Here is a 142,007-nt window from a genome sequence, read left to right on the forward strand (position 1 = left end):
TCCCCGCTCTAAAAAATAAAACCCCACACACTCTCCATTTCCCTTACAAGTCTATTGTATATAAATCTTTGAGACTAGCTATACAGTGAGCTCCGATTGCTATGTCAAACAAACGCGAACTGATCTAATGTCTGAGAGAAGAAGTTTACCCTTTGAGGAAGTGTTGGAGTCTGAGTCCAATATGTCCTACATAGTGAGGGCTGCACACTGCCCCTGTTCAGTCAGACAAACCGCTTTATTTCTAATTATAGATTTGATGATTGAAAGCCCAAATTGGCTCGAACACTTCCTGTTCCCAACTGATCAGTAAACCTGGCAATAGTTACATCTTATCACCGGCAAGAAAGAGTTTGGACGGAGTTTAAGGAAACCATTTACTGTAAAAAGTTCCAGATTATCAGTGTTGCAAAACTTCAGAGATATACAATCCTGAATGTACCTATCCCGGACAGCCACAGCTGAGGGGCATAACTCTGACAGAGGAAGTGGTTTTCAGGCCTACACACTGAGGTTAATGCCTTTAAACCTCTACATGTGTCAGTGATTGTGGTTTAACAGGGTGACAGCCCAGTTGGCTCTGAACAAACGCTGAACTATGTTGCCACGCTTTAGCCTCCTATTTGACATGACACTGGGATTATTAACATGCCATGGAGGAGGAACTGACACTATATGGGTGGCTGTGAGCATAACAATGTAAGAAAGTCACATGAAGAGTAAAACCAGATCTTTCAAATCTTCTCCACAGGACATCTTAAAAGTAAAAAAAAAATGCAGGCTGTTCTCTGTCCACCCATCTGTCCCTCCATCCATCCATCTAACATATGTTACCTGGAATAACCTTTTGACTTTCGTGCCACCAGGACAGAGATTTACATCCTGTTTTTGTTGTGGCGATGAGGAGAATTACTCATCCATGTCCAACAGGTAAAAGGTAACACATGCAAGCATTCTCTCACGTCTCCCTCCAGCATTGTGTGGACATTATGGGAGACAGTTTACTGGTGCTTCTGTCACAGACAGTCACAGTCAGTTCAGTGTTGATGTATTTGGTCATGGAAATACAGAGTGCATTATATATAATCTTGAATAAGAAAACTATTCAAAGTTAGCAGCGAATTAGTTCATTTAAATGTTATTATAGCACCATCAAAAGGCACATATTGAAAGAGACAGAGAGAAGGAGCTAAAGATGAAACATAAGAAAAAAAGTTAAACTGTATAAGGCTCAGCAACACGGCTAATTGCTGCAAAAGAAGACAATAAGTACAACCCAAAAAACATGCAACGAAGCTTTCAGTCAAACACATGGAAGTCCAAACCAGAAAACAGAAGAATATTGTGTGTTTCTTTGTGTGTTCCACGTTTATGAAGAGGTGGCTAAAAAGCAGATATTCCTGCTGGCAGAGCTTGGAAGGGACCTGTCCCTCTGAATTTCCTGGTCAGACACTAGATGCTGTAGATATGGTTTCCCTGCAGAAACCAAGGGGACTACATTTAGGCTGAGCTGCTGCTGGCCTTGATAGCTCTCAATAGGGAGAGACAGATGGAACTGGTGTGTGTGTGTGTGTGTGTGTGTGTGTGTGTGTGTGTGTGTGTGTGTGTGTGTGTGTGTACACATGCGTACATTAGGCAAACCTCATCCTGGACATTGCCAGTTTTCCAACAACTCCAAAAGCATACATCCGTAGAAATCTAATAAAATCCATAAATTGTTCTGGTGGAATGCTGTGGTGTAATGTATGGCAAGCAGGCCACAGGAAGCAAATGAAAACCACCCACTAAAGACAGACACCAAGTGTGTGTGTGTGTGTGTGTGTGTGTGTGCCCATGCATGTGTGTGTGGCACTGGGTATGAGCACATGTGTATGCTTTAGGTGCCAAAGTAAATCATGCAAAGTAAAGTTGTGTAAAAGCAACACAGTAACTGTGTGCTCATGTTCTCAGCCCTGTGTTGAAAAAAGTCTGCAACGGATGCATGACAGGAACTCCGCCCTATCATTAATGCATTTTAAACAAATATTTGTCATGTCCAAATTTGTTATACATATTTTGTATTCATAATGACAGCATTCAAATTCAGGATTTAACTGCCATCACTCAACACTGAAAAAAATGACAGATTAAGATTATTTTTCATTAATGTACCAATATTGCTATAAGACAACCATATACTGTAAAATCCCCTTTTATTATTATTATTATTATTATTATTATTATTATTATTATTATTATTATTATTCAGCCTTAATTCCATGATAAATAAGAATGAGGGGGAGAGACGCACAGTAAAGGACGATTACGGCACGATTGTGGTAATAGTATAACAGTAAGGTGATTTTATACTTGATGGTTGTCTCACAGTGATATTGTAATCATGAAAAATCATAGTATAAAAATATAAAGGATCTATTAAGAATAATAGATACTATGACCAGTATTTCAAAGTATTTTTAGATTTTTGTTGCTTTTATTATCTAGAGAAGACAGGATATAAACAGAGAGATGAAATGAACGTTGCTGATATTTGTTCGCACAAGATAACTATCTTGTGCGAACAAGATAAAAATATCACCTTATGGGACTTTAAGGGCTCCGTGCGAATGCGAATAACATGGCCAGCTAGTGCTGGTTTTCCAGTGACCTCAGTCTGTGAAGAATTTCAAACAAATATCACAACAAAAACACTTTAGGGAGAAGAACACTGACAGAATCAGAATCAGATATACTTTATTGATCCCGGGGGAAATTGTTTTTGTTACAGTGCTCCTTAAAAGAATAGAAGAAAGCTTTCCAGATGCAATGAGACCAGAGAAAGAGTGAAGTGCAACCATACTGGATTACAGCCAGTACCTGAAACATTTACCAAACAGGCCTGTGCACACTGTTTCTGCACAGGTTCTGGGTTTAAAATCAGTACACTGCAGTTCATGTTTTGACTGCTTTCATTCACCTCTGGGAGGGAACCGGAAAATGAGCTTATTGGCAACAGTAAATACTGCCAAACATTTTCAAACATCCAGTGCATGTTTGAGGGTGGTTAACTGTGTGTGGTTTTACCTCACCATCCAGGTAGCTATTCAGCATAGTTTAACAATCAACAGTCTTGTGGAGCCAGGTAATCAGTAACAGTTAATATTTTTTATTTCCTTTCGTCAAAATGACTGTAGCATTTCATGCTAAGGCAGCATTGCAACTATAAGGTATATTGTCTGAATATAAAACCCAAGAGACACAGAGCAAAGTGAGTTTGACAGTGGTATTGTTCAAAATTATGTTCATCACCATTATTGTTGTTGTTATGTTTTATTCTTTGAAGACAAAATAGGACGATGACTTTAATTCCTGAATGACTAAAAAAAACAATAATATGCTAAACAAAGGACCTATTGTTCTTCCATGAAATTCAAAAAAGAGAATTCAAAAACAATAGTCAAAATTGGTGCAGCAGACGCTAAAATATCCTGACTTAGTTTCAAACATGGGTCAACTTCCAAAAATGTTGGATCCATCCTACAATTCCCATACTGCACCCTGACATCATTAGGGTTATTTTTCAAACTTTGCTCTCTGCAAGGAATAAATTATACAACTGTTTTTTAGAGGAACAGTCGCACTCAGTGCAGCACTGAACTGAAGTTTGTGGTACGTACATTTTTATGTTGCCTAAACATCGAAGGTATCAGTGAGGCCCTAACTATAAATTGAGCATCCCGCTAAAGCAAAATTCACCGTCTCAGTCGTGCAGCAGAACACTTCACCAGGTCGATTTAACTCAAAGGAAATGAGGCGGACAGAACAGTACATGATTTGTCTTCGAGGCTCAATCTGCTCAGCGATTCATCACAAGTTTGAGCCGTGCAGCTCAGCTCAACATCGGGTTTTCAACAAGAATGATGCTTGGGCTTGATGCTAAGACACACAAACATCCTGATGGCCTCTCCTGTGAAATCAGTCAGAACTGCATTTAAGGGAGGAGATGAGTGAGGAGCCCGAACCTCTTAAATGCTATTTAATCACTTGAAGCAGCAGCAGTAACCATGCAATCCAGCACTTAGACTCCCCCTTGCTGTTTATCTCATCTTAATAATTGAGAAGAAAGTTGATGGATGCATTTAATAGCTGAAGAGAACAAGACCACTTACATGGCCCATCAATCTCAACCTGCTAGGGGGTGAAAAAAGACAAGAGCCGTCTCCATATCCAGGGGATTTGGCTGCACCTTTTAAGGAGCTTTTCCCAGATACATCGAGACAAATTGATCTTTTTTGGGGGGGAAAGGATGCCAAGACACAAAGGACAACGAATCAGAAGAAGAGGGAGGGGAGGTGAGAGGTGGTTGGAGGAATGAGAGGAGACGGGGAGTGAAGATGATGAAAGAGAGATGTGAATTCAGGAAGGTGAGAGTTTGCTGGCTTTTTCTAGGACAGGGAGTGCAGTGGATTTGAAAAGAAGCATTACGCCCATTTCCTTACTGTACTACTTTGAGTTCAGGGGTACAGTCACAGGGAAAAGGGAAAACTGGGGACAGGCAGGAAGGAGACAGGAGCAAAAGGTCAAAGGAGGAAGAGAGAAGAGACATATTTCCTGAAAAAGTTTCCACGAGGATAATTCATTTCAAGCTTATCTACTGTCTGATCTGAAATACAGGGCGTAACACCGCAGACACAAGAGAGAGAACCCTCAGTCCTGGCACCTGCTGTCCTCTTTTCATTTTGTTTACCACACAGAGAACACACTGTGTATTTCTGCTGATGAAAGTTGAGATGTTTTTTTCTGTCATGATTTAATGACCAAAATGTTCTTGCTTCCAGCTCATCAGGTCAATGACCCAACGCTTCAAACTATGGTGTTCTACGTACCCCTCTGGTGTCAGTTTACCCCATGAAGGACTCAAGTCAGCACCAATAGATATGCAACATCCCTTTAGTAACGTCTGTTTAGCAACGCCTCGTTGTACTTTCAGAAGAGAGCTTGTGGAGAACAAAAATAAACTGATGGATAACGTTGCGAAATGTTCATAGTTTTAGGTTAGGTATAGGCACCAAAATTATTTGGTTAGGTTAAGGAAAAGATTATGGTTTGGGTTAAAATAAGTTAGTTAGTTACACATATTAGTTAGGGTTGGGGGTTAGGGGTCAGGGTTTGGGTTAGGGGTTAGGGTTACATTAAATTGTAACTTCAGATACATTCATGTTCACTTTAGTTTGACACAGCACACTAATCGTGGTCTCCTGGGTGAAAGTCCTAGACCTGACCTATCGAACCACTCCAACCTCCTCCATATGCAGACATTTGTCGCTCTTTATACTAACTGACTTCAACAGCAGATCAAAGCATCACGCTAGAGGTGGGCCTCCAGAAATGATGCCAGCAGGGTAGACCTACCTACAGTGTCATTCTTTGAAGCATAAAACTGCTGACTGTTGAGTGTATTTGATGTACTGACAGTGGGATTGAGAACAGGCTGTTTAATGCACAAGCATAGAAAATGTATTGATTTGAAGAATGATTTAGAGAGAGCAATGAATTACAGCGCGCCAAGTAGCCATAAATCTGTTATATGCAAAATGCAAGTACAGTTGGTGAACCAAATATTGAATTTTCAAAGGTAAAGTAGGTTCAGTTATACAAACACTGCATTCAAAGCTTGACAAGGGACTACATGAACACCTAGCAGCTTGGTGCAGTGTGGTGGATTTGAGAATACACAATAAAAATATCAGAAGCTCAGTGACAGTGGCTCCACCTGTCGCCATCTTGGCAGTGCCTGACTCCACCAAACTCCCAGCTCATCCAAAAATGGGTAAAGGGGTGGAGCATGGGTGGAGCTGAGGCAGGTTGAATGAAACCTGTTGTTGAACCTGAGCATGCCCATAGCTTAAAGCCTTCATACATTTAAAACGAGTGAGTTATATGAAAATTCACCCTCTGTACTCCTTCTGCTGTGGACATCTTGATATTGGCGTCTACAGGAATTGACTCACTTTTGGAGGGAGCCTCAAGTGGTCATTCAAGGAACTGCAGTCATTAGCACCTCCATATTGGTTTCATTTTCCAGCCCCAGAGGTTGCTGACTTTGTGACGCTCCTCTGTTAGTGTTACAGTTATACTACATTTTAGCAATTACTGTCATCCTGTTATAGCAATTTACCACCACAGTCCCCCCTGTTAAGCAAAAGTTACACAGGATTGTTTCAGGGCTAGCCTTAACCCACATGGCTTCACTTGTCTGACACTTGCCTGAGATGGCTAAATGTCTTCATGTGGTAAACACATGAAGATGTTGCGTCTACTTCACTCATAACCCACTCACAATAAAGAACTTTTTTCATGCAATTTTGTCTGCATGAAAAGTAGAACCTCTTTATCCCTCTTTCCCACTTCATGTTTCAAAGTAAACACTGAAATGCTTCCCTCACTTGCAGCATAAATGAACTGCATCCCTGTCTGGCTGGTCATCAAATTCCACATTACTCTGCTCATGGCTCCCCTCCTCTGCTTAGTTAAGAAATAATATGACTGTGATGATATGAATGTGACTATTTAAGAGTAAGTGGTGAGGTATTGACAGAAAACGAGAGTGATACTAATCTAATTTCCTGCTCGTGCATGCTCAGGTCAATATCTTAATGATACCTTTAATTTTGAAAATTAGTTTAAACCAGGGAGGTTTTGGTACATTCTGAACTAATGTTACACACATGAGGTGTGTGTGTGTGTGTGTGTGTGTGTGTGTGTGTGTGTGTGTGTGTGTTGGGAGTTTATGGGGGTAGCAGGAGGAGAGAAAAGCCGGAACGAACACCTGCTTGCAATTTTACAGAACAGAGAAAAAAATCTTCAGTCTGGGCTTGGATAGCTGGCTGGCTGGCATAGGAACACGGCATCATTTTTCAGATCAATCCGATATTAAGCCTACATAAACGCCAACTTCTGTGGAGAACTGGCCAAGTGTTAACATTTTTGACGCATGGCCAGAGGTCGGTGTAGGTAGAGCTACTCTTGAGCAGAGATTTGCGATAAATGTCTCTCGCAGCTTTCACACTCTTGGAAACTCAGCTCATCCATATGAAATCTCAGTGTCATAAAATACCAGAAGAGAAGCTGTCTATGCAACTGTTTAAGTGTTTGATGGGATTTAAAATGGGTTTTGTCACTTGTCTTCATTTGATAAGTCCCCACAATAAAAGGGCTCTTTAATTGTCCCATTGGAACACTGAATGCAGTCAAATCACGTCTAAAAGATTAATAATCCATTGTCTCTGTGAATCACGTTGACACTTTCTATAACAATGGAAGCATTTTCATTTCATGTTTTGCAGCACACTAGATCCAAAAAGATAATAGTTCTACATAAAATTTTGATAAGATGTATAGATTACATATCAACAGAGTGGTCAGACATTACATCATCACATTCAATTACAAATGTTCCCTTTTGGTAACATGTGAAAACCAGTTTTAATTTCACTAACTTGTCCTCTGAGCTCAAACATTTTTTCAGCGGCATGTGGTTGTATGTTGTGTGTGTGTTGTATGTACATTTTTGTATGTGTATGTGGATGCTGTAATTCTTGTGGGTGCATTCATGTATAGTATCTATGGATGGACTGTACCGTTTGTGTGCATGCATCTCTTCATTCGAACATTCAGAGCCTGCAGTACATTTGAAGATTTCAAGCAATCCAAACCACAGTGATGTGAATTTCTGAGCCTGTACTCTCTCCCTCTGTCTCAGGCTGTATTCTGACTGTCTGGCCTCATCGAGAGGGAAGATATCAAAGGACAGCCATCTGGTTCTCCCAACCATTCCTCCCTCTGCGCCTCTGTCTCTGCCTGTTTCTCTCCCTCTGTCTCTGTTTCTTCACACATAGTAATAGGGGATGCAAGTTGAGGATTCTCTGAGCCGACTCGTGGGAAGCGATCTCATCTAGATGTGACGATTGAAAGGATCTCACTCCCTCCCAGGCAAGAGAGAAAGACATTTCATGTACCATGTGGGGAAGACCGCTGTAGGGAACTTAATCCTAATAAAAAATTCTCCAAAAATCCACCTTGATCCTGCTGTTGATTGTGAATGCATTTGAGATATTTTATAATGTATTTACAAGGGCTTGGGTCTTCAATGCAGAAACCGAAAATAAGTATCATTTGTGATATTCAATGAGAAAACAAGTGTTGGTAGTGCCTTTACTGGTTTGTTTTTAAGACAGTAAAGCAAAAGTGAAAATTTTAACAATTCTAAGCATTGCTAGAAAACATTGACATTGCAGACAATGATGCAGATGCCAGCATCTTATCGTGTTTATCCAGGCCTTATGATCCATCAGCTTTGCTCCAGTACACAAACATTGGATTCAGAAATGCACACACACACACACACACACACACACACACACACACACACACACATACAGATCTCATCTCCACCTGGAAGCAGATTCTCCACCATCCACGTGGTGAACTATGTGCAAGGCTTTCATGGTGTCTGCACTTAGTGTACATTTCTCTGGAGTTGGACCACGACCTGCAGCAGGGCTGCTGCCTGCTGCTGATGTGCCGTTTAGCCTATCATCAACTGATAAGAAGAATCTTCCAGAACAATGCGTCCACTTGTGTACTTAAGGCTCTGCAGGGTGACTGAGGAGCCGTGTAAATATGCACATATCCAGCCTTAAAGAACTATGACAGCAAACAACTCTTAGGACTATTTATGCATTTTTTTCACTGAGTTATTTCACATTGTCTCTCTTAAAATACATCAGTGCTTCAGAACTCATCAGAAAGAAGGGGAAAAAATAGACAAAAAGTGTTTATTTGGGCAGCCACAGGCTCATTCTGATGCTTTAGCTAATAAGCAGAATATTTTGAGCTTTAGTTAGTAGACGCAGTGTTTCAGTACCAGCTAAGGATGGATAACATCACACAAATTACTTGGAAGACATCTAAGGTATACATTATGATTGCTACTTCTGGCAGACTAGATGACAAGACCAGTGACATGCAATGTCATGACAAATCTACTCTTTTTCTCTCGAACATCAGGTAGATGTACAGTATGTCCCATTAGCACATAATTCAGCACCCTGGACAGCGAATGTCTAATTCAACACAAAAAAAATCTAATTAAACTTTTCAAAAAGTGAATTCAGAATACAGTATGAGCACATCTGTTGCCATTTTAAAACATTCAAGCACACATGAAACACTTTTGATATATACAGAAAAAATTCGGGATGTGGTTACGAAACATCCTTGTTTATTCATTGGAGTTAAATTACAATTCATTATAATTGTTCAGTATTATTTAAGCCTGATTCCAATAATTCTATAATGTTTATCATGCATATACATATAATAAATTCAGTAAAGTGGTTTGGCTGGTTTGACTGTAAAAAATTGACTTTGTGACTGTTTAATTCCTATATGATATTTAGAAATAATGTAATGTCGAATGTTGTTGCCACTGTAAAATGCAAATTGTTAAAGTTTGTTATTTGTCATATATATATAATATTTTGAAGGGCTGTCACATATGGTTAAAATACAGAACTAAGTAAGCATGCATATCTTAAAAGAAGACAGATATTTCAGTACATGTGTTGGAATTTTACAGTAAGAATAGTTTACATTTTATTTTGGAATGAACTCACATGTAATAAGCTTGTATACATCACTGGTACATCACAGTTTTATCTGAAATCTGACATGTTGCACAACGTGGAGTTCTTGTTACAATCGGGTCTGTGACATGAGTTGCTGTACATGGGTCTCCACACATCTTGTTGCAGACAGAGATCTCTGAAGGCCTTATCAGTCAGACCACTTAAACACTTGGGCCCAGGAACACTGGGTCTCACAATTCTCTGTAAATCTCTGCAAGATAAAGCTCGCTAGCTTCCCTTTGTGTGACGACAGACACCAGTATATGAGTAGAGATGAAAGGATAGTCTTTCAACACTGAACGGAAACAAACAGGCTGAAGAGGGCAAGTATACCTCCAACCCCCTCCTCTCTCTCCTCTCTCCACTTCTTCCTCCTCTCCTCTATTCTCTCTTTCCATCAGTTATAGGGGAGTCCTCCAAATCACCAGTCAAGCATGCACCATGTTGATGCAAGGGTGTTAGCTGTTCAGAGGGTGCTTGGGGCTTTTTTCAAAGTTACATGGACGCAAGATTTCTTGAATTAGTGTAAGACTAAGTTCTCCTTTTTTGTTGTTGTTATGGCATTCAATGAAATGTTATTTATATAGTGGCAAATCACAACAAAAAATGTCTCAGGACACTTTCCATATAGAGCTGGTCTAGACCATACTTTTTAATGTACAGAGACCCACTGATTTCCCCATGAGCAAGCACTTGGCAGCAGCGGCAAAGAAAATCCTGCCTTTTAACAAATAGAAACCCCAAGCAGAACCAGGCTGTGGGTAGGCAACCAGCTGCCTCAATCAGTTGGGTTTAGAGAGAGAGACAGATACAAATATGAGAGAGAGAGAGAGAGAGAGAGAGAGAGAGAGAGAGAGAGAGAGATGCACTGCATTGACAACAATTATTATAGCACAGTGTATCATGGGAAGTTCCCTGGCAGGCTAAGCCTATCGCAGCACAACTACAGGCTGGTCCAAGGCAAGCCTGAGCCAGCCCCAACTCTAAGCTTTATCAAAACTCATGGAAAACTGCTGACAGAAAAGAATTACATTTTCTTTGTATGCAAAGACGTAAACAGTTTTGCAAAACAAGCAATGTAAACAAATTAAAAGAAACAAACTGTGTATGGATATGATTGTTGGTACAGTATATAATAATGATTTATAGTTACATCAGGGTGACTTCACAGCATCAAAATGACACAATGCCAAAATATTTCTGGGACTTTGTTTGGACATGATTGCAGCACATAGATACAGATAGTATCAGTAGAGATTCTGCCTGCTCACAATAGCTGAAACAAAATGCAGCCAATAACACGTTCTCCCATACTTACTCATTGCACTTACTCATTCTGCTGGAAATTACGTGAAAGAATGTTTTTGTCTTGGGTTAAAACATTTCTGAGTTAGGGTTAGTAGGTGGTGTTGACAGTTGGTATTTTTTTTATTTTTTCCACATTTTCAAAAGAATTTGGAATTGGATTGAATTGGAATTTGTAATTTCCTATAACCTTGGTCACTACAAACCCCTCTGTTAACAACAACAACAACAACAACAAAAATAATAATAAAACGTTCCCTTCAATTAAAAAATGACGGACAATGAACATAAAAACAGGGACAGTATGCCATAATTAGTACGTAAGATAACAGTAAGGATGAAAATAGAATGCATAGGACCCATAAAATAAGATGGAAAATAAAACCACTGAATAATAATAATAAAAATAATGTTTAAAACAGACTTCATAGACTGCATGTATCAGGAAGTCAGTCAGCAGCTAGTTAAAGGCTGAAGTGAAGAGATACGTTTTTAGCTTTCTTTTGAAAATATTCAGCGACCTGCTTCCCTGATATAGGTAGTGTGTTTCAGAGCTTTGGGGCATAATGGATAAAGGCTGCATCCCCGACTTTCTTTCAGTTATTGCTGGAAACCTCCAATAAACCAGTTTTCTTGAAGACAAATAATGAATGAGGGATTTAGCAATGTGGCTTGGTCCTAGCCCATTAAGGGTTTTGTATACGAGGAGGAGGACGTTAAAATAAATTCTAAATGATACAGGAAGTCAGTGCGGAGCAGCCAAAACTGCACTAAAATGATTTCTCCTTTGGTTCTGGTTAATAGTTACATTGCAGTTTTGAATAAGCTGAAGTCTCTCAGTGATGTTTTTCAGGAGGCCGGTAAATAGTGCATTACAATAATCAAGACAGTTTGTTTGCAGAAATGTATTTAGAATCTTAATCTGTCATATTTAGTGATACCAAGTGCATCAGCTATGAGGGGGGAAAAAAATGCTGGACGAATGTAGTCAACCATGTGCCCCCGTGACAGATGGAGACACCAACCTCTTCTCATCACCTGCCAGCAAATAAGCTCACTGGGAGAGTGTAACATGAGCAGAGGATCACAATATTTTCCTTTGACACCCCACCTCTCCTTCATGCAGGTGCCCCAACAAACCACCAGGACTCACCAGTGCAGTCACCCACAGTTAAGTGCAAGGTCATAATCTCACACTGGCTTCCCACCAACAAAGTCTGACATGTTTGGTTGATTGCACATGGTGGGGGAGTGTGATTTATTTGTGATGCTGTTGATGTAATGTTTGCTGTTGCTGGGCGAACCACACTATTGAATTCAGTTCATTTCTGGAGTTTGAATTGGAATTGGATTTTGCATTTTATTTTCCTGTTAATTTCCCTAACCTCACAGGTGCTACAGCAAAAGACACACTAGAAAAAGTCAACAACAAGGATGCTGTGAGAGCTTTAATAACATGGATTTAACCCAAACAACTAACCAGCCTTTCTGACCCAACATGTACTGTGTATTTTATTCAGTTTTTTGACATCTTGAAGGTTGTGGTTCTAGAGGTGGTGGTTGGTGAAGTAGTATAGCTGATGAGCCATCCATTAATATGCTAGCTACCGGGAACATGCGAGCAGTAGCGCATCAAAATAGCTGCCTGAGCTTATTATTCCTCAGTGTTGCACCATTTTCCCCCAGCTGTCATTTTGTTCTCAGGATTATTAATCATTTCACAAAAAAAAAACTTTGATTGATGAGGGAATAAGGAAGTCACAAGGTTGCTAACTGCTTGCTAACTTTCAGTTATTAAGTAAAAAAAGATCACACTTTTATTCAAGACATATTTGTACAATCACTCCTGTCTCTTAACTTTTTTAACCTCTTTTTTAGGGAGCTGTTTCTACTCTAAGAAAGCAGGTCAAATAAAAGTAGAGGCCAATGACACAACAGAGCTGAAAAGCCACAATAATTCTTCCATCTTGGTTCCCTGAATGGTTCATATTTGCTGCTGTAAATGTTTGTGTGACCAGACTTTAATGCAGAATTTATGCAGGACAGTTTTAAGGCAAGAACTCAGTGCAAGCTGTTAAAACACACCCACTTCGCCCACCACTTACTTCTCCCATCAACTTGTCATTGTTCCCCATGACCTCAAAGACATTCCCACAACTTCCACACTGAATTCATTCAGCGGCTCTGACAGTCTCAAGCTCTGCTGTCAGGAGGAAGATATGTACGTATGATAGAAAGAAGGCAAAAGATGAAAGTGTGACACATCACACTCCAGAGAGCTTCTCTGTGCTCTGCAAGGCACTCTGCTCATCAATGAAGGGCTCTGACTTCAAACAGTCGCAGAGCAGCCAGAGAATGACACACAGGAAAACAAGGCACCACTCAGGGACTTTTGATCCTGTTAGTCCAATTCACCAAACAATGGCTTGAAAAAGGTTGCTTGTAACAGCCAGCATTTTTGTTTCAGTTGTGTCTGAATACAAAGGTACCAAACATTCACTGTCATACAAAACACGTTCACATTTCATTTATGTGCTTTTTAGTAACTGCATATTATCACTAATGAGTCAACCTAAAATAGTTTAAAAAGAAAGGAAAGAAAAGAAAAGAAAAAGACATGGTTGTTAGTCAGCAAATTATTTAAAAAAACATTGAAAATGTGTTTTCCTCAGCAGGGCCATCGCTTATAATGTTTTTCTTTAGTGAAGTTATTCTGCAGGGACAACAGCATTACATGTGGTTTAGACAAAATCCAGCATGAATGAATGGAGATCTTGTTTGATTTCATTCCTAAGCAGTTATCCTATTGGTAAGGAAATTACTTCTTTTAATCACAGAGGAGAAAAACAATTCAGACAGGATTACTTTCTCTTAGGCAAACCTCCCTCCAGACAAGAGCATTTAGACTGTCAACTTGTTCACCAAATTCTGTTTAATATCCGTCTGATTCTTACCATCCCTTGGCTGCTCTGCTTATCTGTGCTCATATTTTCCGCTGTTCAGCTTCAATTTCAACAATCGACCTCAGCGCTGAAGAAAACCCACAGCACTCAGAGGCAAACCTCGGAACTGTTTTAGGTTCCACCCAAACACCGAGTTCAGGTGAGCGTTTCCTCTGCGTTATCTCCTTCGGTTTGATTGTCATTTCTCTACAAAGCGAGAATCAGCCCATCAGCCAGCATGGAGGATCTCTCCTGGTGATGTGCCCTGCTTCCTAAATGTGGAACTGATTCAGGAAGCAGAGCGACATGGTGGTTGGTTAGGGTGGCGTCATACTCGTGATAGAGCTCATGGGTCTTATGTCTGCCAACAGTAATCTAAATCAACCTCAGCAATCTCAAACCCAAACTAATGCTGCATATTAAAAATCTTTTTACTGCATTCAAATATTAAAGAAATGAACTCTTTCACCTCCTTTACTCCTCCTCCGTTGTCTCTCTGGAGTCTCAAATGCAGTCACACACTGAATTATCGCTGGCACCACCACCTTGCATGTAACTAGTATTCAGTACAATATTTTACACCAAGATGGAAATGCTCCACAGATTTTTGCTGATGTTCAATTATTTATGACTATAATACTGTGATACAGCCGCCCTCACTCCAGTAAACACATTAAAGCACAATAGAAGTCATCAGTGGTAAGTGGTTGTTAAATTATTAATGAGGTAATGGACAAACATGCTTTGTTCACATGTGATAGCATTCATTACCATCTCTCTTTTTTTATTTACCAATAATCATTTTTAAGTCTCTTAATTGCTGTTAATAGTTGGTAGTGTTTTATCTGAGGCATGTGCACAGTTCAGTCACGGTAGCGTAAGTAGTTTTGAGTTTAGTGTGAAACTCATGACAAGAAGTTAGTGTTGATTTAACACTCAAACAGTCTTGATTATAAATGGTGGTGCAAAGGGCTGCTGGGCCATAAATGCCCATTTTCAGATTAATGTCAAAGTTTCAGTTTGCAAAGACCACCTTGTCTTGCCACCTCATATTAACATATTTTGTGCAAAGAAGAAGTGACACACAAGCAGCATCCAGAGCAGCCATGTTTCCCTGACCTACGGTGTCGCACAGGCCCTTGACAAACTGCAATATAAACCAAACTAATTTATGGACTCATTTAAATGGTTCTGTGTGTTCAACTTATGGATCCTCAGTCAATAAAAATCACAGTCCGAGCTGACACTGAGATGTCCTGAATCAGTGATTCTCAAGCTCAGCAAGGGGGCCATACTACTGATTCCACGCATGCCTTCTCTCCAGGACGCCTCCTTTTCACATCACACCAGCAACCAGACAACAACCATCCCTCTGCCACTAATTTAATGTTGTGTTTTGTTTTTTCTTGCCCTCTGAGAGCTTGTCTAAATGGCTGACGTTGATGAATGCATGTAAAGAATACACTGCAGGTAGGATATGGTTACAAGCTAAGCTGGGAGGGAGGAGAGGATGAAGGGATAAGAGGGAGGAATAGAGGGAGGCATAGTTTATAGATGGGCCTGGGGGAGTGGTGGGGGTGTGGGGGGGGGGTCAGGATGTTTGTCTTCCAATGAGCCGTGACTCTGAGAGAAAGAGGAGGGGAGAGTGGGATGAGAGAGGAGAGGAGGGTGACAAGAGATGAAGGGAGGGAGATTAACGCAGAGTGCCTCAGCATCTTCACTGGCGAGGCAGGGGGAGATGAAAAGGGATACGTGTAAATGGAGTTTTTATGTATGTGACTGTATCATTCCTGATTGTGTAATAATGTTAAATACTCTCATGTTCGGTCGTTATTTATTTTTTTGCATGTCTGTGTGTATTTATGTGGTAGCGAGTGATAGAAATCACCAGAGAGAGAGAGAGAGAGAGAGAGAGAGAGAGAGAGAGAGAGAGAGAGATACACAGACAGATAAATGAACAGCTGGAGAGAAAGTGCATGCCTGTGTTGGAGTGTGTGTGCCATTGCTTGGTGGGATTGTAGAGTTTGTTTATTTGTTTTTCTAGATGGCTCATAAAATGTGTGTGTGCCTGCGTGTGTGTCTGTGTGTGTGTGTGTGTGTGTGTGTGTGTGTGTGTGTGTGTAAAATTTGCATGTTTCTCTTAGGGCATGTACAGGGCAAAGGGAGGGTGTCTGTGGAGGTGTGTAAACAGAGCACAGCGTGCAGACACACACACACACATACACACACACACACACAGCACTCCCGTGCTGAGGTGTTTATAAGTCTAGAGAGTGGAGATTCCCTTTGCTGCCTGAGGGCAACCTCATTCCAAACCGATTAATTTTATACCTACATACAAACACACACACACACACACACACACACACACACACACACACTTCACTTTCTCTTCACAAACACACACACTGGCACATAAGAACACATAGGAATGCTGACTTTAAAAGGCATTGATAATGTAAAAAAAATGCACTTAAACATGATGAAAGTGTGACACATGGAAGCACATTCATGTCATTTTGATCTTGAGGAAAGTCACTCCCACATAAAAGACACCGTGAGGCTTCGAAAATGGTGTCAAGAAAACATGTTATGTTATGAAAACAATTACAAAAAAAAAATCCAAAAGATGAGGAACTGAGACTGAATCGTCTTGAAATTTTAAAGTTCCAGAAATCTGAGCTTGGTGGACGTCACTACATGTATGAGAAAAATAGAAAATACGGAAAAAAAGAAGGAAATGATTGTTTAAAACAAATAAAACAAGTAATCATCAAATAAAGTAAAAAATCATTCCAGTGGGAAGCTCTGCAGAGTACACATGGCGTGACAAAACAAGGCATCTGAAGATATCTGCTTACAACTTGGGAAATGCATTATGGACATATTTGAATAGTGTTTTTAAACAAATGATTGTAAAAACAATCAGATTAATAAGTGGCAGGCCTAGCTTTCATAAACAGATCCTAATTTAGACCATCTTCTTGTCCCATTTTGAGGATATTGATCCTAATGTGCAACCCACAGATCTGCCTTCATAATTGAGGGAGTCCAAGTGTTGCTAGTTCAGAGAGATGTGGAAAATGGGTGTGCAGACCTGCTTGGCTGATGTGCACTTTAAACTTGAGCTACTCCAAGAACCAGACTGCAGCCGTCACCTGAAATATTTCCGAGCAATTTTGAAAGTGTACCCGTACATTGCATCTTTATTACTGCTAACTGGACCATGGAGTGAGAAGGTGTTGTTTTGTGTTGACGGTGGAATAACGTGGACCGGCGGGTATATTACACACTTTGAAACAGAACAAAGCAGCAGGAAAGCTGAAATGAGCATAAGAATCCCTCCTGGTACCACTTTTTTCCACATAAAAATCACAGTGCGGATTGACCTTTTCGAATCACAGAGAGAGAACTAGAGAAACTCTGAAAGAACGTCTTTATTCTAATGATGGAGGTCATTCATCTGACATCTTTGAAGCTCTTTAAGACTCTATAAATTTGAAAAATACAACTTGTCGATGTAGGTAACAGGTACCATTTAAAGTGTGTGTGTGCACGTCTGTGTGCCCTCAAGCGCATGAAACTGTGCATCTACCCTGCTGGCATGTGTCATCACCATAGCGGTGCTCATGCTAAATAAATGCCTCACGTTGTTTTGCCAAGGCGCCCTGGCACCTGTTATCCACTAACTCAACTTGGTTCAGTGTGTTTGTTTACCCAGTTGCTGATGAAAACACTACTGGGATGTGTTGCTGCGTTACGACTCTAGACATATTTACTGCAGCGGGTATTCCTCCAAGAGTGAGTACGTTCGCTGTGTGTGTTCTCGTGCAGCAACATAGGCTTGACTTCATAGCCGTAAGGTGTTCAGGACGAAATTTATGGGCTGATATTCCTGTTCAGAGTCATTATGATACAACTGTAGATGAGAACACAGATGATAAACAGATACAAATATAGATACAGGATGGAGGGAGCAGCTTGAGAGAGAGAATGAGATCCAGAAAGAGGTAAAGCCTGACCCAAGCCTGTCAGTCTCATCCAAGCGGCTCTGCTTTCTGCCGGGTTCAGCAAGGCTATGTTTCTCCGTTCTCACGCAACACCTCTCCACACACCCATAACTCTCCACTTCTTAACTACCAGCACTAAAACTTCTCTGATTAAATAGCTGGGAGACAACTCCTTAAACTGCAGTGTATCCGTCTTTTACGGCCGGTCTCCCGTCAGATCCTATCCAGTGGGGTCGGCCTTTGAGGGATTCGCCCTGCAGTTGCTAAGAGTTTGGCTCTCAGACACGTCTTCTGAGCTTAAGCCAGTTGCTGTGTGACTTGTGCTCCGTTGTCATCCTCACTTTGTTGTTGGTGTTTGATTTATTTGCAGACACATGTTATTTCATCTTTCCTCCACCCACTCTGTCTCATCTCGCATTCCTCTTCTCTTCCTCAGCTTTCGGTTCCGTCTCCCTCTTTCTTTCTCTTGTGTCTTTGATTAAGCATCTTGATTCAGAAATTGTGGAGTAATATAAACAGCATGGACATTAACACGGGGAAACTACTTTTTATGACGTAGAAATGTTCCAAATGGTTTAGTGTTTAAAAATTCCAGCGGTCCAGCACGCAGGCATTTCACAACTAAAATAACACATTACGTCCAGCGTCTCTAGTATTCCACCTTTTCTCAGAAGAGCCAGATAGCTTGCTTTGCCATCTCCGGTGTCAAATAGTTGTTCTTCCTGGTGTAAATGATTCCACAAGCATTGCTTTAAAGCTGTTTTGAAGCCACACTGAAGGCAAAGGGCCACAGAGACCATAAATTCTTCTAAGCGCAGAGCACAGATGGAGAAAATGTTTTTATCTCCCAGAACCAAACATACACAACACGACAGCAGCGGGGAATTGAGCTGTTAGCATTGTCTAGTAAAAATGATTATAGCCTAATAACTTTGATTTAACACCTTATAACAAACACATCAATCAGCTAATTCACTCACAGCCACAGCTGCTGGCAGCTACTTCTTCAGTAATTTGTTTTTGTTAAATGATAGATTGTTACTGCAAAACGCTGTTCACTACTGGTCAGTCTGAAGAAAAGCTATAGGCTGAGCTTAGAGGTGGCCGATGCAGAAGGCAGTGGAAAAGGAAAGCAATGATTCATGAAGAAGTTCTGTTTGGTTTAAACTGCAGTGACTATAATCCCTCTGGGACTGAGGAGGCTGTTGTTAACCACGAGCACTGCACTGCAAAAGAACAGGCTCGATTGTCTGTCAGCGGTTAGTCTATTGCGTGTTTTTTTAGCGTCAGTGTATGATTATACAGCATAGACCGTATTACATGTGACATAAAATATCATATATATGTGCATTGTAGCATTTGTGCTGTAGCTTGTCAGGCCGAGCCGTGTGTGTGCCTGTGTTTCCCAAACCACATTTCATTTTTGGTTCAAGAGGTCACACACACACACACACACACACACACACACACACACACACACACAAACACACAGACACACACACACATTTCTCTGTGTGTTTGCCACCTGTTGATAATTTGAAAATTCCAGTAAGCTCCACACTGAAATGACAATGAGTCATCTATTATGAAGATTGGTGATATCCACCATATCCTGTGTTGCGCGTGGGGGTGTGTGCGTACATGTGCACTCATGCAACCCCTCCCCCAAGCCCTTGGTACCTCACCACAGTCATTCCGTTAAATTAGGTTACATTCTTGTGTGTACACAGATGCATGATTATAATGCACGTACATTGTACTAAATGGAAGGTAAGTGGTATTTCCTGGTGTGAGCCATCAGAGCCAACTCATTTCAGTCACGATCGAGGATGGGAATATCTCCTGCCAAACAAATCATCCAAGTACAACAAACCTGCCCATATCGCTCACATCCAAGCGCAGTCCCTGAGCGCCCCCCAAATCTGTGCTGCATTAGCCCTTCCCAACAGCCAGTCCCACGTCGCATGTACGTCCGTGTCCAGAGAAGCTTGCCCTTTGACCTGGATGAAGAGTTCTTCTGAGGACATAAAGAAGACATTGATTGAAAGAATGGCCGATGCCAAGATGTTATGAATGCTTTTTTCCAGTCAGGGTCCAATCAAAGTAAATTCAGCCTCATCTTGGATCTCAGGCTTATTAAAACACATCAGGACTCCTGTCATTTGGGGACTGTGAAGAAACCGTTTCAGGCTCTGACCCAAAGTTTAAGACACTGATGTTCATGCATTCAAATCAACCTGACTGAGGGGTTCAGACACTGAACCCCCAGTGATAATAGCAATCAGTAATAATTCACCTTTGGGAGAATATTTTTCCCATGCTCTCACCAAAAAGCCTTTCAAAATAGAAGTCCTTCTCAGTACCACTTGGATACGACTGCAGTGGGATTCTCATAGCGTGATTCTGCCTTGTAATCTGTCGCGTCAGTTCAGAAATGAAGTCAATTGACACCCAGGAAGATGAGTCTGTTTTCCGAGTGGTGAAGCTTGTCTTGCGTGTGAACACACTTCAACTGGCTAAGAAAGACAAAGATTTTTGGCAGAATGACTGATTGTGCCATTCACTGAGTCATTTTCAGTCACACACAGAATGTTCCTGTAAAAAGCCAGTCAGCAAAATATTAGTAAGAGTAGAGTTCACACGAGGAACAGGATGTTTGCAGTGCTTTCACTTTATGTCACAACTCCCACATTTTGTATATATATCTCATTGGATTCAAGGAGAATAGATTTCAGAAGAGATTTTGAACTCCTGTTGCACTTCCATTGACCATATTCACCTTTGTTTTGTCCTTATCCACTAAATACATATGTATACACGCTTTAGCTGCCATGAGTGGCTACTATTGGGGAAATTTTGCACTGAATGTACCTTTAAAAATGTTGACAGTGTTGATGTTTTGTCTCATACGTCAGTTTAAAAAATGGTGCACTCAACTGCACTTGCATGCACTGCATCATGCACCTAGTTTTACACAATAACGGCCCAGTGTCACAAACTCACGAGCATAATTAGCCCACTGTTGCTTTTATATGGAGGCCATTATCACTGGCTATAAACAGCCACCATAGTCAGTCGCCCCTCTCTTTTGGTCAGATGCAGGATCAGGCAAGGTTTACTGGCCTCATGTGCTTCACATACGTGGAACATGTGTGCTGTCCAGCTCCACTCACGTTCTCTGTGGGTAAATACTGCAGGTATATTTCACATTTAGGACGATGAAGACATACCATCACCAACGCAGGCTTAGGCCTAGAATATGAAACACAATTAGATTCTGGGAAACATCACAGACAACATAGTTTTACTTCAACATAATTGTTGTTGTGGTTCATATCGCTGCTGTTGTTCAGAACAGTTTGCAAACATTTGTGATTTTTTTTGTTTTATTTCCTTTTCAATGAATCATGACATACTTGCCTTCGGATTCAAAATGATTTTCCAAGTTACTTACATCATCAGAGATTTTATGAAACTTTTGCGGAGGTGGATGATGTCAGAAATGTTTTTTGATCGAGGTGAAACAAGGCTGCTTTTCTCAGCTTCTCAGAAGTTACTAGCAGGATATTTTCAGATAGTAATACAGTGTAAAACAACACATTTACTGTGAGCAATCATAGCCAGTAAAATGTAAGTGTTTAGTATATTATATATACACATTGTATCATTGGAATGGATTGATTCATTGCTTTATAACATGCATCATAACGTATTGCAGTTTTCTTTACACATGTGCTTGGAAACCTTGAGTTGGTCCATGAGATCAAACCACACAGACTGCCAAATCACAATCAGACTAGCTCTGCACTTACAGGCTTGGCTAAACATGGACATTCAGAGACTGCGTACCTTCCCTCCTGTTCATATTTTAAACACCCAGTTGTTGTTGTTGTTTTTCTGAGTGTATCTTTATTTTATTTTCTACGGCCATGGCAGATCACATCATTTGGATTTACCTTGTGTGGAGCACACATGTACCATCGCAGCTGAGCAGTCTTACTCTGATCATTAGCAGGAATGAGCTTTGGCTTTAATTATGAAAACACCAGCCCTTGAATCCTGCCGTTTTATGGTTCCTGGGTATTTTTATATGACTGGTTTTCAAACATGAAATGGATTGCTTGTGTGCGAATAATCAACACTTGTTAATTTTTAGAGCCTCCGGCCTCTGTGAGAAGAGATTCTTTCTCTTTTGCTGGTTATTATAACAATGTCTGAGTAGAATTAAACAGAATGACAGCTGTGACAGATAATTGATGTTATTTCCTTCATAAACATCACAGCCTGCTTGTATTTGGGTTTCTGACTTTAACAAATGTATTATGTAATACATGTTAGAGGATACACCACTGGGGCAAGATGGCAAGCATTCATACATCTGTTCATTTATTCAGCATACTAAACGTCTAGAAAAACACTGCATGTTGTTTTTTAGCCACACTAGCACTGTGGGTTTTAGGGATTGCAGACAGCCCAGACTGAAATACAGTATCTCAACATTTTTTGAATGTATTGCCCTGAAATTGGGCAGAGATATTCATTCACTATTTTAGTTTTTAGATGGACAGCTATTGGATGGATTCCCATGAAATTTCATACAGGGTGAAATGTAATAACTTTGGTGCTTTATCAGCATCATCAAGTCAAAAGTTGAATTTGTCAAATGCTTCAGTTAGTGTCCAAATACCTGCAGAACTAATGACACTCCCATCAGCTGCACGTTGTGTTTGTTGCTAATTAGCAAATGTTGGCACACTAACTCACTAATTTAAGGCGTCGTGCCTAAGTACAGCCTTGTAGAGCCGCTAGCATGGCTGCAGACTCCTGTTCAGAAAAAGACTAAATTTTGTTTGGATTATGTGGAAGCGGCTCTTGGCTCAATATGGAACATTTTGTTTCCGTGCATGCCATTATACGTACAATTTCTGTCATACTGTAAATGATACTCCTTTTGCAATAAGACCCTTGAATCAACTCAACACAATGAGGAACGAGGCAGCATTCAGGAGTGCTCCAGCGTGACATCATGTGGTGTATTTGAGAGAGGACAGGCATCACTCCAGCTTCTTAATGTTTGGAACATCTGAGAAGCTATTTGTTGACTGTTGAAACCACACTGCCTCAACAGTTCCTGAAATCAACAAGCTAACATCAGCCGCTGGAACTCTAGCGGAACAGATCTGGATGGCACTGAGGTTTGCTGGGAGAGGGAGAGATTCCTACTTTATTCACTGGATGGAAGAATGTCTTCATTAATTTGCTTCATGTAAGGGGAAATTCTCTTTTCAGTGTGGTTCGCTGAGGTTGTTCTGCCTGGGTGAGAAACAAAGGGGTAAATTGTACTTTCACACATGTTTTAATTCAGGGTCTTTCCATTAGTACTTCTTAGATTGAGAGGAAATTGTTCACTAGAAAAATAAAGCTCAGGCCATCTGCCTTCTTTCAACTTTCTATAGCAAGTAATCTTGAAGTTTCTCGAGGGCTGTTCCTGGCCCACATGTTCTGTAAAAAGTCAACAAAAATGATTTACAGTATTTGCATGACAAACTAGATTTTTCTGAGAGATACAGCGTTGGAACCTTTCCATAATGATTACAGCATTCTGGAGCTCTCACACATAATCCATAGCACTCTCACACAGGCTCTCTTTGAGGGGGATGCCTGACACGGGTCCATGCAGAGCTGAATGATCACAGGACAAAAGTTGAGAGCGGACGGCCCACCTGCTATAGAGAGAGCAGAAAGGGTTTTATCAGGGAGGAAAAGAAAAGACTCCCCATGCAGATTAATAAAATAACCCCGAGGTTCTTTTATACACACCCTGATCTGCACCCCCCACCCCCCCACCCCCCCCAATTCCCCTACTAGAGATACCACACGCACGCACGCACACACAAACACACACACACACACACAGAATATCTGGGATCTGCCTCACCTGTTGCCTGGCAACAACTGATGGGAAAAAAAGCTGGTGGTGCTCCGATGATTAAAATTTCCTGGGTAGCAGTGTTTGATCCCCAGTACGCTGTCATTGTCTCGCCACAGCTTCATAAGAAACCCAACACTGGGGCAGCAAGAGAGGGAAGAGAATATATAAACTTTCTCACTCTTGTCAAGAGGAGGCTGGCTTTGCTCACTGACTTTTCCTCTAATTTTTTGAAGATAAAGAAGCCCCCCCATCCCTCATCTGAATCAAGTGAACTCAGGACCCCCCCCCCCACACTCCTTCCTGTCATACTAGTCACTTTGACAATTCACTGGTCAGTCACGTTTTCAAAGAGAGGCTAAAAAGAGGAGGAAATACATCAATTGAGGTCATACGGAGGGTCAGACACTGAAAGCGGTGGCCTTTCTTAGCAGTCCTGTGCTCGGTTTATTTAAAGTATTGCTGTCGAGGGGGAGAGGGAAGTGGAGACACCGCTTCGGAAGGAATGTGTAGTTAATGCCACGCTCATGGTCAAATTAGTCAGGCCTGCTGAGGGGATTCCTCCTGGGGTCACTACCACGGTAAAGCACAACACACACATGCACTTCTGTACATCACATCCACATGAAGCAGATATTTCCGTATTGGCACATGCAAATACACACTGATAATTTATAAACAAACACACATTCTGGGACTATTGTGCAAACATGAGAAGACCCCGATGGACAGCAAGGTTAGTGTGAGCAGCATTCACAACATCTCTCAAGTGCAGGCAGTGTTCCAAATCAAAAACACACTCTTAATGGAGTATTCAGGCTTTTTTTGGACATACATGTATTTGCTTTATTACTATGAGGTGCTTAGATGAACCTTAGATCATGTAGATGAGAAGGTCGATACCGCGGTCTATCTAAACAGTGAATAAGAAGCTACAGCCGACAGCTGGTTAGCTTAGCTTAGCATAAAGACTGGAAACAAGGGGAAACAGCTGGTCTAGTTCTGTCCAACGTTAACAAAACCACAGTGTAAAAACAATCATTTGTAGTTAAATGAGGAATTGTGTTAAACTACTTCTTGTCCCAGTGCAGCGACTTCCTGGTATGTCTGCCAGGCCAAGCAACCTCATGGTGTCAACAAGGCTACAGAAATTCACTGCTTCCAGCAGTTTTTGTATAGATTAAAAATAAAAAGATAGAACTTGTTCATTTGTGAGCTTTAGACTTCATCACCTTTGGAAAGATCCAGGTTAGCCAGTTTACTCTGTTTCCAATTTTTGTGCTGAGCTAAGCTACTCTAAGCATCCAAGGGCCACAATTTTCCTAAGCAGACACTTAGGAAAATTGTTGTTTTTATCAGCTTATATCAGTGTAAACAGACAAAAAATATGGGAAATCCATAAGATACTTAACTAGGAAATGCTGTCACACCTCCACCAAGGAGGCAGTCAGAGCTCAGTACAAAATCCACAGTTGAACTACTAATGAATGAGTCCTCATCGTCGATCAGTCTCAGGAAGCTTTGGTGGGCTGAATGTGGCCTGCCGGTTGATGGTCACTGGTCTACTGGCTGTGGCTTCATATTGAATGGACACGTGTGAGAGTGGTGTTGGTCTTCTCATCCAACTTTCAACAAAGAAACAAAAAGCATATTTCCCAAAAAGTCAAATTACCTTTAACACAAATTTACTTATTTGTGGGGAGTACAAGTCAAAATAGGGAAGCAGCTGTAACTGCTCCCCTCACCACACACACGTTAGGTTTTCATCTCTTTTGGGAACATTCCATAGACTTACATTGATTTCCTGCAGACTTACCCTAACCATAACCATAACCACGACTTGCCCAACCTTAAACCTAACCCTAACCTTCACCCCAGTCTTCACCCTAAAATGTAATGATTTACATTATGAGGACCTGCATTTTGTCCCCACAAGTACGGCGAGCCCCCACAATGTGACTGTGTAAACAGATTTATGTCCCCACAACGTGAGCAACACATGGGCACACACAAACACCCACGCACACTCACACAGTATCCTTCTCTTTTGACCTTCTCTATACAAAACTCCGACCTGCTTTCCCTCTGTGTGTGCAGCTGACAGCTCTTGCTCACAGTGATTATCTGTCCTTGACTACCTTCTCAATCCCTCTTACGATGAAATGATCCCCTCAATCACCCCAATATACACACAGAAATGCAGCCACACAAACACACACACACACATTTAAGATACGATTGCCCCACCTGCCCCTCCACAACACACACACACCTGTCTTATCCTTGGTTATATTAATCTAATCCTCCCTTTCTGTATGTATAATAGAATTTCAAGAATCAATAATTATTTATTAGAACTTGACCACATATTGTATTTATGTATGTGTGTGCTCACACAAGTCTATTTTCATAACATCATACACCCTCTGCTGCCCCGTGTCACTGTCTCTCTCTGCTTGCTTCATGCTGAGAGAATGTGCAGGATTGCCACTGGGATATCTGCAGCTTTAATAGATGCAACGTCAGAAAAACCTGCATATAAGGCCACAGACTGAGCCACTGTGTTTTCACAGACCCCAGCGAGGCACGCACTATCAATTGCTGTCCACGCTGAGCCAGGCCTAATTCATTAGCTGATGACAGCACAGTGGATCAACATTGTCACTGTCATCTGGGAATTTTATGAGTCATATGCCGGGGGAATGAACAGTTTGGAGATCACAGGCGTGAGCTTTGTGGTGTAGTGGTATGTTTGTGAGTACAATGCAGCTGAGGATTAAGAGCATGATTTTCTTGATAAGGTCGAGGTAAATTGATTTATGCAGTGTCATATGAATACAACAAAGTGGGCATCTGGTTAGCTGAATGATAGTTGTAGCTTACACTCGGGAATGATAGGTGTAATTAGCTCCTGATACACATTCAGCCAACTCCAGCCTCTAAAGCCCTGACATTCCCCTCAAAGGTGCCCCTGTGGAGTTTCCTTGTAAGCAAACAAATGTTTTGCTATGTTATATTTACATTCAGTATCACTCATCAAAAGGCTTTGTGTGGTTCCTTGAGGTCTAACAAACATGTCGAGTGCATTTCCTACTCCATAAAACATTTAGAGAGCAGTGCTTACATTCATGTTTACTAGCTGCCACTTCTTTGTCTTTGTTAGTGTCAAACAAAACGAGGACCCGGTCATATGAAAACTGTGCCTCAGTGCTGCAGCGTACTTTTAAAGGTGGTCTAATCATATTTTCTTGTATGAACAATGGGAGAAATGACTGCCTGTGTTACTTGTAGTGATGAACCCACTAAAAATGATCACTCTACTCCCCTCAGCTCAGTGTTTTATGGCGCACAACTTCAGTGTTTTAGTTCACCGCTCAGCATCATTTCTAGATGCAGCAGGTGTATCTGGTGAAAAAGCTCTGAGAAAGCAACTGTGCACCACCTACCCTGCACCAAAAGAGTTACAGGCAGATGTGTAAACAAGCGACTGTTTGCTAATCTGTTCAGTGTAAGAACTTTATATGTCAGTGTTGTGTCTACAGCCTGATGTGCTTCTCCAAAATGGCCAAAAAAATCTATTAATGCAGCTTTAAATTTCCCTGAGTAGCTTGAGAGTGAAAGAAATTTAATTACATGATTCTGTTTTGCGTCAACTTTAATTTGTGCCAAAATTTATGCCAGCATGGATGATGACATACACTCATGATACCTCTTCAAGGCCTAAATTAGAGTAAGGCTAAAATAGGACTAAATGTGGTTTTAGAAAAAAAAAAAAAAAGTTGTAGTGTGCATCCATCCTTAGTCGGGAGGGTTTATGCACCTGCCTGACTTCATTTACAGGTGTCGACTGATTCTCTCACTGGATGGTCACAGGGACTGACCAAGTGACCTTAACCTTCCGCACCCCGATGCCACATACACACACACACACACACACACATACCCAAACACACACACATGCTCCTACCCCCAGGGGATGGTGGGGCTAGTTCAGACTGGGACACAAAGACGAGCATTATTCGTCTTATTCGATGGAGCAGAGGGAGGAGGGAGACCACTTCATCACAATATTTTACAATTTTATCACTTTTTTGGAAAAACATGTTCATCTGTCAGACAATGTCGAATAGAGGCGTTACAGTGCTTTGCTGCAAGTATAAATCTGTAAAAAATTACATGAAATTTTAAGTTGCATGTTAGAGTCACGTAACTGTAATGGATCTGTTAATGTCCAGGGTAAAGTTTGGATTCAGCAGTCTGCCTCCATGGAAGTGAAAGGATTTAAAACAATACATCAGTCTCTGTTATGTTTCACTGCCCTGTTCCTGAGTAAGTACAGGGCAAACAGGGAAGTATTCCCATAAAGAAAGAGGCCGCACTGTGTTTGCATTGCTTTCCTCAGCACAGTGACTGATGAAAGACCAGAAGCCACAGCAAGGAGAAGCTCTGGACTCATGCATACTGTTCCCCCTAAACATCAACACACTAGTTAGACGAATGAGGCTTCAACCCCACCTTTACACTGCGCTGCTCCAGAGGCTGCAGTTCACTGAGGTTCACTGAGGAGTAAGACCAAGTACCACCAAAAGTCCTGAAACTGCTGACTGAGGCTGCGGTGACAAGTAATCTGGAACGATGATTGATGATGGATGATGTACCATTACTGTGGAAAACAATAAGATACATATTTTGCATTTTAGTGGCCTTCTGCTCTTGATCTTTGCTCTGCATTGTAACAATACAAACAACATCATATGTGGACTCAGCCGGGAAAGGTCAAGTGCTGCAGTTTATCATAACTCGCTGATACACATGCTTGTCTGTTATGACAATGTGCCTCAAGCTTTTATGGAACTAACTCCCTCTAGAGGTAATAAGAGGAGATGCTGCTGCTTCATCGGCTGATGTCAACCATCACCGCCGCTGAAATTAAAAGGATAACATGGTTGCACTGGAAGAGAACGTGATGAGATCGACATGTACCTCTCCCATCATCTACAGTGTCCTTTGAGCTGCCTGATGCATGAATCAATTAGTTTCTGTTACACTTGCACATCCTTAGCTGCATTTTTGGAGATCAGTCTCAAACAACAACATGCAGACTAGCAGTATGGCCACATTACTCAAAGTGCTCAGTCCCATTCTTCCTGGCGTAATTTTAGAAACATATGCACACATACACCCTGGAAATAAAATCCATATTACAGTACGGTCACTGTAAAGTCAGTAATATCTGTGCTGATCTCAAATTGTCATGGTGGATAAATTATAATCTCAGTGAGCCTGTCACTTCCTTCTTTGAAAACACACTCATACAAACATTTGGAGGAAAAGAGCAATAGGAGGAGGAATCTAAGAGCACAAAATGTCATCTTGATTAACACCTGCTGTTACAACTGCGTGTTCCCATTCAAAGCCGTGATGTGGCCGCTGGGATCGTGTCCAGAATGTGTTTAACCAAATTAAAATCATTTACAATGACTTTATTGATTATGATGTCATTTCATTGCGTGAGAAAAACGCCTCCGTTAGCTTCAGCAATTAATTTCCAAACAAATAGACCTGTTGTCAATTTAAACGGGGAAAGGTCCCTTATATCAGGCAGAATTTGGGAAGCAGGTGAGTGCATTCACCTCAGTCACATCAGTTTTAGATTCATTGCATAAAATGAAGCGGAATGACAGGAGGGAATCATAGTGAAGCTGCAGTACACATTTCTAAATGCTAGTTGAAATAACTTCAGCATGCTCTCTCTCTCTCTCTCTCTCTCTCTCTCTCTCTCTCTCTCTCTCTCTCTCTCTCTCTCTCTCGCTGTCTCTGACGCGGGGGGCTTGCCCTCTAAATAAACTTTGGAGCTCATAGGGGGAGAGAGAGAGACAGAGAGACAGCAGAGGGCTGAAGTCATCAGCCAGCCGGCAGGAGGGGAGTGAATGGGTCCTGCACGCAAAGCAGAAAAGCGCTGAAACTGCGGAGATTTACTTTGGTTCAGTCGCCCGCCGCCCCTGAGAGCGAGAGGAGGTGTGTGCTTGTGCTCGACAGCCAAAAGAACTAGAAACCTTCAACTTAGTGATTGCTTATTTGTGACGACTAGTGTTGGTCTCGTGGTGTCTTTTACTTTTTTTGTACTTTAACTGATGCTGAGATGAAGCCGAGACCATCAGCGCGCCTGACACGTTAAGGTATCCACACGCACCGGGACGCACGGCGCATCTCCACCGAGTGAAACGAGGGGAGAGGGAGAGAGGTCAATTTGGAGTTCTACACATGGATATCATATCTCAAACTTTTTGACAATCATGTTAGTCACAAATCACAATTCTATTCATCTTTCTAACCTACTCGAATGATTGTTTCTGCTCTCCTGCTGCGCGCGCCGGATGAGAATCGAGCTTTTTGGTGTGTTTCGTTTTGACTTTTGGAGGGAATGTTCTTTATCACAGCACGGATAACGGATCCCTGACTCAGTCTGGCTTTCTTGGCACATATGAAGATCCTATCCAGGATGTTACAGTCTAAGCGGCCCAGGCATCATTGGGCCACCGTACACTACCATCACCACATATCACCACATAGCTGGGGGTCCTGCTGTGTCTAGGAATTATCTACCCTCCGCACTCTGCCTCCGTCTGGGGGAAGAAAACGGAATCTTATCCAAGAAGTGATTTGGTGAACATTGACATTGGCTTTACGAGTCTCATCTCTGGGCTACTATGCAATTACAACTGATCTCCTTTGTTCTGATCATCTTGCACTGCATGGATTACACTGGTTGTCAGCAGCACAGCAGCTCCAGGCACCGGCAACATAAACGTAAGTGGGGTAAAGTGCGCTACGATGCTGCCCGGTGTTTGGTGCACACATTCAGCACGGTCCTTGCCTTCCCTTTTCCTTCTAATTCATCATATATTGGCCTGTTTCACTCAGAGAGGCGTCAAGTCACACAGCTCACCATTCTGCATTTTACTTTTGCCGGCAAAGCTGAGAATCCAATGTTCAGTCGATTCTAATTATCTAAATTAATGACTGGCACATTGTTACAAGCACAGTGTAGTAAATTGGTACACTTGTACCTGTAAGTCACCTCACAATCCTACACAGGCGCACGGCAGGGACCACTGAGCCATGTTCCATTGATGCGAGTTTTTCTAGATATGACAAAATTATCTGCCGTTGATTTTTGCTCTTTTTCTCTTTCCATCATGTCATTTAAAAGAAGACCATCCAAACTTAATTGTGAGGGTGACTGGTTTCTCGGATTATGATTGAACATAGCACAAGAGACCTACTATCGCCAAATTCACACTCACAGCACTACTTCTCTGCATCATGTCAAGTTTACGCACTCCACCTGCGCTGTTTAACGAAATGGGTTATTCTCAAACTGGCTGAATTCGCCTAATTCCTGCACATGCTCCAGCCTATTATCTCTCAGATTGTATGGTCTCGTGATACCTTCAGTCATTTCATCATCTTTAGTCCACTTTTAATATGCTTCCTTTGAGCCTTAATTGGATTAATTAATTGTTCTGCCCGTCACCTGAAGCCAGCAGCTGCTGCTCTTTGCACTCATGTCTCCTGGTTCCCGTCGCTCTCTAGCGGTCAGAGCAGCAGACTTCAGGCACGGCGGGTGCTTCACCGGGTATCAGGGCTGATCAGCGCTCAAATGCATGTTCACAGTTCTTCTCATATTTGGTGAAGTAGCCTCCATGTTCAGTTTATTTTAATTTCATTGCCACTTCATGGAACTCATGAATTTATGGATGTTGGCCTAGAGAGAAATTCAACTCAGTATCTCAGCATTTGAAATCATGAGCCATCTTGTTCTTGTTACTGTTCAAAACCTGAGTTAATGCACATTTGACAGTAGGCTCCATCAAAACACCATACTGAAAGCACTCTTAAGTCTGACGTATTTCATCTGTCATAGGCTACTGTATATCTCCCCAGGGTCCAACATTATGTCTCTTCTCTTGAGCTACAACCAGCCTTTTTCCATGACACTGTGAAATAAGTGTCATTAAAGTATATTTTTCTCTTCTTGCTGCAGCCACGTTATCGCTGAGGGTCTCCAGATGTGCTCTGTGACTAAGTCTGTTAGACAAGAGCAGTGATAACTGGAATATTCCATGTATCACTTGCCAGCATGGCTGAAAAATGTCTGTGATCTACAATAATAGACCTTCGAAGTGATGTTTTTATCCTGGCCACCTGGGCCTGAAACCTCTCTCTACATCTCCTCCTCTTCACATTCAATCACAGAGCTCACATCTGCAGTGTGGACCACAGGCGGGACAGTTTGTTTTTTGTTTGTTTTTTGGTTATTTTTTTTCCCCCATGACCACCAGTGGACATTTTTTTAAAAAAGCAGAGAGGTGCAGCATCTGGGGGTTTACGGTGTGTTTATTATGTAGTTTTAAAGAGGTCCTGGGGTTACCTTTGCTCTTTGCAGCTCTGTTCAGTGTAGTTTAGTCAGACTTGAGGAGTTAAGCGTGAATCGTTTTGCAGTTCAGCAGGGTGACTCAGGCTGTAGGGTCTTATTCAAACTGCAGCAAACTGACATGTAATCGAATATCAGACAAGGATTTGTACATGCTGTATGAACTAGGTTCATTTTTACACAGCAAAGTTCTTAAGTAGGATATATAGATGTTGAGGTGTCTGCTTTGGACACACATATTCTCTCTTTTTAATGTTTATTTTCCCCTCAACAATATTAAAGAGCCTCTCAACACAGTGTGTGTGTGTGTGTGTGTGTGTGTGTGTGTGTGTGTGTGTGTGTGTGTACACAGGGGAGGGGGGCAGGAGGGTCTACTCAAAGTACTCTAGTGCTCAGTTCCTTAAATTTTGCTGTGAGACTGAAAACAGTGTTAACATTTTGTGACATTTGAATGATGTAAATTCGTATGAGTTTATTGTTGTTCAGGATGAGATGCTGAAAATGTGAAAAAGATCAAACATTTTATCACACAGCGTATCCACGTACTCAGCCGTGATGTAGCTCAGTTATGAGACATTTCTGTCGCAGCTGAAGTCCACGTTCTACGTCTGCCTTTCCAGACTGACTCGGGACCCATTAACTGACAAGTGCCTGTAAGAATCCAAACTTCCTCCAAGGATGCAGATATCTAACACTTGCAGAGATATCAGGGAGGATGGAGGGATTAGTTGGTGATGGGGTGAATGAGTACAGACTTCAGAGGGAAAGAAGGGGGTAAGAGTAAGTTGGGAGTCAATGACCATTGAGTCAACTGGCCAAAATTACCACGCAGAGAGTGAACCCGAGCTCCGAGCTTCCTGTTTGTGATGACGCATCCAAAAATGAAGGCATGTGGGTGCAAGGGTGCTAATAGTGTTAATTGTGTATATATAGTTTATCACGACAGGTCAGCTCAGTGGAGGATGAAGATGGGTTGATTCAGGTTTAAAGCTAAACGCAGGATACAGCAAAGGGAAATCAAGTGTCTCACATGATGGAATCCTATAAAGAGGTAGACATCCAATCCAATACTTATGGCAAAATGTTTTTGTCCGTGTTACTTCTATTGCACAATTCTGTTTTCTCCATCTGTGTTTGTGTGTGTGAAAGCATGTGAATGTGTTTATTCATATGTGACTTTGTTGTTATGTTGTGCAAGATACCACTGTCCAACTGAGGTTTTGTCAGTGCAAGTGCAAGGCCAAATTCCTGCCTCTTAAGACTTCTGTGAATCAGGGCAGCTTGGCAGGAACACATGTGGGCAAATGGACAGCAGTTGTAAAGATTGCAGAGATATTTCAAACAAAGTATCAGTGATCTATGGTAAACTGGCAGCTAAACGCTGAACTCAGAGGAGACAGAAGAGGGCCATCTCAAACTCGTGGCATGAGATGTCAAGGCTGGGGAGGAAGGGTAATTCCTTGGGCACTTACCGGGACTTTTGATTTGCCTACCATGTGTGACTACTGCATTATTATCCAAATAATGCATTTGTGAATAGAGTACCAATACAGCATGTTTGCACAAGTATGTAAAACATGGAACTGCTCTCATGGTCTTTACCTATATACTGACTCTGTGTCACAGGTGTTACATCTGGTAGTGGTAGGCTTCTTCCTAAAATCCCTGTGCCACTTTCAGAATGGTTTTTCTAATAGAGGAGTGAGTTAAACCCATTTCCTCATAAAAACCTTTTCTGTTACTGAAGCATCAGGATAACAAGAAGAGCAGTATCCTCTCTGAATAACCCAACATCATGGAACCTCTCATGTGTGTCTTGTGGTCTTCTTTCAGAGCACGTACACATCCTCATCCACCTAGCCAAACCCTCTTTGTTACTGTTTTTGTACATTAGGTGCAATCAGATATGGGAACGGATGATATACAAGTTTTTCCTGAAAACTGACAGCAAGAAATCACACTGAATTTATTTTATCTTCTTCAATACAGTTAGTTCTTTGAGACTTTAAGGCCTACGTTTTTGTAATCTTTTTACATTTCTACAGTATGTTACTAGCACTGCATATACCTGTATGTTTTAAACACACTATCACTTTGAAATACACAAGCTGAAACTTGGCAGGCTTTAAAAATGTCTGTGACAAAGCTGTCACCATACAATTAAAATGATTAAAACGTACAACCACAGCTTTTATCCATGGCAGACAAAGTCTGGTGAATCATCCCACAAATTAGTTAAGAGTGGGGGATAAAAATTCTTCTGTTAAATACATCAGCATAAACTAAACACTTCAGTTCTTATGAACATGAACCGGGACGTAAACACAGTATAAATAACTATCTTTGGCACTGTGCTATCAATCGCACATAGGTGATTAGTCCTATATGATACTGCCATTAAACACTTTTACATGTGAAATAGATCCTCTTCATCATACAGCTGACTCTGTCTTGACATGACACAACAATACTTGACCTAAATATTTCAATACTTAAAATGCTAAACTTAAATTTACATCAAATGTTAAGAAAAACATGCAGTTTCGGATTGTTTCCTTATTTGAAAAGAACTCTGAGTACCTATGGAGATGAAAGTCATTTTCTTTTTCTTTTTTTGTCTTTTTGTTAACCTAAACCACGTGGATACTGATATCATAATGGAACATTGTTGATCCACCATGAAATATAAAAACAGTGCATCAAGAGGCAGGCGTTATCGCTGAAGCACTGATGTTGGTATTGTAGAGCCGTGCACAGTGGTACAGCGGGACAGTCTGACCTGACATCTGCAGTAAAACTACACTGTTTGAAATGAATAAGCCTTCATAACTTTCATAATCTGGTTTCAACGTTCTTGATTTAGTTATCAGCCCAATCCTGTTTTGTGCAGGTACCCTAACAAAAAATGATTAATCATTTCCAAAAAAACAAAATATTTCATTGCACTCCGCGCAAATACTATTCAGAGCTCATGGTGCACATCTAGCATGGAGCTCACATGGCTAGTTTCTGTCAAAACTTACAGGTCAGATTTTGATTGGTTTCTTACTGCCTTATTTTCCTAAGATGTTTTGGTGCTAAATGCGTTCCAGTTTTACAGAAAAGCTGCTAGAAGGTTACTGTGACCATCTTTGACACCAACAGACAGGTGAATTCCTGCTGTGAGCTGTGAAAGAGAGGGAGGCTGGTATTACTTGCAAGGTATCCAAAGTGTCTGGCATTGAACTCGGGCACTTTGGCTTATCAAATGTTGTAATCTCTCCAAATATAATCAAAATTGCACTTAATCATTTTAAATGCCCAAAAAGTAATTGTGATATTTTAGTTTTCCAGTTGTACCATATGAAATTCATACTCAAACGTCCCCTTGCTCCTGTCAACAGAGATCTCTGGTGTGAGCTCAGGGTGCCAGCAGGGCGGCTGTCTGACCTGCTCTGACTACAATGGCTGCCTGTCCTGCAAGCCGCGCTTCTTCATGCATTTGGAGAGGATTGGGATGAAGCAGATCGGGGTGTGCATGACCTCCTGTCCTCCGGGCTTTTACGGCACACGCTCCCCGGAAAGAAACACCTGCACAAGTAAGGCATAATTGGTGTATTTGCATTGTAGAGTGATAAAGGAATATTAATGAAAACATTCCTTGCTTTGCATGTTCCCAATTTAAGTGAACACAAATCTGCAGGCGTGGTATTAGTAGCCAGACTTTTGTTTTTAATTGCTCTCTGATTCAGCATAATGCTCTGTAATAACAAACACACACAGCAAAGGATCTCAAACTTGCCTTGAGTTAAATGTGGCCTCTTAACAGTGTGTTTTACTTACATGTGACAAACATAAGCACAAGAAGTCTAGTCGGCTCCCAGACATTGTCAAAATAGATGCTCGTCCTCCATATACACTACTTTACAAGCAACAGCTTCAAGACCTGCTTGCTAAACACAGCAGTATGTATACACACAGTGTGTATTCCAATAATTGAAAAACTTCATGCCTGTCAAGTCTGCTTCCGTTATGTGACATTAAATTATAGCAAGTATTGCTTTACTTAAAATCATACATCACAAGTCTCCCAGTAAGACATCAATCTGACCGCAGTGGCCTATATTCCTGGCTGTATTCCCAGTGAGACGTGCACACACACACACTGACACCCTGTATATTTAACACGCAGGACACACTTGATAACTTGTACGGTTTAAATAAACGCTGGCGGTGGGTCTGTGTTTCTCTGTCAGAGTGCAGGTCGGAGTGCGACTCCTGCTTCAACAAGAACTTCTGCACACGCTGCCGAGCAGGATTCTACCTTCACCTGGGCAAGTGCCAGGAGAACTGCCCTGAGGGGCTGGTCCGCAGCGACGCACAGAGGGAGTGTGTTCCCAGTAAGTGTTCGTAGAGTTCGCATTTATCAGGGACAAGGATAAACCTGGGGCTCAACCTTTATTTGACTCTATTTACCATGTATTTATCCCCCATTAGTCATGCAGAGTTTACAAAATCATTCTGACTTTGGAGTGAAGCTGTCACATAAAACGTGATTATGTGTCAGATATTCAAACGTCATTGTGCTTTGATCTTTGCAGAGTGCCCTGCAGAGTGTGAGTCGTGTGTGAACAGTGAGACATGCACGCGGTGCCGGCCAGGTCTGTACCAGCTGAGTGGAAGGTGCCACCATGTCTGTCCAGAGGACTATGAGCCCAATGACAAACTCATGGACTGCACAGCACAAGGTCAGTCCAGTGTGAAAAATTACGGCCCAAGATGCCAGCCCTGTGGGTAGGGGCCCATGCCATACTTTTGGCCCTTGTTATAGAACAAATGCAACTAGCAAATGAGCTAGAAGAAGAAAAGAGAGTAACATAATTTTGAGCCATATCATAACCAAACATCACTTCTCTTTCTCAATTCAGTGCACTGTGAGGTGGGCGAGTGGAGCGAGTGGAGCCCTTGCTCTCGGCCCGGTAGAACCTGTGGGTTCAGACGTGGCCAGGAGACCCGCACACGACAGGTCGTCCAGTACCCATCACCCTTTGGTAACCCCTGCCCTGAGATCTCAGAGATCAAAGAGTGCCTGGTCAAGAGGAGGAAATGTCCAGGTAAAGGAAACAGTGCATTTGAGTTCCAGCTGGGTGTCAGATCCTGACTCCAGATCCTGGTGATCCAGCAACTTAAACTTTTAAAATGGTCATGTTCTAGACATCGTCTCGTGTAGTTGCTGTTGACCCATCAAGCTTACTGCCAACACTGAATTTGTGACACATGGCACAACTTCTACTCTCTATGAATTCCAGACCTTGCTGCTTCAGCTTGTACAATCAGAGCTAGTCGTTCTTCCGCTCAGGACTACGACTGTTTACTCAGAGGATTGTCATTGTGGTTAGAGTGAGGACAGTGGGGGGAACACACATGTGTGATGTTGCAATGGGTATGTTGTGTGTTTTCCCACGAGAGCTCTTTGGATTTTTAAACAGTCAAACCGCTTTCCCTGCTCCTAGTAAACAGGGAATAGCGTGATCATTTCTAATGAAGAGAGTGAAAACTGCTTTCAGACGGGCTCGTCTCTTTAGAAAAGCCGATGCTGTGGTGCATTTACGATCGCTTTGTGTTACGTGTGTACTGCGTGTGTGTGGTTACTGAGCTGGTTGGCGGCTACGGCTGGTTGTTTTTTAGCCTGGGCTCTGTAGTGTTAAATGACAGATCGCAGACAGGGTAGGAGGCTGAGATCCAGCCCCCTGGGGCCTCACACTTACAGAACAAACAGTGTGTGCATGTGCGCGTTTCTGTGCATGTGCGCGTTTCTGTGCATGTGTGTGTGTGATGCAGCAGAAAAGCAGTTGACTCTAGAGCAGAAACAGCCAGCTCAACATCAACATCCTCCCCTTGGGAGGCACGCGGCGACCAGGGGATCAGTATTGGTTTATCCCCACAGCTGCCAATACACACAGACACACACACACACACATGCAAACCAACACATGCACACACAAATCCAGATCCAGATACACCCTCTCCATTTCAAACAAGTCAGACAAATGCACACTTGGGTACACCAGGCACACACACATGCACACAGATACACACACATACAATCTTTGTCTCACTGAAATAACTACACAGCCGTTGCTCTTGGTGGTAATTTGTGAAGAGAGTCAACTGGGTCGACGTGATTTGTAAGGCAGACTGTGAAATGTGCCCTCTGTCACCCCCGCTATCCCTCTCCCTCTCTCTTCTATCTGTATCTCTCTGCTGATCCATTCCCCCATCCTCGTTCCCTTCACACACACACTCCCTACCACACCAAAGAAAACATAGACCCCCATATAAGCTCCCTGTTGGCGCTCCCAGTCAGTCGGGTCGGGGCTGAGACTCTAGTGTGGAGTCGACGGCTCTGTTGATCTAGCCTGAGCCTGGTGTGTGTGTGTGTGTGTGTGTGTGTGTGTTTCGGGGGGGTGCACTGAAAGAAAGAAAGAAAGGAAGGAAGAAAGAGCTGAACATAGTCTCACACACTACAGTCCTACAGTCCCCGTTTATCGACGTTGTCCCCTCTTGTGATTACCCAGTTGCCCCAGCTCCAAGAGCATCTGCGGTGAATGAGAGCTAATTATCTGCTTCGGCGCGTCCTTTCCTTGCTGTTTACGTTCTGCACACGCTAGGGGGTCAGTGGTCCGACCTCAGAGAGCCCCCGGTAATCCTCCAGCAGCCCTCAGACACTGATACATCCTCCTCCTCCTCCTTTTCCTTTCCTCCTTTTTTGCACTTTCCCCCTTTGCCTCCTCCTCCCGTTCTTCTCCTTGCTACATCCTTTTACTCCTCCACATGAGTATACTATGTCTTTGCTCATTTCATCCTCTTTCGCCATGCTGTTACTCCTGTTGGCTCTCCGTCGATTTTTTTCTTACTTACTTAACAATGCAATACTTTTAACTTTCCTCAAACTGAGACTTTGCATCTCAAACCTAGAAAAATGATCCTGCTCAAAGTGTAATCAAAGGCAGCTTTTGTTATAGTACAAATCATTAAATCCAGCTGACCTGTTAGCAATACATTTCTGTTCCTTCCAAGGTTAAATATGACACAACTTCACGTCACATGTCCCCAGCTGATACTAGTGTCACTTTGGGTTCAAAAATGCAGATGTCTGCTCATTCGTTACTATTCTTTCTTAAAGGAGGTTTTAGTTTAATTTGACATTTTGGGAAACACAATGAGAAGAACCATACCACCTTCATGTCTGTATGAAGGTCGAGCCAGCAGGTGATTAGCTTTAACTCTGCGAGGCAGCTGAATTTAGGAAAATCATGTAAGCCGAGGTTAGATGAGTTTCGCTGAGCATAAAGACTTGAAATAGGGGGAAACAGCGAGCCTGTCTGTCCAGAGTTTTAAAAATCCACCTAGTAGCACCTTTAAAGCTCACAGATTAATGCATATCTTGTTTGTTTGAACCACACGCAAACAAAAAAAAAATGCCATTTCTTGTTTGATGGAGAGCTGCATGTTGAGACTATTCTTGGTGCTGGTGCAGGTGAATTCTCCTAAATTTGAACAAGGCCAGGCTAGCTTGTTTCCACTGCTCACGGTCTTTATGCTAAGCATCAGTAACCCACTCCTGGCTTCAGGTTCATGTTTAATGCACAAATGTGAGAGTGGCCTCTACTATTCCCTAAGTGCAGACTTAAGCGTCAAGCTGTTACAGTCTCCAGTTCTACTGGACCATTGCAAAAACACAACTTCCAGTTGGTCCAGACCCCTGAACAATGTTTTGAATTACAGATAGCACGTCCAAAAAGTTATAAAACCAGGAGACATGCTGAAATTTTCAGGCTTAGAGTCAGAAAAACTTTGCTCTGTTCCTCCGTTATCCACGGATGGAGATTGTGAACGTGAACACACACGCACACGCACGTGCGCGTGCGCGCACACACACACACACACACACACACACACACACACACACGTCTTCATCCGCTGCCATTTCTCTCAACATAATGCTGGTTAATCTGTCCTTCAAGGGACCTGTTGTTCACCTCCGTAGCTGGAGAGAGCGCGTGCCCTCTGCAAACCCTTTAACCCCCCCCCACGCACACACACACACACACACACACACACACACACACACACAAACAAACACACACAGAGAGAGGGACACTCACACAGACCTATTACACACAGAGAAACATCCAGTTAAGCAAGCTAGCATCAACCAGTCAGTGAAGGGGGATTGATACACACAGACACGCATACACACACACACACACACACACACACACACACTGACACACCCAGAGCCCCCCTCATGACATCCTGGCGGCCATGCGGCAGGCATTCCACTTGTGGGACAGCCCATAGCCTTTAATCCCAGCCTGGCTCCCGCCAAAAGCTCCCCGGACGACAGAACGCCTGCCACGGAGGATGTGCCACCATAAAACACACAGTGCTCCTCCAACCGCACACACACACACACACACCTGCCCTTACCCTCAGTGCCATTCTCTCATTTGATCTCGGTCGGTTTCCTACTCTCACCTTGTTCTTTAGTTCATTCAATACTCTCTTTCACTTGCATGCTCTCTCGCTCATTGTGCCAGTACAGTCACTCACACAAACACACACACACACACACACACACACACACACACACACACAGAGTGTGCAGTGTCTCACCCAGTAAAGCCCCTCTCTGTGATCACTGCAACAGTTTTGTAGAAGTTACATTACAGCCACAGACAGTTCGGTAGGTCCACACTAGTGGCTTTGTCCACACTGTGCAGGCAGGGATTTCAGGGGAATAACACAGGATGAAGAGGAAAACACATTTCTACATACATTCTCCTCCATTAACTGAGATTATACTGTATGTTAAATGTTCTAAACACTCACTGATGACAAGTCATCTGAATACAGACTGTGGGACTAATTATTTGCGGAGCCTGATATAAGTTACAGACTAGGCTTTGACTGGATCCAGATTTACTATAAATTGAAATGAATGTCAATAATCATACTGTTTTGGTCATAATAACTCTTTAACATATCCAGCCCGAGTGCAAGTGACAAAATCGTAAGTGGAGCATGCAGTGTACATGAGTGACTACAGAGATTTACAAGCGCTCTCTTATGTAACACCAGTATTATTGTCATTGTGGTGTTGTCTACTTACTTTTATATATTACCTTTATTTAAACAGGGAAGGCCATTGAGAGCAAGCTCACTTTTGCAATGATGCCCTGATAACAACACATATAAAATACATCTACAAAACAATAAAACTAAATTATAATACATATAAAGCAATAGAGACACATCAAAGATACACAAAGAGGTTTCACAACAAACAGGCCGAGGACAACAACATGAGAGATAACATCAATTCAATGAAAACACCTATTTTCACCAAAAGAAATTCAGCTTGTCTAGTTCTAAGTTTCTACATTTGTGTGGTGCATAGCATTTTCCCAGTTTCCTAGTTTCCTAGTCTCAGTATTGACATAGTAATCCTCGAGGACCAGATGGTCTTGAGACCTAGTGCAGTGCCAACATAATTTATAGTTAAGAAGCCATGAGAGATACTCAGGTAGTTTGCCAAGAAGTGCTTTATAGATAAACAGAATGCAATGCAGTTTATGAGCTGTTGCTAGACAACAATACTCAAGGGCTTGGTGTTAAATACAGTAAATGTTTCAGCTGCTTCACAGCTGTGGAAGCTACGCCAACAGAAACTACATTAAAGGAATAGTTTTTCCCATTTTGGGAAATATGTTTATTTGCTTTATAGTGAGAATTGGATGAAAAGATTGACGCCAGAGCACTTGTTACTTAGCTTAGGACAAAAAATTTGAAACAGGGAATAGCCTGACTCCGTCCACAGTTTACAGATCTGCCTGCCAGGATTTCTAAAACTCACTAACAAATTGTATCTTGATTGTTTAATCTGAACGCAAACAGAAATTTAAAAGTGACACATTGTAGTTTTACAGGGAGTTACTTGCTGCAACTATTTCAAGACAACCAGTGGTGACATCAGGAAGTTACAGCACCCGGCCGCTGGTCACCAAGAAATAGTCTCAGTCTTAACTGTGTGTTGGTAGATGCATTGTTAAACTTTGGACAGAGCCAGACTAGCGTGTTTCCTCCTGCTTTCAGTATTTATGCTTAGCTATGTTAATCGCCTCCTGGCTCCTTCTCAGTATTGAACAGACAGAGTGGTATAACCAAGAAAGTGAAGAACCATATGTCCCATAATTTCAAACTATTCCTCTAAAGGATGTTGCATTATCTCTATTTTGTAGCATTTGAAATAATTTGACTTGAACCAACAGGAAGCCCTTACAGCAAACACAATAATTTCACTTGAAAAGCGTAATTCACATATTTAGTTTTATAGTGAATTTTGAATTTGAATAATGCAGTATAACTGCATTTCTTCAATACAAGCCGTACCTACAATAACACCTACAATACTGTGTACAGACTGTACAGGCTGTGTAAAACATCAATAACAGAATCACCTGTGGAATGTTCCAAACAGGTGTTTTTGGAACATTCCACGTCTTTCCCAGTCTTTTGTTGCTCCTGTCCCAACTTGTTTGAAACATATTGCTGCATCAAATTCAGACTAAGCAGATATTTACAAAAGTCAATGAAGTTGACGAGGTGAAACATTAAATATATATTGTCTTTGGACTGTTTTCAATTGAGTATATGTCAAAAGGAATTAGCAAGTTATGACATATATTACAAGTCTCGGCTGAAACAGGACTAATTGGTGATGTCCCTGCTGATATCATAAGTGCAGATCCACCTCTAATTAAGTCAAACCCGAAAGCTTTTCTTTAACGTTTCTCAAACACTTGGTGACATTATTCATTAAAACTTGGCTTTTGGGAATGTGCTAAATGTCTCTTGAAATTGTTCCAAAACCTCCGAAGGTGTCTCATTTGGGGACCATTACACACATGTCAACACACAGTTTACAAAAAGCCCATCAGAAAATGTTCCAACTAACCAAGCGCAGGTCGGTTTGATAAACACTCTCCTAATCATCTCAACACTGGCATGGATTAGGTTTCTCCTCTGGCTTGACAAAAGCACGGAGGCTACAGTATGACTAATCCACTGAACTTGTAAATAGTTGTAAATGGTGTCAGGACAGAGAAAACAATGAGAGCGAAGGGGACTTCCTGTGTTTATAGAGGACAGGGGGCAGACCCTGAATGAGTCAGTGCACCAGATTACTCCATCTGTCCATCCATCCATCCATCCATGCACCCACCAATCTTCACCATCTTAGATTTAATTTTTTTTTCTACTTACTTTTCACTGTCTTGCAATATGTGCACACTGTGCTGTCCATACTGTGTCCATGCACATATGCACATACATCTCCTGTCCCTTCATTATTTCTAGAAGACGATTAAACACAGAGGGCAGGTACAGCTTGGTATCACTGGCCCAGAATGTGTGGGTCAGACATGGCCCCTGGTCCAACAGAGCCATGATTAATGAACAAGCAGAGAGGGAGAGGATGAGCACGGGGAGCCAAACATGAAGCGGACGGGAGGGAGACAGAGAGAGATCTCTTTCTCTCTCTCGTTTTATCTCTCTTTCTCTCTCTCCCTGTGTCTGTGCCTACTGCCTACTTCAGCAGTTTCACAATCCCCGACTGGCCGGCCAACCAGCCAAGCAGGCCGTGCTGCTCCGTTCCACTCACACATGAGCAGCAGCAGTGCAACAACAGGAAAGGGCCTCCTCTGCTTTCGCTTGCAGGTCCTGTCTCCAACCTCCCTGGGGGTGGATCTTGTTATTATCATTAATAACTGTAGCCCGAGCAGAGATAAACCTTCAGCATTCCAAAACTCTTGGTTTTGTTTATGAGATGGTGTTGCAAGAACAGATAAATTGGGGGTTTATTTAAAGGTTTTCTATTTTGGACAATGGTCTGCTCATCACAGGGAGAGGGCTGCTGTCTGTGATTAAACACTGCCATCCAGTGGTGGATTCAGGGCAGGTTGCACTTAAAAGGAAAGCTGCACCACGTGTTTGTCATGTGTTCACTCTGCCTCAACAGGTTTCGCTTGTTCAGACGCAGGGATTGTTTGATATACGGTGGTTCCTGTAAATCACAGATCATGTATGTTGCCAGGCTGACTTTTTTGAAACTGGTTCAATTTGACATGCTGCACTAGTGTGCTACAAAAATTCCAACATTCAACATGCTTTATTGAAAATGTTTGAGCATTGTTAGTTTTATTAAAAGTTTCATTGCCAGGGACTGAATAGTTGTGCTTAGGACAATGAAGCTCTTGAAACCTGATTAGCAGTGTGGAATGATTCTGGAAATGATGCAAAGTTAAACACTTAACTGAATACTATGTCCTGAAACTGACAGGTAGAAGATGTAGAGCTCCATTCTCTTCTCTGCTTTATTAATCTTTGTCATTTTCCTTGACTTCCAGGAGGACGCAGGAAGAACGAGCGAAGAGAACGGAGGAATCGCAACAACCGGAAAGATAAGGAGAACCAGGAGGGTCGACGGGAGAGGAAGAGAGAGAGGGAGCGAGAGAGGGAGAGAGACACAGGTGAACGTGAAGACTCTGATAACAGGAACAAAACAGAGCACAGGCATCGCAGAGGCCACGACACAGACCCGGTCACCCCTGGAGAAGGCCTTGTACAGTAGCGCTCTGGACAGAAAAAGTCTAGCGCCTCCCCATCCTCCTCCTGTTATCCTCCCATTCTTCCTTTTCCAAAACTCCCCCACCCTCACCCACTGTTCACCCCCCCTCGACCCCTCTCTGCAGGGGTGTTGCTGCTACCTGTATGATTTGAATATAATGTTTATGCACAAGCGGGATGGGGCACATGCAGCCACAAGGCTTGGGCCACTATGGACTTTAAAAAGTCTTTTTTCTACCCTGTAGCCTCCACTCCTTCACTTCCACCACTGAGAGAGTGTCTCTATTGAGAAGTGCAGGAGACACTGCCGAGACTGCTGTTGGGACTGAAGAACAAAGTGAGAAATGTCTGTGGAGGACTGGCTGACAGACAGGACAAAGACGTCATACTATGTGCTTGTCGATATGGTTATTTAATGGGGCCCTGTTACAACATTGCGCGTCATGGTTTTTGAATGTAGATTTTGCAACATTATGTAGAACAATTGTTTATTATTGTTGTTCCTGTTCTTTAGATCTCTATTTTATTTGGTGCAGAATTTGTAAAGAAAAAATAAAAGTGAGTTTGCTATTGCCATCTTGTGACATCTTCATAATCACTGCAAATGACAGCTGCAGGAGAATCTGCACGCTGTCGATCAAAGGAGTACGGTCAAAGGCTGAAAACCATTAACATGTGTTCTGTACGTCTTGGACAAAAGCTAGTTTTATCCAAATATGTGATAAATCTAATCTACTTTTGGTTTTTCTTTTTGTGTAAATGGAATCTGTGCTCTCATTAAAGCTCCTTGACTAGGAATCAAAAGCACCTGTATGTCAAATAAAACTATAATGGGTTTGTACCTGTGTCTGTTATCTGTCTCTCATCTGATTGTTCCTCTTGTGCAATCCGTACGCTATAAACCCTCTCTGACTTAATGCAAAGTGATACTCAGTGCAGAACGCAGCTATCAGTTCTTGAGTCAAAGGTTGCCATGGGCTCATTTGGGTGGACTGCAGTGGCAGTAGGGCGTCACATAATGTGATAATACCAAGCACTTTTGTAGATACTGACATCCTGCAATGACGCAACCAAAATCAGTGGCATCTTTTCTAATATACCTACTATAACCTGTTCCTCTATTTGAATCAAACGTGCACTTTAAAGTAATCAAGCTACTCGCAGTTCTCATTCTTTATGATCATTTTATTAGTCTGGTTTTTGCAGGACAATAGGTCCAAGATATACATTTTCTAATGAAACTGATTCAAGTGTATGATCAGTTTGAATCACTTCTCTAACATTAACTTGTATGCATTTCAATAACCCATACCTGTATACCTACAATATTTCAGTGCCTATGAAGTTTGTCAATGGACCAGAACTGAAATGTGAAATGAAGGATGATCACTGATCTGGATTTACCTGCTTAGTTTCATGTGTCAGCGGTCTTTCACCAAGTTTCAGATGTACACTGTCAAACCAAATTAGTTTTGTAGGATAAAATCAAATAAATAAAAATTCTTTTTTGTTTTTTTTTTTACAGCTAAACTGTTTATTGGAGTGAGTATTTTTGCTCATCAGTAACAATTATTTGCATCAACAGGCAAGATGACAGTATTTCCCCCTCATTCATTCAGCAGAGAAATTCACACTATTGCAGACTTTACATGAAAATATATGAGATTTTGTTTAAATTTGACATCTGCAAAATATAGATAAGTCACAGTACAGTATGTACACAAATACTAAGTGCAAGATAAAGCCATGTTTGTAAAGGTAATTATACATAGGAAAAATAACCATGGTTAACCCCATGATTTCTGAAACAAGATGACTGTACTGCTTAAACACAAACAAACGAGGAAACACTGTGACAGATCTTGAGGTTTACCCAGATGCCTTTTACGTTAAGACGGAACAAATCATCAATCACAGCTGTTGTGTGTTTTCAACTAACTCAATGCCCCCTGTTCACTTCATCTTAGCCACAAAATCCTCGCCCTTCTTGATGGAACCCTTCAGCTCGTCCATGGCGTCGGCCACCAGCTTCTCCTCGAAGGCACTCAGCTTGCCCAGCCCAAGGTTCTTCTCAATGCCGTTCTTCCCCAGGAGAAGAGGTGTCGAGAAGTACTTGCACTCGGTCTCCTCGGACCTGACGAAGGAGCACTCAACCACACCCTCCTTTCCATTCATGGCATCCAGGACGGAGAAGGTGAAACGGGCACCGGCGTAGGCCATGGAGAGGGTAGCAGATCCAGCTCCGGCCTTGGCCTTCACCACCTCTGTGCCAGCCTCCTGGATCCTGCCGGTCAGAGCAGACAGCTGATCAGCAGGGAACTCCACTTTTGGTGTGCACTGGGAAATGAGGGGAATGATGGTCTTCCCAGCGTGACCTCCAATGACTGGAACATTGACCCGGGCTGGGTCGAGGCCTTTGAGCTCTGCCACGAAGGTGTTTGCTCTGACAATGTCCAGGGTTGTGACACCAAACACTTTGTTGGGGTTGTACACGCCATGCTTCTTCATGACCTCTGATGTAATAGGGATGGTCGAGTTGACGGGGTTGGCGATAATACAGATCATTGCCTCAGGGCAGTTGCGGGCGCAGGCATCGGCCAAGGTGGCTACAATGGTGGCGTTGGTGTTGAAGAGGTCATCACGAGTCATGCCTGGTTTTCGGGGCACGCCGGCGGGGATGACCACGACGTCGCAGCCCTGCAAAGCAGCATCCAGCTGGTCGGGACCCATGTGGCCCGTCACCTGGGCCCTCGTCTCGATGTGGCTGAGGTCTGCAGCCACCCCGGGGGTGTGGGCAATATCATACAGGGAGAGGTGACTCACCAGGGGGCTATTCTTGAGAAGCAGAGATAGCGGCTGGCCTATGCCGCCTGACGCTCCTAGCACCGCCACTTTAGCGTTGTTCTGCGAGGAGGTGGACAGGCTCCGAGCGAGGCTCACGGTAGGTCTCACGGCACGGGAAAACATTTTGTTTCTGTGATTTCTTTTGTTAATTGAATGAAAATAAAATACCTGAAGAGCCCCTCTCCTCTGTGACACCAACGTCCTCTAGCCACGAGCGAACAGGAAGACTGTAAACTGTCATGCGTAGAGGATATGGGTCGTGCGATATTACGTCAAATTGCGTCAGCGCGTACTGTTACGTCTTCGTCTTTATTTCAGCCTCTTTTTTCGGAGGAAAACAAAGCCAGTTAACACTGGCAGTCGGTAAATTAACATTGGAAATCAGTGCTGTTACAAGATTTATTACTGTACATCAGACTAACACAGCAAAGTCCAACGGTACGGTACGTACGCGGTCGTCACATTGTCTTTGTCGTGAGAAAATGCTTCTTGCTGTTTATGTCGCTCTGCTAAAATAAGCTAGCGCCGTCAAATGAACTCCGTCTATTTGCTGGAGTCAGAGTGTTGCCACTAGCCTACCCAGCGTTAGCTACAACAGGTCTTATTGTTGTGATCGCTTTGCCAGTCGAGAAATCTGTATGTACTCTTTTACGTGTGTGTGTGCGTGTAACGGTGACAAGCTGCTTGCTTCTGATTAGCTGCTAGCTGTGTAGCTACCTAGTTTGCTTCTAAACTGTCACCGCTTAATATGAACATTAACTTAAATCGTTAGCTGTTGATTTGACTCGACTAGTGTTAGCTGTGTTCATCATTAGCCCTGTCATAAGGCCAGCTGGGTTAGCACAAACTTGCATTACTTAACACAGGTCACTAACGTGACATGTAGTCGGACACTTAACAGCAGCCCTTTGTTCCGCAGACTTAAGTAAACCCTCTGGTTACATATCAGTCAAAGCTAAGTGAATTAATGCTGACTTGTTGCCAGTCCCCTTCCACATCAGGCAGAAAGTGCAACTTGTTTGACACATTGTGTTTGGTTGTCAAATAGTGTTTACAAAAGATATAACTTGACATTGTTTATCGCATTTGTACTTACTTGCAGGACTGTGCGAAAACAAACGCATTTTCAACGACTGCTCTATTCATTCTGTCAGTGGCAGGTTTGAAGCTCCATCAGCTCTCCTAATGATACATCAGCATTAAGACTACTTCCAGTAAGTATCAAATATCACGTCTGTCAGCCTTGTTTCAGGTTACAGGTGGCATATAGATTGTCGTGTCATTCGATATGTACAATTCTTAGTTTGAACTTTATCATGGGCCTGTTTGTTGTTTGATGACAGTGACTTTAGCATTTGAGTGCTAAAAATGATTGTGACAAGTATTTTTATTGCAGATGATCTATCTTACTAGAATTTTTGATCATGTGTCAATCTAAAAACAACAACCTCAATAATAATAATCTTGAATGCTGATTTGTCTTTTTCAAAATGAATAGTATTGATAAAAGACAAGAGAATAATCCAAACTTACTTTCTATAACCTGTATTTACGATTGTCCCCTTTCCTCAGTACTTCCTAAGGATGGCTAGTTGTGGGGAAGTAGACCACTCTGTTAGCTCACTTCCATCCAGTAAGAAAGGCAGCAACAGTGGTAGTGGAAGTGGGAACAGTGCAGAATCATCATGCTCTGGCTCCAGCAACTCATCCCCGGCCCTGTCTGTACCAGAGTGTGCCATCTGTCTGCAGAGCTGCGTCCACCCAGTCCAACTGCCATGCCATCACGTCTTCTGTTTCCTGTGTGTGAAGGGAGCGTCCTGGCAGAGCAAACGCTGTGCCCTCTGCAGACAGGAAGTACCGGATGACTTCCTGGAAAGGCCTACGCTTCTCTCCCCAGAGGAGCTGAAAGCTTCAGCGGGAGGTCGGGGTGGGGCAGCAAGTGATCACGCTTGGTATTATGAGGGCCGTAATGGTTGGTGGCAGTATGATGAGCGAACCAGCCGAGAGCTGGAGGACGCTTTCTCCAAGGGCAAGAAAACAGCTGAAATGCTCATCGCTGGTTTTTTGTATGTAGCCGACTTGGAAAACATGGTGCAGTACAGGCGCAATGAGCATGGTCGTAGGCGCAAGATGAAGAGAGACGTTTTGGATATTCCCAAGAAGGGAGTGGCGGGACTGCGTTTGGACACTGAAGGTGTTTCTGGGGCCATCGGGGCAGCAGGTCGAGAAAACTCTGCTGATGGGGCTGATACCACAGTAGCAGGTGTGCAGCAGCAGGTCACAGGTATCCCATCTACTGTTACAGCCCCTCCAGCCACTGCCAGACCTCCGACCTCCCTTGGTGGTCAGCCTGGCAGCAGCAGCAGCAGCAGCAGCCCCACTCTGGAGGATGCTCTCTCCCAGCTGCAAATCAGCCTCAGGCCCACACCTTCTCATGAGCGGTCTGAAGCTGGGGAAGGAGAGGAAGAAGACGAGGAAGAGGAGGCCTCACCCTCCAGGTCCTCTGACCCTCACACCTCTGTGGACGAGTCTGGCTCTGGAGACTGGAGCGATGATGAGGAAGAGGAGGATGAGGAAGAGGAGGGGGGAGATGAAGAGCGCGTGGAGCCGTGGGAGGGGAGGCCACGAAGGCAAAGACTGAATCCAGAGGACAGAGCCCCTCCTGGCGCAGAGTCCGCCTCCCCCCCTTCTTCATCCAGTAGCAGTGGAAGGTCCAGGATGCCCGATGGCCAATGTACAGTGACTGAAGTGTGAAGTCATCATGGATGTCATCATCACCAAATGGCTATGTTCCATTTCATTAATTTATTCCTCACTGTATGCTGTTCTTCACTCTCTCACGGATCAGATGTGGGCAGACTGCTTGATACAAGAGAAATCAAGCATAACGTTCTCCATGTTTTTAGGTAAACAACTCCGTTTCGGGCTCACAGTGATCTGGATGTATCTGTATGATTTGTTTATCTGCCTCATTTACGAAATAGCTAGAGTAGAAGCAATGTTGGGTTTATGTTCTAGCACTGAGACAGGAGGTACAGTTTGGTAAACAGCCAGATGGATACAGCTCGTTGTGAGCCATGAAATGTCAGAACTGCCTATCCAGCACATCATGTGAGGTAGGTGTATCAGACTTACTGTGGTGTTCAGCTGCCATCAGTCTGCTCACTTTCTGCCATTTGGTTGCAGGCATGATGAGTCTGTTCTTTTTAATTTCCAAAAAAAAGGTTGGAAATTAAACAGTAGAAGTGACTCGCCAAGATGCCTCTCCCTCTCCAAGGTATTCTTGTGTTGACATTATGATCCTAATACCTATAAGGTTTCTAGGAGTCTCAACCAGATCTGTGACATTAGAGAGAGAAAGCATGAATGGGAATGTTACTCCTGGAAATGGAACTGTGTCTTTATCATTATGAACGACTGCATTCTAATCATCTACACTTTAACTCTCTCAGCTAACATAGCACGCAGACATGAGCCTGTTGGAGCTCAGGTCATCTGACTACTCTTGCAAAGAATTGAATCCTCGCTAACTTGTTCCCAACCTCTCCCCTCCGAAACGACTTCCTGACTTCAGATTTAACTGATTATGAAGCTTTTCCTGCAAAATTCTGAAATGTAACTTAACTTTTGGAAGTGTGTCCTTTCAGAGCAGATTGTACTTACGTACTTACTGATACTATTAAGGCATGTGTGTATTTAAATTTCACACTAAATGTGCTACAACATAGTAATGTAAATCAGGAGCCCACAGGATCATGTGGCTACACACCTGAGGGTTTGTCTTTTGATTTCCATTAAGCTGCAGCTTTCTGAAATTTTCAAATCTATGGAGATTACAGCTACTGTTCTAAACAAATGCACGTGATAGAAGTACATATTGAATTGATTTTAGCCTTTCCCAGCTTTAAATAATTGGCATTTTAATGTGAAGTATCAGTGTTTTCCTTTTAAAGCTGTTGAGGCCTCCGCGGCCTCGTGAGTATTCTTATTGTCCCTGACTGAAGTATTCTCAATTGGTGTGTTTCTAAAGTTTTGTGATTTGTGCATGTTTGAAGAGAGAGTTATTTAAACACTACTGGTTGGCCGGATGTTGAGAACTGGTATTTTTTTTGGGTTGAGTTTGAGTACATGTTTTTAATTTGTGTTTGTTTTTGTGTTTCTGGTTGTAAATCCTCTTGTGTATGATGTCTGAGGCACTAAGAGAACAAGAACATGCCACTGCTGTTGGCCAACCTGCAGAGATGTCAAGTTACGTTATTTTTATATTTCTTACATGCTTACATCATCAGCTCAGTCTTAGACTTTCCATTCTGAAGAATAAAGTTTGTGTAACAGTTTTTGCTTGGCAACTTTTTTTGTTACATGGTTTGTAATTTAAGAATAAATTGTGTCATTTCATCATCTTAAAAGGATTTGTTGACTTCTCATTTTGCCATGTGATTAGGGTGCATGTCTGTTTTTTTCTGTCTTTGAAATGGAGCTGTCTTGAGTGTTACATAAGTCGGACTATCAATGGGTCCATTGTACGTAAGATTTGACCCCATTTAAACAAACTACCACCTGTAGAGATTTTTCTAGGGGGAAAAAACTCCCCCCTAGTCTCTCTAATTAGCCATAAAAACAATCAAAATGGGTCTAAACGATAGCATTTACAATCCATATTGTTAACAGTATGTAATACATCTTTTTGTCTGTCAGTGGAAGCCGTATAGACAAGTTTTTAATGTGCAGTACATTATCACGAGGCCACCTTCTTTGCCTCATTCACCTTGTAGGTGTTTGGTATTCTGACCACAGCAGCCATTAGCACTCCTGCTGGGTGTCTGGCCAGGAAACATGACCTCTGGAAGGGGAACCGGAGATTAAAGCCTGGCATCCTTCAGGGACCTGTCCTGTTTGTGCCATTTCAGTCTGTGCACGTTGCTTTTGTAACACTGAGTTTACTGTATGGACTCATTTTAAATGTGCAATGAAAAATGGGCTACAAAGTGGAGAATAGAAAAGACTATAGTATGTATATCTGACCCTCAACAGCATCACAGGCATCAATGAGAGCTATCGTGCAGAGTACAGAGTGCTTTTACCTACAGCTAAGAATTTCCCAGTAGAATAGAAACAGAGAGAGTGGGGATAATCAAGGCCACATTGAGCACAGGAGAATCTGAAGGATCCGCTGAACTAACCTACAAAACTGAGGTAAAGAGGAAAGAAATGCAGCAGCTTTACTTTCAATCCTGCAGACAGATGCTGATGCCTCATGCTTGTTAAACTTCATCAGTGTCTTATCTGTATGCTGCTGCTATGTGTCTGCTTCAGTTAGGATCAGGCTGGCAGGATCTAATCAATACCATAATCCCATTTTGACAGCGTTCATTTGCTTGACTGATGGGGACAGAGGGATTCAGAAGATGGAGAATGTAGTCCTTTTAGGCCCTTGTTTTCACGCCCACTGAAAATACCCAAGGAAACACAAACAGCATATTCACTGTTCTATTACAGAATGTGCTTTAATTGAGAGGATAAATCTAAGAAGTAAGTCTTCATATTGAGTATGAGCCTACAGAGTAGAAATGAAGACGATCATTTCTCGGGGCCGGCTGACACTGGTTTATGTAAAGAGGAGGCTGCTACTAAGATATAACCCCAAAGGAGCAGGAGAGTCTTTATTTATGGTGTTAATTCAGTTTTCGTCCTCAAGAACACCACCCTCATTTATGTTTGCAATACATGACCAGAAAAGAGCATTATCAGCATCACTGTTTGTATCTCAGCTCCTACTCGTGACAATGTTAGAGAGATGCCAATCAAAATACTGCACAGTACAACCGTTAAAGTATGTGACAATGAGCAATCTCTCATTATCAGTGTATTAGAGGAAAAATACTTATAAATATCTTCAGCACACCAAAGAACTAAATATGTTTATTGATGTCTATCAAGAGTCGAGGACCGGTCTTTCCAAATATGTTGCAGTTGAACATCTTGGCTGATCCCAGAAGTTCTTATGAAAGTGAGCAAAGACACTCATTTGTGTTTGGATTTGCTGGCCAGAGCCTGCAGGTTAGCTGGACCGCCCCACACCGTCCCAAACACATCCCTCTCAGTCCTCAGAGCCTCTGACAGGGGGAGCTCCCTCCCTGACAGCACCACCTTCTTCACAGCCCGGATCACTGGGGCCGGTCCTTTTGTATAGCGACTGAGCCAGTTCTCAGCCTGCTGCAGCAGAGTCCCTGTGCCCTCCTCAGCCTGAGGGACCTCCAGGAGTCCGTCAGCCAGTCCAATCTGCAGGCCAAGTTCAGGGTCCACCTTCAGAGCGCCGGCAAGCAGCTTCAGGGCATTCTGGCTTCCGACGGTGTGGACGAGTCGCGCGGCACCGCCCCAGCCTGGGACCAGGCCCATGTGTTTGTGGACAAACTGGATCACACTGCCAGATGCCATTAACCTATGTAAGAGAGATGACAGACACAAGTTAGGTTATTAGCAAGCTTTAGGATGAAACTGGTGTAAAATGTATGATCCCTTCTCTAAAAAACATTACCTGAAATCGCAGGCAGTGGTGAGTTCTGCACCGCCTCCCAGCGCTCTCCCCTCCACCACAGCAACAGAGATCAGAGGCAGCCTGCACTGAGAGAACTATTCTGTCAGCACACCATCGTGCACATTGCATAACAGCTAAACTCCTTTAAACTTATTTAAAGTCTGGCTGGTTGCTGCTGTTTTAGTCTGCTCTGGTATTTACTGGAGCAGTAGAGAGAAAAATGAGAGCCCTTACCTGAGTAGCCTTGTGAGAGCATTCTGCATGAACATACACATCTTCATCCCATCCTACAAGGTAGAGTGTAGATCCAAGAGACAATGAGACAAAGACGAGCACAGACAAAGGTAGAGGAAGAGAAAGACAACCACAGCAAAGAGACATTGTGAAGAGGTTCTCTGCTTTTCTACCTGTGGGTTAGATATCGCCCTGACAGCGTTGAGGTCTGATCCAGAGCAGAAAGTTCCAGCAGCGCCCTGAACAATCAGGCCTTTACCATCAGTCCAGCTCTCCAGCTGACTCACCCTCTCCTCCAGATCCACCATCATGCTGCCTGGGAGGAAGCAAAAACTCCAAACTATAAACTGGGCTGTTTCAAGTGATCATTTCAATACCAAATCTGCGCTAGTCATTCCAAGGAAAATATACAGCGTTAAATATCACCTTACCAGAGAAGGCATTCATGCGGGAGGGGTTGTTGATGGTCAGCACAGCGACGCCAGACTCCTGTTTGAGCAGATCGATGGAGCCTCCAGGAAAGGCCTGCAGCTTGTCTCTGATCTCCTCCTGGCTGAAGCCATGGATGCTGGAGTACACACAGCCCCTGCTCTGTCTCTGCAGCAGCCTGGAGGGAACAACATTTATGCCGTTTATTTAAATCCCATCAATCAATACACACATCCAGCCCTCAGTTAGAAAGCATTTCAAATGAAACTGTGCTTCACTGGACGGCTGCAGTAGTGTGTATAAGGTACATTACTAGTAAATCAAACAAGTAGGTCTGGACAGCATGTCTTTATACTGTTGTTCTTTACATTGTTAGATGTTTGCTTTTAGATCAATGATAATTTAAATCAAACTGAATATGCATATGTGTGATTGTAGTATAATGAAATGTGTATCTAATGGAAATCAGACCAGTGTTGCTCAGGACTGAGAGTTAATGCTCGCACTCACAAACAGGAGGAGGATGAATGCTTTTAATGCACTTCCTCACCTCTCTGTAATTCAGCCTGGAGGAGATGTGATACAGAGCTGCACAAGCAAAGTTGTAACCCATAAAAATGAACCATCTCTGGTTCTGACTCATTGTAGTCATGAGTCAGAACCAGAGAAGTCATGACTTTTAGAGATTAGCATTTCACAACTCTCAGCACCTCAGAGAGGTTTATGTTTGTGATTTGTGAACAAACCATACGGGTCCAACAGGGCAGATTTGATGTTCCTTTATTTACGACTTTATTTACTATGACCCGCATGGTGACAAACAACCCCGGCCAGACTCCCTCACCAGGCCCAGGCTCCACAGCTGCTGCTCCGCACCGGCTGCCGTCTCACTGCACACAGTGCCATCCTGCAGCAGCATGGAGAAGAAGAAACGTGGGAGAAAATATTCACCTTTCACCTTCACTGGGAGAAATGACCTCAGATGTGTTAGCCAATGAAAAAAGAGGTGGGCATATATTAAAGGGGTGTTGGTATTTGGGGCTTTTAGTAGCAGGCCTTGATGACATTGTAAAATGGGGAGAGGCAGATAAAGACATTGAAACTCTTCATTAATAATTACCACAGGAACACGTCAGAGATGACAGTGATTAGTTTTATTAGCAGGAAGCAGAAAAAGCTGCAGCCTTTGAACCCTACATTGACATTTAGAAAGTTACTGCTTAACTAGCACAATAGCAATATAATAGGCTGCTAACGACGTGCAACGAGATATGAGATTAGGTCTGAAATATTTAACTTATTTACTGTAACTTCGTGCTACTCGATACATTCAGCTTAATGGAAAACGTCCAGCATTCGCGTCGCCACACTTTTCTGGTTGAAACCACTGCATTACGGAGGACTACAAAACTGCTGATAAATATTCTTTCAAAAAGCTCAAGTGACGCATCAACGTCATGAAAGAGTTTACGAACTGTTGTTTTGCAGTAAAACAATGAATCGTGTCGTGGAAACTGAATGTCACACAAGATTCAACTGTCCCTTTTTTTCTGTAATACGTACGCATGCATCGAGCAGCAGGGGGAATTAATAAGTTATATTTCGTAAAACATATTTAACATGCCGCTATGACAAACGATGTAGCAACAAAAAAGCTGGCCCCAACCTTGTTTTCAGACAGTGGTGTGGTGTAACTCTTAAATCTGTCCCCCTAGAAACTGGAGCTCTTTGAAGTAGATAATGGCCGCACACAGATGTAGTTCCCCAACTTCTCCACACGGGGGCGGAATAATACCGCCACGCAGCAAACATGAATTAGGTTCATTTGTCCACCATCACCTCTTGCAAAAAAGTCTAATTAATTGTGCAACTGTGTTATTGAGACACAAACTTTTTACACAACACTCTACAGTGATCATTTATTGTTCAACATGAGCCGTAATAAGATTCATTATTGGCCAATACACTGCACAGAGAGATCTGCCCTTTGTCTGTCACAACTCTGTAAACACAGCATACTGAAGAACTGGCTTTTGCAGACATGTCCTTATTCAGTAGTATTGACGGAGGCCTTTCAGTAACACCTACAGGTTACAGCACAGCATTGGCACAGGTAGTTGACAGTTATATTCACATGGCCCGTTGTCCGATGAAGTTTTCATTATTGTACTTAGTCCACATGAGGATAAAACAGCAGAATAGTACGTTGTGTTTGGCTCAAGCCCGAAAACACCTTTTCTTGACGCCAGTGAGCTTCCAAGTCTAACACTGAGTCAACATCTTGTTAAACAAAAGTCTGCCTGCAGATTTTGTTTTATCTGTGGCCAAGCCAAGCAACTTAGACACATCTTCAAATGTCAGTGATGAACATTATATGTATGTTTTCAAAGATATTACATGGGGGATTTGAAATAGTGTAACAACTGAGGTTAGAACTGGAGTCAAGAAAAGACTGTAGCAAAAAGTATTTTTACTATTGAGTTAAGGGCAATAGTTGTGTTCTGGCTTTGCACTTTTGCCATTAAAAGAAATCCTTACAAGATGCAGTCCTTGTTTGAGGAATGGCATTGTTCAGCTTCTCCTAGAAACATGTAATATCATACCAAGAGGGATTACCACCTTTCTAAGGGGCAGTAAAAGTGTGAATTGCTCTGGGATCGTAGTACTGTGCAAACACAGACAGACATAAACTACTGTCAACTTGTGGCACGCTATTAGAATAATTTCACACCAGTTATTTAGATAATTTGTCTGACCATGTGCAAATACTCAAGTTTGTCAAGATTCCTACAATTTTATCTGTGCCTAAAAGAGACAAGTGGAAGGTCAGATAGGAGATCAAGGTCTTGTTTGCTGACTGAGAGTTAGAGATGAGGGTGTCCAGCCAGTGAGACAAACAGGCATGAACAAACAAAAACAACAGGATGATATAAAGACCAAGAGACTTGCAGGAAGAGGAGGGAAAATGTGCCAAGACAGAGGGAGGTTGAGACACATCCTGTCCTGTGGTTTGATCTATGGCTACTGGGAGCGTAAATCCTTCACTTCTATCCACACATCCTCTCTCGCTATTCAGAGCCCTGACCATATCTGTGAAAACAAACTAAGGAACCGAAAATACTTTTCTGTTTCAGCTGGATCACTGAGCATTGCAGAAACATGCTGAATCAATAGTGTAAAACACATTTAGGAGTCACAAAAGGAATTGTGTGTGGTATTATACTCACATATTAATAACCATCACTGCTGTAACATCTGTACGAAATCTACTTTGGAAGCACATTGTTTCACAATTCCATGCAAAGGAATCGCTCATATTAAGTATTTTGCACTTTAAGGTGTGATTATTTGCTTGGATTAGCTGTTGAAGACAGAGTAGGGTATTTTTCCCTAAATGGGTGGTTTTGTTGAACCAAACGTCCTCATGACCGTCCTGCAAACACAAAAGATCATCAACACTACAGATACAGAGCACTGCATCCAAGACTGCAATGGACTCAACTAAGTTTAAAAGTCCACACCTCTCCGGTCTATTTAAAAGTGGGGAAGGAATTCCAAAAGGTCGGTGGGACTCTTCCCAGGCAGGAATTCCAGACGCACTGACTCTCCTTCTTGCTGCGTACAGTACATTCAGCGAGGTCAGCCAGCCTGCAACCTGTCACTAAATATCACTCTGTGAAGTGCAGCACCTGGGGGATGTGGTGGCTTAGTGGAATTTGTATATATGGTGGCCTCCAAGTCACCCACAAGTGTGTGTACGTGTCTGTCAGTGTTAGGTGTGTGATGGACTCTCCAGTGTGGCCTGTCCAGACTGTTTATTGCTTTTTTATGTACTTTGATTCCCAAACTATTATCTCTCTGTGCCTGTCCGCTCTCATTCATCCTCTGGTTAGCCCTCTCAGTCATTTTGATATTTTGATTAAAGTCAGCCCTGCTGTTTTATGATCCCTCCAGATATCAGTGATGCAGCCGCAGACTCCAACCGATAATGGAAGCCTGTCTGAAATTTCAACCTGGCTAATGGGAGAGAGAGAGAGAGAGAGAGAGAGAGAGAGAGAGAGAGAGAGAGAGAGAGAGAGAGGGAGAGAGAGAGAGAGAGAGAGAGATTTCACACATTTGTCTATATGCATGCACAAATGTTGAATGTATGCCTGTGTGTGTTTCAGTGAGTGTGTGAGTGTACACAGCCTCTAAAGTGATGCATCAGTGTACTGATCGATATGCAGCTGTCTGAGGCTCCACAGGAAGTCAGGGAATGTGCAGCAGTCAGCATGGCTCTATACCAACTCACCAAGATAAGAAAACACACACACACACACACACACACACACACACACACACACACACACACACACACAGAGAGAGAGAGAGAAAGAGAGAGAGAGAGAGAGAGAGAGAGATCAGATAAGTGCCAGTAAGGGTCTATTTCAGGGCAGGAAGAATGGCAGGTTGGCAGGTGCCAGAGGCTCTCCGGGGCCTGGAGGTTTCCTGTGTGGGGAGGTCAGAGGAGCTGGAGGGCAGGGATCCAGGAGACACCAGAGGGCCAATGAACGCTGTTCCGCAGCAGCAACTGGGATGTGTCGGCAGCAAGTCAGCCACAGAAGTACAAAATGCAACCATTTACTGTCATATGTATCTTGTATTTGAAACCACAACTAAACTGTGAAAACATGACCAAAAAATACCAGAAGAAGTACTTATTCAAACTAGCTTATTAACAATTCACAAAGCTCAAAAACAATCTTAAGTAATCTAATATAACCTGATCTCTATTTCCATAAGAGAGAAATATTCAACAAAGATGTATGTAATGATCAAATATGACTAGCTAGTCATGCAGTGGACATGATGGCAATGATGAGCTTCCTTAGAGGCCAATCAGGCTTTACCATGCATACTTTCTAGCGTCACCATGTGTGCAGAGAGAACATACAAGGCTGTGGACACTCAGAGAGCCAAAACATAGCAATGAAACAACCAAGAGGGCTGAGCAGTTAATTAGAAATCCTTTGCAGTATAGTAAGTTCTGTTCTTCAAGGCTGTAAGAGGATGGACGCTATAGAAAGAACCTGCTTTGGTCTCGACAGATCAAATCAAATCAGATCAAAAAGTGTGCACATAGCCAATGCGTCTGTGTGGACGCAGCAATGGAAACGAGCTGTATAGCAGTAGGATTAGTTCCTTGTCTCTGGCTGAAGTTGTGCTGAACAGTAAAATCCCCACCTGTCCATGCACAGAGCTAGTGGCTCATATATGGACACAGGTGCTCTGGAAAAATGTCCTCTCCTGACTGTTGGTAAAATAATCAATAGGCTGTTTGAAGAAGCTGCTGTGTCTACACTTGATGACTCACTCTGTCATTGCATTATAAAATACAGATTGTTCCATAAATTCTTTCCAGTGTTATTGTGTTTTAAGCAGCACAGGAGCCAAAACAGTTAGTACTAGTTATATAATGGTTTCAGCATCTGGAAACCTCCAAGACTTGAGCACAGGCCAGTACAGGGAATCTACACTCCTGCCCAACCTTGACACAGGAAAGCAGGGTGAGACAGCCAACACAGCGCTACGCTGGCCATCAGGAAAGGATGACAATATTTATATCATCGCCAGGGTAGGATTTCTGGCACCGTAACATTGACGCACCTGTTATTTCAGTCAGCCTAAGGTACCAGGTTTCAGGGCGAGGGGTTAGGTGTCCGTCCCTCTCAGGGCCAAGGGTGTGTATGGTTGTGTGTGCGTGTACATTCGTGAGTGAGCCTTTGTATGTTTATGTAAGCGAATGGGCACATATGCGTGTGAGAAAGCACACAAAAGTGATCATTTAGGAGAGTGCAGCAAAAATAGGAAATGATACAGATGTTTTCATGTAGACAGACAAACAGGTGAGACGGTGAGTTCATCGCAGCACTTTACAAACAAAATCTTGTTGAGAAAGGAATGCATGACACATTTATAGAGAAATACAGCACAATGACAAACAGCCACACTGTCAGTGTAATGGATGGTTCCTCTGCTAATGTCATGTAACTCTGCAGTCATCACTCAAAAGAAAAGATCACAGTGTCGCTAAGGTCATCAGCCGACAAGATGGAAGGAGCCGCACAGTCGTTTGATTCTGGTGCTTCATCTTTGTGAGTCCAATGGTCACCTGGGAAACCAGCTGAGGCCGTCAGAAAAAGACTTCTGCGCAATTTTTGACAGATTCAAACCTCATTAACTCATTGCTACCCCTGCAGGCTAAGGATTGAAGAGGCCTCCACTGGGGCAAGACATCTGCACACTAGCAAGACTGGCTTAGCTCGTAGTTTGTGAATTAATTATTGGAGAAAATAGTAACGTAGAGGTTAAAGAGGACTAAAGGGGTTTGTCTACAGGGCTGTTCAACATTTGTAGTACTTTATCAAAATACTAAAAATAATGTGTTATGTCGTGCTGGTGCTTTCACAGTCATGCTTCTTAAAGGGGTTTAAGTTGGCAAGAACAAGTCAGTCAGTGCTATACAGCAAAACCACATGCAGTATAAAAGAAATGGTGTCATGTGAAAAGAGAAATCATTTAGTCCTTATGTTTATTACACAAAAAGAACAGCAAAGGCATCACCTTCATCATAATATGATTCACCACTTTAAACCAAAAAAGCTGAGTAATGTCCTGATATGTGACCATTCAGAATTAGTAAAGGTAGAAAAAAGGCTTTGAAAGTTTTGTCATAAGCATCATTATTTATGTTATGCACAAAAGCAGGCTCTCGTGAATGATGTTTAACATACATTTTGATCAGCAATGGGTGGGCAGAAAAAGTAAATGTCATTACAAACAATGCATTTAATTTTCAAATCAGGATAATGCATATAAAGAAACCAGCCTTTGGTACAAAGTTATAAAAAAAGGAACTCACATTCACATTTTTGCATTACTGTAATCATGTAAAACGTAAAGCGAGTCAAAGCAAAATGTTTTAGTCACAGGCAAGGTACAGTCCAGGCATGTACTGTGGGAAGAAGGCAGAAAACCAACACTAGAGGAGAAATCTCTGCTCCACTGCCTTTAACTCAGAATCCCACATGATGCTTCATATTGTGTATGTAACATCATATTCTGTGCAAAATACACACAAAATGTGTTGCACACAAAATATAAAATACAGTACATATTAAATACATCATTCTGGATTTCATTTGGCTGGAAGTTTTTAGATCATTTGAATATGCGCTACTATCACTTTTGGGGTATAAATAGAGTAAATAGACCAGAGGGAGTTCGTGAAGGGTCTGCTGTTGGTAGAACTGCAAGGCTACACTAGTCAAGGCTAGAATCCAGACCTGAGCATAGGATATCCATTTCGACGGTTGGCATGAACAAATGACGCACTGAATGTGATCGTTCCTTGGAAAGTGATGTTTTCACTGTCGTTTGAGGCTACGCATGATGCCTGGCAGGTTATTTGGAGCACACTGCTGAATACATGAAGCTGCTTCAGATCATTTTCCTGTCTTCCTTGGTCAGTTAGGCTCCACTGGATGCCACGTACATTCTAAAAAGGTGAGCCTGTGACTCACAACTAAAGCACTTCTGAGTCTGTAGGAGTGGAAAAGCAGTCTTGGTTTGGTATGTATGTACAACAGCCAAAAAAAAAAAAAAAAAAAGTGTTCAGTGTTCAGAGGTTATCACTGAAGGCTTCTTGTTGGTTCAGTCACACAGTGAGGTGGAGATCAAATGATGACGGTCTCTATGTGAAAAGCGTGTGAGTACGTAAAGGAGGAAGTGTGTTTCTGAAGGGGGAAGGATGGAGGCACAACAGGGGTGGTAGAGGGAGAGGAGGAGGTGGAGGTGGAGGAGGAGGACGTGGGGGAGCGGCTGGCCCATCTGGAGGGGCGGCGTCGGTTGGCCGGACGGGCAGGCCTCGAGAAGTTCTTCTGGACAGAGGAAGAGGAGACAGAAGACTCATCGCTCTCCTGTGGAGAAACAAATGAATTACCATTTAGGATTATCACACCGCTCTATCAACAGTCAAATTCACACACTCAGATACTTTACATTTTGTCACGTGTTCCATCTGTAGTCTTCTTGACCCTAGGGGAAACAACAGGCATATTTCAAACAGGAACACGAACAAATTCAGCTCGCTCATGTGGAAAGGTCATGCAGGGAGAACTTATTCCATGTGGTCCAGAGAAAATCATGTGAACTGAAGTACCTGGCACATGCTGCAGTTCTGCTGCCACTTACCAAAACTTCAGAAGCTTCGGCGTTTTATTTTGGACAGTGTCCTTTTGGTTGAGGTTAAACTTAAGTGGTGCCTCTAATTACATTCTTTTCAAGAGGTCAAATAAAATTGTCCTGATAATCGCTCCTACAATTTCTTTAACATCTGCATGACTTTAAAGCAGCATAATCACTTCAGCTTTTTCATTTCCGTGGTCTGTCAAGGGCATTTAGTCAGCTGGCTTCTTGCAGATACTTCTGTAATTACGACACAAAGACCAGAAAAACACTTCCACTACGAGGCCCCGTGGAGGGACAGAGAGGTGATAGACGAGTTGATAAGTGTGATAGACCTCCTGCCAAGTTTAAACTTTATATGCCACACCACAAGTTCCTTTTGTTAGGAGCCTTTAAGCAATGGAATGGCCCAGATGCCCAGATTATAATGGAGGCTCTGGCCTGCTTCTGTCTCTCACATACCAGAAATAAACAACATTCCCACCGGAGCTGTCCTCAGTCAAGGGCAACTAGTGCTTAGCGTTTCAGAACGGAATTAAAACAGAACAAAGTGTCCAAGTCCGTCCGGGTCCATAAGTGAGACTGGCCTTGAAAATGTAGTTTGACTTACTGTATTTTAGTCTAAATAAAATGCATATTTACACATTTTGTTTCTAAGAGAATGCTTCTAAATGTTAACATCTGTACAGTAAAGAGCACACCTGCTGAGTGGCAAGACAGGTACTTATTGTACATGTGAAGGTTTGAATACAGACTCTACTTGTTAGACTCTACCCACCTGCACCAACAGATGTATCTCTTTCGCACTCATGGCACTGTGGCTGCTGAGCTGTGCATGTGTTGTGTGCGTCTGTGAGGTGTGTGAAGTCTGTGCGTGTCTCAGAGCGGGAGGTAAGGGCAGAGGGTCCATGTCCAGCATGTCCAGTTCTGTGACGGTCTCCTCCTGCCTGACACTGATGTTAGGACTTGAAGATACCTCGTCCTGATGGCCCTGGTTCTGCTGAGCCCGAGCTGCACTCTCATAATTCTTCAGAATCCTTTCCAATGCCCCATAGTTGGACCTGGAACCCTCGGGCCGTGGATATGCAGCCAGAGTGAGGGGCTTCCACGGGTGGTCATTCATCATTCGAGGCCCAGGTCTGGAGGAGTCAGACTGGGAATGAGGAGCAGACACATGCCTTGGCGGTGCCTGGTGCCCTGGCTGTGTCATCTGTCTTTGTTTGTTCTCAGCAGGCAGCTGCTGGAGTGAGACACTGACTCTGGCTGGCTGAGGCTTTGCTCCATTGGGATTTTCATTCTTGGAGCTGGAACTCTCCACACTCTGACCTGGCTGGGTATTTGAATCCAAGACAGGCTCAGAAAAGAGAGCCTCTGTGGCTTCTCTGAGTTGTGTTTTCCTGGAAGGACTGCTTGCTGTTCGAACTTTGTGCTTGACCTCAGAATGGTGTGCAGGACTCTCAAAGGTTATGGAGGTTGCCTCCCTGAGTCCAATGTGTGGCTGTTCGGAAGAAAGGTTCATTCTGACCTCTTGACCTTCAGGACCACATGTCATTCGTCTTGGTTGGACCTCATGAACTGTCGCATCCGAGGTGAAGGGAGATAATGTGACTTCAGGATGCACATCTATGATGCTGGTGGTGACATCAGTACAATGTGGCTGAAATGTTGTCTCTCTGGGAGGTAAGACCTCATCGGATATACAAACTGGCTGGCAACCCACAGAGTAGCCATCTGTTACTGTAGAACTGTCTTCCTCTACACCACGACCCATCTCAGCCTGAAACAAAGTTCTGTTGAACTCAGCAGTTTTTTGTTCGAGCATTATGTTTCTTCTGGAGCCCTGGAGCTTGAGGCTGGTAGGTGGTATTTCAAGTGAGGACAAGAGCAAATCTACAGGTAATTCTTTTACAATCGGTGGTATTTGTAGCTCATTTAAGTTCCCAAGACCAGGGCTGTACTCTGAGCGCAAGTCTTTTCCAGCAGTCAATATGTTGGCTTCAGAGAAGCTTTTCTGGACAGTCCCATGTGTAGACAACTTGCTGTTGGTGAATTTGCTTGCATCGCAGGACCAGCGATTGTGGCAGCAGCCGATATTACACTTAGAGTTAGCAGGCACAGAGCATGACGTTACCACACCATCTATTAAAACCTTTCCTTCATTTTCTTGTAGCATGGCCCCGAACTTCCTGACAATAGATGGACTGCTACACTTTCTGTCCACCAGAATACAGGGGCTATGGCACTTCCTCACTGTCGTCACAGGGGAATCTGGGATGTGGAGCTCTGTGTCTGGATGAGTGGGGGCGCTCAGATTCCAGGAGGAGATGCGGGGAGGGATGGGTGGAGCTGATGTACCAATCTCAGAGAGTACTGCAGGGCTTATCGTTGTTCCTCTGTCTGGATCAGCAGTGCTTGCTCTCTGGGATTTGCTCAGCTCTCTGGTTGTCCGCCAGGTGTTATCTGGTGACAAGGTGATCCAGTTTTCCCTCTCCAAGGCCCGGAGGTCATCGTAAATCTGGCTGAGGTCGCAAGAGGCTTCATCCACCTCCAGTTGGGTTTTATCATGGCGAAACAGCATCTCGCTCTCCTCAGGTAGGCACAGGAATTCAGATCGATTCCTGAAGGCAATTAAACAGTAAAATGCATTAACTCCACTCACATATATGATCCATCTCTTTTCTATCTCATATCTGCATAATTCTATTTGTGACTATTTTTCAAGAGAGACATGTAAAAATATGATTTATCATTCATTTATAGCACTGAAACAAACATGGCATTGAGATGATGTACACAATAATCGCATCAAGACATGACAGGCGTAGTGATTATCATAGTTCCATGTCTGCACCAGGAGTTTTGCATAGCAAAGGGATTTATTTACCTCCTATCCCCGCTCTTCTTTCTGATCTCATCCTGGTAGCTACAAAGCTCCTCACTCACACGGGCTATCTCCTTCAGAGCCTGAGACACAGAGAAAGGGAGACAGAGATAAAATGAGACATGCTGGACACTGTTGCTGAAGTACTGTACAGATAACACTTAAAACTGAGGTAGATGAAGAGGAATATGTAGACAGGAACACTGATGATGAAACAGTTTGTTGTACAAAAGCAAAGACAGGGCAGAAAATGACAGCCAAACCAATGTATTGTATATAAATAGTGTTTTAACAAACACAAAAATAGTTTGAAACACTCACAGCATTCAGAGCAGTGGTGTTCTTCTTCTTTTCGCTGCCGTAGCTCCGCTCTGACCAGAGAGGACTTTCTCCAGGACTAACATGGACATTTTTTTCACTATCTTTAGAGATATTTTTCTGTGGCACTCCACATCTCGGAGCTCCATGAAAAATGGCATCCAGCTCTGTTGTATCCACAGCTTCCTTGCTATCAGTGACTGATTCCTGCTGCCAAGTGCCTCTGGATCTCAACTCATCCACCAGGTCAAGTTGTGACAGGTCACTGTGAGTGAACTGATCACCAACATTATATTCACCAAGGCTGTCTGTTTGGAAGCAGGTGGACTGCTGAGTATCTGTGCCAACACAACCAGTGATGTTTCTGTTGCAACCAAACCCAGGTAACAGTGAATTGATTGGTTCTGACTGACTGCTGCTGCTGAGCGGCTCGGAGCGAGAGTTGTCACTGAGCAGGCTGGAGCCAGTGCTCGTCGAGCGTACGCTGAGCCTCTGCATAACATCATCGTTGTCCTGCCTCCTGCTGTCCAGTCCGGTCCCTTCTCGCTTCGCCCTCACTTCACAGTACAGCTAGGAAAAGGAAGAAGGAATTGAGGTCCATCAGTCTTATGTTGAATGAAGCAAACATTGTCCCTCTGTAGTATGAAATGGACTCTTTCAAGATTAATTTCAACATTAGATTTTGCAATAATTGAACAGTAATATTACATTATACAAAACCAAGAATTTGACTCAAATCACAAATTCAAATACACCCATCATACACCCCAAATCATTTTTTTACTCAGATTAATCACTTTAATTTATCTAATGGCATTATTATGTCATTGCTGTATATTAAAAGGTACACCTAAGTCAGAGTTGTGTTCAAAGGGGCAGAAATTACGAGTTTACAATGACTGCATTTTCAGCAATTACTCTACTCTCACTGGATGCTTAGAATGAAATAAAAGAGGATGGGCCAAGAACGAAAAGGATTTGACAACATAGTGAACGTCAATGGCATAATATATCATACTGTATCTACTGTATTGCTCCTGCATAATCACAAACTAATATGAGATGATGGCAAGACAGCATAGCAACAAATCCTGTGAACATATTTAGACTACACAGGATTAAAAAAACATTCAAAGAATTCGTTCAAATAAAATTGGATAACCCCTGGTCTCCTGCCATAAATCCCAAAATAGCAACTATTTCATGTTGACTGGGCTCCCTTCCCATCACGCAATGTCTAAACGGGACTACTGCCTTTTAGCCTGCTTTATTCCTCTGCTGTTTTCCTCTCTCATTTTCTGCTCTCGGAGGGGCAAATGAGAGCCACATGTTCTTTTCAAAGCAAATTGTTCCAGTGCCTTCGCACTCTGTCCAACTACTTTTGCTTCCCTCATTAAAAACACTAATCTGCTCCTCTGGCATGTCAGATTTTCACTCAGGCTTTGTCACCACCCATCCTAAACTATATTGTATTCTACCTTTGTCCCTCTGTCAGGCCCATTAATTTGCTCTGAATCACTTCCCTATCTGACCTTTGTTATCCTGTTATACTTTCATATCCCCTAATTCTCACCTTTTCAAACCAACCAGCTGAAAAAGTGAACTTTCTCATTTTATTTTCACGCTAAATAAATTTGTTGGAATACTTGACTCGATGAAGTGATTGACAATTTGGTCTTTAAAATAATGGAAAGCTCAGGGGTTAAGTCTTCCAATTGTTTGTTTCGTCCAAAAACAACTAAAAACCCAAAGATATTTACTGTCTTATCAACAAAAGAAGATTTACTATCGTGTAGTAGCAAATCATCATCTTTTGAGAAACCGAAACCAATTTTTTGGCATTTTTGTTTGACTAAAAACTGCTACAGATGACTTTTTGGTTAATCGATTAATTGACTAGTTGTTTCAGCTGTATTTCTCATATTCCCCTTGCACAATTCTGCTGATGTATACAAACTGACTTCCCTTAAGTTTATATTCATTCATAAAGATGGTACTACAGGCGCCACATGAACACCATATCAATAATAAGAAAAAGATCATTTTGAATAATGATGATAAATGAATGAATACGTTTTTCTGTTTTGGTCTTTTGACTGCCACAGAGAGCTAACTATGACTAGTTTTATCGATTAAAATGTCTTTCTGCTGCATGCCAGCTTCTCTGAGTACATCATCAGGTCATAGACTGTCTCAATCACTGCATCCGTCAGCGTGAAGAGATCAGAGAAATAGAGAAACCCTCACCCTCCTCTTACCACTCCTTCCTTTCTTCATACTCTGCAGCTGCACTGATCAGGGACATTGTTTTCACAGTGCTGATGGTGAACAGGATGTGTAGGAGGAAAGTGTTGCATACTGTAGCTACTCAGTACATAGGATGCCATATATCATACATGTGGAGAATGTCGATGTCACTTTTTTTTACTTTTACCTAAACCTCGACAACTATGCAGAAATATTTTCATTCAGACACACACTCAGAGCTTCTTACCTCTTCTATTTTCTTCTGCATGTCCTTCAGCTGGCTCTCCCACTCCCTTCTCTCCACATCGAACCTCTCCAGCAGCTCGGCTTTCTCCCTTGACCAGTCCCTCTCATTGTGCTCCAGGCGACAGCGCAGGTCCATGGCCGTCGAGTGTGTGTCCGCCAGGAGCCTCCGCTGCTCTTCCCTCTCCCGGCGGAGCATTGAGGTCTCGTTGTGCTGTACTGGAGCGCCGCGTGATGCCACAGAGCCAGGACCTGCTGCTGACTGGACTCCTCCACCGATCAACCCAGCACTCTCTCTAGCCTCCAACTGAAGAGAAAGAAAAAGACAGGAAGTGCAGAGGGCACAGAGGAGGAGAGAAGAGGGAGCAGGGAGATGGGAAGGGAACGAGTGGGAGAGTCAGTGGAGAAAACAGTCAGTGGTGATAAAGGATAAATTGCAGTTGGAGAAAGAGAATATGAGAGTCAGATGACAAGACGGGCAAGGCACGAGTGAGAGAAATTGTTAGTGGAATTAAGGGAATGAAGGAGTGGCAGGAAGAGAAGGTGGAGAAAGTGGGGGAATAATGCACCATGGGGATGAGTGTGAGTGGGTTCAGAGGAGGGAAGAGGAAAAAAAAAAGAGACAAGATTGAAAGATGAAAATATCCTGTAAGAGCTCACACACTGGGTTCAGGGTTCAAGTCTCTTTTCTATGGTACATCACAAACACAGGATACAGGGCAGGATATGGCAGATTCAGGCACAGTGAAATGTGTCTGCAGAGGATGCATGAGGCCTCAGTCAAACGATACTCTGGCATACAGTTCTTAGAGAAAGACAGATTCATACAAAGAGCACATTTCAACATGAACAAGGCCAAACTTGTTTCAACACTCACATTACAAAAATGCCAATTTTATTAGGTTCAACTGGACATTTTTGATTTAATGAGATTACTGAGTGCCCCTATTCAATGGCCTTTTCAAGTGAAATACCCTGGGCATTTCCCCTGTGAATTTCATGGTGTTGAGGCCAAAACCTTAAGCCAGTAACATGTGGTCACTGTATTGAAAATGAATAAGAAACATTGCAAAAGGATTCCCCACTTTAGATTGTGTTTCTAAGTCAGAGTTCACTGTCAAAAAAAAAAGAAAAGAAAAGAGCTTAAAAAAGCTGACTGCCTTTGATGACATTAAAGATTAAAGTCTTGGTGGTCTGATTTGTGCCTCTAGATAATGGTGCTGAGGAAACTAATCCAAAATGTCCTCTAACAACAAGATACCGTAATACAGGGGAATTATCTGATTTAGAAGCTTTCCTCTTTTGAAGTCTTTAAGAATGAGGTTGAGTTTTAGATCTGTACCTCCTGTGGTAAATTTGTGCATTTTTGTCGCTCATAAAAAGGGAAGTTCTGGCTTTGGAACTGGAGAGAGCCCAAGACAACGCCTCTGCATGTGCATATATGCTTGTGCCTCAGTGTGTGTGTGTGTGTCGTGTGTGTGTGTTAGAAAGAGGGAGAGAATGCATACGAGCATGCCTGAGTGTGTTATTTCAGTGTTCAGTCACAGACAGCGACCAAAGACTTCTTACAAGCCTCGGTCATGGTGCTATTTCTGCCTGTGGCCTGGGGTCATGAAATTATGGTGTAGGAAAACAAGTCAACCCATTCTGTCTGCCTGTGGCTCTTCTCAAAGTTCTCCACAATTACAGACGGATGATGATGGGTGCTGTCCACAGTCTATTTAAATATCCGAATGTAAACAAATAGTGAAAGTGCAAAAACAAGATGGTTGGAGTCACAATAAAAGAGCTGAAGGCTGTTTTTCATTGACTGGGACAGCAGAGAAAAACTGAAAGGAAAAAAAAACTTAAAGGTATTCTTCTTAAAGGAAACTCTGGGGGAATAATTGCAAAAATATACTTGTATACATGGACACAGGTCAACCTCATTACAGCCAGCTGAGAGAAAACACACTCATTCACACACAAGCAACTTTAAATCAGTCTCGAGGAGCCATCCCCTGCTACCCTTGGACACCCTGTCTGTCATTGCATGGCACAGAGTATATGAAGGTAACTGTGTCACCACGGTGACCCACTATAAATAGTGGACACAGAGCCTTTTACAATGTCACATTCCTAAGGGAGGTGGGGAGACGAGGTAAGGGGAGGAGGGGGAGTTGGCTGCTAAGGCAGAGTGAGATGTCTCCTAGCTGCCAGCAGCTTTCATAAATCAGTGGCATGTGGAGAAATATGCCTGGAAATATCCGGCCTAAGACCTCTGCCTGGGACCTTGGATGCTTGCTTGGTATTTGGTGGTCGAAGTGCCCAAAAAGGATGTGGAAACAACATACAGTACTTACATTCACAGCCATAACCGACTATGCTTCTGCACAGTGTGTGATTAAACTCTGCTGATAAGCTGTGTTGACGTTTAATAAACTTGTGATTAGAGCTCAAAATCTCTGGTATGGAAAATAGATGCTATACAGTATTAACTATGCCAAATCAAAAATGCCATAATGACAAGGCTACACTGTTTGTAGCTACAGAGCTTTGACCAATCAAAGACCACCACAATGACGAAAACTAGCTGTTAACTACGGCTAAAAAATATGTAAAAACATGTAAGATGTGGAAATTTAATGCATTAAACTTCATTTTGAAAGTAATTACACAGCAGTTTAGCCTGTGGATTTAAGCAGACTGTCATGGTACAGATAAGGATATCTGCACCATGACAACGTGCAAGTGCTATTTCATTTTAGGCTTCACTTAAAATGACCTCAAAATTCCAACTTACTGAACCCAGGTCCTTAAGTATGCATCACTTCTTCCATTCACTAACATTCCCTACTTGTACAATCCACTTGGCGGATTGGATAATCCTCTACAGTATTCTGGCCGCCTCCCTCTAATTGTGTGATAACGCTTTCAAAGTCCCTCTGCAAAGTCCAGTAATGAATGAACAAAAGTTAGCCGTCCTCTTAGCCGTGGAAGACTAACAAGTTTATCGTCAAAAACTGCAAGGAATTGTTCAGTTGAGCCCTCTTTGACTCATTCAGTCGACCGCATCAAAAGGCTTTTCTCAGACATAAATGTTAATTCTGTGATTACTTTTCAAAGTAATTCCTTCTAACCCCCCAGACAACTACCTGCTACCTTCATAAGAACCTGTTTTAGTCTTCAGAGCTAAATATGGGATCTCCTCTGCACATGTGGAAAACAACAGGAGTTTCTCACCCATGTCGAAATATCTCACATTTCACTTCGGAGGTGAAATGAGGTTACACCAGCATGCATTCTTGTCTATTATTTAGCCTAGTTCTGAATGCAGCAATAAAAAGTCAATTACATGGATTACAAAACATGATTTAAACAACGTTGTCAAAGATCAACAGCTAAATTACATTGAACGCCACCTTCTTGAACTAAAAGCAGACCAAAGATTGGTTACAAATTTATTGCCCATCAGGGAAACAAGGAACTTAACAGTCTGTAAATTAGTCATTTGATTACTGAGCTGCAAATGATTACACAAAACTTGACTTGATGTATTTTTAACCCAATGAGCAAGCCTAGATTAGCACTTGGTAAACATGCACCCAAAACTATAAACTGTGGCAGGATGTGGCATTAAGACAAAACAACTTTTACAATGGGGCTAACCTCGCCCAGCATGGCTCAACTCCAAGTCACACTTCCCTTGGTCTGTTTGTGCAATCAACATCAATAGAAATGTCTGTATACGTCTGTATTTGCACTTTACAAATATGCAAATACACAAAGAAATGAAACATCAAGACATTTCTATTGTCCCAAACAACCTGATCTCCCTGATTTCCCAGAGTGGCAAAGCTCCCAGAAGGGGCAAGTAACACTCAGCTGCCTCTACTACTGATGTCTGACATGCACATCAGCATCTTGGTACAAATGTGTGTGTGTGTGTGTGTGTGTGTGTGGCATTATGGTATAACCTCCTGCAGTAGATTAAGCCTCTTTCTTCCTCTGCCACACTGGGCTTTACAAACACAGAACAGTAAATGTCTGTCTTTGTAAGACTCAGTCAACCACAGTGTGAGAAGGAACAAAGCCAGCAGGACAAAGAAGAAGAAGGATTTAACAGCAACACTGTGCCATCTACTCACACAGAAAGAATGACATTTATGGCAGTTATGTGTGTGTGATCTGGTAAAACCATGTTACTATGTCGCATTCCTGTGTCATCGAGTCATCAGTGGTCTTGTCCAACTACTCTGCAGTATCATTGCACCACCTTGTTAATTTACTGCACCACTTTATGGAATTTCTGGGCTTCATCACTGCAGTCCGAATCATTTCATTTTTCTTTGCTTCGGAGGATGAACAAAGTGGGAGAGCTGTGTGATGGGTGAATGCGTGACCGATCAGTTTTAAGTCTATGATAGGAATCATATGGGGCTCAACTGGCAGATAAAGTCACTGTCGTCACTACATCAAAAAGAAAAACACGCAGAGTCAACACAAAGAGAAACTCTTAGCAACTTTCACAGGATCAGAAGTTTTCATGAGCATGTCTCATCAGGTTTGTGCCTCTACTATAAAGGCAACCAAATAAATACATCTTCTGATCTCAGTAGAAAAAAATGCTAAATCCCTAAAGCCACATTGCTTTGAAGAATAACTATGCATGGTCCTTCAAGTGATCTGTGCAATGCCTGACACAGCATGGCACCGGTATGCAAACTAAGAATTTTCTGCCCATTTCGAGAAACTCTTAAAGTTCATAGCTGTTCATGGCAACAATGGGTTAATATTTCATCCACTTGGTGCTAGCTTTTAAAAGCCAAGCTGGGTGTCTGTGTCTCTTCACTGCAAATCTTTTGTCTAAGCTAAGGCTTGAGTTGGATGTATGCCAGGGTGACTTATCACCCTGCCATGTGGGTGGCAAACGTGGCGAGCCCAATTTACACCAAACTGAAGGCCAGGCATGCACACACATGCACAGAAAATACACAAACATAACAAACACAAGAAACAATAGATTCAATTTCAGTTTCCGCAATATATATATTAGCTGGAGTAAAAACCGTTCTTTGTGTGCAGTAAAGAACGTGTCTATTGCTGTTAAGGAAGATTAGTGTTACTTTGCATTTGTACAACTGGCCTCATACTGTGCATACACCTGCACACATAAGCAAGCACACCAGACAAGTACAGCTATATATAAAGTAATGAATACAATAGATTGCTCTACTGACACACATTTCACTCCAAATGCCACCCACACACCATTGCCATCATCATGCCTGAGTTACCTGTGCAATCCTGCTTTTGAGCTCAGCCTTCTCCAACTCCCAGGCACATCTGTCTCTGGTGTACTGCAGCTGCAGCTCGCTCCTCTTCTCCTCCTCTTTCTTCACCTCCACCTGCACTTCTTCCAAAACTGTCTTCAGGTCCAGCAGAATCCTCCTGTTCTCCCCTCCCTGCATGGAAACACAGTTGGCAGCAATCTAGTTAATCAAATATGATAAGATAAACTGACCTATTTGAAAGCTAGAGAATTCCTCTTCCACAAGGTGTAACTGAAGCAGTTAAAGAAGAACTAGGAAGGAAGGAACTCAACACTTGGTAATAATCTAATGTTTCCTGGTGGTGGATCAAATTATCAAATTTTGGATTTGAAGCCCTGGGGAATATTCTGGGAATATAAGAGATGACACCACAAAACACACATTCACTGTTAACATGTGACAAACTACAACCTTAGAGGAGTATAGACTCGCTTAAGGCACACAGAGATATATTAAGCCTCCACAGGGGTAGTAAATATTTCCAATTACTTGTATGTCAGCCACTTCTCTCAACAATGACTCCTTCTCGCGCATCCATCCTTCTTTATCCTGTACGTGTCGCTTTTTCAAATCCTCAAATTTCTTTTTAAGCCGCGTGTGTTGTGTTTGCTGCTGCTGCTGGGGTTCGGGACCCGGCCACACATGGCCCCTGAGGACCTCCAGCTGCGTCCCTGCTCCACCCTCTCCTCTGCCCGGTGAAGCACCGAACTGTGGCTCGTAGAGCTGACTGAAGACGGTGGGCGGAGAGGAGATCCTCCTCAGCGGACTGCGGCTTTTGCCCCTGCCTCTATCTGCCCTGTCCATCCCGGAGCAGGGAACGAACTCCCATCCCTGGGACGGGACGTAGCCCCCGCCAGCACCGCCCCCACCGTGCAGCCCCGAGCCGTTCATAAACGCGCTCCACATTCCTCCAGCGCATTAAAACATGAAAAAAGAAGTCAATGCGATAAATTATTAAAAGCTGATCAACAAGCTATTTTAAGCATCCAAATCTGCTCTGTAAAGCATGAGCTGATTTTTTTTTTTCTTTTTTTACATAGTTCAGTACACTTTCCGGTCTCCCGACTGACTGATGGCACACTGAACGCATCAGTTATCCAAACCCGGCCGAGTCCCCCGCCGGCCACACAGCAGCCCCCGCTGCGCTCATAGAGGCGACGGGACTTGACGCTTTGGTCCCTTCCATTTTCTCAGAGACAAGGTCAAGCCGTCATTCTTGTGCCAGTGTCTCCGCGGTGTCCTGTGTCTGTCTTTCAAAGACCTCCTCGCTGTTTTCCTTTCACATGTTTATACCGAAACCTCAGGACGCGCTGCTGTGTCGTGTCTCTCTCTCTCTCCTACAGAGAGTCGGTGGAGGCGACAGTCCAGAGCTGGCAAAGGCAGACACCCAGTAACCGCTCCGACGCGAATGGGAGAAGTTCCCAAAAATATCACGGAGCCCACTGATGTAAGAGCAGCGGTGTATTTTTACCTCCTGTAACCATGACTTTAGCTGAAGTCTGGATGAGGCAGCGGAGGAACATCCATTAATCAACACCGGATTGCTCTAATTACGTCGCAGGATACCACCTCGCGCTGTATCCATGACAACGAATTCATTCACGCGCCGCGTCGCGGTAGACTCAAAACAGCACAGTCGGCCGTCACTGTTTTTAGAGGCAAACCCCACTTTTTTACGACCTAATTCTTACATTACAGGCACAGGTTTCCTGCCTATAAGAAGTTAAAAGTTTTACCTTTCCTCTTTTCTCAGTCGGAGCAGAAGTACCCCCCCACCGTCAGCCATTTCTCAACCGCTATCTTGGCGTGAAAGAGGGATGACTATCACGAGGAAAGCAACGAGGGGTGGGATGTTATTCATCTCGATTCAAGATAATAACACAACAAGTAGCTAGCCACCACAGCTGGTGTGTAACGTTAGCTCTGAAAATAAACAAACAAACAAAAACAGAAGGCTAATTCGTTGTTTTTCACGACAGAGTAAGCTAACTAGTCGTGAGATAAGTAGTGATAATCAGTTAGCTTTCTACATTAAATGTGTGATGTTGACGGTTTTCTGTTGCGCGTTTCTGTGAAACGCTCTGCTCAAGCGCTAAAAGTAACTTGAATTGACCCACATGGGCCACTGTCTGAAGCCATACGAAGCACATGCCATTTGGATGAACAGAACCTTACCTCTTCCTCCAGTAGGCTACGGTCCTGATTATTGCAACGAATGTCCCTGAAAAACCGCCGCAAAAGCCTGCATTTCAGCCAACGAAGTAGCTGAGATGAAGTCTGGACTGGAATGCGACGACTTAGTTAAAAACAACTGGAGAGCGACAGCCTACAGCTGAAATGATGCTTTCATTAACGGGAATAAAATCCTCCTTTCTCCCTCTCTCTCTCCCTCTCTCTCTTTCTCTCTCTCTCTCTCTCTCCCTCCACAGCTGGCCCTAATATGTGACGTAAAACATCCCACCGGTGGGATGAAAGAAGTGGACCGGTTCCGCCCCCGTCCTGGTGGTAAGGTCCGCTGGTTAAACAGATCCACCATCAGCACATTTTTTGCCTGATTTTTCAGACCCACCCATGGGCATTTTTACACACTTCTAAATGTCACATAACCAATATCTAAACATGGGTAAAATGCCAACACTCCTATCACATTCCCCTTGGACATTTGGGTGATTTGTTATAGCTTATGTTGACATTTTATCATGACTCAGACAGTATAGTTGCCTAAGATGCACTTGCAAGAGACATGGGCCAAATGTTTGTTTCAATGCCAGATGGTGTGTGAGTGTCAGCGTTATTATTGTGAGTGTGCCCTTGTGTGTATGTGTGTGTAGTCTCTGTGTGTATTGCCCGAACAGTCATAACACAAACTTCGGCATTTATAATGTACTCATAAATCTGGTTATTGCTGCTGTCGTGTGAAAACCTCACAAATAGACAGACTTATTAGAAACCTCACTACTAAAAAATATATGGTGCACAAGCACACAGGCAGGTGTTTTCAGTTACTGTGGCTGATTAGACCTCGGCTCAGGTTAAACTGGACTGAGCTAAGCAGGGAAACACATAATGTGCTGGATTTCTAGGAACTACTTAGAGTGAAAATAGAGTAAACTAACAGAAAAGTGACACAGATGTCAGTCAAGCAGCCGGTATGAGCCCACGCAGTCAAGAAGCGTCCAGTTAGGCTGAGTAAGTGAATACGCCTGTGTGGGTGTACTATGGGTGTGTAGGGCCTTTGAGACGGCAACATTTTCAAAACTTAGATTGAATGCAAAAGCTCATTACTCACAGCCAGAGTTTAATGGCATACTCACCTAACACTCCACTTTCGGTCCGAGGTGTTTGGTCTCCAATAAATGTTGAAAGCGTCTGCGTAGACTGGCAGCTTGGTGCATACATGGAAAATGATAATGTCCTGTACCTTGAGTGACCTTATGTGACGTGTTCAACATAACAGAATTGAAAGGAATGATAAGTTTAAAAAAAAAAAAAAAGAAATAATGAAAACGTACATAATATGGCGTTGAGTGTGTGCTTTACAGAACAAAGAACAGGGTGAAAAGGAATACCAATTTAAAAATGGTGGCGTAAGAGAGTGAGGAAAACAGAACGAGAATGAGGATCAGCAAAATAATGGGCTGAAACATCTGGATGGATGACAGTTAAATTAAAAGCAGGGAGGGCAGAGGGAGTGAGGGGCAGATCGACAAGTGGTTAGAAAAGTGCATATTAGGGAAGAGAAAAATGACAGTCCTTAAAGTCAATCATTCATTTGTTTGCATTAGCTTACAGACAGTGGCTCCTCTGCCTGTTTATCCTCCTGCTTGGGGACGTCCAGTCGGTCTATGAAGCTCTGCAACTCCTTCCTGAAGGCTTTCATCTGGGCGTTGATACGATACAGCAGCTCATGCTCTCTGATCCTGTGGAGCAGAGGATGTCTGGACTTCAAATACCATTTGAAATACTGCAGTTAAACAAACACAGGGTGAGTTGAATGGGGTAAAACTGTGATCCCTAATCCCTTTCATGTGTTTATACCTGCCACCTTCCTCATCCTCATCCAGCCTGGCAAACAGCTCCCCATTGGTGACATACACCCGGGCCTCAGCGATGATAGTGCTGGTGTCAGCGATGAGCCTGTCGATGGTCCGGCCCAGCCTCTCCGCCTCGATGCGGATGTCTATCATCTGCTGCCGGTCCTTCAGGCTTCTGGATAAAAAACGGCTGTCTACAGGTGAGTAAAGGGAACGCGTCGGGGTGAGGCAGCGGATGTTCCTCACCTCATCTGAGTCGCTCTCCCCTCCAATAGGGCCCTCGCGCTTGCGGTGAGGCGGGAGGAGGCGAGGGGAGGAAGCTGAGGCTGAGGGGGTGTCGTCATCCCGTCCCCCATCGCTATCAGCATCACTGTCCCGAGGGCTACCGCGGATGCCCAGGTGGGACGCCAGGTCGTAGCGCTGCATGTTTGAGAGCAGCACGCGGTTCTCATACTGGAGCTGCATAACTTTGCCACTCAATTCATTGATTTGCAGACGGGCTGCTTTCAGCTCCTCCTGGAGGGCCTCCACTTTAGCGGGGTCAGCTCCTCCTAGGGTTGAAACAAGGCGACAAAGAAAAGTGGAACACCTCTGCAAATGAGACTTTCATGTGCAGCTCCTGGAGGCTTTACAAAACAGTTTTCATCAGATACAGATTTATTAAGCTGAAACAGAACAGATATCTCTTACTCTGTAGTGCAGTTGTTTTGTTCCTGAAAGACAGTGGGAAAAAAAAAACAAACAAAAACAAACCTCCAGCATGTCTCGATCCAGCTTCATGGGATCCAGCCTTGTATTTCAGCTTATTGAGTTCACCTGTCACCTAAAGATGAAACTGGATGTTATTCCCTTGTGCATTTAGAGCTGAAAGTATTAATAGATCAAACGTTTGAATTTCTTATGCATGAGGCTTAGATAACAGACAGACCTATAAAAAGGCCTCAAAGACATTGATGATACCAATAATAGCACCAGATACAACAGGACAGAGGAGACACTTATCAAGATTACTTCTTACATCTGTGAAAGTAAAGCAGCACTGTGTTGCCTTATGTCATCAGAAAGCATACGTCATATATTATTTACAGTCTGCTGATATTTTAATGGAGATATTTTAAATTCCACCATCTTTAACAAGGCTTCAAAGAGAGGCTGAACATAATAGCAGTCCCAAACAGAGAAGCTGAAGGGGATAACTGAAGTATAACTGATGTAGAAGCTACTGGATTGCAAGTCATGCTATAATAGTGTTGTCCAATAGCAATGCACTTGGCCTGTTGATGAAACTGGCATTTCTACCTTTTTGTTCTCTTCTTCCACATCTGCTAAATTCCTGCGGAGAAGTTCCGCCTCGTCCTCCACCAGCTGAAGCTGCTGCCTCAGCTCTGAAAGGGCCTCGCCCTGCTCCCTGCACTGCTGACCTCCAGCGCCAGAGCCGTCCACTCCTGCTGCCGCCAAACTGTGAGAGGAGGGAAGCATTGAGAACTGTGAAATGCAGTTTACAGCCCCTCTTTTCTATTCGATTTTTGGGAAAGCAATACAGTCCAGTTAAGCTAATCTAATTCAATCTGATGATGAATGAATGCAAAGTACCTGTCCTCCCTCATGTCATCCAGTTCAGCCTTCAGCCCCCTGTTCTCCACCTCCAGTTCCACAATCTTCCTCCCCAAGATGTTTGCTTCCTCCTCCACCAGGCGTAAGCGGAGTTTCAGCTCTGATTCGCGGGTGGTGGGAGGCCCTCCAGCCTCACCTTTAGGCAGAGGGCTGTCCACGTCCCCGTAGAAGGAGCGGTACTTCTGCAGCTCCTGCTCCAGCCGGTCCTTCTCCTTGTCAATCTTTGCCATTTTTTTACGCATCAAGATGGCTTCCTCCTTGATGAAGGCCAGCTGGCATTTCAAATCGTCGTTTTCTTCCTGTGGAGACAGTTTGTTTGTTTGCCCATTACTTACAGTCTTCTGGGTTGTACATGTGTTTTCACAAAGTCAACATGGAAGGAAATACACTGTGATGTAGTTTTTCTTGTGTAAGTTCATTTGTTTGGTCGTGTGCTTTAAAAAGTCAACAGTCCCAGAATCAGTTTCATTGCCTCTGAATGTTTTTCCTTCATGTTACTTTCACTCCTTACAAATTATGACTCTCCAGGGCCCAGATCTACATATTAAATTGTCTTTTAATTTGGAAATTACATTGCAAAATAACCTCATTATTAAACATCTCCATTGAAATTAAGGACTTTATAATCTAATTATGTGTGTAAATGCTGACTCACCTCGAGCGGGGTCTGTGGAGCCTTTCTCTCTGCTTTCTGCCCATCCTTACTTCCTTTTCTTTTCAGTGAGAGCTGCAGGAAAACAGTGGTTACATCATCATCATCAGCTCACTGTTTTCTTACTGAAGGCAGTGATATCATCTGGATTTATGGAACACTGAAGGTCCAGACAAGTAATGGAAAAACAGGGCTGTTTAAAGTCACCCTCAAGAACATTTCTGGTAAAATATTCAAAATCAAATCACCGTGCTCTCAGTGCGAGTGTGATTTTATAGCCTTGAAGGAAAAACAACCCCATAAAGAACAGTTGTTATTCCTTTTATCATGTTTATGATTATGAATGAATATTTCACCAGTCTTTAAAAAAATCTGTTATGGTTATTCTTTCAAATTCAAAGTCAACCTTGTGCCAGCCTTACCTTGCCAATCTGCAGTACAGTAACACAGTGAAAGGGTCATATTCCACTTATTCTATTCAGCCATTTGTATTCATTCAACAACAATAATATCTTTATTTTTACAACCCTTTTCAACTCAGTTTGGAAAGTCCTATATAGAACTGTGTACTGTGGATATTTCCTTTACATTTGAATGTACATATACAGTATCCACTACTGTCTCCAAAGCACTCTATATGTTGCTCTGTTTGGGCCATGATTTGCATTGCTCTTTCATAAACAGACAAACACAGACAGTGAAACAAACAGACACACTCTCATAAGCCCCTCACCTCTTTGGCTTTCTCCAGTTCGTTCTGCAGGGCCTGCTTGGTGACCTCCACCTCTATCAGCTGCTGCCTCAGCTTCTCATTCTCCTCCTCTGTCTTCATCCTCTTCTCCTCCACATTCTCCAGCTCATGGTGCAGGCGCACAGACACGTCCTTCGCCACCTGGGAGAGGGACCGAGACAGAAGCAAATAGAGAAGTAATTAGTCTGGAGTATGATAAAATGTATTAGAATGATGCTCAGCCTGCCAAACACTCACCTTAAGGTCTTGCTCCAGACTTCTGAGCAGCTCTCCATCCACTTGGCCACTTTCTGCGAACCGCAGCCTCTTCCTCTCGGCCTTCTTCAGACGGTACTGAAGGATCCGACAGTTCTTGTTGGCTCTCTCCAGCTCTCTGCGCATGTCCTGCAGCTGGCAGGCGTCTTCCTCATAGAAGGTATCCCGCATCTCATCCATCTCTGCCCGCATCTCCTCAATTTCGGTCTATAACACGGCGGAAAAACAAAACAAAGTGCGTCACAATGTAATTACATTCAACCTGGGCATACAAAAGCAAATTAACAGGGTCTTTTAATAATATCTTTTCAAAACAAAGCGTGCAACTACGTGCAGTTGTCATTATGAATCTGCAAGTAAATACAACAGGTGCGAGCATTGCGCACGCTCAAAATGGTATGATATGAACAAACTGATCAGTCTTGTAATATTTTAAACATTTACCTTAAGATCTTCGTTTTCATCCTCCAGCTTCTCGATCTCTTCTTGTAGCCTCTGGTCTGGCCGGGGAGCCGGCTGTGGACAGTCGGGCTCGGGGGACAGCTCCGGCTCTGAGGCCGGCGGTGATGCTGATTTCGTCTGCATCTTTGTCCCTTTCTTCCCCAAGCTCTTATTCAAGTGAAACTGTATTAGCTCGGATTGCAAGCATCCCTCCTTCCAGAAACCGGGTCCGCAGCCCACTGTGCCTTTGGAGCTCTTCTTGCTACCGCTTGTCGCCGCGGCGGCCTCCGCACCTCTCGGGTTTTTACTCCTCAGTTTGGGGGATTTGGTTGCGCAAGGCTGATCGGAGACGACGCGGTTCGGATCCGCTCTGGAGGGCGAGGAGGCATCAGCGGCGAGCCGGGGGGAGTCTTCTGGTGTCTGGATGCCGCCTCTGTCTGCCGCCGCCGCGGGCCTGCTCAGCGTCGGGCTTTCAGCACCAGCAGCCTGGACAGCAGCCGCGCCTCTGATGGCAGGAGCGCCTCCGGCCTGCCGCTCCCTGCCTGTGGAGACGGGAGAATGACCTCGGCTGCTTCTCACTCCCCCTCCCCCTCCTACTCCTCCTTGCCTTGACGCGATGGGCTTTGACGAGTTGCTGCCCTTCTGTGTAGCTTTAGATCCACCGTCTTTGAGCCCGGCCGGAGACGACGACCGCTGCTGCTTCCGGCTGCTATTGTCTGGCTGCCGCGGCGAGTCGGCAGAGGATGGGTTCATCATGGTGTCAGAGACTCAGCTCATCCTCAGCAACATCCATCCCTTTCACCAGTGTCCCTGCAGCTGGAAAACAATTGGCTTTTCAGACCGAAAGGCTACAAAATGATCTACAGTCTAGACTAAGCGCTCAATAAGAAAAGGTTATCCTCTACAGGTCGACCAGGCAGGCTTACAAACTTGGACTAATGTGGTTATTAAAAATAGCTTAAACAGGTACGTCAGGACGCACCTTGCATTTTAAATGAGGGATTTTTTCCTCTTTTTTCTTTTTTCTTTTTTCTTTTTTTCATAAATGAGGCTAATTAGGCTTATGTCTGTGGAAAGCGCCTGGGGATAGGTGTACCACCAGTGATCACGCAGTCGGCCATTCAGCCCCTGTTTGATGAGATGCGTGTGAGATCAGCTGCAGATCGGGTAATTAGACAATCATTTGCGTCATGTGCGCTGCCCAAAGGCCAATGGGCGGGAGAGAGAGAGAGAGAGAGAGAGAGAGAGAGAGAGAGAGAGAGAGAGCAAAAGGGAAGGCAATGTCATTGGCTATTAAACCTGGAGCAGCGGCCAGCCAATTAAACCGGTTTCACTTCAGTTGGCAGAAATAAGGTTCAGAGTGGCCTCAGATCTGATCCTACCTGATCGACCCAAAAGAGACAAAGAGCGGTCCAGCTTCTTGATACTACACAAGCCACATCCAGACAGACATGAGTACTGAGAGAGCCGCTTCCTGTCAGCCATCATCTTCCTCCCCATATCCAACATTAGCGATGAGTCATTACTTAAATGGATTGAGGATGAACCATAAAAGTGTCAGAAGCAATGGACACAACGTCTCTTTTAGCGAGTCCACAGTTGGAAGAGTTTGAGCATTTTTTTTTTCTTTTGTCTCTTTGGTTTTAAAAGCACCAAATCGACAGCCTCACACACTCTCTCTCACACAATCTCTCATTCAGTGCTGATTAAATCAATATCGACTAAACAAGAGGGGAAAGGCAAAGCTCCGTTTCTTGCCCAGAGTGATCTCTACATACAAACAACTGGGAGCAGCAACAGTAAATCAACCCACCTCGGAGGCCTGACAGTACAGAACATAATGTGTACCACAGTCACACGTTTGCCCTTCATACAGGTTACTGTTGTCACATTCACCCAAAACACGCCTGTGTGCACAAAGAAAAGGGGTTATCACTTGGAAATCATGAGGCTCCAATTGAATTTCTTACCTTTTCTGGGTGTTTTTTGTCGGATGCTGAAGGGTAGTGGTGATGGGGAGGCAAAAGGGATGCTGACTCGAGCGCCTCCCGACCACCGAGCAACCTGTTTCAATATTCATGGCATTACATCATCGCTGGGAGGGCCGGGGCTGCACGGAAGTGAAGCTGCACGCAGCAGGCTGCTCTCATTGGAAGAAGACAGTCTCCCTCTCTCAATGTCTGTGTCTCTTCTCTCTCTCTCTCTCTCTCTCTCTCTCTCTCTCTCTCTCTCTCTCTCTCTCTCTCAACAGTGATTGGATGGAGCCACTTGGGACTGTACATTCATCCACCTTGCATTCACTCATTTGAATTGACCTTGAGTATATGGATCTTACTTGACCACTAGAGAGATTGTGACTGCTCCAAAGGTTTCTAAGTGGATTTTTTTCCAAGGGTGCAACAGAGCACTTTAAACCAGGAAGACAATATGGCCTCAGTGGACATTATTCAACAGCTGTCATTGAACTAGAGCAAGTACAGAATATTTATCAAGAAGTCCAGCTTTCCAACACATACAGGATTGCCTGTCTCTTACAACCTTTTTTTTTTTTTTTTTAGTTTACAATAATGCATGAGCTTACATTTCTGTCTAGACTTTGTCATAACATACAGTGAAATCCTTCAAATTAAGAGCGTATGTGTTGTTTGCTTATATTTTGACATTTATTTGAATTTGGTTCAGTGATCAGACTCATAACATCCATTCGTGACTTGGATTTCAGTCATGGGGAGTTTTATTTACCGCCCCAATGAGTGTTTGAAAACATTCAAAAATGTGGTAGTCGCTATATTATTGTTTCTTGGCCATTTCAGTCTTTCTTCCATCTCTCATCTCTGTCATAACCCAAAACTGAAGCTGTTGCACAACATTTTTTCCACAAAATCCTTGGGAATCACTTGTCAGACTATTTAGTATTTGGAGAGGGGAGAACAGACCTTACTTAATGCTGTCAGGGGGTAAATAAGCAGTTTCATTTGGAGTTCTGCCCACCTTTCATTTCTCCCAGAATTTGTTTGAATCTGTGCTGTTTGGAGATGGCAACATGAAATTGGCATGTATTTGCTTTGAAAACAGGTTCATGTGTGAGTTTTTCCAAAGGAAATGGTTACCGAAGACCGTATTCTGTCTGGAAAAGGCTCAACTCTGCTGAGTTCCTCATAAACTCAAGGCATCTTCACTTTTATTGAATTATATCATGGTGGGCCAGACCCATCTCACCAGTCATTTGGAGCTTTTAATTCTTGGACCTATGCCGACAACATAAAGCAGGCACACACGCACACACACACATCTGAAACAGCTCTGTTTAAAGACACGCCACAAAGAGCCGGAGTGCTGTTGCATGTATCTCCCCTGTGTGAGTAAAATAACAAGTTTTGCAGGAAGTGCCAGGGATTGACTTGGATTGACAGCTAAGATTTGCTCTGCTCTGAAAGTTTTATGCCATGGATTTTTAACTTCTGTCAAGGCTCCAGTAAGCAGAGCTCTTAGCCTCCTACTTTGGCTCTGCACAATCCATTTGCCTCTGTCGCTGCAGGCCTTTACAATACTATATCTTGATCCATTCAGAAACAAGACTGCTCTCTGTTGTAATCACAGTTTAATTGCCAGACTAAGATGCTGCATGGCTAATCAGCCGGCTTTGGACAAGAATGATGATCCATTTTCTCTGAATGGGATAACAGATGTTTGAGGTCTTGCACCCCCTTTCACAGTGACACACACACACACACACACACACACACACACACACATTCACCACATCCCCCACCTATTCTCTCCTTCGGCCCCAGGACTGTTCAATCATTTGCTCGCATTAAAGTGACAGATGTCAGAGTTGTGGAGGCGATGCCAGACAAGATTACTGATTCTTTGTCACAACGTAGAACAAAAGAAAGAATGTGTGGCTAAAAAAGTGTCATTTCATGCACTGACAAGACAACAGTTTCCTAAATGATGAGGAAATATTGAATGTTCACATACTGTGTTTCTTTAACAGCATGTATATTTTACATTTAATCTTGTAGTTTGAATTAAAACACGTATATTCCAGTATGGATTGAAACAGTACTGGAATATATACATTTATTTCTGCACTATCCCTGAAACAAAATACCCGTTTGTATCTCATCCCGTTAGAATAATTGTTGTTAAAGACTTGAAATCAGACTAAATGACTTGAATGAGTGACTAAAGAGGGACATTTTCGTGCAGTGATAATGAGACAGCTCACTCAACAACAATTCCTGCCAATTTTGTCACGATTTCTTTTTATGTGCCCATCTTCTTGAGTAGTAAATACTCTTTCACTTCCCAGTCCTTCAACCCACACCATTTACTGGTGAGAGAGCAAGAGAGAGAGAGAGAGAGAGAGAGAGAGAGAGTCCCTGATGAACATCCAGCTAAAAATATCACCCTCATTCATTTCACACTCCCAAGTTTCCCTCTCATTCTCACTTCCTCTATTATTCACAAACACTCTTACCCTGGATCTTCGCAGAAACATCATGTGTAGACGGGGATCCCAGGCGGTGTACTTGTCACTGTTTATACGTAGTCAGGGATTATCTGCAGTGTCATGTTGTAGTTTCCATTAGGGTTAGGGCTCTTTAAACTGCAATGTGTGGTTTTGTTTTTTTTTTAAATGGCTACACATAACATTTTCCCATCAGTTAATCCTTTCCACATGACCTTGAATACATTAACATGATTGCCAATGTAAATGTGGCTGTGATGAAGGGAACTGGCAGCCTGAACAGGCCTCCACACTGAGTTTCACATAGAAATGATTGAACGCTGCCTGAAAATGCAGTGTAAACAAATCGATGTTTTAAGAACAGCACTGGGACAACAACTCACATGAAAGGAGTCATATACAGAAATTTCCATTGCTTCACTATTCATTATTGATCACTGATATGGATGAGGTAAAGAAACACATTTTTATGCTTTAAGGCCTTATTCTGACAGGTAACCAGTGGGTAATGCCTTTTTGGTGCTATACGTTTCTCCTCTGGGGCATAAAAAAAACATTGTCTCTGGTCTCAGTTGTTGTGCTCCAGATATCAACTGAGCTCCTGACAGGCAGGAAAATTGTTACTTTGCTGTGAAATCCACATGGGATTTTACTGAAGGAGGCTGTTCTGCACAGATACAGACACACATTCAAACTGACATATATAAATGCTGATGTAGTCGTCTGAATCCTGTCTGTACAGTATGCCTTACACACACACACACACACACACACACACACACACACACACACACACAGTATACAGATATATATATACACTTTCTGTACGACCATGTGTGGCTTTGTATTTAGTGCTTATGCTCTGTTGGTGTCACGTGAGAAGATGTAGAAAGGAGTGAGGTCATTTTGTTTTTATTCAGGATTAACATTTAAGTATTAGATTGACTGGCATGAAATTATTGAGCCCCACTTTAATGGAATTATGCTAATGTGGCCAAAAACCAACAGATATGATAACACAGGAAGAGGCCTACTGCACTTCCACCAAGGCTAAAGATGCTAAGCAAGCGTAATCTGCCATTGTTTCTATTATAAAAGATTTGTAATGGCTTACTATTTAGAAAACACTGCAGGTCAATGGTTGGAAGGATGTGGGGGCCCCATCCAAGGGAAAGGCTGCTGATGAGGTTTTCTGTTACCGAGTTGTGAAATTATTGCTCTCAGTTGAAGAATAACACGAACCTCGTCCATGTAACACCCCTCTGCTGGTGAAGGCCTCCCACTCATAAACTCTGCAGGAGGCAGTGGCAGGGGTGAGGGGGTTGTTTCTCAATCTATTACACAAGCGTACACACACACACACACACACACACACACAAATGAAACCTCCACTCAATAATCCACCCACTCACACACACACACGCACTAAAACAATGTTTAATACTTTATTACACTGGTGCTGTTTCCCACATACACCCAGCTGATTCAAAAAGAAGCAGGAGGAGGGGATGCAGTGGGTGGGGGTGGGAGGTCTTTGGGAGGATGAGGGGGGGCAGACAGCTGCTGTGTACAGTTACCATGGAAACCTTTGTGTAAATTGAGAATTAAACAGAGATGAGTATTGTTATTAATTCAGTTTTAAGCGGATTTTATCTTTTTGTCTACCAACATGTTGTCAGAGATTTGCCGTAAGCAGTATTTTTTTTTTTTTTGTTTAACGTGTCAGACAAGCAACATATGGCTCAAAACATGGCAGACAGAACCCCACCCTATGCTGGAACCACACCTCTATACCACTGCAGAGTTTGATGCTTATAAATGTGGATTGCTGAGCGGGGACAGGACCTTTTGAAATGACTTTCACAAAATGAAATGTTGACCGTTTAAACTGGCAAACGGACATAGATGGCAAAGAGAAGGTGAAGCTGCGCTGCTACAATACAACAGAAATGTTACATTCAGATTTCCTTCTTTTCTGAAAGGTTTGGGAACACCATTGACAACAATTTTACAAAACAAACAAAAATTTGTCTATTTTGACTTCAACCAAGGTGGAAGAAGAATTCAGTTCAATGGAAAGTAAAACCATCAATACTGCAATGTAAAAATACTCCATTATGAGTAAAAGGCATTCAAAATCTTACTGAAGTAAAAGTGTAAAAGTGTTTTTTGGCTGAATATGACTTAAAGTCTCAAAAGTTAAAGTGCTAAAAAATAAATAAATAAATAAGCACAGTAAATGTAATTAGTTGCTTTCTAACATTGGGTTTCAATTCATTTTATGGATCACAGTGCATTGGTGTGTAAGGCTGAGTGAAATAGGCTTTGATAATACGCCAGAACATTAAACTGATAACCAGGAATTGAAGTTTCTAATCCTTCTCATATCGCAACACTCGATAAAGTTCTTTGGTTTGAGGTGAAGTCATTTCCATGATTAGAGTGGATGGTTCAAAACGTGGTGAGTATCCTGAGCGTGCTGTGGAGTAACCGGGATGCTTGTTTACTGTAATATTACCATGGTGCCCTCTAGTGTTGGAAACCTGCTCTGCACATGTGATACCAACAATGTCCTTTCACAATAGCTAAACCACCCAAGACATTAATGTCAAAACACTGTCTTGATCCACAGAATGTAAGATAATTTATATCTTTGTTAAAAACAAATGTCAATTACTACATTACGCAGAAGACAGTTAAATGAAGTGGCGCAACATCTGTAGACGCATTCAGTTTAATTCAAATTGAATAGAGTTCAAAGTTATGATACTTAAAAAAAATACACACACAGAAGCAATGTGGACGTATAACTGTCCAAGCTAACAAGCTGGGAACATTCCCAAATGCGCAGTGTACAAAATATCACAATGTAATATGTACAACACAAAAAGAACACAAATACACAGACAAGCACACTCAGGAAGTTGGTATTTACATCAAAATAAATAGAAAGAACCAATAAATAACATCAAAATGTGTTGGTTGATGGATGACATAAAGCTGGATTAGCTGATATAGAGCCGAGCACTGATTTATACTCTATATACTACAGGCAGAGCAGAGTTATTCTTCATAGTGGTATAAGGTACACAGTCACTATAGAGGTTCACCAGCTCTTTTTGTATAGAAATCATAATCTCTATCTTTTTAAATCCAAATTTTTCCCCTGATAAATTTACATTCAAGTCAGGACACGGATTAAGCCTGAAAACTCAAACACAAAAAGATATTTAATTGAATATGGGAAGAAAATGGCGCTTAAGGTATGCTTAGTTAGCTTGATAAAAACTGGCTGTCAGCTAGCTCTGAATTCTCTGTAAATACAAAGGGAACCCAGAACACCTCCGCTTCTTTGTTCGGCACACAACATTTTCACCAGCGTGTAAGACAAACAACGACATCAGAGAGGATATAATATAAAAAGACAGGTAAACATCTGCAAAGACAAAACTCCACCAGCTTCTCTGTGAAAACAGGGAACATTGAGATAATGATCAGATCCATCATTTCTCTGGATGATATTCATTACATTTCATTGCATTACACACAAGTAGGGATATATAAAACCTGCAATGCTTGTATACAGAAATAGAAAATTTTAACCTTCCGTGAGCTACAGTTGACGATTACTCCATCATAAACCAGTGATGGAACGATCCCACCCAAGTCTCAAAGGGTTAGAAATCTATTTCTCCTATTTCTATGCACCCCTTACCTCTGGATATTGATTTATTCTCCTTCTTTAGAACGTAACTGTGCACTAATGGGGTGAAAGCTCAAAAGTCAGCGGCAGCTGAGTCCACAACTTGAAATAAAAAAGAACAAATAATACAACTCCATGTTGTCAAATAAGTGGATAACTGCAGAGGTGTCGTTACATCGATAATAACTTGAATAAGATGAGGACAAAAATGACATGATACTGTACATTATCATCAGTTTTAGATTTGTAAAGGTGAACAACAAAACATAATAAACTGACATGTTTGTGCGTGTGTTATGATGTGTATTCCTGTCTCAATACAGCAGTGATCGCATATATAATCTTTGTCAAGCAGCTCAGGCGCATTTAATGAAGCTTTCCCAGCATGCCAAACAGGCCTGGTGAACTCTGTTTCCTTTTCAGGCTCAGTTTTTTTTTGTGACTGAGTCACTTTTTAAACCAGATTAACAGTACTTGGCACCACAATAAAGAGAAGGAATACTAAGATCTATCCTGGACCATACACTACTGTATTTTTGGATTATTTGTGATAATGGTCACCTTATGCAAGACCTTTGACACCTCTCACTAACAGAATGATCCTCTCTCAACACAAGCCTGTCTCATATTTTATCTACAACAACTCAGATCATGGCTTAAATAAACACCGTAAAGCATCCGTCCATCTAAATCTTCCTCAAATTAAGTCTTTCATGTTTTAGCACTGTCAACCTGGAACTCAAAGCAAGGCCCTACCTCACCTCTACCTCTCTCGCTTCCCTTCTTCTAATCTCTTTTAGCCCTTCCTTTCCTCTTTCTCCTGCCAGAGTTCTCCTGCGGCTTCTCCTCTTTGCTCCCCGTCACCACTGCTCCGTTGGCGGCCTTGCTGAGCCCGTTGAGACTCCCGTTAGAGAGGGCCTTGCCCGCTTTGGAGGAGGAGGAGGAGGCGTCGCGCCGGGGCTGCTGGCGGCGGTAGGTCTGGTAGTAGAAGTTGCCAAAGAGGATGATGAAGGTGATGGCGTAGCAGATGAGGGAGTAGTGCATCCAGTGGGGGAAGTCGCAGTTGACATAGAGGGACAGGGCTGTGTGGCCAATGGTGACGTGGAACTGGATCTGAGACGTGACAAGAGCAACAAAAATCTCATGTTTACAATGCATAATTGTTTTATAAGTTTTCAAAACGGCTGAGAGTCATTATTTCAGTTCAAGATTCAGTGTGAGATTAATCCTCCAAAATGTGTTAAATGAATACTTTTATTGAAATTAGTCACAAAGTAGGACAATACTTACCATCTGGATGATAGTCAAGTACTTCTTCCACCACAAGTACTTCTGGATCTTAGGTCCGCAGGAGGCCAGGCCATAGTACAGATACATCAAGACGTGGATCGCTGCGTTCATGTGTGCACCAAAGAAAGCTACAAATAAAAGAAAATGAAAACACTATATTTTAGTTGTGGGGCTCAAACACAGCTTTGTTACACATCTTTGGTTTCTACAAACCCTTAAACACGCAAATTGTGAATACTACATTTTCCAGCTCCATTAACACAAAGAGATTAACAGTAATTCAGCAAATTGTCCACTGAGATGGATTATGTATCTATCCCTGTGCAAGATGTTTTACATGCTGCCATGCACAGATTATGACACAAAGGGCTGCTTGCTACACACATGTAAAATGCTCCTTCCACAAAACGACCAAAATTGCTGTGATTAGTAATTAATTGGATAAAACATCATAAAGTACAGGACCAAATGAAACAGGGGGAAAAGGTTACAATTATTGTAATTATTGATTCAAAAATATATGACTTTACAGGTAGAGCAGGCATGAAGCATAATGTAGAAATCTGTCGTAACATGAGATACGCACACTGTCCTCCTGCCACCCATTTGATGCCGATCCACCAGAGCGTGAACATGGTGCAGTGGTGGTAGACGTGCAGGAAAGTAACCTGGTTGAATTTTTTCCTCAGGATGAAAAACACTGTGTCCAGATACTCGATGCCCTTAGAGACGAAATACCACCACAGAGCTCCTGCCACCTGTCGCAGACACGAACACAAGAAATGGGTTGAAGGGAGAAGACACAGGTGGAGGAAGGAAATGCAAACAAACAGGGAAACACAGACAGTTGGAGAAATAGAGAAGTCGTTGTTTTGGTCCTTTAACACTTTTCTAGTCTATTCTATTCTACATCTTAATCCTAATGGTCACCTGAGACTGGCTTGACTGTGTCACATGTGTAACTACGTCATGGAGCAGCAGGAAGGAAGGTGAAACTGAACGCCATCCGCGATCCCTCTTCCAACTCGCACTTTCTCTGATAACAGGAGGAGGGTCCAAATAAATGGAAGCTGATCATATTTCTAAAACCACTGAGATTAAGTTTCACTGGCACGTTGGCAAGTGTTTTCTTCACCATTTGGGTACAATAAAGCACCACAGTGACGACAGATTTATCTGTAAAACATGTTGCATGGTAGTAAATTAGCAGAGGTGTCTTATTCCTTCTGGAAACCAATTGCTGCACACACTTAAACCCTACGAAAGAAAGTTACATAATAGAGCAGGTGAGGTTCAGTCCATTGTGGTAAATGTTCCATTTTTGTTTATTACAAGTGTGTGTGTGTGTGTGTGTGTGTGTGAGAGAGAGAGAGAGAGAGAGAGTGAGTGTGTGTGCAGGAGGCCGTGCAGCACTCACCCTGACTTCATTGGGGTCGTCTGAATAGTCCACCGGTTGGCAAATGTAACTGTAGCTTGCCGCCCGCGCTGCCATAAACAACTAAAAAAAACAAGAGAACATCTCTGTTGAGTCACGGATAATAAACGGACAAAGGCAGAAGCACACAGCGAGAGTGACAGAGAGATGAATAGAGATCGAGTGCAGGCAGAAAGCTCGATACCCTGTAATGAGGTTAGTCTAAACCCAGGGGCCAAAACTGCTACTGTAATGTATAGTTATGGTTTGGAGAAAGACTTACACAGCTTCAACTTACTCCCTACGGTTTTTCCACACATGCAAGATACCAGAGGAACATTTAGCAAGTCTCTAATAGCCACCTACTTCTTTAAAGATGAAGAAGTTGAGGAAGACCATGCTGAAGTTGTAAACAATGAGGGTTTTGCGGAGCTGGAAAGGCTCTCTGTTCTTCATGTATTTGGGCCCCAGCCAGAGGAACAGCAGGTAGGAGGTGCTGATGGCCAGCGTGGGCAGGGGGTTGTCCATCAGAGGCCATTTCTCCACTCGCTTGTCTGTGGGACAGATGTTCTCAGAGCATTACATAACTATTCTTAATATTGGCATTACACCGGCACAGTGTGGGTTCACTGTGTATTTAAAGGAGAGAGCAGGTCAAACTGCTGAGTGCAGATGCCAGGTGATCTGTCTGGACGTCCGTTTGATGTAGACATCTTCGTTTAATGGTGCATGTGATACATCTAGAACGTTACATATAGTGTGCGTGAGTGTGAATTTTGATTCTCTTGTGAGGTGAAAGATGCTGTATCCATCCCTGCAACAGTTTTCATCATATCGGTTTAGCAGGTGAATCAAAATGAGAGTTTAAGTGATTTTCACCCACTGATTCCAGTTGTTTCAAAAAGCAAGTTTCTGACTCATTTTTTACTGCCTCATAACAGGAAAAACATACCTGTAGATGTTTACATGGCGATATACTTTGATCGCTTTTAAAACACAATTTCTCTCCTTCGAAAAAAGAGATCTCTTACACTGACTCTGAGACATGACAAAAACACAAGATTATTACCTGCGATAGTTAGGGTCCATTTGTAGAATTCTATGGTGTCATTAATTAAATGTGTGACAATCTCCATGGCCGTGGCCGATGACCTGAAATTAAAGAGACAGGTGTGAGAATGGAGGCCTCTAAAGTCACAGAGATCAGTAATCAGCCTCACCCTCACCTTAATATGACACTGGAGCACCGTAAAAATTCCACTTTATACATTAGTTTAACATGACTGATCCTTATATGCTATATGAAGCCCTAAAAAAAAGAAGCCAGGAGGCCGGTTTTAAGCCTACAGGAGTCTGTGGCCCCATGAGGCCATGATAGATGGGCTATAGGCTTCATTGCGCACAAAGTCTGGGAGCACCGGCCGGCAGAGCGCATGTGTCAGCAGATTTTTTTGGCTTGAGCACGACCACCGGCCAACCTGGTGGCCCTTATCGTGAGGGAGGGGGTTGCCTGGTGCCCCACTTTTCCATTGAAATGGGTCATCTCCCATATAGTGCCAGACTGACGCATAGGCTGATAAGTAGCGGGGAGCAGAGTCAGACACAGTGTGATTTAATGGTCCTATACGGATGACGCCCCCCTCTCTCTCTCCAGCCTGGAGCGGATCAAGCGCTGCTGCAGCATCTGCCTTCAGTCCTGCATGCGCTCTCCGCACAAGCTGCTGCGACAATAAACCAAACATCACTGTCTGAATCAACATTTAACCGCACATATTAGCTTTCTAAAGGGCTTGAGATAAAATAGGCCTATTTACTACAAGATCAGCACCAATTTGAATGTCGAATTTGCATTCTGCGGCATGCAGTCCGGCCTTCAACTGAGGCTGCAGGAGCAGTCCTGTTATTAAAATGATTTCTCCAAAACGCTCGAGTTGTTTCCATCTGTAAAACAACATGATTGCTGTTCATAAAATATAACATCAACATCAAGACTGGCTACAGGTAACACATATCAGTCCTTAATATCGACATTGGTCTCGCCCTCTACTCGAATGAGGATGCTCATTACCTTACCGTGTCGGTGCTTTTAAAAAAAATCCGTCTATAATGACATTCAGTGCAAGGTCGTGCAGTGTGCGCTATCCCGGCTTATGATCGACTGAGCTTGTTTTCTATGAGTTGGTTAATTGTTCCGTATCCAGTGTGAAATAAACGGGCCGCTGAATAAACGGCGATGGCATGAATTTGTCGTTGAGGGACCACACTGGCCTCCACTGTGCGTCTGCTTCAATGAATTCCTCCTCGATTCCTCCACAACACCAGCGGCAAGGCAGACAGAATACACCCAACACTTCCGATTAAACTTTCAAAATAAAACCGCAAACGCGCATGGCCTCATGGCACAAGAGAAAATGTGATAACACAAAATGTTTCATATCTAATGGCGATAAAATCAAATACTTATGATAATAAAAGTTATAACAATACTAAATGATATAACAATAAAAATGACATAAATATAATATGATTAATAACAATAACATTTCAGCCACATGGATTTTAAAGTTGAAATTTAGATTTGTCATGAACAGACCTAATCGGTCACATGATCTTTTACTGCTGCAGTATGAGCTCGTGCGACACTTAGTCTCCTTTAATTTGAAAGCTGCATCACTGTATTTCCTGCTGGATGTGTCTAGCTTGATGCGGCTCCGCTCCTTTGGTGACACTTGACGTGGGGATGATGGAAAGATGCTACGCGCATGCGCATAAGTGGAGGCGGATGCAGCAGCAGAGCGTCGTCAGCTGCGTCAAGTCGGCCAGACGCAACCGGAGTACAGCAGGTGAAGCAGCGCTCTTGTCTTCAAATTAAAACTGGAAAAATTGTCGCCTCTTTGGACAAATATAAAAGCTGCTGGGTACACAGTGTACACAGTGGTTTCTTTCAGACATTTAAAGGGAGTTACTGTAAAATAGACACAGGAGAACATAGTCTGTTGCATCATAGTGCAGGTCTTATGATAAAAATGGCGAATAGGCAGGCCAATAATTGAGAATATATGAGGTCAATATGTGAGGAGTGTCTTATTTTGATCCCAGCTATTCTAAAGTCCAGCATACAAACTTGTGTCACACAGACAAAGGCGAGGATGACGTGAAACACAAATTGCAGTCATGAGCTGTCATTAAAAGGGTTTTATTCTGAAATCCCTGACCAGAATCCCGTATCTCACTGTGTCTGGCTCGACACTCGGTTGCTCCGCTGTTGCACCGGCTTCTCTCTCGTCCTTTACTGTGCGAGCTATCTCTTGTTATCTATACATTAAGGGTTTTCTGCCTGATCTTGTGGTACGGGGATCAGCGGCGCATGTTGTGCATTCCTGACGCAAGGTTGATGTGCGAAGAAACGCGGAGATGCGCTCTGTGGACTCACTTCATTGATGGTCGTGAGCTTCCATCATAGGCCCCATTCTCTGATTACTGGAGCCAGTTCCTCCTCTGACAATGGTCCGGTGAAGCACAGTTTCTGTTCGCGGAGGGGTTTTTTCACTGATAAGGTCAAGATTGTGTTTTGAAAAATGAAGATCTGGAGCACGGAGCATGTTTTCAGGTTGGTGAAGCAGAATGAGCTAGTCTGTCATTGCAGGGCCAGGCTGATGGGTCCTTTCATTCCATTAACTGAGTTTATATACATCTGAGTTTAATTAAACCCATGACTTAATGATTCTGGTCAGTCCACCTACTCTGATTGTGAGTCACTCTATGAGCATTAATAGCAGGAGTCAGCCACACCTGTCCTAGAGACGTGTTTTGGCTGAATAAGCACTGACTAATAATCCTGTGCACTTGATTATTATTATATGGACTTCATGATACACATTCCTATACGCTCTGTCAGTCTCTCAAAAGATTGTCAGTAGTGAAAGTTAGTAACTTTCTTCCCCGTCATATTATTTTGTGTGCAGTTACCCGTGGGAGACGGTGATCAAGGCTGCTATGAGGAAGTACCCAAACCCCATGAACCCCAACGTGGTCGGGGTGGACGTGCTGGACCGCAGTCTGGATGAAGAGGGACGCCTGCACAGCCACAGACTCCTCAGCACAGAGTGGGGCCTCCCGGGCATTGTGCGAGCGGTCAGTCATCAACACACACACATGCATGGACCCACGCACCCAGATGTATAGAACTATAGAAGCATAAGTTTCCCCTTGTCCATTGTTAAAGTTTATCCCACCTGCTGTGCTGAATCAAACAGCAGCACGTACAGTGTGTCTTTCAGCGGTGTTCCCATGAAGGGTCCACGGCAAGAGGCAAAGTGGGTCCTGTAAAAGTCGTGTCATGCTCGTGGACAGGTTAAGTAATATGCAGGTTAATTTCACTGTACTTACTGTGTCTTTGTAGATACTGGGAACGAGCCACACACAGACGTATGTGAAAGAGCATTCTATAGTCGACCCAGAGGAGAAAAAGATGGAGCTGTGCTCAACAAATGTAAGTTTATACTGAGTCCACCTGCCAGCCATGGCTTGTATCAGCTGCGGCTACATTTAGCAAAGGGGAGCCACAACAGCATTAAAATCTACCACTGCTGTTGGACAAACTGTGAACTCAAATATGTCATAATGCACTGAAGTGTGCTACTTTTTCTAAATGGGACTGTTCATAAATGACACAACACGCAATACTCATGAATACTGTGGTACATTGTGATAGCAGTTGTTATTTCCAGATCAATAGCATGCACTGTTGTTGCATCATGATGTTCCACGTTTCCCACAAATGAGGAAATCCAAATGTATTTTATCTTCCAGATTACTCTCACCAACCTGATTTCAGTGGATGAGCGGCTTCTGTACAGACCTCACCCAGACAACCCTGAGGTGTAAGTACTTTGTACAGTTTATTCAACACTGCATTTCATCTGTGAACACGTTTCTGGGTACGGGGTGTGTGTCACAGTGCTCGTAGGGAACCAGAATAAACTGTTTGTTCCTGTAATCACCTCTGTCCCTCCCCCGCTCCTCAGTACCGTTCTGACCCAGGAGGCCATCATCACAGTCAAGGGAGTGAGTCTAAGCAGTTACCTAGAGGGGATGATGGCGAGGAGAATGTCAGCCAACGCCAGGAAGGTGACGCAAAATCAAACCTGCACATTTACATCCATGCATCTGTTTCATCTTTACATGTAGTATGAACTTAGGTGCAAGTAATAAAGATGTTGCTGTTGATTTCCTTGCACGCCTTCTAACTGGGACTTTACTCTCTGATCTCCCTCTCTAAACAAGTTTACTGGACACTCAGTCAAAGTTACTGTTCCCAGTGGTGTTCGCCTGTCTGTCTCTGTGTTTGGCCTTTGTCTCATCTTTAACCTTCTGTTTCTCTGTGTGAAACTGTAGGGCTGGGATGCTATTGAGTGGATTATTCAGAACTCTGAAAGAGAGAACGTGCCTCTCTGTGACATTTACTAGCTCTGGTAACTCTTCTCTTTGCTTTCCCCACAACTCTGCTGTTACCAGATTATCATAAGAGTGCCCCTTTTTCCTTTTTATTGTAAAAACTGTAAAAAAAAACTTCATATTTGTGTATGCATGTGTCACATGATACTCAGTGCTCATTTGTTTGCATACACAGGACTGCAGTTCTGCAGCGATGATGACTTTCCCTGGCTACACCTCATAAAGCACTGGGGATTCTCAGCATCTCGGGATCTTCAGCAGCTGGTACTTATACCGTCTGGGAGGTTTTGTTGGATTTTCATCCCACACCGCCTCTCTCAACTATTACACAGTACATGCACTGGAAGCTCAGACAGAGTGAAACGTTGCCAAAGCTGAATGGTTATCAGAGAGTGTTAGAGATGGATCTAAGGGTTGTTGGCCCACGTCTGTTAGATGTGGCTCAACGCTAAGCCAGTACTCAATAACCCATTAACAACCATTCTAATTAAGGCAAGTGAGGAGAACAGGGCAGAGTCCTTCTGTGTGTCAAACCAGTTCTACTGCTGAACAAGCAGCAGGTTTAACATTCAGTGCTGCTGCTGTCGAGGGTTGCATCCATATCATGAAGCTACCAGATTTTCCTGGTTTGAATTTCATATAACTGCTCAACACTTCCTTTGCTCTCATGTCATATCTTAGCAGAAGAGATGTAAGCAAGGGACGAAGGAGGTACACGCACACAATTTTTACAAAACAATGTATGGTACAATGACAATATGCAACAAACTTTGTAACTTTTCTTTGAACTCATGTATGTCTCGTGTCATGTTGAACACTGGTGACTCCTATAGCAGGAGGTCAAATCAAAACAGTTGTTACTGGTGCTTATTGTGTTTTTCAAGAGGCACAAACTGTAGATGATATGTTTGCATGATAGTAGTAAAAGGGGGGGTATTAAAGAAAAGAAGCTAGCTAACTGGCTTTAAAAGTGCTAATGCAGCATCAGATACGTAGAAAGAAACGAGATGAAACCATATTGTTTATCTCAGAAAGAAAGATGGGAATGTACCGTTAACATTGCCTTCTTCTCCTGCTGTCACAGCAACTATACACTGGCACCTGATAGGCAATGCAGTCTTAAACCAGCAGATTTGTAACTGGCTTGACGAGGAAGATGAGGATGACATATTCAGCTTTTGTCATCAGCGCAGTGAAAAAATAGACTGACTGTCTTTGTGGGCAGAACTGCCCCTTTAAATGGACTTTTAATGATGCCTGTGTATTAAAGCTTTGTCAGCAATAATACACATTCATGCCTTTGCCAGTCTGACTCATCATGCTTCCTAAATGTTGAACTACTCCATGAAAGCTACCTATACACCCAGAGCAGCAGGGCTGTACTGTATGTGCAATGCTGCAGTGGGAGATGCACACATTACAATGGCTAAACCATATTTCTTGGTCAAATGAATAATATTTACATAATATTTGTATAAATATTATTTATTTCAAAACATGGTGTAACCAGCAATGAATTATTACATTGTTTTTATCGCCTGAGTATCATGCGAAAAAAAAAACTAAGTTGCGTTTGCTTTGTTATTTTTAACTTCAACTGTTGTCCTACTGCAACAATTAAAACAATTGAAAATTAGATTTTCAAACTGGTGAACAGTGTTTGTTATTGATCAAACTGAGCTCATTGTTTAACAGCAGGCCTGCCTAATTACAGCCAGTGCCCTGGAGTTCTTTTTTGTTTAATGGCACTGGAGAGGTCCACTTGTATTTTAGGATAATTAGTATTTCCCCTACCCCCGCACAAGTGGGACGAGGCGCTTTCCCAGTACCCACACCAAGATTTATTATTTTTTAACTACAACATCGCAGTTCATCATTTGTCCAATAGAGAGCACAAGTTTGCTGTTAGCAACAGGCGATGCTCCACAGCAGCTCCTGCTCGCTCTGAGCAGGAAGCCTGTGTGTTTCCTAACTATCTGAAGAAAATGTTTTAACAGTTTCCCGCCATAAAGCTTCAGTGTGTGCTAAGAAAAGTCACATTAAGGTGAGGATGACACGTAACTGATGGTAGAGGAGGCACAAGATTTTTTCTTTCATTTATTCAACGGAACATAAACAGAACGCATTGCATAGCATGTACATCAATCCCCACTGTCCGAGCAGCGACAGAGGAAAGTCTGGGTTAAACTGCACCTTTATACCAATATTTCCATTCCATCAAACCCAAAAGAGCAAGTTCAGCCACTTGCCCGAATCTTAATAAATAAGTAAACTCAATCTGATGGGTGTTAAAAAAATCATGCAGGAGGCTACAGAAAAATCAGATCTTTCAAACAGTTAACTTTGGTATCAGGGTCTCAGATGTTAAATATCACTCTTCTGCAAACGAGACATTTGTTGATAAAAACAGCATCGGGATCTGCAAAGATCGCAAACAAGGATTAAGCTGTACCAGGTTTTCAAGTTTCATAAGGCACACACCATTGTTATACTGACTTCAATATCTTTGGTAATACGTCACTCGGATGCTGTTGCTATGGCAGCTACAGCAGAAAACGAACACACAATTAATACAAAAGAGTCGTCAAATCTTTATAAAAGTGAAAAACAAAGACAAATAGAAAACATACTGAGGTGCGTCAACATATCAAAGAATCATCACTCAGTCTACTAAACAATTAGTGACTCCCTTGCTAACATCCATTCTCCCTTAGGTGCTGCAGCAACTCAAGATTTACCTCTCTGTCCCAGTGCCAAACACAATATTACTGCAAACTTCATCCGACACATTGCATCCCCCCATGTGAGCAGGCCTTGTAATATATTAAACAAGATCACAATTTCAAACATCAAACAGGTTTGAGTCTTCTTCCAACTTCCCGTGTTGAAAAAAAAAAAAAAAAAAAAAAAAAAAAAAAACACAAAAGGTTTGCAAAACAAAAACAAATCCAAATTCTCCAAATCAGGAAAAACAAGTGTACACATCTACGGTCAGGGTTACTTTGGAGGTGTGATTAAAAAAAAAAAAAAACACATTAAACTAAGACTAAACTCTGAGAGTCAAGTGTTCCCTTTATCCACCGCTCCTCCCTCCTCCACCCACAGGCCGACTGCTCCTACATCTCTTTTTCCTCTCGGTCACATTCACTCACTTTCAACAGTGAACTCTCACAGGAGCCTCTGTGCTCTTTCAAAAGAAACATGATTGCATAATTGTCCCGCTGCCTGAGCCCCCTCCAGTCATACCTCAACTAAAGACACATCCAGGAATTCATTGTGCTATTAAACAAAAACAATATTGTACATTTCTATGTACAGTATGTACATTCAGTTCATCTGATTCTTTCGGTGGAGGGGGGATCAGAACTTGAAAAGGTTGATAAAGTCTTGAGGGGAGAGGGCCATGGTGCAGCTTTCTGGGTTGTTGGCTGTGCAGGGATGGTTTGTGTCCTGCCAAGAGAATTAAAGACAAACAACAATCAATATATATTTTGTCTGTTTCATCTTCTAAGTGCAGCTTCACTCGCTGTAACATTTCAGCTTCACATCCACTTTGATCAAGTGCAAAGTGAAAAGAGGAAAAATACACTACCTTCCAGAAAAGGATGTGGCAGTGTGTGCAAAAGTGCAGGGTGTCACTGTATTGCTCTCTGTGAGGATAGCAGCGGCTCAGCTTAAAGTACATCTTCTTCCACTCCAGGTGACCTTTATCTGACACCATCAGGCGCTTTCGAATCTGAAGAAGAGGAACACAGACTTTAAGACATGACCCAAGGAAAGAAAAATACTTTGAAATACCTACTTTAATCTTAGCTTTTATGAGAATTTCTTACTACACACAAAGTAACTACTCAAAAGATGGAGGTGGTTTTACTTCCCCCAAACACTAACTAAATTGAAACCACTCTGACCTGTAGGGAAGCTTTACTATATCCTACTTTAGCTTAAAGCCTGAGACCGCCTCAGTCGGTTATCAAGTTCATGCCTTCGAGCACAGTGCTAGGCTACTGTAGCGTCAGTAAGCACACACTGCGGCCTCCCTTTTTCCAGCAGCAAGTCAAAGATGCTCGACCTCCTCGTAGAGTGATTTTAAGACGCTTGTTATCTTACTTTAACTGTCACAAATATGTAACCTGCAGGTCATCCGGAGCAGTGACACAGTTTAAGGACAATGAGGAAGCAAACTAGGAAAACTGCATGCATATTTATGGGCCATCTATTAACTTCTACGTGCCTGTCTGTCTGTGAAGTGGTACTGGCAGAGTCTCTTCCAAAGCAGCCGGTCCTCAGTGAGGGCTCCCAGCTCGGGGCACACTTGACCCAGGCTGACCAGGTCCCTGCCATCCGACAGACACTGCATGATGTTCAGCTGCAGACTGGCAGGCAGGTCAGTCAGAGACATGCCTGTAGATGTGGGCTGAAGGAAACAAGAGGCAGAAAAAGAAGAATATAATTATCATTTAGGTCCTTCTTGAAGTCCCTAAATTATCATCCCATACTTTGGGCAGATGCTTACCCTGTTGATCTGGATGTTGTCCAGCTGCTGCTGCCACTGCATGATGTTCTCCATGCGGTGCACCCAGATGTTGATGTTCCCCACCAGGACAGACTTTCCCATGTCCTGAACAAGACCACACAGCGAGACGTAGAGCGTCTGCAGCAGCTCCTTGATGGGACGGACGTTCTGCTGGTCATCCAAAACTAATGGAGAAATCAGGAGATATTCATTGAACTCAATTCATTGCTCCAATCATGACCTATAAGTGCAGTTTTAAAGCCTTTGTGTTACAGATAGATTAGTAGCTACCAGGCAAACAGCCAAACAGTGATTTATTCTGAATCATTGAAAAGCACATTATTAAATGAAATGTTTTGGAGTGGCTGTACTCTCCCCCTGTGACGCTCATAATATTTGGCCACTGGATTTCATAACGCCACCTAAACAACCTGAATCTCTGTTTAGCAGAGGGAACATTTAGTTTACACAGTGGGTTGCAGAGGAGTCTGGTGACTGTCAGTGTTTTTCACTGTGCCATTAAAGCACTAAATTTACTCGCCGGCCCTCTTAGATGTGGTCAGGGCTCATTTCCTCACTTATTGGTGCAAACAGGAGCACAGGAAGGCTTCAGCTCTACTTATATTGTGTGTGTTTATGTCTTTAAGATAAAAGAGGAGTAGACTTCTCTGTATGCTTGATCTAACAATAACAAAAATGAAATAGACTGAAGGGTATTTCTGTGCATGTAAAGCCTCTTTCACACATTGATCCCAGTAAATTAGTGGCATAACCTTTCTGCCACTGCTAGAGGGCAAAGAGAAAAGAGTGCTTGTCACAGTTCACACATGCAGCTACATTCCTGAACAATGCCGTCTCACGGCTTTTCACACATGCCTGGCAATGCCGGAATAGATGGGGCAAGGACAGCCCAGCAGATGGCAGTAATGCAACACTTATGGATGCCAACCACCATAAAACTGAACAGAAGAAGAAAACGAAGACAGGGCAAGGCGAGACATGCATGTATGTGGCAGGAGAAGTGTTTTATTATTTTCAGGAACATGATGGGTGAGGAGCTGTTTTTTATGTTTGTTAGTCATCAGTGGAGTCTTGTGATTGGTTCGTCATTTAAGCCTTTACGTGCTGGTCTCCGCTTTCATTGACAACACAGCCGTACCAGCACTTTCCCTGAAATGTTACTACATCTTGAGGTGGAAAATCGGTGGTACAGATTTCCCTGAATATCAGACCCTGCTCCCATTCACACTCAAGTCCATGCAGGAAATGTTCCTGAACATTTCAGGGGTAGATATGCATGCGTCTGTCCATGCAAAAAAAAAAAAAAAAAAAAAAACTAAATAGATGACAGCAGAGATATAAAACCCTTGGACACATTAACAGAGAGACACTTAGAAGCCGACTAGTTGAGTGACTTTAAAAGTGCGACAGAAGAGCGACGGGCCTCACCTTTCTGTACCACTCTCTCCAGGATATTCATGTAGTTTTTCTGCGCGACTCCGCTGAGCGAGGGGAGCTGGGACTTTGCGATAAGCTCCAGGAGCTAGAGCAGAGAAAGAAACAGAAAGAAAGAAACAACATAAATTTCATCCCGTCAGCTGCTGAGACTCTGTGTTCCGTTGTCTCATTACTTAATGTTTGTTATGCTGCATTCTTACAAAGGCACTTGCACTCCTTACAATAAATGCTGCCTAGAACAAAATCTGGAGCCATTCCACCTGGTCATTACTCTCAACTGCAGCTGGATCCAACAACCACACAACGGCATTCTTGGCTCTTGGTCCCTTTGGGGAGAAGAAGCTACTGGAAAGGTGTTGGACAACAGCCCAGGCTGTCAACAACGTCAGCCTCCACAAACAAGCTTTTAATCATTTGACTCCTGATCCTCCTGTCATGTGAATTAGCCGAATCATTTGACAGAGCGTGCGTGCACTTGCGCGTGCATGCATGCTTGTGTGTGTTGCTTGTGCGTATGCGTGTCTGCGAGGTTGTTTCTGTTGGCTAGCAGACAAACAGCGGCTTCCAGGGCGGCATGTCTGGCATGTAACAGATGCTGTGACATCATGGAGAAACTCAAGTTCCCCCTTGCTCAATTCTGACCGGAGCTTGTGACCTTTGCCATCATCTCAACATCAACGTATTGTGGGGTACTTTCTGGTAAACTGGAAGGGGATACTTAGCAGTCCTGGTGGGAGAGTTATGAGAGACACAAACTTTACTCATTGCATATTTCTAAACTCTTCATAAACAATGCAAGTTCATTACCCCCACTGTACGGAAGCATTCAGTCAAATCTTAAATGAGAAGTTGATGAGTTTGGGAACCTTAATACCCAACTTTGAACTAAATTACTTCTACCTCTTCAACCTCCCTGCCCGTTTTTAAGCTTCTTCGCTCCCTCCTGGCTCCCTTTTTCATTCTTTCCAGCTCCATTCCTAAAACCTAATCCCATGCCCTTCTTCTTTTAGCAGCTCATCAAGTGTTCCTCTCTTTGTAGAGCAGCCGGGCAGAACAATGTGCGTTTCCGTATCTACTTTTAGACCCCGCTGTTCGCTAAACTGCACTTCATAGCTTTGTGTGCAGCTCATACTTTTCCACAAACACACCAAAGTATTGCATCTTCTTCTGACTATATAGTGGCGCTGCTGAAACACATTCATTTTAAGGTTTCAGTCTCCTTGAAGTAACCTCAATTTGTCTGCTCTGAGAAAAGAGAGGACCACATGTTGTCTCTTTGTGGACGAACCTGATCTCTGTAACTGAGACGGAGATAAACGAACCCGCAAATGCCACCAGACACAACCAGTGAAGAGCAGTGACCTAGGACACCGTGTCCAGACTAGACACTAGTGTTACACAGCCATATTGTTCTTTGGGCTTACCACACTACACTGCACTTGTTAGCTGGAGCCTGCACTAAAAGGTCAATCCAAAACTTCAACAGAGATGGACACAAATGGCCAACTATCTGTGGAAAGTTATGCGTTAAGAGATTAAAAACTTAGATCACTCGTGGAATCCCAGATTATTTTCTATTCTGATGTCGCAGGAATACTATAATGTTGATACCTTATACTTGTGTTTATGACCGTAGATAAAAACAACAGTACAGCCATAAAACATGATCCCTTGCAATATCGCTGTCCTGCCAAAACAGGAAATTGGTATGTCTCCTCCTGACCAAGCCTGAATTGGTACATCCCATCACATTTATTAGGTTGGCAGTTAAATAGGAAAGAGAAGTTCAAGAGAAAATCATGGCCCAGGATGAAACAGAAAAGAGAGAAGGAGGCAACACAAAAAGGGGGCAGCCTGAGTCTGGCAGAGACAAATGTAAGTGTGTGTGTGTGTGTGTGTGTGTGTGTGTGTGTGTGTGTGTGTGTGTGTGTGTGCGTGTGTGTGTGTGTGTGGGGGTTTGGGGGTCTGAATCACCTGACAACCACCGGGTCTGGTTTCATAAACCCCTGTCGGGTGGTCGCACCTCACCGCACAGCTATCACCTCCCTCAGCTGCCCCCCATCTCTCCCCCCACAAGCACAGGAGAGCACGGCCACATGCAGCCCTCAGCTCACATGGGAGCACATGTGGAGGGGCTGGTGTTCGGTTCAGTGTGGTGACGCTTTGATGCGGAGGGGAAAGGCTTCAAATTCACATAGGTGATTTTCTATTGGTATCCCATAATGCAATTACATTATTGATTATGACTCCATGAATGTCACATAGATAGAAATGTCACATTCCCCCTCTAGTGCCTGTTTTTCACTATGCCATTTGGCATCCCGAGTGTTAATATAATGAATATTGGAGGATGTTCAAAGGGTCCAACATAGTGCATCAGTTTTACACTTCTGACTCATAAAATGCTTAAAGTGAATGAGCAAATAAAAAGGAATTAATTTTAAATACAGCTTTGCTTTAATTCAATTTAAGGATGCCAAATGGCTTTAGCAATCATTTTACAACAAATTGTCCTGCTGTGTCACACTCCTCCTACCCTACCACACACACATACACTCCTAGAGTCAGTAATATCACCGCTGAGAGACCCTTGTCTGCAGAGCATTGATAAGATGCTGGCAAAGCCTACACACCCTCTTAACCTTAACTCCTTCTCCACCACGAACAAAACACGTCCTATTAACGACCACAGAGGAGGAGAAACAAAGGAGAAATTGGAAGAAAAGAAATAGATGAGGACTCACTCGGACGACGTAATTAAATCTCCTCGTGTCCTTGATGGCGCTGCAGAAATCTAAGCGGTTGAAGGCCTCTCCCAGTGTACAATATCCGTGGCGCTGGGAGAATTTAATTATCAGGGTATTAGATTGCAATCCGTGGCAGGAGTATAGAGTTTTCTCAGCATGTTTACATTAGCAATGATGATGTGAAGAGTTGATGTGAAACTAAATGAGTTGGTTTGTTACCTCCTTGGTGCTTCCTTTATGAACATAAATCCACTTTTCCCTGTGGAAATCTGTGAGAAAGCAGAGTGTTTATATTAGTGGCCTGCCCTCATTAAGCAGCTTATAAGCATTGTGACAAATGCACAGGCACACATCGCAAATATGATACAATTTTCTGCATAGTTATTGAAACAGAGTTCGCGAGATGATGGAAAATGAATCATAAACAATATTATAAGGCAAAAGTTCCCATCATGAATGTTACATAACCTCCCGAGCCATCACTGGTCCACAATCTAACTTTGGTATAGTATTACGAGATTTAATACCTCACACGCATAAAACAACAAAATGCTATTCTTTATATATTTATACAATAAGCCAGACTCTTTGGATGTGACTCACAGGGGGCCTTGGTGTTGTTGTTCATTAGGTCTTTCTTCCTCTTCTTGGCAGCCATGTCATAGCTGAGAGAGAGCAGCAGGTTCTCCTTGTTGAAACACTCCTCCTCCTCCTCCTCGGCTTTGCAGAAGCTGGAAAAACACAAAGACCTTTATTTCATTCCAAGGCGTCATTTCACTGTTTTCTCTCAGTTCACAGAACAGGCTTTATGTGCAGTACTTTTTATGCTTTTCAGTGTTTCCTTCTGGACAGAGAACCCAATCTAGCATCAAAACAAAGGTGCCAAATATATTTCTTTCTAGCTACTATTATTATGCACGTGCTTTATTGTAACTTCAGGCCGTGTTAAAGGAGTCAGTGCCATCATTTTAGAAAGTGGACAGACTCAACAGACGTTTGTTAATCCACTCACTTGTTGTGAGGGTATTAATAGCTCAGTGATTAGCCTCGAAAAGGAACATGGCCACAGAAAAACACGTAGGTGTAGGCCTCCTGTCCGTCTGTCACCCTGCCTTTGTTCATACTGCTGTTTTGGACTTCTTCAGCTTATCAAGCCCTCCACCCCCTCCGACTTTCTCAACAAAGTCATGGCGCATTTAAAAGTTGCGCAATTTCAAAAACTATTGGAGGCAGCGACATTTCTCAGGAGCATTTTAATGACCAACCTCTCCACGGAGACATTGTTGTTTTTGTCGTCTGCTGTTGTCTTTTTCCATCCCTCCTCGGTTTTTACCCAACTCTGACCCGGTGACCTCCAGTCCTGTCCGAGGAAAGGCATCCTGGTTGGCTGCGTTGAGTTAAACAAATCTGAAAAATATCAGGAGATAGTCCCTGTTTGAGCTGAGATGTCGCTCTTCTTGAAGACGCTTTGCCCTGGACGTATTACTGCTCTACAGTTGACATTGCGCAGCTCGTCTTATATCCTCAACTCAGAACCCGGAAATACATGAGATCCGCCCACTTTGGAAACTTCCGCGCAGCACGTGGCTTTGTTTATCAACTGGAGCGTTGCAAAAGCTCGTGGAGAGACGCGAGCAGAGGAAACACCACGTCTCTTGTCATGGAGAGGTGGAGACAGACGGGACAACGGAAATGCATTTTGAGGGATGATGAATGCCTTAGGAGAGCATTTTCTTAATGTGAAGGGGCTCGCGAGACAATTTTGTAACTAATCTTAAAATTAAGTAGTCTTTGAGTAAATGTAGTTAGTTTTTACCCCTGCTGGGACCAGGGATGGGAAGTAACTACATCTACGCAAATACTGTACTTAATTTTGAGATACCTCTGGATATTTGTTCGAGTATTTCCAATTAATGATTCTTTAATGGACGGATTATCAGACGCTGGCCCCTGGGACTGAGAAAAACACCAGCAGAATGAGACAAAAACTGACTACAAATGATAATATGGTGCATTATTGTAGATTAAAGGCCCTACATGCTCACGCAGGTGTTTTGAGTTTTGTGGCTGATGAAACATACACAGGTTTCAGTTGCACAAAGCTGTGTAAGATAGTGACTATGATCATGTTGAAATTATCTATAAATCTATATCGATAGATAGATAGATAGATAGATAGATAGATAGCCTTGGTGTTGATAAAAGTAATCACTGTTCAGGAAGTGTTTTGCCCAGGCTTGTCAGTCGTGGCTTTATGTCACTGTAATACAAAGGGAAAGAAAACATTTCAGCCTCACAGTAATGTGCCTGTAAAGTCCCCTGATTCTTAGTCACTCATGCTATTATAAATAGACCAAGTTGTCCTTTGGATCCCTCTGGAGTATTTGGTTGCATTGTGGATTGCATGGGAGTGTGTGTGTGTGTCTGCAGGGGGGGTTTACCATTGTATTTAAATTTTCCCAAACAGCACTAACTGGATGAGGGTATTTTGTTTATTTTAGACTGTGCCATTAAAGATAATGTGTAACGAATCTGTTCAGGCCACTGGGTCAACTCTTATCAGCTTATTTAAATACAAGACACATTGACGCGCTCATCTGTAAAGCTTTTGGAATCAAGTTCAAAGTGTATATCTGTTTGTTTATGACTGTAATAGCCTTCGTCATGTCACTTAACCTTGTCCTTGAGCTGATTCAAATGTTTCCATGGCCATTGTTTTGATGAAAGATCAGGAAGTGTTGAGTACTGGATTTGTCACCAACATACTGTAAAAGTGATAGTAAAGGCATCGATGAGGAAATGCTGTTAATGTCTCACCTACAACACATCACTGATCACTGATGTCATGTGACTGACTGCTGATACAAAGGGCTGAAGTTCACTGCATAAAAATCCTGCGGCGTGAGAAACACTTTGTGTATTTATTCTCAGCAAAAAGTCCCAGATGTGTTTGTGTCTGTGTGTGTGTGAGAGAGAGAGACAGAAAGAGAGAGTTAATGAGTGTACACTTACATATCTGCATTGATTTGGGGGGGGGGGGGGGGCTGTGGGTCCTCATAATTCATGACACACTATACAGCAGCAGCACATGGTGCACAGTGTGCTCTTTTTCCAACCAGCAGGCCAGTGTTTCAGTCCATCCACTGCTTGTGTTGGGACACATCTTGTATGTGCAGCACGCATGACAATGTGGACGATGTGGTTCCTGTGCTGCTCTCTTATCACTGATGGTTACACTATCAGGTAGTGCTATGAAGTTGACCTATTTTTGACATGGGCTCTGTTCTTTCCTTTTCTTGTCTTCCATTAGTTGCCTTTTTGTGATATTCACAAAGAATGAAGTACAGAAAGTGATTTTCACTCAGCTAAAGTGTGTTTCAGTCTCATTTTTATTGAAATCATGGAATACGTTCAAATGTGACTGCACTGTTCATTACAGATCTTGCTTTGGTGAATGTTTGGAACAGGTGCATCTGTGGCTTCATGTCTGTGGTTTTAGTTTAACACCCTGATATATGCGAAAGGTCAAAGAGTTCTGCACACACTCCGCATGTTAAAATATGTCAACATTACATGACATGTACCAATGCACATTGGGTACATGCAGCCTGACTAGGTGTATTGATCATGACATGATCATGAATTGCAGCCATTGCACCGTATGCGGTCAACCATACAGTTTGTAAAAAGTGGAACTTCAAGACTAAAAAAGTATTATACTGTGAACTACAGGGAGGATGGGGGTACGGTAATGCATGATGTATGGATGGTGTTGTGAGTCCCTGAAGTCTAATTAAGTCTATTTTCAGAGTAGGCCAAAACTACAGGATGACATGGAAAGTCCCAGCAAGTGCCTGGTCAGTTGGAGTCTGACTGACTGAGAATGAAGCTATGACCTAAGGCCAAATAGTTTATTCAGTGAATCACAGACAGTGATGCAGCAGACATGTGCTCTGTTTAGTGCTGGTCCAGCTAGTTTTTAGTTATGCGACCTGCGTGGTTCTATGAGAAATAGTAATTAGTTACAGTTACTAGTTACCTCATTAAAAAATAGCTAAATTACTTTGATGATTACTCCCACCAAAAAGTAATGCATCTCTGCGATAAGTTACATTTTCGTCACTTTTTCAATGTCTATTAAACGTCTATGCTAATGAAAGGCTACAGATCACGATTCAGCACATTTTCTGTAAATTCAACAAATGAATAGTTATATAAAATGATCACATGGAAAAGTCTATTTCTTATTACATTTTGAATTAAATACTCAATACAAATAAAAAAATACTAAGTTACAGTTAGAGTAAATAACAATTTTCAGTAAAATATCGAGCTATCAATGACATTTTCTTAAGAAACTGCTAACAAGGCAAGTGAGCCTACCTATACAGACCTGTAAGGTAGATTAGAAAAAAACATGATTTGATCTGGAGTGGGCTCAGGCTATATGGTGGTTGCTTCAGTTTCAAACAAGAGGAAGTCAAGTCTGTGCTTCTTGGTGTTTTTTTGCAGGTGATTCTCATAATTTTGATTTTATTCTTCCAGACAGCTATTCATCATGCTACGGTGAACACTTCAGTTCCATTACTGAAGACTTAACTTGATGGCAAGGAGGATATGAAGACACATTTCAGGTTGTCTCCTGATCTTGCCCGAGTATCCGACTTGGAATCCCGATTTGAATGACCATTTCATTGCACTTTTCAGTATCAGAGGCCATTTTTCAAGCTCCAAATTCAGTGAATTGTAGCATTAGATCTGTTGTAATTGACATACTGTTAACAATGTACACCCATACACAATATGTTTTAATCTTCTATCTTCAGCAGAATGTGAAAAGTGTCCAAAATATAAATCTCTGCCATGTTTATATCAGTATTTTTGAGATACATGGATGCACGAGGAATCAAATTCAAACCATTTAAAAAGTTTTTGGTGAATCAGCCCTCTTCCTCCCTCTTCTCTGTCCATCATCCCTGTTTTTGTTGTGATGTTGTGACCAAACAGGACAGCTGGTCAGTCCTGCTCGACCCTCCAAAAAACCTTAATCACAAACACACACACTCTCACACACGCACACAGTCACTCACATATACACCTGTTGCTGCTCCTCCTGGTTGAGTTTCATCACTCGCTCACATTCTCTGTTGTGAAACCCTGCTCATCAGTTTACCACTCCCTCTGGTCGTCTCACATCTGCCAGCTTGCGTGGCAACCGACAGCACCACATGCCTCACGTGGTGTAACATTCACCCTCTTGTTTGTTTCTCAAAATAACATCAGATCACCTATAGTTTTTCCAGTCCCCAACCTTTTCACCCCCACTCCACCCACTGTCCCCTGAAGTCTATTCGCTGGCCCTGAGCGACTGAAACATTTGACCCAGTGACTTCTGGATTCAAAGAAATGTACATAGACTCCCGTGTAACACCTCCTAGTCACATTATGTTTACTGCACACGAAATAGCTGACGCTACTCTCTGAAAGTCAGATGAATGAAATTATGTAATCACTTTGGCTGTTCCTGATCCTCACTTTGAGGGATCATTTCAAAGGAGATTGTGGAATTCTTTACGGAGATCTGAATTACCTGCATCTCTTGAAAAAGTCCCAGCCCCCTAAATCATGGTCTCAGGGACACTTAACTAAATCACAAGTGATATTCTATCTTGCTGACTAAACAGGTAACTGAATTTTGATGTCCTTACTGCATCCGTCTTCTACTCTCCTGTCCATCTCCATGTGTTTTCTTGTAGGAGCAGAAAAATCTGAGACTTCCTCAGGCACCGTTGGCTTTAGACTCACATGCAACAGGGTGAGCAAAAGCCATTTCAACATGTTCCCACTAGATGAAATTCAAGACAGTTCTTTGTAAAAGGATATCATCTCTATATTATCTTATGTGTTGCCCTGTGAGTGGATGGAAGGAACTTGTCTGGGCTTGTAAAGGTTCCATGTGGACGGGAGTGTGAGCAGTGTGAAACAGACACATGACACATACGGGACACGTGCTGCTCAGATTGCATTCACTGTCAACTGACTTGCACTATTAAGACATACTGAACCGCTAGAGAGATGGAGACAGGACACATGTATGAAGTGACTTTTTATTGTTAAAAATCAAGAGCTAAAACCAAAGTACAAAACATCAGAAAGCCACTTTCATTTATTATTTTAGCCTGGAGTAGATATATATGATGATGCAGAAGCATGTTGTGCATCATATCATACTACGGTAAATGGTCCAAAGCAGTGAAAAAACTAGAAAAACTAAAACCTTAAGCAACAGCTGTATTTAAATGCAATCTTAATTTACATTTTGAACGAATTTCTGCTGCATAAAATGTTTGCTGTCAATGTTATCACAATAACTTCATCATCATTTTGCATTGAAGCAACAGACCCTGATTAAAAGTTCACCACTCAGCAGCAGGTTCAGACCTAACAGCTGAGCATAGCTTTGACTTGCACCAAACAGTACACAGCCCCAGGATTTAAACATGACAAGTGAAATCTCATGATTTAGAGCAGGCCGAAAATAGCACTTTCACCATTTGTGAAGTCAAGCCAGTTAAGAAGGGGCTGTGCAGCAGGGTAGCTTGGGTTTGCTTGTCAAATAAGAAACATAGAAAAGACATGGAATATTGAAAGAAACATTTTGAGGTATCAAAATTCTTTTATATATATACATGAATATTCCAGGTATGCACGATTCTGTGTGTCAAGGACTTTTAGATAAGTCCATCCCTTCTACAAAATGAAACTACTGTATTTACAAAAAGTCATTTTCTCTGCATGAATACTATTTGATTGACAGTCAATCACTTCAAATGAATCACGTTCAAATATGACCTCAGCTATGATTTGGCCCATGTGTGTGAGACATGCGTCAGAGTCAAGGAGCCATGGTCAAACAGTTTATATGGCAGAGTCCCCTTAGATGTCCAAGTGTCTGTCTTTGGGTCATAGCACTCAAAACTGTCCGAGTCCTCGATGACGTCATGGCCGTTAATGTGACGTCCACCCGTGACGTAGAGTTTGTTGTTGAGAATGGTGGCTGAGTGGTGCATCCTCCTCTCCTTCAGGTTGGCACACTTGATGAACCGGTTGGCCTTGGTGTCGTATGCGATTACTCTCCTGGTGTATCCTGTGACAAGGGAGGCCTTAGTTAGAGAGGGGCGGCACGAGTGACCCGAGCAGAGCTGCAGTGAGGTACCTCTATAGTCTAATTCATCAGGACATAAATCAACACTAATGAATTATAGCAAACAATTCTCTTTCTAGATTCCTTTTCTCATTGTTAGCCTTTTTAACCAATGCTATCTACCTCCAATGATGTAGATTTTGTCATCTATAATGGCAGCTGGAGCAGACACATTCTTCACTGTTCTGTTCTCCATCTTAGACCACATGTTCCTGGCAATGTGATACACCTACAGAAGGGGAGGTGGAGCAAGGATGAAAAGAAAAACATTGAGTAAGAGTGGATAGACACATGAAAACACAAGCAGTGACTTAGTGATGGTGGAGAACATTGTGTCTTACCTGTATTATTCTGACTGGGGTCTGCATGGCGTCCTCTCCTCCAAACACATAGATCCTTTGGTTAGTAGCAGCCACTGCAGGGTGCAGCACAGCCTCAGGCATGGGCGCCATGCACTCCCATTGGTTGAACATACTGTTGTACCTGATCGCGTTATTGAGAGATATGTTATTATTTGCCACATTTGTGAGCTCTATGCTGTATGTGTGGATAATTAGGGTCCACCTCACCTCTCCACACTGTCTGTCAGTCGTCTGTCAGGCCCAAGGCCACCCAGGACAAAGATGAAGTGGAGGTAGGAGACACTCTGGTGGGCAAAACGTGGCTCCAGCATGGGCTCTGTCGTCCGCCACTGGTTAGTCTTGAGGGAAAGAGTGTAGACGTTCGTACTGACTTGACTGTGTTTTGTGTTTGTGGTCAATCCTCCAATAACATACAAGACACTGTGAAGCGCAACGTAGGAGGCTTTATACAGACGAACGGGAAGTTTAGCGAGCCACTGCCACTTTTCGTTCTTCTCGTCAAAGACGAGGGCCTCCCTGGAGGTCTGCTCGTTGTTCTTCCTTCCTCCTACCACCACCAACATGTCGTGGTAGGAGTAGCGCCTGGGTGCCACCCAGAGAGGTTTGAAGTCAACCGCTGTGTCTTCAATGCATTTTGTGCTGACAGAAAACATCAGGCGTCTCACAGATTCTATGAGCTCGGTGCAGAGGGTGGAGGACTGGATTAGAGGGTCGTTGGCTATGAATTGGAAGAGGTAGGTGGGATGGATGTGTCGAAGGCGAACTTTCTTGAAAAGGTCACTGATGGAACCGCACCGGGATAAAGGATCATGGTGGATCCAAGCAACAAGTGTCTCAAAGACCTGCTCCTCCTCCGCACAAAGACTATCATCCTCAAGGTATCGCATGAGCTCCGTTAGGGAGAGGTCACGCAGATCCTCAGATGCTGACACATCGGAGAAGCTCTTCATGGCCATCTCCTTTGCTTTGTCTTTCAGACTGTTACAATTCATGATCTCAGAGAGTCTTATCATGCTCAAACAGTTGTCCGGGCTCAGTTGCTCCTGGAGGAAGCTTGAGCAGGCCTCAAAAAGGCGGCCATATTGCAACATGGATGCTGCCTGCATCAGAGGCAGCACAATATCCATGCTGATACTAATGAGTCCCGTGTAAACATAGTCAATGACACTGCTCAGAATGGCTGATGTGATGCCCTTTAAGTTAATCTTGGTCTGCTTCCTCTCCAAGAAGTTGTTGCAAAACATGGCTCTGAAGTAGGGGCTGCTGGAGACCAGGACATTACGATGACAGGGGATCTCCGTGTTATCTGAGCACAGTGACACATCAGTCAGGATGTTCTCCTGTCTCAGTCTGTTGAGCTGCAGGAGCAGGTTGGAGGACTGCTCCTTGTCTTTGTAGTGGAAGACCTTGACGGCTGGTTGGTCCATGCTGAGGAGAGGGACCATGATGTTATTGTCAAATTGTTTTAATTCTATGTTTTGTTTCTTAATTTGAGCTCAGACCTCTTCCATCAGCTTTTATAAGCAGTCAGCAGGCTTTAACTATACAGTTGTTCACGTACAGCCATTTCAGGGTTTGCTGTAAGATAATCTATCTAAAAGTAGCTCTCCTTTAATGTGGCATCCACTTCACCAAAACAGGATTTAGCTTTTATCTTAGTGCAGCAATGAAAAGATTTTGCTATACAGCCAGACAAGTTCAATTCAATACAGTTGTGCATCAGAAATGTAGCCTGCAAGTATTCTCCATAAGCTTTCCCCAAAAATCCCAGCCTAAATGTCTAATTAATAGATGTGCAAGTAATTTGAAACCTGCTCAACCTAAAACTATAACACTAACTTTGTTATATGGCTTCAGATCGTTGCCTTTTGGCACATGGGCCCAGTTCAGCACTGCGGCACTCAGACATTTTAGGGTCTACCATCCGCCTGTCTGATCATTTTGGAGACTAGCAGTCTAAGTAGATTAATACAGAAACACTTCCACAACTACTTCTGCGGGAGGACTGTAATTTATTCTCATGGACTTCTGCTCTGTGCTCCAGTGGTGCTTCTGTTGTGTGTGATGATGTTTATGTGGAGCCAAAGTGTTTTGGTTTCATTTCATCTTTTAAACTGGATGAATGTGACTGCAGCTTTTTTTTTCCCTTCTGTGGCATGCAGTGCAAATTAAGACAAATAAATGTACTTAGCATTTAAAGCGACATCATTTGACTTAAACAGATGCTTGTATACACTTTACAATTAGACTTGATTGTGTAAGATGAGTATGAAACAAAATATGCTTGATTAATATTTACATCAAGTTACATCAAACACAAAACAGCGTCATATGCTGGACAAAACAAGTTCAATGCTCCCAGCGGAATTACTGGGATACATCTCTTACCTGCGCCTCTTCTCTCTATTTATGTATTCAGGGGGTCCCACTCTGTATTCAAAGCAAGATCTCAGCAGAAAATCTGATGTCTTGACATTTTCCTGTGCTTTGTTCCTCTTTTCTCTCGTGTTGATGCTGTGTGACTGTATGTTCCAAAGGGGGCTGTCTCTTTGTAGGAGCGTGTTGCGTACTGTTTGTTGTTATGGTCTCTTTCCACGAGGCCTCTGTGTACATTCCTCCCCTAAAAATAGAGCCTCTCTTTGGCAACACCACTGCAGACTCACATGTGACATGTTAGAACGCTTTCTCAGTGAACGTCTGACTCCCTCACTTAATCTCTTTCTTTCCTTCTCTTCCTCTCTTTCTCTCCTCTAATATCATATTCTTACTTCAGTGCTCCCTCCTGGTCTGATTTCTCCTTCCTTGCTCATAGCTTGCATTCCTATTCACTCCATCATCTTTATCTGTCTGGCACATGATTGTAGCAGTAAAAACAGCACTGATACTTGATAACACTCATTTTGTTGGCTGCTCACACTGTCGTCTGGCTGGTTGAAAACAGAGAGGTACAAAAACAGGATTAGGTTGCTGCTGAGGCACACAGAGATGTGATGAAGTCTGCATGAGGAAAATGAGCGACCACATTTAAAACATACTGGCCATGACTGTTGACATTACAAAAAGTCACTGAGTTCAGCGACTATGTTCTAAGTTTCCCAAGAGGTTTGGGTTAATGGAGTGAAATGAGAAGAGTTTTACCTTGCACCGCTAAACGTTTTTGGCTTCACCTTTACAGATAGTTTTCATCCGTTAAGCATAAAGAAACATCCTAGTTAACTGTAAATCAGCAGCAGATGCTTGTGTTTCCCACCTTCATATTTGTTGAGCTCACTTCCATCTCATTTGTTTAATGCTCCCTGAAACACGTGAGGCTTATTCTCCGCAGATCCAGCATTTGACGGAGTCCATCCCATAAGGTGGCGATGTGATTGTTTGCCTGTTCCTTAGAGCTGGAGAAGAATCAAAGAATCACATCTTGCTCGGCTGTTTCATAAATGTAGGTGTGTGAAAACAACAAAACTAGAATGCATTTTCAGTCGTCACAGACAGCAATGTGACATGTTTTTCTTGTACTCAGGCTTGTTTATGGGGCTCATCTGATCAGGCATAAATAGCTGCTTGAGTGACCATGACCACTAGAGTCCAGTTTGGTGTGACTTGCACAACAAAATCACTATCTTGGACCATAAACTACTTGTGCTTACTGGCCATCTTTGTGGATATTTTGTTGTTTGTGGGCGACACTGCAGCAAATGCAAGCAAAACCAAAAAAAATTGCCAAAAGACATGGAGGAGCACAAATTTTACTAAAAGGAAGAAAAAATCAGACTGAAAACATAAATGTGATGTTGAAAAATGGGATCACAAGATCAACACCCTCCCTTGAGATGCCATGAAATCACAGCAGTCCTGTAACAAGTAGTCAAAACTAAACAGCACCATCTAGTGTTTGTGTGTCTAAAAAAGTCATTTTGGCTGTTGAGAAAACAACAGAACTCCCTGGCATTTTAAACTTTTTTGTATGTGTTCAGGGCTAAAATACACTATAAACAGCTCAGCTAACTTGTAAGGTGGTTATCCATGCCTGCAAGACAATCTTGACTGTATCAAACAAGTAAATGTCAAAAACAAATATCTGCCCTTTTCGCATCATACTGGCATTTAAATTATCTCATCGATCTGGATCGTCAAGGGCAAAAGCGTAACTCGTTTGCTCAGAAGACTGCAGTGTCATTTCTCATATTCAAAGCTGTGATTGCATCCTTTAAAGTTAAGCACATTGTCTACTATCTCTGTTCCTTCACCTTGACAAAAAGGACTCATTAATGTCTGCCTTCAGGCTACAACTTATATTAAAAGTTAAGGCTTTGGCACACAGTTTTTCAGCAGAGCATTTTCATGCAGCAGCATGACTGTTGCCACCCACCGCCCAGTGCTGTGTCTTCATATCACCAAATGATTATCTTCTCATAAACACATGGTCTAATAGAGCCTATACCCAGGGGATTTAGATCACACTGATTAGTATTGTGTGTGTGCGTTTGTGCGTGTGTGTGTGTGTGCGTGTGTGTGCATGTTTGTGTGTGAAGGGCAGACAGCTCTCCTTGGCCAAATAAAAGACTATTTGAAAGCAATATGGATTGGGTTCACACTGAGTCTATTTTCTGTGCTGTACTTGTCTTCATTTGATTGCACTCAATTCAGTGCAGGACTGCAGGTTATATTTTGTTCTGCATATGAAGTTTTTTTTTCTTTTTAACACTTATGACACTAAAATGTGAGTAGTCCTGAAATTATTTAAAAGGTTCCATGATACATAGGCCAATGCAAACGAAGAGCATGGGGGGGAGGGGGAGCACTCATCCCTATATAAGCCCGGATAATGATTCCTTTTCATCTGTGTTTGCTCAATTAAGGCCATTTTAATTAAATCAATGTGAGTGTGAATGAGACCCTTTGTATCAGCGCTGGTCAGTGCTACTCTGCCAGCCATCAGGGAAGAGTTAGAAACTAATAAGGATTCCTGCAGACAATTGTGTTTTGTTTTTGTTTTTTGAGGTTATGGTGCTCACCAGTACTTCATGCTGCCCTAAAACCACACGAAAATCAGCTGTCTTTTCTGTTTGACTCACTGCAGTGTGTGTTTCTATCCCTCAAATGTGAGCTCCTCACTGAATCTCTTCCTTGTTGTTCAGTGATAAATCTAAGGCTTGGTCTGGAGTGTAGTGGTTTGTCACTTTTTCTCATGTCTGTTTAGATAACTTGCCCTGGAGCTGGGCCACTCATTTTGCGGTTGAGAGAACTTGCTGAGACTTACAGTCCAAACGAGCCTTGCTCCCACAGCAGAGTCAAAGAAGCCTAGCCAGGGCTTGTGATTTGTTTTACTGACTTTTTCATGAAAATATTTTATTAATGATTCTCACATTGCCAGTGGACATGTATTGTTATCTGAGCTATACAAGGCCAATACAAAGGTTTCTTAACATTCAGGGCTGAGCCATAAATGCCCTCAATAGGTCAGGTTCTTGCAAATTAAGTTGTAATTCTCAGGATTTCTGTTCTGGTTGATTTGGCGACATCTGTGGTTACCACAGTAGCGCTAAGAACATCACAATAACACAAGTTCAGCTCACAGTGGACACATTTGGTCACCATCCGGGCCAGGAGGTAAGATGATGTCCATCCCAGAAATGTGCTCAAATTATATGCGATGTGTGCTTGCACTGGTCAATGTCTTATAAATTTTGTCTGTTGCATGAATGCATAATTCTTTTGTTTGTGCACGCCATTTGAATCCAGCACAGGAGTGGCGGACTCCACCACTGATGATGCAAAATACTATATAGTGAGGAAACTAATGAGTGTAAACACATCTGATGGATGTAGCTGAATTAATAACAGCCATGAATGCTGTCAAAAATTTGGCTCGATGTGGTAACAATCTTAAGGATTATAACTTTAAGATTACAGCAGTATCTCAAAGTGTTAAATGGCCTGGATCATTGGTATGAATTTAACTAAACATATGACATCAGTTCAAGGTGGAGATGAACTGTTATGCTGTGCTTAATTTGTTGTTCATTTAGTAGAGTGCACAGACAACTCTTGAAGAAAAAGGCAGCTCTGATGTCACACTGCAGCTGAATCAAGAATGATGTTGTTAATCTATTAGAAAACAGATGGAGATGAGAAATTCAGTCTAATTTAAAGTGTCTCGCACATACCCCCTTTCAAACCAACATTATTGTATCCACTAGGTGTCAGGCCAACGTTATGCAAATTTCAGAGTAAGCTGACTTTGTCCCCTGTGACTTCCAAGCAGCTATCAAGGCTAAACTCACATTCGGTGAGTAAACACAACAGATGCATAAACTGGTGAGATTTTAGTCCCGCACCAACAGAATATTTCCTCTAAATACACAGAAAGAAAATGAAGCTACTTATCCCCCGAAATCCTCAAATTGTTTTTTTAACTGCTGCAAACATGCGCTTTAAAATGGCTATTTACTCATACACAGATAGCTGCAACAATTGAAACAGAATCATGTGATAACCTCTTGAGTCAATCTGCCGTGGGGCATTGCTCCAAGGAGCAAAGAGATCCATGCCAAGCAACCCTGAGTGCCGTAATCTAGCTTTGATGGAGAGACGTCCATGTGTAAATCAACACAGAACGAGGGGGAGAGAGGGAGGTTTGAGGAGTAGCCTACAGAGACAAAGAGAGAGAGAGCGAGGCAGGGCGGTTTGTGGTGGGATGGCGAGTGTATGAGTGTGTTACAAACACACATGCTCAAGCAGGGATGAGGTCTTAAAGGGCTTACAGTTAGCTGCTTAAAATTCTTCTGATGTAACCAACACATGCAGGACATGTTATTTGGAAAGGGGGGAAAAAAGTCCTTTGTAGCAGCAAAAACTGTGGAGGTGGAGGGGAAAAGGTTTGTGTTTACTCATTTTGCCCTCCACCGTAGCCCTCCCAAGGTTCCTCTCTTGTTGGTATGCCGCCATTCAGCCGTCGCCACTGTGCAACATGGCAGATACAGCCTCCCTTTATGTCTGCTCTAATAGAGTCGGCTACAGTGTGTGGGTTAGTGGGCACTGTGTGGACGGAGGGTATGTTTGTGGATATGTGGGTGTCTTCATGTGTGCTATATGTTGCTACATGTGTTGGAGGGAGGGGTGAGTGTGTGTGCATATTTGTGTGTGTGTGTGTGTGTGTGTGTGTGTGTGTGCAGCAGATATTGATATTCCACTAGCAGCAGAAGCTGAAGCCAGTGTCTTTAAAGTGTCAGCCCTCAGCAGCCAGCCAGGTGTACCCGAGGTACAGAAGAGAGAGGGCGAATGAGGAAAAGGGAGTAAAGGGAGTAAAGGGAGCCAGATAGAAATATAGAAAGAGAGAGGCCATGAAAGACAGCAGAAATACAAAGGCACAGGAGATGAAGAGACAGACACAGAGAGAGGAAAGCACTGCAGAGAGGGAGAGGAAGAGAGAAAAAATACCGAGATGGGAGGGAGAGAAAGAACACTTTGGCGGGTTTTCTGGAGGTGATGTCTTTGAAGGCCTCTATGACTGTCTTCACCCTCTGTATTCTGGCCGTCAAACAGACAGACAGGAGAAGCGGATGGACAAAGAGGGAGTGGCGGGTGCAGGGACAGGCAGTGGAAATGTCAAAACGGGTTTTAAAACAAGTGGTTTACAGGTGCAGCGAGGGTCAGTGAGTCCATAATAACGCAAAAGAATAATTCACAAAGACATGAAAAAGCATGGCCTGCCATTAAACAGATCACTGTCAAAAATGCTGTTCCTATATGGGTGTGAGTGTGACTCTACTGCTCTTACCGTGCCTTACTATATATGATTTGGTCTTTCCTTTGCTGCTGGCTTGGTGTTTCAGTCAGTCAGTCTCTAGTACATTATTTTGAAAGGTAAATAAAAGGTGCTTGGACCACAGGAACAAATAGCATCCATCTCTACAAAGTTTCCGACAAGAGGAAGAAAGAAGAATTCCCTTCCCTGTCATCGCTGTTTGAGGTCTGACCAGGACTTCAGCTTTCAAGCTGCTCCAAACAATATTGTTATATTTAGATTTAAGCTTGTAGTGATGAACTCACAAAGAATTATCACCCAATTTTGCAGATCCCTCAGCTCTGAAGAGTTTTTTTTAGCATCTTAGGTTCATTGTTTTGGTTTCACAGCCTGCAACATTACCATTTCGGTTCACTCTCATGACTCATTATAGTAATTTCCAGTCACACCAGGCAGCTGTTTCAGCAAAAACAAGCTCTAAAAACCCATTGTACACTATTTGCCTAGCACAAACAGCTGGCCGGCAACATTATCTACCAGCTAGTGAACATAGTGGAGCACTTAGCAGCTAAAGAGCCAGGATATCTTCCTCAGGAGTTAGTGGGGACAAAGATCAGAGCTAAAAGGAGAGTGAATACTGAACACCTGCCTGACGTGTGAACTGAACTGTTTGCTAACAAGTTTCAGCTGTGGAAGGTGATAATATGTCAGCATTGTGTTTACAGCTTGTGTATGCTTACCAAGTAGCCAGAAACATCAGTCAGTGCTGGTTTAACCTTTATTTATATGGGGAAGTTCCACCGGGAGCAATGCTCTCTTTTTCAGAAACATGCTGTTCACACTCACACAGTTTACATTCACTCCGGGAAGCGGCCCAGTACGACCACAATCTGATCTGTCGGCCACTGGGCAGTTTGGGGATTAAGGGCCTCGCTCAATGCTCAGTGGTGATAATGAGGGGCAGCATTCCTTTCTGATGCAGACCGTCATTTCTGTTGAAAGAAAAGCTCCTAATGCCAAGCTACCACTTCTGATCTCACTCTCCTAATGCTGCACTCCTCCTCATCCTCCTCATGTCAGCCATCTTTTCCTTCAGGCTCTTCTTGGGTTCGCCACGTTATCATTCTTGCACTCACAGCACCCTCCTTTTCTTCTATGCCTCCCTATCTCTTCCTGGAAACCTGTTGCGTTGCTCCTCTCCTCCCTCACTCTTCTCTCACTATCCACTCTTTCCTCCCCCTCGTTGCCCTCCCTCGCATTTCTAAACAGCGTCCACTTTAATGGAATGTACTTTAGCGGTGGGTAATGCAGCTGGGGATGATGATTGTTCTGACCTTGTCTAAGATGGCAGTGTTTCGTCAAGCCAGACCCACTTGGTGCCTGTGTATGGATTCACTGAAAAGGAACATCAGAAGCTAATCTTCTGAACACAGATAAAAGACAACATTCCAATGAATGAGGCATGCAGCCTCTTTGTGAAAGTGCTGTTTAGCCCCAAATCGGTTTTGGAGACGTGTATTGCATCTATGGCTACACGATATCCAGCTAACACTGGCTCAATTTCAGCATCCAATGCCATTCTTTGCACTTGATAGCAGCACAAACGCTGTGTAAAAAGAATAAAAAACCAAAGGAATAACAATAGTTATCACTGAACTTCAAAGAGAGATCCTCTTTACACTGTTGTGTTCTTTTGTGTTCAGTAGCCTCCTTGGCCTCAGGAGCCGTTCTCAAGTTTGTTTCATTTAGTGCAATCAGCTCAGTGAGCTGTGTCACTGGACCTACATTTGCAGGTTTGCCCCAAATGCACTCTGGTCTATTTCCTCCTGACCTCTGAGTGAATAGCTGAGGACTGAGGATCTGTGTTTCAAAGGAAAACAGGACCTATAATTGCTATTTATCTACCAAAATGTTATTAGAATATCTGAGTGGCAACAGAGGCTGAGCTGAATGCCAGTTTTCAGTAACACTATTGCTTCCCTCTGTTCCATCCACATGTTGAGTTAGCTGTGACCTTGACTCACTGTGAGAAAGAGGCCTTTTGTTGACAAAGATATGGTTTATGTAACTTACATGTTTGTATCGCTGTTCAGGTCCTTTTAGCCACCAACACTGTGCAAGACTTACTAAATGTATTACAAACAGAGGAAACATTGTTGAAATCTGTTGTTCAGAATCACAGATAAGAGGTTTATACCTTGAGATTTGTAGTTTAATCTCATATACAATATCTCAATTCTTTGACTGTGGGTTACCAAGGGCAAACATTGAAGAAGAACAGCCTATACAAGACTTAACTTCAAATATCAGCCTTGTCTACTTCAAACTTGCCTGCAAATACTAATAAACACATGTAGTAAACATATATACTGTATTAGATTTCTATTGAGGCAGCATTTTCAAAAAGTGAGGTTCACAATGGGGAAAAAGGAAAGCAGTGGTAGAAAAATTTTGAAGGTTAGAGAAAAAAGAAGAATAAATACAGGTTAACAATAATACAGGTTACTATTTTCTGAGATGCAGCAATCACAACTGGGCTAAAGCTTCACTCACTAAAATGTCAAGGTCAGGGTAATCTTTATTATCCCTGAGGGGCAATTTGTTGCACAGCCAGCAGCAGCAAAATCATGATCACACCAATCAGCACACAAGCAATTCACACAAAAGAAACATAAGAATTACATAATGTTTCTCAGAAGACCAATAGCTGTGGTTACTAATGAGTTCTTCTATCTATCTGTTCTATTGGTCCTGCATCTTGGCAGATTATATCTGCGACCAGATGGAAGCAACCTGAACTCACTGAACCAGGGTCAGCACGGATGGACCTTCCTTGTGGCTCTGTCTTTGTATGTCTGGGAGAGGTCATTTAGATTTGTGCCTGCAATGTTCCTGCACATTCTAACAGTTCCCTCTAACCTGTTCCTGCAAGTAAGTCACACATGTACAAGTCTCAAGTGTTATCCTTCAAGCCTCAAGCAAGTCCCAAGTTACTGTGGTGAGAATCAAGCAAGTCGAGCCAAATCCCTGCTCGGAGACAAGGATGTCAAAAATCAAGTTGCATGAAATTCTGATGATCTCGTTTCCAGATTTAAATTAGTGAAAAGACAGCGGCAATGAAAAGTTTTGTTCTCAACATGAACAAAAATGGCTGCAGCCTGCTTTCAAAGGCTCCAAAATGAACAACAATGGAGAGTGGGACCTTGTATGCAGAAGCTGCCAGTTACTTTTTCTACGAACAAACAAACAAAACAAACAGTATTACTCAGACCAAATCAGGGACATATATCAACCAAAACCACAGAAAATGTTGGCCAAAATCAAAAGGACAGGTGTGCGACAGACACAGACAACCTGCTGACCGTGAAAACTGAGGTCAGTGTCACAGAATAAAACAGAAGAGAATAGATTTCTTTCAAACGTTAAAAAGTAAGAAAACAAAAGAAGAATAACCAATAAATACAATCCACTCACTGTAAGCTTGACATCACTCTGAAACAATGGAGACTGGGGCTCTGAAATTATAACACAGCCATTTCAGATCATTTCTAATAGTGACTGTGATGCATTCTAAGCATATGCTAGATGGAGGGGTTTTTTTTACACAGGTGTAACAGCACTGGCTGCAAAGCGATTGTATCAGAGTGGTCACACAATTCACATTAATCATGTATTCAAGAGGTGCTTAAAACAGCAGACAAAGGGTGCAACGGCAGGTCATGAGAAGACCACAGCTGTGTCAGCATGTAACGCATCAGTATAGATCAACTGGTTATGGCCCTGAATCAGTCTCCCAATTGTCTTTACATTAACGGCGTGTCTTATCAGTAAGATGCATAACTGATTCAAAGCCAAGTCTAGAATAGCTTAAATTACTGTTAACTTTGGAGCTAACATTTGGCCAGCCGATGACTTAAAGGACACATTCACATACCTCTCTCTGTGGGTTTTGTAGTGATGGGCTCGACTCTAGTCCCCAACCTCCTGGACTGTAATTAAAATTGTAATTTTGTCAACGTTCATCTCTTGAAGGTTTTGGGCCATCCATCTCTTGATGTAATGGAAAACGTCATTAAGTCTGCTGACAGGATTAAAAGAAAGAAAGAAAGAAAAGGAAACAATGACAGGTTTGGAGATGGGTCCATAATTGTTGTGAGGCTGTTGGTTGACATTTTGTTTTCTTTAAAAATGGATGAAGATACAGAACCAGAGGAAAGATAACTATCAATAATCATATGCAGTCTTAGTTTTGAATAATGCGTTGGAAAGACATCCACAGGGCTAGAGGAGATTTTCATCTTATTAACCGTGTCAATAAGGTGCATAAAAATGGCTTAACCGGGACAAGAGTGGGATATCAGTATGAGCACTCACAGGGTAGCTAGAGTCCATCTTTCTACAAAGAATAAAGCAAACATGTTACATTCCTTTGAGGAGGCAGATGGAGCAGAAATCTGTGTAAATATCTCGCACGCTGTAAAACCAGTGATTTTGAGACCTACGGGAAGCTCGACAAACTTGACCGTGGAGCCTCCAACTGTGTGGTCAAACTGCGTGTAGCACTCCTCTCCCCCATCTCATTTTTCAGACAGTGGCGCTGCCTCTGAACACTTTGTAGCTTCCTAAAGCAGTCAAACTGAAAAGCCTTCACTTTTCGACACAGCTGTGTGGAGGTGAGACAGAATGTAGGATTTGAACGACTTCTCTCCTTCACGACTTCAGTCACTTTTCATGTGTACAAACGAGTGCAACACTATGAATACCTTTAAGGAGAGATTGTCTGAAAGTGTGCGCCCTTACCGCCATTTGAACAATTGTCACAACAGGCTTTTAGCCTTGCCTTCGAGCACGAGCGATATTTTCCCAAAGATTTGTGTGAAGGATGATGGATCATGAAAACAGGCAACATTTCATCCACCACATATCCAGATACAGGCTTGATTAGTTCTTTGTTGCTTGTATCCTACTGTCCACGATTAAATCTCAGTTTTGCTTGTTCAGACATTGTAGGGCTACAGCCATCCTCATCATCATCTGTGGTGGCGTGGAACGTATTTGTTTGGTGTTTCAGGAGCTTTGAGCTCGTGTTTTTCGCAGTGGAAAGAGTCTTAGTGCCACCACCTGCACACAATGATGTTACCATCTTTCTTCCCAACAAAATAATGAGAAGTAATGAGAATATTCCCAGCAGCTGCTTGTAAGCGTTTTCAACTTCCAAGCTATCTTGCTGCCTGGTGACGTGCATATGTAACAATTATGCAAATGAACCCAGGATGTGTTGGATTGTTGGACTTCAAATCAGTCATGAGATGACAACAAAAGTAATTTCTTTACACTACTCATTACTGGAAAAAGCCATATTCTTGCCACCATGCTAGCTGGCAGTGAAAGAGGAACGCCTCCCACCTGTTGCCACAAATAATGACCATTGTCCTTATTTCAGGTTAATAGAAAAACAGAGCATCACTGGTCCACATCTCCCTAGTTAAATATGAACAAATGCGAGCACAGGGGGTGAGCATTATTAAAAACGATCAGTCAGTCAGATTGCAACTCACACTCTCACTACACTGCTGCCAGCCTAAAGCTGTATGCGTCTCTGTGGAGCCCCTGATATTGAATAAAGACATGCCACACTCACAGAAAATAGCAACGCTGTAATATGCGGCAGCAGTCGAAACTTGTCTTTCCCCTGAAGGCATTAGATTCAAGTGTGTCATATCTCGTGGTTCGATGGCCTGGTCTTCATGGAAACATGTCTGTGAAGAGGCTCCTTACTGGTTTTGTGGGAAGGTGATGCAGGGTAAGACAGACTAGGTCAGGCCTATGATTGGACATCTTCTGCTTTCTTCATACATGTGTCTTTAGTCACATCTATACTGTATGCTGCACAGGCTTTAATGCAAATGCAGGGTGGCTAAGCTTAAACGTTTTGAGGGTGTATTTGTATTAAGTGTGTCCTGTAGCTGCTGTGTCTGCTGATGGACCCACTTTAATGCGCAGAGGCGATAGAGCCTTTGCAGTAGGGCTCTGAGGCTTTGGAATGACCTGCCTGAGGAGATCAGGGCTGCAAGCTCTGTCTCATCTTTTACATCATTTTCAAAAACCAACTTTGTTTCAAATAAAATTGCTTTTCAGTGATTTCATTTGTTTTGTGGCATTTCAGTTTGTTTTACTCTCTGTGTGTTTTATATTGTGTTTAGTTTTCATTACTTAGAGTTTGTTGTATTCTCTTTGTGTTTTATATGTGTTCTGTTTTTATTGTAATGCACTTTTTGACAGATGCTTATATATAAAGTTTAGCCTCCCTGTTGTGTTATAGAGCTGAATATGAGTGCGAGAAGGAAACTAAAGCATTGGGTCTTCTGCTTAATTAATGGAAGTTTAGATGAAGTAAAAGGCCAGGGTTACAATAATAAAAAATCTTTTTGATAATGTTACATTAAACATTAAAGGTTTTCACTATTATCTGAATGGAAACAAACAAAAGTTTCACTCTAGTTATGATGACCTGACAGCTATGTAAAGAGTAAAGCTACATATACGGCCAGTAAGTAAACCCTCCTCCCTGACAAGACCACAGAGCACTGACGGTTTTCTTTCCAACCATCCACTTAATTGCATTCACATTGTGTCCCAGGCCTTAAACAGTCCTTCATTAGCTGGCCGAAAGGAAAAACTGGCAGGATCAGGATTGAAGACCACCAATCCGAACACCTGACTCTCCCTCTCTTTTTTCCCCCACTTCTCTCTCTCTCCCTTCTCCCAACCTGTAATCCATCCATCAGTTGTCCAGGCAACAGCACTGGCTACCGTTCTGCCACGTGCACAGTGCTGCCGGGGTCAGGATGAAAGCGCCTGGAGGGGGCGATGCAAATAACCCACTGCACCTCTCTGGAGAGCCCCATAGAAATCCTGGGCATAAGCCTGCCCCCGGGTTTTTCTCCCAACGATGGTGAAACACCTCTGTGTCTTATTAGTGCTCTAGTGTGAAAGATCTCTGTTATTTACATGAATACATGAAATGATGCTTGTTTCCCTTAAAGCAGATGTTAGTGGTGTGTTTACAAGCACAGTGTATGCACATCTTGCTTATTTGCTGGTGTGTCAAGTGAATGTTTTATTAATACAATAATTAATTTCATTCCAAGCCTTAATCAACAAATCAGCACCACACAAGTGACTGTTCTGAAAGTCGATGTATTTGTGCTATTTAGACTTGAACAATGTTGCTTTGTATCAGCTGCTGAAATGGTACAGAGAGCATGGGAGATGGAGGAGGATGCTGTGGAAAGTCGAGTCTGAGGGAAACCACATGGCACAGAAGTAAAAACATACATGTACAAATGCACATGCTGCAGCCTTGCTACACCCCGCCACAATCACATGCTACATGAATGCAGCAACACACACATACTGTATTGTCTGCTGTCTTACATAGCATCAACAACACTCATCTGGCTCACTGTTGTTGAGGAATTAGCTCATAACCTTGTGCACTGCAGCTCTCAGGCTCCCCCATAATCTCTCCTGCAAACTTTGTGTGAACTCTGGTGTACATAATACCTTCATTCAGGAGTCTACGGTATGTGGAACAATAGCACAAAGCAGAGTTTCTGAAATGTTTTTTTTTTTTTTTTCCTTTTGTGGCAAAAAATGCCAAATAAACATGGTGTGTTTGGAAGATTTTCTTTGCCTATGATTTTCTAATACTGTGGCAGGGGAGCAGCCTATGTGTGAGGTAAAAGTACAGCATATATACAAATATTCAGCACAGCATATAGTCACGCATAACACATAATGATATCTTCATTAGCTAACTGTGAGTATGATAACCACGTGCACCACTTTAACACCACATTGTTAACCACAGAGAATAAATGCAAAGAGCAAAGTTATTATTAATAACACACGTCTGTCCCTTTTTAAATTTGAATCAACAGGGTGGATCAGGCCAGTCTGGTCACTCTGGCAGTGATGCCAGCTTTTCTGCTGTAAAAGGCATTTGATGGGAAATGAGACTGGTTGTCTTCCAGGTTCTGTACTTACAGTAACTGTGTCACTTTCTTTCCCAGTCGTTTTCTCTCATTCTCAGCGTGTCAGTCTTCCCTCATACTGTCTGTCAGTTTAAAGCATTGTGTTTCTCTGTCTGACTCCTCTCTGACTGTGATCATAAGTACTGCCGCTTTTGGTTGTCAAGCAAAAACAGATGCGTGTGCCTGCTGGATATTACAAACTCTTGTCAACAAACACTGGGTACATTCCATTTTATACTCGGGGTGGTTAGAGTTTATTTCCCTCCAACAAAATGACACTAAAGAAAACACAAAATCTGTCATAAAGTGATGGCCGAAATCTTGCAGTTTAATGACAAGTAGGGACATAATTTGGCAATTTACTATTCAATGAGCTGGTTTCATAGACGCGCACCATGTGTGAGTTTTATCTGTTTAAGCACTGGAATACATTGTGGCGCCTGTGTGTCACTTGTGCAAGAAGAAAGAGCGAACATTTGGAGTTTAATGGTGTGTCTGCACAGGCTACAGTACACACAAATTAACAAACCCTTTAGGGCCTCTTGTCTAAATTCTTGTAGCTGAAATAGCTTAAACATTACAGGATTGCAAATGTACTTGATGTCACTCTGAAATGAACTTGATTAGTTCAGCTCCCACTGTGTCTCCTCTCCAGCAATGGTCTTTTCAGCAGAATGGGATCCGACGCCTGTATCAGGGTTCACACTCTTTGCGAACTCCGCTCACACAGATTTGATTTGTGTCACTTTGTGAATACTTTTTTTCTCCCCAGTGTTCCGTCACAGCGTACCAGACCTGTAAATACTCATCCTGACCTCGAATAGCCCGCCCGAGATAATCCCGCAGCCTCACAGAACAGTGAAGAAAGCGTGTAGAGAAATCCGCTGGGAGAGAGTGACTGTTGGAAAATTCTCACTGACTTCTTTTTTTTCTTATTTATCTTTGTGACAGTGGGTCCAGAGAAGGGGATGACAGAGTGAGAGCGGCGTGGTGTGTTGGCCCTGCGTGTTAGGGGAAGGCTGTGATCATGACTGGCAGTAGAGAGACAACAGTGAAGGAAAGGGACGGCGGGGCCAGGGACAAGAGTTGCGATGGTAATGCATGTCACATCGATGAGGCCACGCCAAGAGAAGTTGGGAATGGGGTCAGCTCCACATCCTGCCTCCCAGGATCTCTGCTCGGGGGCTCTAACTCCAGTTTTCACTGCTATCATTTGTTGGGTCTTTCTCTGTCTCTACACTCATCTTTTCTTTTCCTATAATCTGTGCTTCACCATCACTATTCTTCCCTCTACTTCTCTACTCTTTATATAATGGAACACTGTTCTTCAATCACCCCTGTCTGAGTCTCTTTCAGCTCACTACTATGTTCTGGACTTTTTCTTACAGGGAATGGAGCCAGGATTACGCAATAAGGCCCCTTTAAAGCCTGTTTGTGCTACACAAACAATAGTACAGTACTGGGTATTCACTGTTTATTCAAAATAAATATCTTATATGCATTCATATGGTCAAATGCCAAACTTAAAGTGTATAAGCACAGCCTGTGGTAACCTTAAAATGGTCTGTCCATCAGACCGAGTGCATCCACTGCTGCTCTAGTGAGTGCAGCTATGGTTTTTGTTTTTGCAGAAAATGGAGACAACAAGCGAGCACAAAATCACACGAGAAGTAATGTGAGGAAGCCTCTTGATTCTGATAACATAGACGGGAAATCATGCGAAAAAGTACTGCTGTTTGCTGACTTTGAAAAAGGTAACTGCCTTACAGTGACCTGGCATCAACACCGTAATTGAACAGCACAATGTTGAAAGGCCACAACAACAGAGTTTAGGATCAGGCTACGTGGGCTGTGTTCAGTCGACCTGTGCTGCAATTAAATAAGCACAGATGAAGTCGTGAAAAGAACAAAAGCTCAATTACTCAAACACACATTGAGGCATTTAGATTATGTGCTATAACTATTTCCTGGTGAACAACAGTCAAGCAGCAGTTAGTGAACTCTTTAACTTTAAATGCTAAGATAACTGGTTCCCAGCTCCAGCTCTGTATGTAATGTGCAGTCATGTGAGAGTGGTACCTTCTCATCTCACTCTTGGAAAAAGCTAATAAGAACATCTCATCAAAAACTATTCCTCATTATCTGTAATAATAATAGTATAATAATATAATACAATATTGTTTCTCTGAGCGTATACTCCCTCACAGCCACAAAGTGCCAGGCGGGTGGCATTAGTCTGGGTGGGCGACACCAAGGTGTCCAAAATCTCTGTGCAGCCCACTGCTCCATTGAGCTGCACAGAGGAGCTTAGGAAGAAAGAAAACAGTGCTAATCATTACCCACACCCTCACCCGCCGCCCTTCCCTTTCCTCTCTGCTCCTTCCCACCTCCTTCCTCTCATTAAAATAAGTCCGAGAGAGCTAGCCTGCATACTGATGCATTGTTAAGCACTCTTAATTGAACTTGAGGATTCTTAATGTGCCATCATTCAAATGCTTAGTCTGTGTGCTCTCGGCTGCTTAGTCCGAATTGCCCTCTGTGCTGCATTTATCTCCACCTCCTCCGCTGCACGTCCATTCAGCTTTTGGCGGAAGGGAGGAAGGGTTCAGTGGCAGATTTGTAATGTGTGGGCATGGAGGAAAAGGACATTGACTCTTTATACAACAGAGGGAACAAAAGCGTTCACTTGATGCCAGCTGGGAGTTTCATCATCAGCCAGGAGAGGGAGAGGTGGGGGGCAAAGTGAGAAATCGAGAGAGAAAGGGAGCAGTGGGAAAGAGCAAGAACGAAAAAAAGTTATTGGACTAGATGGGGCAGGGTGACATCAATAGCATCCCAAGCAGGGCCACAAATTAGCTGGGCGAGAAGCAGCACAGCATGGGAGCCGACAGCTGGGGCCCTATGCGCAATGCCACCGGGGGATTAGCAGGGTTTCAGGATCTGACACAGAGGGGATGAGCGTCATGGGCAGAATAAAGAGCAACGCGGGGATTAGAGAGCTTCCCGACACTCCACCAACACTCATGAAGGGCTTAAAGGGCTATAGATATCATTAATGAATGGACAGAGAGAGAGAGACAGAGAGAGAAGGTTGGGGAGGGGGCTTGTCTTCTTGCTTTTATTCAGCCTGACCCCCCTCCATCGCCACTCAGATTTTTAATGATCATACATTCCACGTGCATACATTAAAAGTCAATGAGAGGCGGGCCGAACAGGCAAACTGGCCGTGTGTTGATCATTGAACATAACACACAGCACGCCAGACAGAGATGGCCGACGCTGACTATTCAATTCATGTGACCCTCTGAAGATTAGGTCTGAATTATTCATCTGAAAGTCGTGGTGAAAATGCCAAACATATATTTGAATATTTGTACGCTTTGTGTGAGCATACTGGAACAATAAGATAGTATTCATGGTGGTGTGCATGTAGGTGTGCTGCTTGTGTGTGTGTAGGTATCGAATTCTGCATTCAGATGCCGGGTATGGGGTGATTTAAGGGGCCACAAGGCTGTGTCTTGTTTTATAAAAAGGAAATTGCTGAGTTTCCTCTGTAAACAGGCCATGCCTTCAGATAGGCACAGCCCCACCAGCCTGTCTTCACAACTACTGCGAGGAATTGGCACCAAGATAACCTTTGTTCGTGTAGCTTGCAACACACCAAAGATGAGACAAGCTCTTGGAGCTAATATGATTTTGCAACGTGCCACGCAGAACTGAAAGTGTGCAGAATATCAGCACAATCTAGGAACTTAAAAATACCCTCATGCAGCCTTTTCCATGATAATGACATTGCCTCTGAGCCAAGTGGGATATCCTGGACAGGAAGGCATGGGGAGATAAGTCTGCCTGTTGTTTAGGAACATAGAGTTATCATCTTCCCCCTCCTCCACCTCTTCCTCACCAGAGTTGTGTGTTTAAGACTAATGGAGTCTTTATCATGAAAGAGTTAACTACTTATCACTGGTTCACTGCTAAGGATCAAGAGCACAACTGGATTTGCTGAAGGGGCAGAATGGTCTTTGATGAACTTCAGTGAAAGTTTAATGAAAGCAAATGTGCATCCATGGTAAGGCCTTGGCTTGCTGCCTTAGCTGCTTCTCAGTCTGTGGGCACAGAATGGGTGTTTTGGGATGGAGGGTGCTGTATAAAATCTGTTCGTCTGCTTGTGTGTGTGTCTGTGTGCATGTGTGTGTGTGTGTGTCAAACCATCATCAAATAGATATACAGGGTCACGGATTTTGTCACGTCTGAGGATAAAACACACAGATCCTGTGTGGAGCCTTTATTTTCCTCCTCGCCGTGTGGACTTCCCTTCAGTGCATTCAGCATGCCCAGACGAAGCATCCATATTATTTTGGAAATGAACCTCTTCTGGTGCACTGGGGTCCCTGCCTCCCACGGTGTCCACCAAACACATTAACTGCTCGAGTCCTGCTGTGTCAGAGAGGCCACACCTTGTCCTTGTGTACAGTATCCCACCATTGTCCTTAGAGATCCCCTGAGATCCCCAGGAAGGGTGTGTGTGTGTGTGTGTGTGTGGCTCTTTCCTGGCCTCTGAATGAATAAAGAGTGTAACCTGTTGTAAAACGCCGGAGGAGCAAAGAATATAATGGTCTTTATGTGAGGTGGTATTAATATACTGTACTTCTTGTATCCTGATTGATGTTACATAGAAGAGCCTTGTTGCAATTATTGTGCTTCTGTACCCTTGTTGCAGCTGCACCGCACATCACAGAATTCTTGGTGACAGGTGCGTAGGAGAAAAAAAAAAACTGGCTTGAAGTTAAATCACAAGAAGAAACTCATAAGTGAAACATTGCAATACCAATAAAATAGTTTTCTCTAATTGCAACGATGATAGCGTAGGCGATTTTTCAGAAAAGTTGGGATTCAAAAGCCACAATAACAAGGTGTGGAAACTTGAATGCAGCTTAATTGCTTCTTTGTTGTCAACACACTTTGTTAAAAAATGGAATCAGGAGCTTTGTTGACAATAAATCTCAAACTCAGATCTTAAGCATTAGAATGGCTTCAGAGCAAACTCTCGGGCTCGGGAAGGCAGTGGTGTAGTCATTACTGCCTCCCATTTTCACATTGAGATTTTAATCATCAGCTACAGTATTTCTGATTGATGTGTGTGCAGGAGTTTGTGTGTGTGTGATTTGTGTGCACACACATATGCCCATGCACGGGGGGAAGGGAGTGGGGGGTGGGGGGGGGGGTTGTAATACATCTTCGTAATTAGTCTCATAATTATAAGGCAATAAACTGCAGTACACATGGGAGACTGATCCATCTCTGGGATACGGCAATTACCCTGCTAAGATGTGTTGCTGTGACAAATCTCCAGAAGCAAAGTGGAGCTCTGCACTGTTCCGCTTAGAACAACTCATGGAACACAGGCTTAGTTCAGGATTGTGTTTACAAATGCACGTTGGATGTATAAATGTGTCAAATGGCAGGGTTCACATGGTTTATTTGGCCTGTTTCATGGATTGGGCATGGTCTCAGAGCCGAATCATACCCCCAATTTGATTTTAAATTCCAGTCCTGTTGCCAGTTCTTTATCTGTACATTTTCTTCCCAAAGGCTGTCTAGACGGTCCAATCCCAAGACTTCAAATGCTGACGCACAACAGCTCGTCTTGGAGTTCTCGTCAATCTGGTCAATGTGGTGATATCACACGGCCGCTGAGTGAGTCCAAATTGGCTTTGCCTCCATTAGCTCCAACAGCGCCTCATTATCAGCGGCAAACATCAAGCCTGCAGGGCCAGACCTCTGCCACTCCACCACCCACTAGTTCCATATCATAGACACACACACACACACACACACACACACACACACACACACATACACAGGATTCACAGGTAATCATAAGCACACACACATATAGGAATGTCCTCACTGCCTCTCACACATATAACACTCAAATACCTCACTTTCCATATCTTTGATTAAGCCAGCAGGGTGTGCAAGTTGTCGCTGAGCACACCTCTCATAAAGGATGGTGGTATGCTCATCAGCTGGAGACGGAGTAGGAAATTACAGCTGTTCTCACTGGTGGGCAGCAGGGAGAGCGGGTGGTGTGAGGTGACATGACGGTGGAAAAAGCATTGATTTAATATGAATGAACATGAGTGTGAACCCCGTTTGCACAGCAGTGAAACATGAACAGGCTTATTAAACACTCACATGCATGCACAGCTACATGTGCACAGAGCAAGGGTTAGGTTTGAATTAAATTAGACGAACACACAGAGCTACACACAGGAAATGTCGCTTGGTGTATAACCTTTCCTAAACAACGTGCAGACCTTTTTTCCATTCAGCATCAGCGGTCACAGTCTGAACATTGACATCATGCCTGCAAGTCATACTCCTGCCAAATAATGGATCAGTGATTCATGACTGAACCTCTTCTTTCAGCTTTCTTTGGTTGACTTCAGAATCGAGGGAAATCATACTGGTACTGGATTGTACAGGTGATGATATTTATTGGAAGTATGATTCCCAGATACATGACCATGTTAATGTCAAAACTACTCGTGTTTTATCATCAGTCCACCATTAGGCTCTTTTAAATCATCAGCAAGGAATCCACCAGTTAGAAAGCACTCTCTGGTCTTTGTTGAACTTGTTTTAAAGGAATAGTTGTACATTGTGAACTATTTGCTTTCTTGCCGAGAGTTAAATTAAAAGATTGATGCCGCTGTGATATGGGACTAGTAAATATACGTCTACAGCCAGGTGCATAAAGGTGGAAACAGAAGGAAACCGTAAACCTGGCTCGATCCCAACATAACAAAAGCTGCCTGCCTGCAAAGCTCACTAGTTATCACACTGGATCTGCTTTCTCTAAACTATACAAGCACGTTTCAGTTTTTATAATAAGCTAAGCAAATTGTCTGCTGGCTGTAGCTTCACATTTAGCATACAGCCATGAGAGCGGCCTGGTTGCCACAATGAGGTTGCCAGACAACCAGCAGGGACTCTAGGACGTCACTGCACCAGGCCAAGAAACCCTTTGTTTTTTGACACTTTGGTTATTGAGCTGATTAAACAAACCAGCTATGATGTATTAATCAGTTTGCCCCAGAGGTTTGTTACCTTGGGAGCCATGCTAGCTGTTTTCCTGTTTTTCCACTGTTTGTGCTAAGCTAAGCTAGCTGTCTTCTGGCTGTACATGTACCGTACAGACATGAGAGTGCTATCAATCTTCTTATCTAACTCTCTTCATGAAAGTAAACAAGCTCATTTCCCAAAATATCAAACTATTCCTTTCAGGCCGTTGTAGAACATGACTGTGTAAGTGCAAGGACGAGCCTACTTGAGGACTCCTCCCAACACTTGCTAATGATCACGAGTCTGCAGTCAGTCATGTGTTATGTATCAGTATCTACTCCACTGCTTCTTTTTGTGTATGGCGTGCAGGAGAGACGGCACTTCTCTAAACCACCTCCAGTCATCAAAAATCTGCAATTCATAAGGAAGAGTGAGACAGCACAAAAAGCAGATGTGTAGAAGTCTGAGTCATGGACATCATCGCGTGTCAACTGAAATATCCTCAAGATAAAAACAGCAGAGGATAAGCAAGAAGGAAGCAAAAGAGCTAATAAAGAAGGAAGGAGGCAAGGAAGGAAGAAAGGTACTTGTACACCATAATGGATAACCTTTTTTTTTTTCCTTTCTTTTTGGTGAAGGGCATAAGAAAACCCAGCTCTCTCCCTGACAATTAAACTGACAGCGCACAGGAGCAGCAACATGGAATTAAAATTAAAGAAGAGCAAGAATGTTGATAAGCACTAATTTGATTCCCTGGGATCTGGGAGGAAGGTTTGAAAAGACAGCCGCAAGGGTGGCCTCTATTAATTGCCAAAAAGAGGCTCTCAGGGGATTATGACTCTTGCTGCCAGGTGAAGCACACTCCACTGACACCTTTCCAGCGCTGTGTGGCTCCCTTACTAGTGTTTATAGGAGTAAAACCTATTTATTTATTAAGGGATTGTATGTATTTAAGATATATGAGTATAATTTGGATTAATACTCAGAAGCAAACGAGAAAAAACAGATGAAGAAATTGAGTGAGAAAAAATTATTATTATTATTTTTTTTATTTTTATTTTTTTTGAAAAGCCTACAAGTGTATAATTAGCATAATTGGGCTAAGTGAAATGATGATTTTGTGCTTTTTAACCTCTGGTCACCCACACAGGGTCAGTCGGCATAGCTGAAGATGCAGGAGAGGATTTTGTGGGATGACTCAGGATAAGATGAATGTTGATAGCTACTGAATCAGCCTGCCATAAATAATTGAAGTGACAAACAGGTCATAGTGCTTCAAGGCAACAATTCCCACTCACATCTCAGTTCAAGTATGAAGCTTTAATAACTTTCTAGCTTTCTGTTCCCCCTTTCTCAGTCCGTATCTCCAGCCGTCTATCCCGCTCCCTTCTTTCTTTTATTCATTCATTCATCCATCAACATCCCAAAGAAACAGGGTCAGTTTATTGAAGTTTTCCTCGGGCTCTTTCCTGTTGTCTGGCTCTGCTTATGTAAACCAGACAGCCCTGGCTGACCGGACACGACAGCTCAAACCAGAATAGGGTCTGATTCCATTCTGATGAGCTCCTCATCAGCGTCTGTTGTCTACGAATTTATACTCTTTCTCTAGACATGACGATAAAATCAAAGACATCCTGATGTCATCTTACAAAGCTATCCTTACATATGATGTCTTGTATCCTCACCCAGTCTGTCTTGCTACATTGGTATTCTTAGTTTCCTTGTTATTTCCTTTGAACTCTCATGATGTCTTTGAACTGATCATTTCTGAGCGCAGCAATTCCCGAGTTCTGGTTTTTAACAGCGGCTTTACCTCCACAGCCTACTGCTCAGTCCTACAAAACCACATTTGTCAAAGAAAGTGAAAGAAAGCACAAAGGAAGGAAGGGAACATTGGTTGCCTGCCTATATGTGTGGACGCATACAAACTAAATTCAGTTGTTGTGCAGTTGAAAAGCAGCAGGAGAAGCACAAACAGTAGAAATTCAGGCTATGGGAATGTTGCTTTGAAAAAGGAGAGCAACCTTAGAACTCCATGGAACTGGGAGGAATGGACTTTGCCATTGTGCGGCTGAAAAAACAAACGGTCATCCCACGCCGGGACTAGAAAGAATCACAGCGCAGCGCCAGTCTGAAACGATCAGTAAACACAGTCGAGTCCAAGTCAGTCCTGTCGAAATTATTAACCCGATGTGGGTGGGTGGCGCTTGAAGTAAAACAGCCGTGTGAGTTGCAGCAGCGTGGATCAATGCAGTGCAGTTAAATCTTAGAGGTACATTTTGGAGCTTCATTATGCTCTCCAAACACAAGCATAAACATGATTCAGGTGAGTGGGCAGCGAAAAGGGCCTGACAAACAAAACCCCACAGAGCTCTGTCCCTGTCCACCGCAAATGCTTTATAGGTGAGGAAACAAATTCAGATTTTTACAGTTAACTGTTGAATTAAGCAGCCTGGCTCAGATCACACTCTACTGTTCACATCAAAATTTGGATTAAAAACAAATTGAAACATTCAACATGGCACTGCTAATCAAGGGCTGGTGTAATCTTAGTAATCTGCTTTACTATCTTATCTTACAAGCACACACCCTTTCCCAGCAGCCATCCTTTACTGGTTTAAGAGGAATCCTATCTATTGGCAAAAACCTTAGCAGTTCAGAGACACTTTTAAGCAGCAGAAGTGGCATAAAACTGGCAATCTAATAAAAAACGCCCGAGGGCTTCTAGTTCTAGTCGAGCACATAACATGAAATCGTTAGATGTCCTCAAACTATACATGTTTAAGCTGCACAGTGTTTGTCCCACGTGGATAACGATCTCGCAGTGGCTTGAAGCCACGTTTGGAATACACTCCCACTTCCTGTGGGCCTGTCAGATAGAATCTCCTCCTGAGCGCACTCCTTTAAAGTTCAGACATGTTTGCGTGTGGGAGGAAGTTTTTGGAGATAATGGCATTTTGTAAACATAGGGTGGGTTTGATTTGAGCTCTGGCATGTCCCCAACTTCTGCAATATTGCCAGTTTTGCCGAAGGGGTGTGGGCTTTCCTCCAATCCTCCAAAGGAACCATGACAGACTCACTGGCCAAAAGGCTGACATGAATGAGCCAATATGTCAGACCAAAAGCTTCCCCTGGTTTCACATTTTTTGTATCCTGGTAAAAGACGGCTTTGAAACAGCTCATTCTCACTCGTCACATCTAATCTAGTTTGGTTACAGATTGCACTGGTGGCTTTTTTCTGAAGTCAGCTATTTAAATCAGGGATTCACTTCTTTCTTGGGCTATTGGTCTGAATGTGAAATTGGTGCAATTTTTGTGTAGACAAGCTAAATTGAAGGTGGGGTGTGTCATTCTGGAGAAAGCCTGTTGGTATCGCCTTCTCTCCTTCTTCACAATGCGGTTACACATTAGCATGCCACATTTACCGTCCCTCTCATTGCCCCCATCTCCCCTTCCATTCCCCTTGTCCTGTGCATGAGCATAAACGCCACCCGTTGCTGATTGGCTGGAATAGTGTTGTCACTCGCGAGCCACTTTGTATGTTTCCCATTTACAGAACCAGAGCTGTGAACAAAAAAGATTTTTTTTTTCAGTGCACACACAGAACAGACAGCTAGCAGACCGTGAGGAGACAATATCAACAATCTTGTTGCAGAATGACTCCCCCCCACCTTTAAAGATACCCTGTGGAGTTTTTACCAGCACAAGTGCTATGGAGCAATGTTTTTATGAGTGGGTCCCCGTTTCTTTTGCATCGTGCATGAAGCCAGTTTCCCACAGCTGATGGCCATTACGTGCAAAGAAGCATTGCACTGCATCAATAAAGGCAGTGAAGACGAATACTCCAAGCTAGCAAATATGGATATAAACAATGCAGAAATGTAATTTCTTTTTCTGTTTTATGAGGAAGAAAATGCATTCAGCGTGTTTGCTGGACCTGAAGGATGCACATCAGCAGTGAATGACACTAAATGTAAACAGAAACTTTGTTTATAAGAAACCTCCACAGGGTGGCTTTAAAACAACAACCCGCACAATAAAACAGTACTCAAATTTATATTAATTCAGCTGACAGTCTGGTAGCTTTTTCTTAGCTTTACCCATTTTTTATAGCACATGGTACATTATGTGTATGCAGAGACTGCAGAAAACCCATAAGTCTGTGGAGAGAAGATCTAATTGAATGAAATATGTGATGTAAGTATAACTGTTTCAGCTTTGTCACACATGATGAAAAATGTGAGTTAATATTTACAATTACACAACTCTACTGGTAGTGGTCTACTGATTTAACATTGTGTGCTTCACCCAGTGCTAAAAAATGTGACTGGTTATCATAAATATGCATCACACACACACACACACACACACACACACACACACACACACACACACACACAATTTATATTTCATCACTGTGGTCGACCGCGGAGGATTGAAGAAATGCTAATGTGTCCGGCAGCTTTCCTATTTGGTATCAGTACTCATGATGATCCTGCTTTGGGTCCAGTGGGACCTTACCTGCAGCAATATGAGCACAGCATTATCTCCATGC

At 42.8% G+C, this 142,007-nt stretch overlaps 9 protein-coding genes across 17 annotated transcripts; 3 read left to right on the forward strand and 6 right to left on the reverse strand.

Moving 5' to 3' along the window:
• The first annotated feature begins 29,722 nt into the window (after positions 1 to 29,722).
• rspo3 (R-spondin 3) lies at positions 29,723 to 45,797 on the forward strand. The gene is made up of 6 exons (XM_076736646.1): positions 29,723 to 30,661; positions 35,672 to 35,866; positions 36,524 to 36,667; positions 36,869 to 37,015; positions 37,196 to 37,381; positions 44,738 to 45,797. Exons 1-6 carry the CDS (start codon positions 30,562 to 30,564, stop codon positions 44,959 to 44,961), a joined length of 996 nt encoding a protein of 331 aa, XP_076592761.1. The 5' UTR covers positions 29,723 to 30,561; the 3' UTR covers positions 44,962 to 45,797.
• A 330-nt stretch (positions 45,798 to 46,127) lies between these two features.
• mdh2 (malate dehydrogenase 2, NAD (mitochondrial)) lies at positions 46,128 to 48,039 on the reverse strand. Its single transcript, XM_076736645.1, has one exon. The coding sequence runs from the start codon at positions 47,922 to 47,924 to the stop codon at positions 46,911 to 46,913; it is 1,014 nt and encodes a 337-aa protein (XP_076592760.1). The 5' UTR covers positions 47,925 to 48,039; the 3' UTR covers positions 46,128 to 46,910.
• Positions 48,040 to 48,090: 51 nt separating this feature from the next.
• On the forward strand, positions 48,091 to 52,206 carry LOC143324286 (E3 ubiquitin-protein ligase rnf146-like). 4 transcript variants are annotated; one of them, XM_076736643.1, is made up of 3 exons: positions 48,091 to 48,244; positions 48,956 to 49,015; positions 49,374 to 52,206. In XM_076736643.1, the coding sequence occupies exon 3, from the start codon at positions 49,386 to 49,388 to the stop codon at positions 50,553 to 50,555; it is 1,170 nt and encodes a 389-aa protein (XP_076592758.1). In that variant the 5' UTR covers positions 48,091 to 48,244; positions 48,956 to 49,015; positions 49,374 to 49,385; the 3' UTR covers positions 50,556 to 52,206. The 4 variants fall into 4 exon arrangements, with proteins under 4 accessions (XP_076592758.1, XP_076592756.1, XP_076592757.1 ...); XM_076736641.1 differs by having other exon boundaries at positions 48,093 to 48,244; positions 48,904 to 49,015; XM_076736642.1 differs by having other exon boundaries at positions 48,107 to 48,239; positions 48,904 to 49,015.
• Positions 52,207 to 53,284: 1,078 nt separating this feature from the next.
• Positions 53,285 to 56,709, reverse strand: echdc1 (enoyl CoA hydratase domain containing 1). Its single transcript, XM_076737365.1, has 7 exons — positions 56,669 to 56,709; positions 55,847 to 55,909; positions 55,005 to 55,180; positions 54,747 to 54,889; positions 54,574 to 54,626; positions 54,340 to 54,420; positions 53,285 to 54,243 (listed from the first exon to the last, which is right to left on the reverse strand). The coding sequence occupies exons 2-7, from the start codon at positions 55,906 to 55,908 to the stop codon at positions 53,826 to 53,828; spliced, it is 933 nt and encodes a 310-aa protein (XP_076593480.1). The 5' UTR covers position 55,909; positions 56,669 to 56,709; the 3' UTR covers positions 53,285 to 53,825.
• A 4,847-nt stretch (positions 56,710 to 61,556) lies between these two features.
• Positions 61,557 to 84,222, reverse strand: LOC143324419 (microtubule cross-linking factor 3-like). 5 transcript variants are annotated; one of them, XM_076736862.1, is made up of 12 exons: positions 83,947 to 84,222; positions 81,980 to 82,792; positions 81,518 to 81,742; positions 81,263 to 81,421; positions 80,533 to 80,604; positions 79,857 to 80,176; positions 79,563 to 79,722; positions 79,017 to 79,086; positions 78,268 to 78,814; positions 78,020 to 78,149; positions 77,544 to 77,876; positions 74,224 to 74,361 (listed from the first exon to the last, which is right to left on the reverse strand). In XM_076736862.1, the coding sequence occupies exons 2-11, from the start codon at positions 82,730 to 82,732 to the stop codon at positions 77,766 to 77,768; spliced, it is 2,547 nt and encodes an 848-aa protein (XP_076592977.1). In that variant the 5' UTR covers positions 82,733 to 82,792; positions 83,947 to 84,222; the 3' UTR covers positions 74,224 to 74,361; positions 77,544 to 77,765. The 5 variants fall into 5 exon arrangements, with proteins under 5 accessions (XP_076592976.1, XP_076592974.1, XP_076592975.1 ...); XM_076736861.1 differs by lacking the exons at positions 78,020 to 78,149; positions 78,268 to 78,814; positions 79,017 to 79,086; ... (5 more) ...; positions 81,980 to 82,792; positions 83,947 to 84,222 and adding exons at positions 61,557 to 62,960; positions 63,043 to 63,078; positions 64,007 to 65,846; ... (1 more) ...; positions 66,431 to 66,997; positions 68,922 to 69,224 and having other exon boundaries at positions 74,194 to 74,361; positions 77,544 to 77,768; XM_076736859.1 differs by lacking the exons at positions 77,544 to 77,876; positions 78,020 to 78,149; positions 78,268 to 78,814; ... (6 more) ...; positions 81,980 to 82,792; positions 83,947 to 84,222 and adding exons at positions 61,557 to 62,960; positions 63,043 to 63,078; positions 64,007 to 65,846; ... (2 more) ...; positions 68,922 to 69,224; positions 74,719 to 77,514 and having other exon boundaries at positions 74,194 to 74,361.
• Positions 84,223 to 89,169: 4,947 nt separating this feature from the next.
• Positions 89,170 to 95,202, reverse strand: elovl4a (ELOVL fatty acid elongase 4a). 2 transcript variants are annotated; one of them, XM_076736894.1, is made up of 7 exons: positions 94,934 to 95,202; positions 93,930 to 94,012; positions 93,227 to 93,414; positions 92,864 to 92,944; positions 92,033 to 92,204; positions 91,447 to 91,574; positions 89,170 to 91,269 (listed from the first exon to the last, which is right to left on the reverse strand). In XM_076736894.1, exons 2-7 carry the CDS (start codon positions 93,994 to 93,996, stop codon positions 90,943 to 90,945), a joined length of 963 nt encoding a protein of 320 aa, XP_076593009.1. In that variant the 5' UTR covers positions 93,997 to 94,012; positions 94,934 to 95,202; the 3' UTR covers positions 89,170 to 90,942. The 2 variants fall into 2 exon arrangements, with proteins under 2 accessions (XP_076593009.1, XP_076593010.1); XM_076736895.1 differs by having other exon boundaries at positions 94,929 to 95,195.
• Positions 95,203 to 96,072: 870 nt separating this feature from the next.
• Positions 96,073 to 100,444, forward strand: prelid3a (PRELI domain containing 3A). Its single transcript, XM_076737740.1, has 7 exons — positions 96,073 to 96,470; positions 96,826 to 96,994; positions 97,263 to 97,352; positions 97,673 to 97,743; positions 97,888 to 97,990; positions 98,258 to 98,334; positions 98,493 to 100,444. Exons 1-6 carry the CDS (start codon positions 96,439 to 96,441, stop codon positions 98,327 to 98,329), a joined length of 537 nt encoding a protein of 178 aa, XP_076593855.1. The 5' UTR covers positions 96,073 to 96,438; the 3' UTR covers positions 98,330 to 98,334; positions 98,493 to 100,444.
• A 741-nt stretch (positions 100,445 to 101,185) lies between these two features.
• On the reverse strand, positions 101,186 to 108,530 carry fbxo32 (F-box protein 32). The gene is made up of 9 exons (XM_076737739.1): positions 108,304 to 108,530; positions 107,642 to 107,769; positions 107,258 to 107,307; positions 107,036 to 107,128; positions 104,283 to 104,376; positions 102,834 to 103,018; positions 102,552 to 102,734; positions 101,910 to 102,053; positions 101,186 to 101,767 (listed from the first exon to the last, which is right to left on the reverse strand). Exons 1-9 carry the CDS (start codon positions 108,414 to 108,416, stop codon positions 101,678 to 101,680), a joined length of 1,080 nt encoding a protein of 359 aa, XP_076593854.1. The 5' UTR covers positions 108,417 to 108,530; the 3' UTR covers positions 101,186 to 101,677.
• A 5,365-nt stretch (positions 108,531 to 113,895) lies between these two features.
• klhl38b (kelch-like family member 38b) lies at positions 113,896 to 116,031 on the reverse strand. Its single transcript, XM_076737920.1, has 4 exons — positions 114,812 to 116,031; positions 114,584 to 114,725; positions 114,366 to 114,471; positions 113,896 to 114,185 (listed from the first exon to the last, which is right to left on the reverse strand). The coding sequence occupies exons 1-4, from the start codon at positions 116,029 to 116,031 to the stop codon at positions 113,896 to 113,898; spliced, it is 1,758 nt and encodes a 585-aa protein (XP_076594035.1).
• Between the last annotated feature and the right edge of the window lie 25,976 nt (positions 116,032 to 142,007).

The sequence above is a fragment of the Chaetodon auriga genome, chromosome 8 (assembly GCF_051107435.1).
Source record: "Chaetodon auriga isolate fChaAug3 chromosome 8, fChaAug3.hap1, whole genome shotgun sequence".
Lineage (NCBI taxonomy): Eukaryota > Metazoa > Chordata > Actinopteri > Chaetodontiformes > Chaetodontidae > Chaetodon > Chaetodon auriga.

Excerpts from the sequence above, each read along its gene's own strand:
- fbxo32 (XM_076737739.1), bottom strand. The coding sequence starts at position 108,416 with ATGCCTTTCCTCGGACAGGACTGGAGGTCACCGGGTCAGAGTTGGGTA. Across the intron at positions 107,770-108,303 it reads AACAATGTCTCCGTGGAGAG|CTTCTGCAAAGCCGAGGAGG; the intron begins GTTGGTCATTAA and ends GTGTTTTTCCAG. Across the intron at positions 101,768-101,909 it reads GCCACATCCTTTTCTGGAAG|GACACAAACCATCCCTGCAC; the intron begins GTAGTGTATTTT and ends TTCTCTTGGCAG.
- elovl4a (XM_076736894.1), bottom strand. The coding sequence starts at position 93,996 with ATGGAGATTGTCACACATTTAATTAATGACACCATAGAATTCTACAAA. Across the intron at positions 93,415-93,929 it reads ATGGACCCTAACTATCGCAG|ACAAGCGAGTGGAGAAATGG; the intron begins GTAATAATCTTG and ends TCTGTCCCACAG. Across the intron at positions 92,945-93,226 it reads ACTTCTTCATCTTTAAAGAA|TTGTTTATGGCAGCGCGGGC; the intron begins GTAGGTGGCTAT and ends TGTTTTTTTTAG.
- LOC143324286 (XM_076736643.1), top strand. The coding sequence starts at position 49,386 with ATGGCTAGTTGTGGGGAAGTAGACCACTCTGTTAGCTCACTTCCATCC.
- rspo3 (XM_076736646.1), top strand. The coding sequence starts at position 30,562 with ATGCAATTACAACTGATCTCCTTTGTTCTGATCATCTTGCACTGCATG. Across the intron at positions 36,668-36,868 it reads ACAGAGGGAGTGTGTTCCCA|AGTGCCCTGCAGAGTGTGAG; the intron begins GTAAGTGTTCGT and ends TGATCTTTGCAG. Across the intron at positions 37,382-44,737 it reads CAAGAGGAGGAAATGTCCAG|GAGGACGCAGGAAGAACGAG; the intron begins GTAAAGGAAACA and ends CTTGACTTCCAG.
- echdc1 (XM_076737365.1), bottom strand. The coding sequence starts at position 55,908 with ATGGCACTGTGTGCAGTGAGACGGCAGCCGGTGCGGAGCAGCAGCTGT. Across the intron at positions 54,627-54,746 it reads GGGCGATATCTAACCCACAG|GATGGGATGAAGATGTGTAT; the intron begins GTAGAAAAGCAG and ends TCTACCTTGTAG. Across the intron at positions 54,244-54,339 it reads ACCACTGCCTGCGATTTCAG|GTTAATGGCATCTGGCAGTG; the intron begins GTAATGTTTTTT and ends TCTCTTACATAG.
- mdh2 (XM_076736645.1), bottom strand. The coding sequence starts at position 47,924 with ATGTTTTCCCGTGCCGTGAGACCTACCGTGAGCCTCGCTCGGAGCCTG.
- LOC143324419 (XM_076736858.1), bottom strand. The coding sequence starts at position 75,135 with ATGTGGAGCGCGTTTATGAACGGCTCGGGGCTGCACGGTGGGGGCGGT. Across the intron at positions 74,362-74,718 it reads GAGAAGTGGCTGACATACAA|GGAGGGGAGAACAGGAGGAT; the intron begins GTAATTGGAAAT and ends GTTTCCATGCAG. Across the intron at positions 65,847-66,112 it reads AAGAAGAGCGGGGATAGGAG|GAATCGATCTGAATTCCTGT; the intron begins GTAAATAAATCC and ends AATTGCCTTCAG.
- prelid3a (XM_076737740.1), top strand. The coding sequence starts at position 96,439 with ATGAAGATCTGGAGCACGGAGCATGTTTTCAG. Across the intron at positions 96,471-96,825 it reads AGCACGGAGCATGTTTTCAG|TTACCCGTGGGAGACGGTGA; the intron begins GTTGGTGAAGCA and ends TTTTGTGTGCAG. Across the intron at positions 97,744-97,887 it reads CACCCAGACAACCCTGAGGT|TACCGTTCTGACCCAGGAGG; the intron begins GTAAGTACTTTG and ends CCCGCTCCTCAG.
- klhl38b (XM_076737920.1), bottom strand. The coding sequence starts at position 116,031 with ATGGACCAACCAGCCGTCAAGGTCTTCCACTACAAAGACAAGGAGCAG. Across the intron at positions 114,472-114,583 it reads CCCCAGTCAGAATAATACAG|GTGTATCACATTGCCAGGAA; the intron begins GTAAGACACAAT and ends CCCCTTCTGTAG. Across the intron at positions 114,186-114,365 it reads CAAAATCTACATCATTGGAG|GATACACCAGGAGAGTAATC; the intron begins GTAGATAGCATT and ends CCCTTGTCACAG.